At 43.1% G+C, this 144,179-nt stretch overlaps 3 protein-coding genes across 8 annotated transcripts in view; 1 reads left to right on the forward strand and 2 right to left on the reverse strand.

Annotated features, from left to right (window-relative positions):
• The first annotated feature begins 8,148 nt into the window (after window positions 1-8,148).
• On the forward strand, window positions 8,149-11,931 carry LOC115375495 (histamine H3 receptor-like). Its single transcript, XM_030074913.1, has 3 exons — window positions 8,149-8,395; window positions 8,815-8,981; window positions 11,179-11,931. Exons 1-3 carry the CDS (start codon window positions 8,149-8,151, stop codon window positions 11,929-11,931), a joined length of 1,167 nt encoding a protein of 388 aa, XP_029930773.1.
• A 9,430-nt stretch (window positions 11,932-21,361) lies between these two features.
• LOC115375593 (zinc finger protein 521-like) lies at window positions 21,362-117,705 on the reverse strand. Of its 3 annotated transcripts, none has more exons than XM_030075045.1 (8): window positions 117,602-117,705; window positions 109,436-109,492; window positions 101,819-102,019; window positions 70,610-74,124; window positions 70,335-70,419; window positions 40,273-40,404; window positions 34,138-34,253; window positions 21,362-22,863 (listed from the first exon to the last, which is right to left on the reverse strand). In XM_030075045.1, exons 4-8 carry the CDS (start codon window positions 73,766-73,768, stop codon window positions 22,834-22,836), a joined length of 3,522 nt encoding a protein of 1,173 aa, XP_029930905.1. In that variant the 5' UTR covers window positions 73,769-74,124; window positions 101,819-102,019; window positions 109,436-109,492; window positions 117,602-117,705; the 3' UTR covers window positions 21,362-22,833. The 3 variants fall into 3 exon arrangements, with proteins under 3 accessions (XP_029930905.1, XP_029930903.1, XP_029930902.1); XM_030075043.1 differs by lacking the exon at window positions 117,602-117,705 and adding an exon at window positions 116,920-117,426 and having other exon boundaries at window positions 70,335-70,416; XM_030075042.1 differs by lacking the exon at window positions 117,602-117,705 and adding an exon at window positions 116,920-117,426.
• Window positions 117,706-141,034: 23,329 nt separating this feature from the next.
• ss18 (SS18 subunit of BAF chromatin remodeling complex) overlaps window positions 141,035-144,179 on the reverse strand; it is a 9,837-nt gene continuing 6,692 nt past the window's right edge. For 3 of the 4 annotated variants that reach the window (XM_030073693.1, XM_030073695.1, XM_030073692.1), the window contains 2 exons: window positions 142,601-142,731; window positions 141,035-141,244 (listed from right to left, as the gene is read on the reverse strand). In XM_030073693.1, the coding sequence (XP_029929553.1) occupies window positions 141,218-141,244; window positions 142,601-142,731 (158 nt within the window). In that variant the 3' untranslated portion in view covers window positions 141,035-141,217. Of the gene's footprint in view, window positions 141,245-142,054; window positions 142,118-142,600; window positions 142,732-144,179 lie in introns of all 4 variants that reach the window. The other variant, XM_030073694.1, reaches the window with a different exon arrangement.

Raw genomic sequence — 144,179 nt, forward strand, 5'->3', positions numbered from 1 at the left:
CTGTAATGGAGGTGAGGTGGTAGGGGGCAAGGACTTCCAAGGTAAGTGACTGTGAGAAAAGAGACATCTTTTTGAGGAGTATATTCGCACAGCAACTTTAATAACAGGGGATGTTACTAAATGCACAATATTTTCTATACCTTTACATCATACTTGCTTTAAATGTAGGTTTATCGTGCCTTTGTTTTCTAATTGAATAACAAGGTGTCTGTAGTTCCTTGTCAACAGAAAACTCTGATGAGGGTTTTTGTACTGAAATGTGTTTGTATGACTTTTTACCAAATTCAGTGTCAATTAACTTTGCAACAAAAACTTTTTAACTTTAAAAGAGGACTTTCTCCTCTAAATGGCAAGGCTAATGAACCTCCCATCTATATATAGGAGGGTTTTTGTACTGAAATGTGTTTCAGTACTACTATGGGGAGGAAAACACTATTCAGGTGCTGACTATTCACTATTCAGAATTTCTTTCACTCTGTTTTGATGTTTGTATTGCCTTCATTTTCAAAAAAAATCTCCGTGCACCAATCCTGGACCTCAGAAAACTCTGATTTGATGTAGCTGTTTCCTTTGTCATTCAGCAACAATACCCATCTCAGTGCGTTTTATTTGTTACTATGTATCAGTCAGTCATCATTATCAGTGTCATAGTTAATTACAATGGTTCTGGAAGTTATAGAAACACTACTGCAGACATTAATCAAAGCATATTCATCAAATCAGGTCTGGTGAGGGAAAGAAGCGCACTGCGCTAGTTCCTGCTAATTAGCATGGCAATTATTGTAAGCTGTCACAGTTCTTAAGCGACAGGGTGGACTGTGTGTGCTCCAGAGCGTAATCCCCCACAAATTACAAGATAATGGAGGCAAAGAGAGGCCACTGCTTCAAAAGGAACCAGGAGATAAAATTCCCAACAGGGACATTTTAGGGACAGGCAGAGAGAAAGGCAGCCAGAGAGGGAAAGGTAGGGGAGGAAGTGCTGCTTGTATTCCCTTCACATAGGGCAGACTGAATAGGAGAGGCCTATTTCTTTAGACTTTTTGGCAAAGTGACTTTAATGGAAACAGGTTTGCACAAGTTGTTCTGCCTGTAGTACCACACCTTGCTGTTTAGCTGTATGAAAATATTTTGAGGTTAAACGCCAGTTTTTTGCCCAACAATAAATCTCGCTCTAACAGATTCTACTTAATGTATCTCATGCTGTGATAGAGCAGGACTGCATTCACGCATCACAGACACATCCTTAACTTGATGCACAGATACATATACATGTTTATGTATGGTGCAAAACACTGCAAAAAGCCTGTATATGATCTGAATAGGATCCACAAGCAGTAGTGCTTCTTTTATTGTGTCTGGTCCTTTTACTGTATGCACTTGGTATTTATCGTTACAAGGCTTGTTGACGTCAATAATTTACACTTCATATCTGATTCATCTGGTTTCACTGGGTGTTTTTGTTTTTTGAAAATGCTCTTTGCTGCCTCAACTTTCATTGAATGAACCCCAGTACCCGGGTCTTTCTGGAATTATGGGGTTTAGCTATTATATTCCCAAGTGTATTGTAAATAACATTGTTAAGTGCTGAGAGGGTAAAGCATTGAAATGTCTTGGAAGAATATTACCCTGAAACCATTGTTTTAATACTGCCTTCAAGAAGCAAATTAAATATTATGCTGTTTTGGTTAAAAAAAAAAAATCCTCAGGTTATTTTTCTATTGACCTTCAGGTGGGGAAATGTAAGTAAAAATCTCATGTTAACATATTCCATATGCATCTTAGGCTCACTGGAAGCAAGGTTAAAATCAATGGGGATTTTTCTACCTCCAAGAATCAGGACTGTGCCTTAACATTTCAATCATTAACTATGCAGTCCACCAGAACAAAACATAGCCAAAAGTAATTTATGCACGAGAAAAAGCAATCGGTGGCAGTCTTGCCAAAGGATCTCAATGGAAATGACTGTAAGTATCACAGTCTATGGCTCATGCAGCAAGCAGATACATGACAAGCTCATGGAATTTTCTGTGCAACAAAGTAAAGGGGATCATCTCTATCTTTGCAAACAACAATTAAAATAATTGTGAAAACGTGGATTATTGGGTCTGGATGGCTTTTTAAAAAGACAGAATCTAACTGTATGTAAGACTTGTTAAACACTTTTTTTTTTTTTGCCCCTCTGATCTAATATTTACAAATTGAGTGTACTGTGTTTCTTTAACATTCAGGATTTTTAATGATCCTTTCCTAATGATTGCAATAATTAATACTGCAAATTAAACTTAAATTAATATTTTATCTCTGAGTTATTAAATACATCTTGATGTGAGGGTGGGGTACAGTGATACATGGATTAAACAGCGGGCCATAATTCTGTGGAGCTTTTTCAATGAAAAATTTAACAAGTGAAAATGCTGTCACGATGAGGCACACCCGTAGCATTTAAATGAGCTTCCGTGGATCTGGAGCATAAGGTGAATGCCAATACCCTTCCTCTAGTACACAGCTCAGCCAAACAGGCTGTGGGGCTGTGATGCCATCCAACCATGAGCTCAGCTCTCTCATTAGAGATGATTATTTAGTGTGTGGTGTTATGTTGAAATGGCATTGTCGTCCATGCCCAGCATACTAATGCTGCCCTGTAAGTTTTAATATTATTCCCCCTCCATAAAAACATGCTACACAATTGCAAAAAATATGAAACATTACAAAGGAAGTGTGCTATCTGTAGAGGGAAGCAACACTTTGACAGCTGCATTGTTATTGGGCTATAAAGTACAAGTGGAATTTGAATATGAGCAGTGTTTGAGTCACAACATAATATGGAAAAGCAGGAGGAAGAAAATTGTTTTCTATTGCCTGTAATTCCCAAACAATAGATTTTTTTGCAGCTATAAGGAGAGTCACAGCAGAGCACAATATGAACACCACCTGCAGGTAACATCTTGCCACACTGTTTTGTAACTATAACCTCTTCTGCTCAACCCACATTTTTTAGACCCTGCAATACCCTCTGTATTCACATACTGCAATATTACGTTTTTGCACTGGGGAACTATCATTACGCCACAGTTTCATTAAAAGGGTCCTCTGATTGTTTGAAGCCACCATAAAAACTGTCAGTCAACATTAAACAGAACAAAGCAACAGGTGGCCGATTAAAAATAAATCAGTAAGAGTTAAGATCCTGTCCCTTCAACTAGAACTTCACAGGTACTCTTCACTGTGTCCAACAGGTGTGCTGCAATCAATTTTTACAGTTGAACTTTGTAAATAAGTCTTGGCATCCCAAAATATTAACACAGGCCATGTCATAGAAACAGATCACTTCTTTAGCTTGGCGAGATTTTCAGTATAAATCCATTCTACAAATTAGAGTACAGAGCTACAATGTAACCATGAGACTTAGATACACAACAATATTTTCTCACTGATTTATTAAGTGTAGTATATCAACCACTTTCAATAGCTGTCACTATCACTTCATAAATGTGCAACATATTATTAATAGGCTTATGGCGGGACTCCTGCTAAGCCTCTTCTGAGTTCAAGAGGTGAATTCCAAATCAAGATATCTACTGTACCTGTTAGTTTTTACAGTGCTGATTGATTGCTGAGTATTCAAACGTGGTCTACTTAAAATCACAAAAGCTAATGGCATCATTAGTGTTGCTGATGAGTGCTGCCATTCTTATTAAGACTGAGCTAAGTTTTTATAATCATTACCATATTTTTTTTCTGTTTTCACTGAGATTATAAGGCATTCTTAATCAAAAGGCTCAGGAAAAAATAACAATGCATTTCCCACTGTAATAAGCTATACGAAATTTTTGACTGTGCTCATGTAACAAATATAATGGCTCATGTTTACTTGTTAATCTGCCTTAAGATTATTTTGATCAAATCCAGACAGTGTCTACATTTCTGTTTAAGGTTCCTGTTCTCTATGTCTAATATCTATACTTATCCGGTTGTGCTTGCACTTCCTTATCAGATGAACCTTCGTTAGACCTTTTGAACTCTATATTAAGGAACTAAAACTTTCGCTAGCGTTCTTTCTAGCTCTTTCTAGTTCTTTCTTCCTAGCTGAACTCTTTGCTTTTAAGCATCCTGAACTTTTGCACCAAAAGTGCTTAAACTTAACTTGTCTGTATTACCTAATTTGGAAATGGCACATGTCGCTCATGACCAGACAGGATGTCAACGTTTTTTGACTCATTGTCTGATTTTTCTGCATAAATATCTCTGATTGTAAACAATCTTTGGAACTTCCCTGCAGACTGCCTTGCACTCTGTTTGGTTCTTCCCTTCAGCGCTGAATAATAAAATTCCCAAAAGACAACTTGTTGATTCCAGATCCTTTATTTGACTAACTAAAGAGAAAAATCCACGACACTCATTAGGTCCAATTTTAGCTCTGATGACGATGGTTAGGCAGACTGTCATGACAGAATCAGTGCTCCAGACCCAGCATTCAAACGTAAACACTTGAGGACCAGATTAATGGAGAGCCACAGCAGGGCACAGCATAATCGCCACCTCTAGAGCCTCGGTGTACGCTCTGTGCACACTGTTTTGTTTCTGAAGTGCCCTCCAAACTCAGATGAGCCATTGCATTTGTATTTTGAAATCCACTGACAATGCACCTGCTAAAGCGATCAGATACAGTGGCACTCTTACTTTGCATTATTTTTCATTTGTACAGTTTCATTTGTGTGCTTTTTACATACAAAGCATATTTCTCTCTGCCTCTGTTGAATATTTAAGTAACTGACATTCTCAATTAATGATATCCAACGTCCTTCACCTTTTAGAGTCAGCCAAAAATTACTTTGCTTGAATACTGAATTTACAATTAATCCTCAGATGAACAATTTTACAGCAATGAGTAATTCAGATTCAACATGGCTCAAGACCATTTACAGGTCAGAGAGATATTCATCATTCATAACTTTTTTTTTTTTTTGGGAAGGAGACCATCTAATTATGAGGGTTATGGTCAATTGGCTTTTAGTTCAGTCAACTCCCTTTTGGCAATCGAAACTGCAATCTCAAAACAGCACTTAAGCTACAGCATTCACTGCCAAATGATTATTCCGGCTGTTTGCCATTATGTTTATTTTAAATAAATATATTCCCAGAATTAGCTGACAAGAGAGCGAACTGATTTTCAACTTCACTAACTATAGAGCATTTTTTCTATAGCACGAACTCAAAGCCTGTATCCTTTATTGGCATATGTTTTATTAATAAAGGAGCTGTAGAAAATAGTTATGGCCATATTTCTAGAGAGCTACAGTATCCACACAGTAAATATTAATTTTGGGTTATTATGAATGAAATATGAAAGTTAACATTCAAACTTCTATTTATGGAAGTTCAATACATCTTCGCCCCTACAACTTTCTTTCAACTATCTAACGGAGAGGTGGTGGCGCTTCTGTCTGTGAAAATAGCAGTAATTCATACCGGGCTCCTTCACGCACTCTTACTGTGCTGTAGTGGGTTTCTCATTTCTCTTGAACCACAGCTGTGGGACTCACAGTATAGTATCAGAATGCAAATGAAGCAGGCTGCTTCTTACTACAATGTACCACTGGGAGCATATAAGAAACTCATGAGAACCCATAATGTAGGCACATGTAAAAAAGTAAAAAAAAAAAAAAAAAAAAAAAATTCAACACTGGACTTTGAGCTGCCATAGGCAAGAATGCTTAATGTTTACTGTAAGTGGTAAATCTCCACAAGCATATTGATGAGAGAATTCCAGAAACCCCCTCCACTGTGCCAACACTTCCCACTCACTCACCCCTACTTGGACTATCTTGCCGCCATTGAGTTTCAAGCCATTTCACATCAGTCATATTGGAGGTACTGGCTGTTCAATGAGTACAATGGGAAGAGGAAGCAGAGAGTGTCATAAAAACAATGGCTAACAGCTGTTTTACTGCCTTTTGAGATTTTATTTAATGCAAACATGGTTCAAACCTATTAGCTAAAAAAGACAATGTTGAGATCTTGCATATTGCTGCTGTTGGGTGAACATCTCTTCATAGGTTCAGTGTCCCTACAGAGAAGCATGTAGTTAAATTTAAGTTAAAAGAATGAAAAGCCCCACAATTGAAGTTACAAGGTTTTAAGTTGACAGTGAGAATATAAGTCATGCCACAAGAAACCACTAAAAGGACAATGAAGCTTAAACAAATGTGAACTATTATGCTCATTAGAAATTAAGTTATCACCTTGCCACTAAAGGCTGATGAAGGTTGTTTTCACCTCCATTTGTCTTGTCTGTCTGTCTGTCTGTTGGCAAGGCAACTCAAAAACTAATGGGGGCATGTGGGTGACACTTCATGGAGAAACTGGTAATAAATGAAACCCTGATTAAATTTTGGTCTATCTAGCACAAAGGTCAAGGTCGCTCATAGCTCAAAATTCACATTTTGGGCTACATCTGGCAGAAACATCATAGAAAAATGCAGTGAGGTGCATTATGCTGATGAGGGGATTAATGCTGCTCTTGTTTGTAGTGTGTATTTGTTTTTGTATGCATAAGAGTTTTCACACTTTGCCGTGTGTTCAGCTTGCCTTGATCATGTCCTGAATCATGTCTTATACACACTTACATCAGGCTTGCTTTGCAGGCAGCACCAAAGTCTGTTATGTGTGCATGGGTGCATGCGTGAGCACGTGTGTGGACCCGTGTGAGTGTGTATGTGCACACATGCCTGTGCTTTTCTGCGGGTAAATGAATATTTTGAGTCAGTATGTGACTGTGAATCAAATATGAGCGTTAGGGTGAATGGGTTTCCTCTAAGATAGCCTCCTCTGAAATGAGAAAAACATAAAACCTTTCTGCAGGGTGTCATCTCAGAGGGTGACATAACAGCATGTGACAGAAAAAATTTCCAATCATACCGGACTTGCCACTAGACCAGCAGCAAGTTTAAAGAATAGTCTAAAGATGTCACAATTTGAGACAGCATTAAAAACTTTTTGCGGTAGAATTTGGATGAGTTTTCTCTGTTGATGTACAGCATGAAAGGGCAAGCATGAGATATATCACATGAATGATGTGAATAATATGAAAGGATATTGTGCCACACACTAACTTAAACTTATACCTCTCAAATTGTGCCAGTCCATCTGAAGGATGTAAACTAGCTGTGCACTAGGGACAAAGTTATTATAGTTTTGTATTTTTCATTAGTTTTTATTTCGTTTTTAATTAGTTTTCAATTCAGTTTGGTTTCAGTTAGTTTCCAGGGTGGGGTTGCTTGTTTCAGTTTAGTTTTTATTCTTTAAAAATGTTGAGTTTTAGTTTATTTTTTTATTAGTTTTTTACCATTGTAATTTGGGAGGTGTTTATCAGGGGCAAAATTGAAGAAGTTTAGAACAGGTATTACAATACAAACCCAACTCTTCGTGAAGGCAGTCTCCCAGTAAACATCCCAGTCTCAGTAAACACCTCCTCATGCTTGTTGTGTTGACAGATTTGACCAGACTGACACAGACTAAAACTAAAGACATTTTCTGTAGCTATGTTTTGACTTTATTTTAGTTAGTTGTGTAAGTACACAATATCGTTTCAATTAGTTTTTTGCCCCTGAAGTCTAGTTTTTATTCTTATTTCAGCCAACCACAATGTTTTTGCACACCCAGTTTTAGTTTTTAGTTTAGTTTTAGTGAACTCTAATAACCTTGGAGACGGGATGAGCGCAACACGGTGATCATCTTCCATCTCATCGAGATCAGGTGACAACAAAACTCGTTCTGTGCTTGTTCAGTGTAATATTCACTCTGAAACTGAGTTGGCGTTTTGTCACCCGGCTGACCTCATAACTGGGAGAAGTAATCCTTTAACTGTAACGCGTTACCGGCCGCGTTATTTCCCAACATTGCCGGTAAATGCGTAATCCATCATCTGTGTTGGCCGCCCTCTCACATCAGCGTTGTGCGCTCTCTCTCCTGGACTTGCCTGACATACATGTTGTATTTCAATGCCTGCATAAAACTGTGAGCCTTTACAAGGATACTGCGCCGTCCTGGAGGCTGTGTCCTCTCACTGGGCACCTGTTGCATTAGTTGCCTATTATTTCAGCATCGGAGGATTTTAAGGCAGTGGCGTCTACCTCGTATAGGCGGACAATGTCGGAGGAGCAAACTGATGCCAACTCAAGTGGGCACTATTTTGACAGCGAGTCAACCAGACTCCAGGGCAACTTGGTGTTTTCAGGACCCATATTTGTCATCTTGGTGGTGATGATGGTGACTTTGGTCGTTGTGATAGTTTTGGGCAACGCGCTGGTCATTTTGGCATTCAAAGTGGACAAGAGTTTGAGAAGACAGTGCAACTACTACTTCCTGAATTTGGCGATATCAGATTTCCTTGTCGGTAAGTGTGATAAGAGTTTTCTTCTTGCGTTTGATGTTATTCTCACAGCTCACAGTGTTGCCTTATGATGCCTTTGATACGGTCCAACTTAGTGAGGCCCACTTCACCCCCCAACCCCCCCCATCCCCCCCCCCCCCCCCCCCCCCCCATTTCTCTGTGTGCAATTTTAAGTGTGCATCATTTTAGTGTTTGAAAAAAAAAATTACCAGCAAATGAGGTCAACAAATGCCAGAATTCTTTAAATCAATAAATCAATCACTCAGTCAATCTTCCTTCCTTCCTTCCTTCCTTCCTTCCTTCTTTCTTTCCTTCTTTCTTTCCTTCCTTCTTTCTTTCCTTCCTTCCTTCCTTCCTTCCTTCCATTGCACCAGAGTAAATGAACTTGCACTTGACCCCTTTTCCAATCACTGGTTCCACAGGGGCGTTCTGCATCCCGGTCTACATTCCTTACATCCTCACAGGTCGGTGGACCCTGGGCCGAGGGCTGTGCAAGCTGTGGCTGGTCATGGACTACCTGCTCTGCTCTGCGTCTGTCTTCAACATCGTCCTCATCAGCTATGACCGCTTCCTCTCTGTCACCAGAGCAGTGAGTTCCATCCTTTTTCTTGTCATCTGGAATGCACCTAACTATCAAAGTGAATATGGTCTGATAACCAAGTGAAACCCCATCCTCATCAAATGGAGGCAGACTAGAGTCATTTGAGTTCAGTCTTAACTTTCTCAAGATAATTTTCCCCCTTTCGTTTCCTCTCAGACTGAACACGTAGCTGCAGGCCTACCACTGGTTAATGCTTGTGGTCCGTTGCTTTGTTTTTGGAGGGGTGAGTCTCCCAGGTCATTGGTAGGGGCAGCGCCACCTCATTGTCCCAAATGTGCCCATCTGTAGAGGTTAATCATTCATGACCTGTTCAGGCCCAGTGCCACCCCTAATTATAGCCCTCTCCCATGATGTGGACAGAAAAGTCACATTTCAACTTAAGGACAGACTGAGCCTCGTGCTGGATTCCTGTTTACTTGTAAGACTTTATCATGCACTGTTATTTTACATTGCAAAATAAAGCCAATTACAATGCAGAATAATGAAAGGGTAATTAATAATCTAAAATACATGATGAATAAACAGCAAATTTGTAACCAGTTTGTAACCTTGTAACCAGTTCACCTGAGTGACATAATTCCAACAAAGGGCACACGACTTAATCATAAATATTCAAAACAGCTTTGAAAATGCAGTTGCACAACACCTGCAGTATTTCTGTTTTCTTCCTGTTTTAGTGTTTATCTAGTAGTTAGCGTAGATTTCCAACATCTGCAGCTGCCAGTCCCATTGAACCTTAGCTGGTGTTTGTGCACAAGCCAGGCCGCCGGTCCTGTGCACCGTGTGTGTTAACTCAAAGGTGGGATGAGGCTCGGCATAGTAGACAAAGAAAGTGTTTTGTTTCCTTTCACAAACAAACACTTAACATCAGAGCAATGAATACAAATAACACCAGAGAGAGAGAGAGAGCCTCTTCTTTAATTAGCTAGCTTTGATCATAGAGATCCTCCTCCATGCCATGGTCCCTCCAACCTGGAGAGATCAATCATTGCAGAAACAGGCCGCCAGCAGCCAAGTAGCATTTTCCTAAAAGCATTCTCCTCTGAACATTGAAAGAGAGAAAACACGGGGCAACAGCCGGAGAGTGAAGGTCATCTCTGACAAGCAAAAAAACTGAGTTAGATTCAGTACATAAGTATATTTGGCAGTAAGATTAGATGTCAGCACATTAACAAATGTTAACTACACAATGTTCAAGAGAAGGCCTCAGATAATTGTGTTTATTGGGATTGATTGATTTGACAGATTCATTTATTTATTTATATATTTATTTATTATTTGGATACAGCAAAACTCACAGTTATCAGAATCCATTTATGATGTTCTGCACTGCAGCAAATGTATAAATTCAGACTGGATTCATAAGGACAACTGTTGCCTTTCTATTAACTGGGGGATGGGCAAAACAATTAATTCATATGAGCATCAGCATAACGTTATATGGTGGGTGAGCAAGGCAGAAGGTGTTGATAAATAATTTCTGTACTGTGAGGACTGCAGTTAAAGCTGTTGTAAAGCTGTTGCAGAAGCTCTGGAGAGGTGGGGAATTAAGCTGCTTGCTGGACAATGGTGTGGACAGGAGCATAGAATGTCACACTAATGGAGAGAAGGGTTCATAAGTGGTGCTTCATTGACTTCACATTCAGTCGCACACTTGACTGCATTCAATAGCACACCATTAGGATTTGAGAAAAGTATGAGTTCATACACTGTCCTTAGGTGAAAATCTCTTTGGCTTATTGAAACAAGCTGTATGACTGCATTTAAAAACAAAAAATCAGACTATTAATAACAATTTGATACAATATTGGGGAACTGTCTTTTGCTTGCTTTTGTCCACAGAAAGGTCAGAGCATAGGGTCAGCCACAGCAGTGTCCTCAAACTTGAGGTTTTACAGTGTCTTGCTGCAGCAGAGTGGGTAGTTTGTATCAACAGCAACAGTAGCCTGTAGTTTGGCCTTTGGTTCACTGCACCACTCTGCTTCGATTAATGCACAATATGTACACCAAAGAGCGTTCCTCATCTTGTTATGGCTGTATCATAACTCAGTTTAGTTGACTAACTGTTTTTAGTTGTCCAGACATTTAGATAACACAACAGTGATGGAGCATAGCTTTTACATCTAAGTTTGGGAAACTCTCCCTGCCCTCCAGAAACCACTGTGTACATTTTCATTTGCTGTAGGTAAGTTACCGTGCCAGGCAGAGCATGACCCATCAAGCCATCATGAAGATGATTGCTGTCTGGGTGCTAGCCTTTGTCCTTTATGGCCCAGCCATCATATTCTGGGAACTGGTAGTGGGCAGCAGCCGCGTGCCAAAGGATGAGTGCTACGCTGAGTTCTATTACACTTGGTATTTCCTGCTGAGTGCCTCCATGCTGGAGTTCTTCTCTCCTTTCATCTCTGTGGCTTTCTTCAACCTCAGCATTTACCTCAGCATCCGCAGGAGGAGGCTCCACAGCAGGGAGACCCAACCCCACCTCCAACTCAGCGAACCAGCCTCTGCCCAGGGGGAGGGCACCCCCTTTTCGCACAACTGGGGCTTTGGGATGAAACTGGCTGTAAGAGGCTCCATCCACTCCCAGACCTCCTCTCCCTGTCTGAGCAAACTGGATCTCTCAGCCAGCAGGGCTGCCCAGCCTAGCCGTCTGTCCAGGGATAAGAAAATTGCTAAGTCCCTGGCCATCATAGTGTGTGTGTTTGCCATCTGCTGGGCGCCATACACCCTGCTGATGATCATCCGTGCTGCCTGTAGAGGGCGTTGCATCCAGCACCATTGGTACGAGGTCACCTTCTGGCTCCTGTGGCTCAACTCAGCTATTAACCCCTTCTTGTACCCGCTCTGTCACAGTAGCTTTCGCAGGGCCTTTAGCAAGATTCTGTGCCCCAAGCGGCATACCACTCAGTCTACAACTGACCTTCATATTGGCCAATGACAGGCTGGTGACCATGGATGGGGATAGACAATACAGAAAAACCATGAGTGGAACCCTTCATTATCAAATCCCTAAATAAGCAGATGACTGTGGACAACAATTTCACCAGAATTAATAGTTCTCAGTTGTGCATTTTAATGTTTGGCTGTATTAAGCTGGTACTGTGTAATTTAATTTTCAGTCAATTTGCCCAGTCTGAAGTGTGTACTAAGCATCCATCATGACTATGAATCCGCTCTAAAAATTAGAACCACAATACGTCAATATTGTAGACTTCACCAGACAACTTCAACAGAGGTGTCAGGTGGGGTATAAAAATGCCAGAGAAAATTATCTTTGGACCTATGGATAACCATGTACCTACTTAATACATTGTATACATTGTAAGGCAGGCAGGATACAGACACATGCTCTGGAGTCATTTAGTCATTTTGCTTGACTAAATGCCACACTTAGACCCACCTAGGACATAATTTAGCTTTATTGGTACATACAAAGTTAAAACAGAATTTATACTTGGCTTGAGTAAATGCCATGCAGAATAAGTTAGTCATGTTGTGCAGGGCTTTATGATGCACAGTTGGGATATATAGGAGATTTAAAATGTGGCTTTGTTAAGTGAAAATAAGGCATCAGTGGGCCGCAGGTACAGTAAAACAGATCATTATCACCCTCTGCTGCCAGACGTTTCTACTGTTTGATGCAGGAGAGCACAGTGGCAGCCACCAAACACACAGTGCTGTCATGCATTCATGTCAAATCCTGAAATATGTGTGTCAAAGCCCAAGACACATTTCTTTCTTTTTTTTTTTTTTTTTCCCTTTTTGGACATCTTGATGTTATATTTGGATAAATTACTGGAACACTGAATTTCTTCACAATGTGTTTTGTACAATTTCACTGTTCCATTGTAACCTGGTTTGTGCACTGTAATGTTGCTAAACAATGCAAACACAAAGAAGCCTTCAATTTTACTTTTACCACTCATGTTGAACTTTTGTTTCTCAGTGAGTTTGCAGCTAATGATGCCAAACAAATTTACTTAACTTTATGTGATATTGTTTTTGTTTTATTGCTGCTTTTTGAACTTGTCTTGTAGATAACGTCCTTGTATTTGTTTAAAGGAATGCTACCCTGCTCACAAATGCCAAATGCAATTTTTGATCATTTGTGGTCAATTAGGTGTATGTACATATACATGCCACTAGATGTCACCATTCACCTTTTATAGCTTTTTGTGTGTACTACATGGGCATCAAGCTATAATGCAGTATTGGGTGAAATCACTCCTCAGAATTGGCATTGGTTTGCATTAATTACTGCCCATGTTGGTTGTCTTAGGATTATCAATCATATTCAACCTATATATTGCACCAAGACACTGACTGATTTAAGACACTGAGTTATAATAGCAGAAATTTTGCTGCATAATCGTCAGTTGGTCTTAATATGGGATGGTGCTTTCTGTAAATTTTCTCAGAGCATCCTTAAACAGCTAAGTTTTGTCACTTTTAATTGGTATAGAAACCTAAACTAAAATGTACTATGTTATAATCAATGTTATTGTCCTTAAATGTGTTGTATTCTGTAACTGTCTGAAATTGAATGTTCGTCTAGTGGCCTACAAGGTGTTTTCTTGGTTCAGAAAAGAGGTACAATAAAAAAAAGATGACTGCTTTTTGTAAGTGAGTAGATTTATAAGACACATCTGTATACATAGCAAAGAAATAACACCAGAAAATTTAATTTAGGTCTCCACTGTAAATGGCAACAATGTGCCCTGTAGTTACTGTTTACCTGATGTCTAATTGGGTCACTGATTTGGAAAACACTTCTGGTTCAAGTGGCACTCATGTTTTGTTGTGTGATGTGCACAGGAAACACTCAGAGTGCGGTATCATTTTTGTATTGTTCCACAGTCTACATAGGGTGGGTGTGATAGATTAAATAAATTCTTTCCAGATGTAGACTTATTAGACCTGTAATTACGCCATCGTGTTAGATAGTGAGGTTACATTTGCAGGTGCCTGGGGTCCCACAGGGGACTCACATTGCTCAAATTGTTGCTGCTGCCCGTGTGCACATCTGGGCCCCTGGTCAGGTGCTGGGAATAAGGGCACAGCTGCAGGGAACAGGCCTCTGCTCCCTCCCCACTCCCTCTCCTCCCGTGGCATGGTGGGGGGACAGAAGCACACTTCTGACCAGAGGGATGCAGGCACATTTCCCTTGGGAGGGCAGAACTGCATCTATCAGCAGAACGGCAAGCCTTGTGTATCTAAATGCAACAGCAAAGGCTATTTCACTGCAAGGAACGCCTGCACTGTGTGCAGTAATATTTGGAGGAGCACTGCCGTTGATTTTGTTGATAGATTGAAATGTCATGGCATGTGTGCCAAGCCGACTGACTGGTGAATGTATTGGGAATTATGCCAGATTAAATTGGCGTAGGATGGGTAGCACTACAAAAATACAGATGGAATACAAGTGAGACCTTAATCATTTGTTGTACACACAAGCACGTTTCTCTTTCTCTTTCTCTGTGCATGTTTTAAACTATTCACTGTGTATATGTGAATGTGTTTATGGGGGGTTTGGATGTCTGTGACCCCAAGCTATGTGTCTGAAAGCTGTGACCCCAAATGGAGTGCACCTGTGCCCCTTAAGTTTATAGACCCCCATTAGCACAGACTCAACCAGTGATCAGAGGCGGGGAGGGCCTATATAATTTCTGCACGAGAGTCTTTCAGCACTTAAACACTTAGAGGTCTCCCTTCAGCTCTCGGTTACAATGACTTAATGCTAAAATCTTCTGTTTTCAGATTCCAATGGATAACACCTCCGGTCTACACAATAAAAGGCCTGGCAACGCTAGTGGAATGCAGCCAAGGTATTCTTTGGCATGAAGAGAAACACAACAGACCTAGACATGTTCACCTAGCAGGACCAATACACTACACCCCTGCAATCTGACAGAGATACTGGTCTGAAAAAGTGAGCTTGTTGGCAAGACCAAAGCACTTTGGTCTGCAGTTACAGGTCAAAAGTATGACCTCTTTTTAAGTTGTGGCATTACTTAGTGTGCATTTTCCCCTGCCTAGGCTGTTCTCTTTTTCAGCCAACTGAATGTAAACCACAGTTAATATTTCATGAGGGACATATTCAAGAAGAAAAAACAGCACTATTTCTGGTTGATTTTTTGCCTTTTCCGTTCTTCCGTTATCCCTGTGCTTTTTCCTGCAGTGCACTTCCTGACTGGAGATTAAATAATTCCATTGGAATCCTCTTAGGATGGGTTCCCAGCACTTGGCAATTAAACAATTACATTTAATCAGCATGGGGCGACGCTTCAAGTCACCCTCATTTCAGACGTTGATTAAAAGCAATTCTGCAGTGGTTATTGCTGTCGACTTTAGAAACTGTGGTTCACTTAGGTTTACTGCATCTGTGGGGTCAGGTTGGATAGCATTATGGCAGGTTCACTGGTGGTCGAGAGCTGGATCTGCCTCTTGTGGGTACAGCAGTAATGACAGAACTCATGGCAGAGCTCATATTGTCCCCACAGTCAGAGCTAGTTAGATTATTCAGAGACATTTCGACCCTGAAGAAAAGAAAACTCAGCGGACAATGGAAACGAGAGGGGCATTAAGTTATGCATGTGGGAGCCCACGTACTGTTTGTGTGTGTGTGTGTGTGTGTGTGCTGTGCATTTTGCATGTGTGTATGTAGTGTACACAACTGTGTCTTTTTGCATCTGCGCATAAGTGTATGTGGCTTGAATGAAATGCACCTTGACATATACAATTTCATCATGCCATGCAATAACATCCCCCTGCATAATGGAAAACAAGCTGAGAGAGGGGCAGAGAGGGGGGAGGTGGCTTTTGTGAACCGTGTTTGACATTATGCTTGAGTGAATGAGTGCTACGTGGCATAGCGCTGGAGCGGTCCACTGTCTTCCCTCTGCAACACAGATGAGTTGTGATGGAGACCCGGCCTCCTCTAGTGAAACCCAGGTGCCCCTGTTTCATAAGGCACCCCACTGGTTCTCTAGCCCTCTTAATTAGCAGCTTCCGTCAGCTGGCACCCAGGCCTTGAAGCACTAGTTTCTGGCCTCTGTTGTTGAAGGAATCCAGTTCACTCCACATCACCGGCTTCTCTAATAGATGGATACATTGGCGGGCTGGGGAAGAGGCATCTGTTTTTTTTTTTTTTTTTTTTTTTTTGGTAAATCTGCGAACGATGCATGTGCCAGTGTGAATTTCCTGGCGTCTAGATGTGATGCAGACTGGAAAGATGAGAAAATAGAATAATCTTGTCAGTATATGTTCCTTGGCTTTAATAAAGATGGGCAAGCACAGAGAATAGGCCATGAGTATCAGGCAGCAGACTCAGCTGTGGGCACACTGTAACAAGACATTGATGATTTTTATATGATAAAGTCAAATATAGATAAAAGGTTTCACCAGGCCGGGAATGTAGCCTTTTTCTTGGTGCCGTATCATAGCAGCGGCGTAACAATAGTCTCTTCTAATGACATTCCCCTAGTAACTTCTTGCCTCTACGAGTCTCAGGGGGGAAGCGCTACAAAAAGTGATAATTACATGAAATATACATAGAGAATAAAGGGAGCATGTTTACATAACCAGGCCCATAAATATCTGACTGAGAAGACATTGTTCTCCGACTCCTTTTAAGCTGATCTCCCAGGGATGCCATTTTAATGACATGATGGTTTAAAGAGATGCTGCTCCATCTCGTTCCATATTTAATTAACTTTTGCTTTTCTGACGCAGAGGAAAAAACAGAATAAAGAAAGCGTGATAGAGACAAACACACGATAGCGAAGAGACAATAACAAATAGCTGGGAGAACAGAGAGGGAGGCAGGGGGAACATGAGCAGAGACCTTGTCATGCTTTTGTGAGCTGTTTACAATACAAGAGATGCAAGGCAGAGGAGGGGGGGTGGGGCGGCTAGGAGAGAGAGGAAGACTGACATGGGTGACAGAAGATGAGAGGGAGGGGTGAGAAAGACAGAAGGAGTCAAGGGGAAGCCCAGATTATAACGGCAGAAGGATGAAATTAAGAAAAGGAGAGGAGAAAGAAGGATATGGAGTTGGTGAGAGAGAGACAGACAGACAGAGAGAGAGAGAGAGAGAGAGAGAGAATGGGAGGAAAGTGAGAGAATGAGGCCCTTTTCTCCCGTGGGACTCCATTATGAAGCATTTCCTAGTTCATCATCAATAAGCAAAAGAGAGGAAAATAAATGACAAACTGGCATTATGAGGCAAGGTGCTTAACTCGCAAGACTGAAAAATGAAAAAAAAAAACAAAAAAAAAAACAAAAGAAAACTGAAAACAAAAGAACAAAAACAAAAGAAGTTTTACACTGTAGTTTGAGTTCCTTCTCCCACATTTTTTTTTGTTTGTTTCAAACCAGACACGTGCTCAGTCTGCATTTCACATATGACAGATCTTTATTATCATTACACTCAGGTACAATGAAATATCACATGGCTTCTCCCTATGTCGTTAAAATAAGACAAATAAAGAAAAGCAGCACCAGGAAACAGCAGTAATCGCAGCTTAATGCTCAACAAAACAGCGTTATTATCAGCTTAATGTTTAAAAAGTGACGCTTGTGCAAGTGCAACTTTTAAAAAAATAAAAGGCACTAGTTAAATGTGCACATTAAAACATTAAAACACATGGCGGACAGCATCATGGCAGCAGTTAATTCACAACATTGTTGGTCTGCATAGATTTCTGCTGATGGTGAACAAGAAAAAGACCCCGCTAAAAAGCACATGCAGTAAATTACAGTTTGTGTTTGGGCATAGATGTTTTAGCACACAGCCCAAGTAGAGCAGGGAGCATTGAAATAAGTGATTTCAGCAGTCGCAACCAACACAAATCAATACCATACTTAAGAAATGATCTGACGCTTTGGCACTTAAATGCAAGGGACGTGGCCCAGAATTCAGCTCTCTCCACTCTCAGGCAGTGTATTTTCCTTTTTTGCAGTTAGCTGGATATACAGTGTGCTGCATTATTGATACTCTCACCCCCTTTCTCTCTTTCTCTCCCTCTCTCTCTCTCTCTCTGTCAAACTCTTCCCTTGTCCTCTACTTCATCACATTGGCCAGAGCCTGGAGAGTTGCAGCGGGTTTGACCTCACATGGTCTATATTTTATTGCTTGGTGTTTAATTCATTTTGAAAATACAAAAAAAAAAAAAAAAAAAAAAAAAAAAAAAAAAAAATCCAGTGCCTTATCTTTTTCAAGTGCCTCTCTTGGTGGGGCAGAGGGAGATGACTGGAGGGGGCTGCTCACCTTCAGCTCTCCCAGTTCAGGAGGCAGGGGGGATCATTAGCCATCAGGGCCACGGGAGGGGCTACAGAGAAGGGGAAGAGTATTTGCCCTCGCGTGGCCTCTGGGTGGGAGTGCTGGATAGCCAAGTGAGGAAATCAACAGCCTCCCTGTGACAGACACAATAACGGGGGTGATGAAAGGCTTTATGTTTGCCATTGGTGTCTTAAATCTACTTCTTCTATCTTCATCTATTTTGTTATTGACATGAATGGAGAGCTTAAGTCCGGTTTTATTAACAACACATTCTTCTGAACGTAATCGCAGGAAGACGGGTCTTTGACATGCATGAAACAACACAGAGTAGATTATTTTAGTATCACACCCTGTTACTGTTACATGTCGTAGATCACAGCTCTGGGTGTTCCTCTCTTATTATCACCTGAAAGCTTTCTTTGCCATACACACTTTCTCAGTCCAAAAAAAAAAAAAAAAAAAACGTAAAGACATGCTTTTAATTAATGAGGAGGACTATGCAAGGTATCTTTTTTCATAATCCCAAAGTGTTGTATTTATGAAATTCACTGGAAAAAAAAAATCTTACCAAGCCATTTAGTTTCAATTTCAGCCTTCAATGTTTTTTTTTTTCTTAAAGTGAGAAAAAAATCTGCCATCTGAATGAGGTAATCTCACTTGTTTCTAATCTATTTTAATTTATTTCAGGACTTTTTCTGGGAACAAGTATAATACACAAGACAGATCATCCCATTGGTATGAAAAAAAAAAATGGCACTTGAATCAAGAAAATTCAGGAAACAAGTTGATTAGCATTGGAAAGTGGAATTATCTTATTCACTGACTTTTTTTTTTCAGTTCTAAGAGAAACACAATTTTAAAGCTGTCTACAAGACTACAGTAAATGACTTGTTAGGGTAGAGATGTTTTGCAATGCTGCTTGAATTATTTAAATGCTGGTGTTCCACTAATATTTTACAGAAACAGAAACACAAAGGAGTATGTGCGATTACACAGGAAATGAACAAAAGAAAAGAATGAGGGACCTTTTGCTTAGTCCATGAGAAGTGTGGCAGGGCTGCACAGCGAGGTTGAGGCGTCCATTTTGCTGACATAGTTCTGAAGTGAAAAGATGGCTCTCTGGATGTCGAGCGCCGGTGTGAGAGATTGGGTTACCCCAGACACTCCCAGCGGATCTCCCGGCCAAATGGATCTGGATCTCATGCTTGGGCGCACATATTGAATGCCATAAGAGGTCTCTGAGGTCTCCTTCAGTGGGAGGAATGCTCAGCCTAACAATGTGGAGTTTTCACCAAACCAAATTTTCCACCAAAGAAGAACGAGCAGCAAGGACACTGGAACACATGGGACGGCGGCTGAATGCATACTTTTATTTGTGCCCGTGTTGTTCGCCGTGGATGAAATTGCAGCGTTTTCAGCGATCAAAATCCTATAATAGGGTCTTCACCTTAACACAGGTTGCCACTTTTCACCCTGAGTGATATGAGTGTCAAATAATCAGCATACTATTACACACACAACCGGTGTCCTGAACCAGAACAATGGCGTTTTAGCCTCTCCTGAGCATCTGGCCCAGCTGCCCAGTTTCACCGAGGACCGGCCAGGCTCTTACTAGCATTGAGTGCCACTTGCATAGAGGTAATGTTAGGGTGACGACACCATGGAGGATCAGCCGGGCTAAGTTATCTCTGAACAAGCCATCCATTCTGCTGCTTTCTGATGGAGAATACTTGGGGGCTGTGTAATTATATTGCTTTAAATGAACCCCTGAGAGCGCCCCTGCCAAAGCGCCCCACATAGTCTCACACTTGGGCGAGTGTCAGAAAAACAACACTTGTGTATGCACTCATATGTGTGTGCTTCTCTGTGTGTGTGCGTGTGTGTATTTTGTGCTGCTTAGGCTGGCGTCAAAAGGGAGGCCGCAGTGGTTCTGATACGCCTCACAAGTGAATTTAATTAAATCATAAATATGAGCTGGAGGCCGCCACCCAATTTAATGTAATGGATGATGTGGGCCAGTCCATCTCTGGCAAAGCAAAGTTCTGGACCCGTTCAAATGCCCTTGAAGCTTATTAAAAGTGCCTGGCACAGGGAGATGCTAGCAAAGTTGTTTAATGGATGCCCAGCTTGCATTCACTATGACAGTTAATGCTGGGTCGTACCATCTCTCTGATTTGGATGAGGGATTCCATCTTTATCATGGAAGACGAGGGCTGTTGTTAAAAGAGGGCCCGTCCATTTCTCATCGGATCCTCATTACATGAATGAAATCAAATCTAATCAAATGCAATACAAAACAGAGGACATGCATGTTTGATGTTACAATGAAAATTCAATAAGACACGTGTCACATATGCAAATGACAGGATCATCATAAAGTGAATGATGTGATATTGCTTGAATTCTAATGGCATAATCCTGTGGATAATACAGGAGGACTCCTCCTCTGATAGTGTACAGCAAGAATAACTGCCAGAAAATACTATTATAGTCTTATTATTCTCATGCATATATAATAATGGAAAGTGCATCTGAAAAATGCAGCGTTGCTTTACCTTGATTTTCCTATTCGTGGCATAACCTAGTTATTAACTAGGTTGTTTCACTTCAACGTGTTTGAGATGCGTTTGTTGTTTCAAAACAAGACTGGAAGCTAAAGTAAGTGTTACGCTATGAGTGTCACCACTGATAAATCATTTGCCAAGACAGACAGATGTTGTTGCATGGGTTTTGTCCCATTCGGCAAAGGCATAAGAATCTTTCCCTTGGTCCCCTGGAGTGCTGGAGGCTCCCTAAATAGACCTAGCGCAAGGGTGTGTAGAATGAGACCGCACAGGGTGATGGGTAATGGAGTCATTAATAACACAGACCTCCCTTAAGATGCTCAGATGTTCGTTAGTGAGAGCCACGAGGGAGCGAGGAAAAATAGGATGCAATTTGATACAGTGAGAAAAAAAAGTAAAGTAAGCGTTTGATGATGATCGTGTTTATGTTGTGACAGGTCTCGTCTGACGGGTTAATTGTATGTACTAATACGCACGCACGCACACGCGCGCGCGTGTTAGAGAATGAAGGGACATCGAAGCCATTTCTTCATACAGTTTTTAATATTTCCATCACATGTGCAACACAAAAAATGAGGTCTGCCAAATACAGAACTCCATATTTGTACAATACATTTTAATAACATCAGAGATAACTGTCCTTTTGCTGCAGGAGATGGTGGTTTCCTGTAAACTGAGTACGAACAATTCTCAATCAAAATGTCAAAACATTAAAGTTTCATACAAAAGTGCATCTCAGGTTCAATGAATGCAAAACATTTACATAACAGAATGATTTAAAGTTTTGTATGATGCCACAATGGCTTCCAGCTTGAGCAGAGCAATGGGACACCGCAGAGAAACAAGAGAGGAGTACTTGGGCACTCTCCAGGAGAGCCAGGGACTGAGTTTTATAACTATATCCCCGAGAGAGACTGAATTCATGTTCAGTCTTCACGACCCCAAATCCAAATGGATTTACTCCCCATTGCAAAAAAAATATCATATTTATTTATATATATATTTATATATATAAAGAGATAAAACAGAAAAAAAAAACAAATTCCAGTAATCTCCAGGCTTCAACGAGCAGTAAACATTAACAACAGAAATGTACAGGTTGAGTCAGTGGGCTGGAGATTTCCCCATGCTCTGAGAGCCACACGGGAGCTTCACGCCTCTGTTCACGAGCCAACCAGAGGAGCTAGCCTTTTCCAAATCTGTGTCACTGCGTTTGCATATATCAGAATCCTGTCCTGTTTTTCTGTTATCTGTGTTGTTTTTTCCCCCCCCTCAACTGAACTCCACGCACAGGCAGTGCAGATTAGCCGCACCACCGTTCTCAGCTGGTCCTCTGGCAGCATTGTTACGATGGACACACAGTCATGATCTCAGCCTATGCTGGTGAATCAAGGTTTTTCTACCCCATAATGATTGACCAGGTCAGGATACAGAGTGACATACTGCACAGTAGGAGTGGCGCTGATGAAAAGAGTCCTCCTGACAACACTGGCCGGTTCCTACAGCTTCCTACACTCTCAGTGGCCCCCTGTTTCTCCTTCACACAACCGGTGTAGTCCCATCTGGTCTGATTGACAATGGCATTGATCATTTTTTTTTTCCTTCCTTTTTTTTGGACAAACATTTTGAACTGTACATTGGCAAATACTGTATAAGATTGCAATATAGCTGTAGTTAAGCAACACATGAAGAATTCTATGTACAAGTTGGCTTTTTCTTTATCTTGAAATTATGGTTAGTAAAGAACTAAGAGAGGGTTCTTTTCTGTTCTCTTTTCCACCCTCTTTCTTTCTTTTTCTTTTCTTTTCTTTTTTTCTTTTCTTTTCTTTTCTTTTCTTTTTTTCTTGTTGTGGCATGGTTCCTTGTGGTGTAACTGAAGCAAAAGTTCAGTGCAAGAGAGTCAGTGGGAAACTGCACTGACGGTAATTGGCGGTCAGACATTATTCTCTGCGCCATGTGATCCTTGTTCTTGGCCACGGCGCTGATCTTTGCCATGTTAGCTGCTGTGCTGAGTCAACGTGTGGTTCTGCAAGGGCACAAAAAAGAAAGGGGAAACATTATGATCAGATACAATGGACATATCTTTCATTTACTTTCTCTTTATATCAGCTACACTGAACAGTAAATGTAGCATTATTCAAACTTTTCACACCAAGACGTCTGATGTTGTAACACGTTCACATTTTGGTGATTGACAAGAACTGTCTTTTGACATTCGAGAGTGATTGTCACTTTTTGTAAGGGGCTTGCATTGTCCAAATCCAATTAACCTGCACAGTAGTCAAATCTGTGTGTGGATCAATAGTGGTTCGCTTTGGGATTAAGCATAGTTAAGTCCTGGGCTGAGACACAGACATGAGACCACTGACAACAAACATCCCAATCCTCGGGAATACTGCCACCAGATCAATGGCTGTGACCATGGAAACAAATCCATTACAAGGTAATACACCAGATGGACTATTATCAGCCTTGTAGCCCTGTTTATCCAATGCTTACATGTATTGCATGTGCTGCAAATGTAGCTTGCATGCAGGAGGAAAGAAAAAAACAAAACAAAACATTCAATACATCTTTAAGTGCGGCGGGAGCAGTTTGCAATGTTCAGTGCATGAGCAGCAACTCCAAAATGATAATGCTTTTGTATATAACTCGAACACAATCACTGCATTACAAAGAGACAGTATCACTCTGTTTGACTGCGTCTCCCAAACGTATGGAGGCACACACACAGACCGGTGAGAGTGGTTGTAGTGGGGCAGCTGTGCCAGGTTCTTTAAAGGGAGTGTGGACCAGGGGGTGTGTAACTGGTGTCCCTGGTGGGCTGAATCCAGGTCATCTTTTGAAGTGACTGCTAATCCCTTTAATGCAAACTACATGCCCCACTTGCTGCGCTCTGTTTAAAACACGGCCTTGGACTCACTAAACTGGCATGGACTAGACACACCTGTCACAGATTCATCAGCATGCATGCACGCACACGCACACAATCACACACACATGGACGCACACACAACAAAGACGCACACGTTCTGGCCTGCACATGCATCCACATTCGAGTGTGGAAGTATGCAAACTGACCCTCCGCTTGCTGTTCAACTCATTTTTGAAATATGAGGCAAATGAGGCACAAACAATCCCTCTAAAAAAAAAAAAAAAAATGCAACAATCTCACTGAGATTGCCTGCACCAAGGTGAGTTTACCAAAGCAGTCACCTTCAGTCCTACTGGCACAGAATCCCTCAGGTATCACCGGGAGATGACTATTAGCCCCTCCTGCATCGCCTCCTTACCTCTTTACCCTTTCAGGTGCCTCCATATAAAGCATTTAAACACCTCGACAGCTTTCTTTTCAGCTAGGGCGATTACTTCCCGACAGGTGGGCTAATAAGCTGTTTGACGGGGAGCAGGAGTGCGACCCCTGTAAGGGTTAGCCTGGCTCGCCTGGGCCTTGCTCTCCCTTTTTTAAAGAGTCGGCCCCGGACCGCTCCTCTGCTTCCCTCTTTCCTCTCTTGCTGAAATAAAGCTCCTTTAAGTGAGTCTGGGAGGAGACTCCCCACGGGACGCTCTCCCCCCTCTTCCTCCCCCTCCTCACACTCCACCAACCGCCTACCCCCCGGTGAAGACATCCATGGCGTTGCTGAGGAGGGACAGGAGCACGGCAACCTTATTAATGAATGCGGCCCATTACCCGTCAGCCTGGCTCCTCGGCGACTCCCAGAAGCCCCTGCAGTACGTGACTTCAAATGGCAGGATATTGACACGGAGAGAGCAAAGCGGCTGGGACTGTGTGTGTGTGTGTGTATGTGTGTGAGTGTGTGTGCCTCTTGTGTGTGTGTGTGTGTGTGTGTACATGGAGAAGAGAGAAACAGAGAGAGAAAATGTGTGTTCAACTGTGTGTGCATGCCTTTGTGCGAGTGTGCCTGTGTGTCTAGGTGTGTGTGTGTGCGGACCCCAAAGGAACGTAGCTCCTTGGATATAATGTAGGGCTCGTAACAGCTATTAGAGGGGAAAATAACCCCTCTGGGGAATGGCTCCCCCCTCTGCATGTCCCAGCTCTGTCTGACACACACTGCATTCTACCTTTTCCTTAAACATGCCAGGAGTTTTCTCACTGAGGGCTTTCTCAAGGACGGTGTTAAACGACTTCAGTGGCAGTGGCAGCCATGCAGACTAAAGGGAAATAGAGGAAAAAGAGGTGGAAAAAAAGTAAAAAGAAAATGAAACTGATACCTTTATCTCTGTGGATATTGAACTCCGCAGAGTAGCTATAAACTGTTCTGTATACGAGCATGGAGAGCAGAACGGAGGGAGAGGCAAGGGAGGGCGGGGAAAAGAGCTGGATTCACTTTCCAATCTTCATCCTTATCAACTTCTTGAAGTGCCTCTGCAACACTGCTAGTGCTGATGCAGTTAAATCAAGCGCACATACCTAAACCTGAAGTGCAACCATCAAAGGCAAATCAGAGTGGAAGTCAAAATGATTTGAGCCGATGTCAAACATTTTAATTTCATTTGCAAGACAAACAAACAGAAACAACATATCCATTTTATAGGTGAAGAGTCAAAACCACTATATAGGCCAACAGCCAAAGGTGACATCCTTTGTCACTGTCTGCCAAGCGTGCAAGCACGGTGTCACACTTCTCCAGAACCCCAAGAATGTCAGATTAGACACCCTCCATTAAACGTTTTAACTCTCATCTGCGCCGCCCCCGTTCCCTGCATCTATCCACCATCCTGCTCCCCCTGAACCTCTGCCATTCCCCTTATCATCCATTTCCTTCCCTTCCATCCAACCCTTAATCTCCTTCTCTATCCTTCCAACCACCTGCTGGCCACACAGGCCTGCTGCAGGGCCCAGTTACCAGCAGTGTTCAGGTAAACCATAGCAGTCAATTCTCCACTAAATTAAATTTTGCTCTGATCAATAATGCGCACCAGCCTCTCCCTTATGAAGGCTGGCTGCATCGGCTCGGAGCGAGCCTCTTCCTCCTCTCCTATTCTCTCGCCGGCTCTGTGCCACCGTTAAACCACGACTTTCATCTGATTACATCACCCTACTGCAACGCCCTCAGGGGTAGTAGAAGAGGAGGGAGAACACCCAGCAGGGGTCTTGTGTACCCATGCAAACAGGTGCAACATGTCTTAGGAATTTAACGCTGCAGCAGAGAGGGAGAAGCACAGAAAAAGGTGGGGAAGGAAGGAGTGGAGAATAGGGAAGAGTGGGAACGTGCAAGCAGGCTGGGGAGTTGATTTATTAACTAATCATTCTGTATGTCGTTTCCCATTGCTCTGGTCTCCATCGATAGCACCCGGTCTCCAGTGAGGCAACAGAGGTGCACCTCTTGCATCAGCCCTGCAGCGGAAGGCCAGTGGACCAGCAGATACATTCTCCCTTTCATCTGATCTTGCTGTATTAAAGACAACCTTCACTATGTCCAACATCACAGGGAGAAGATGTTAAGCTTAATCGAAACAAAGACAATGTTTGATGAGCATTATGTTAATACATGCAGAGCACATGCAATTACCAGTACACTCCGCATATGCTTCTACCTGGTGTTAGCCAGAATACGACATTAAACCAAGGGCTTATAATTCCAGCATTGGCCTTTTAAAGGCCTCGCAAAAAAAAGAAAAACACTACTCACATAATACAAACACAGAGTTAACAAGTAAATTGACCAGCAGCCCTGAAGTGTGAAGTACTGTAGCTTCAAATTTAATTTATAGAAAGATTACCTTGTCAAAAGTTACATGAACTAATGTTGAACTAACACTTAACTAAAGCATATTAACATTTACATTTACAAAGCCATTATTTTGGAAGAAAAATAGATAATTAAGAGTTAACAAACAAAAATAAATACCTAATAAACTGCAGGAAGCCATAAGTATTGTACTTGCTTTTTATGAAGACAGATGAACACAACAAGTAAGTAAGAAGTAATAAGACAGCTAAGTAGTAGTGAAGTAGGTAGGAGTTTACAGATAATGCAAATGATTTAGCCAAGTGTTAATAAACATGAAATATTATTGATGAGTGTTTATCAGTTAAACGCTACGACATGAGTTAACGCCTTTTGCCTGCATTAGTAATACTTCTGAAGAAAAGGAAGCAAAGGCCAATTCGTATGAGAGGATCTGCGGCACACAGTAAAGCATTTGGTCATGCATTGTAAAATGCATGAGGAAATTCCTAACTTTAAGTGGCTGAATGAAATATCCTCTCTGATGGAAATGACATAAATAAATTTACAAGAGCTTTAATACATAGTTAATATGAGTACAATTTGCATTTTGCGCATTCATTGTTAATATGTTAGTAAATGGCTGAGTAACAGAAAGTTCCAGCAAAGGGACAACTGTGTCATCAACAGTGTAATTAAAGTACTTACTTTTGCATTAATTAATGACTTTGTAAAATGAATAAATGTATTCAAGCATTAGTTAAGTTTCTGACCAACTGTAATTTGTGTATTAGCCAACATTAGCTGAGGCAACACTCTTATAAAATGCTAATTTCACATTTCAACCCCTGTAGTTCTTGTTATTTATGTCATCTACAATCAAAAATTCAGTGGGTCAGTCAATAATCCAAAAATCTCCTTCAGAGTTTGCTCTGAGGAATGTCTCATCATTTTGTGCAGAGATTCCCTCTTACCGCTCATGCCTGACATAAGTCTGCATAGCTACATTTGGGGCACAGGGAGTGCGCACAAAACCACTGAGACCTGTGCGTACTCCTAGTCATCACTCAGGAATTTAATTAACGCAGAGGAGCACGTCACCAAATTATGCTCAAACAAAGAGCCCATGGTCTTCCTTCCAGAGTCTAGACTGTAGGTTAACTGTATGTAAACGTTAGGATCTTTTCTGCCAGTCTGTGGTTGTGTAATGGCTGAACCAGCCAAAATCTAAAACTAAGTCAGTAAATTCACCTCTTCACAAGCGACCAATCCCAGCGCAGTTATCGTTGTGTTTTTGTTTATTACTTTGTCACTGTGTGAGCCATGTTCTTACTGTTCAAGCTGGCTGTGGAGAAAGACAAGAGTGTTGCATTGTGCCCTGGTCTTTAATAGTGTGCTGAACACAGGCCCGTATTGACTCAGTCTTCCCTTTGTGCATTCCCTACTGTTGACCAGTCCACTAGGGGAGTAATCCCTTCCTGCTTTGGCCTCAGGCCAGGCTTACTGCTGGCCAGTTTAGCCAATGAAGAACACAATCAAATAAATAAATAATATAGCAGCTGGCATTCTCCACAGTCAACACTTATCAGGCCGTAGGGAGGGTTGACCCCAAACACTGTTGTGCCACAATCGGCCTCGTCTCCTTGGTAACAGACTGTCTTGTTTGAAGTGAGGTGCCCAGGGAGTCGTGGTCATACAGTAACAGCACTCGACTAGGGTGGAGTTGACAATAACAATGGATGTCAGTGTCCTCCATGTGCATCGTTTTGTGTCTGGTCATGCTCATAGTATGCTTGTGGAAATATATAATAAATCTATAACACTTGAAATGCTTTGATTAGATGTCTAACTACCCCAAACAGATACTTCTGAGGTGTAACTAGAAATGACGGACCGCCCTTTTTGTGGGCTGGTGCTTTGTAGCTCCAAATGATACTCATTACCCTGTCTAAGTAGACAAGTGAATGGTACTAGAAACACACTATGCAGTGATCCTGCTGTTTGACTGAGGTAGCAAAACAACTGCACAACTGCTGTGTTATTATGGGGCCTCATTAAGTGAGGAGAGAGTGGGAGACAGGGAGAGGGAGAGTGAGAGAGGGAAGGCAGAGGGAGAAAGAAAAAACACGAGAGAGCGATACAAACTGTATTTTGAGGTGATAGCAACACACAGATGCCTTTCCAGCTAAAATGAAGACTATGACTAAAGAACCCAATTAAGGGCTTTCTTAGGGGAGCCATCTTGGGAGGGGGATGGGTCTTCCTGGGACATGAGCCCTGGGCTACATCCTCTAATTAGACAGAGCGAGGGGGGAGGATCTCTGCCTGTCACTGGGAGGGAGATGGGGTCCATGGGGCTCCACATGTCAGTCCCAGAAACAAAACACAATTACTCTCACATTTAACCACTTCAGTCAGGGACAGACTTTGACTAGGGATGCTACAGAGCACCAACCCCCCTCCTCCCTTGCTGCTGGATAGCCCACTTCACAAATGCAGAGATTTTGAGGACTAAATTTTCTCCTGCATTTCCACACCTCTCCGAGTGAGAGGGAAGGCTGTGGTGCTAAATCGAGAACTGATCTGCACTCTCATGTTTTCCCACTGAATGGAAGAGTGAGTCAGATTATTAGTTTTTAATAGAGGCACAATTAGTGGTAACATCCTTTCCAAAACTGAAGAGTTAAATTACCCTGGTTAACACGTGTTCAAATATGTGAATGTGATATTTGAAAGGGAATGATTGTTCTAATGCTGTTTATTTTAGCCTCCACAGTGTTTTGTCAGCATCAAAGGTATAATTAGATACTTGAAAATCAAATCACTGTAGACGGCAAATTAAACCTGTAGTGATTTTCCTGAGAAGCACGTATGACGGTATTTATCAAAGTTGCAGAAAAAGTCAACTAAGAAAGTAAAGGAAACATGTTTGAGGGAGAGAACCGGTGATGGATTCGAGCACAGTACACCAAGCGCTCTCCTCTTTGTTTGGATTTAACTTTCCCCAGTGGTGCAACAGAGGAAGAAGAAAAAAAAGAACAGCTCAAAGGCTTCTGGGAGTTTTTGTCATGTCTCCCTCCAGACAATGTGTTTGCATGAACACATCAGACCCTGGGAGAGGCAGAGACAAAGACAAATACATACAGCACTCACACAGATGTATACACACAAACACACGTTCACACACACACACACGCAAGCATGCACGGATACAAACACACACATTGAGAGAAAGAATATCCTCCTAGGATCATTAGGTCTGTCATACTGTCTAATTCTGATCCACCTGCAAAACTAGAGCACCACAATTGTGATCCATCGCCAATCATCTAAGGATGTTTATGTCCCCATTTACAGTGCTGAACAGTGTTTGTACAGTGTTGTACATAATTATAAATAAGCTTAAATATTAATGATGGTGCCTCACAAACAGTTGTGTGTTTTTTTTTTTTTACTTGTTTTTTTTATTCATTGTTCTTTCATTTTGCAGCGCAACTTTTTGAAATGGTGACAGAATTGTGAGCACCTGGGGTGATGAAGAAAGTAACAGCTTGTCATTTAAAAGGGGGAAAAAAAATTATATATATACAGCTTTCAAACGCATGAGAAGCTGTCACACTTGACAGATCAAGATATTCAGAGAAAGTGGGGTGTTTGAGAGCCACTTAGGGCCAAACAAATGCAGCTTTGCTGTCGTGTGACACGTTTGGGACATAGGGCATTTAGGGCATTTTCGGGGGCATATTTTAAAATTCATAAAAAGGGGGGGAAAAAACTTTGGGAATTAGGTCTCTGTGCTTCATATCAGCGTGTACTCTCAGCTACGGCATGTCATGCTTACGATTCCAGAAAACGGATGGCAAAAAGGAAGGTCTAAGATATCTTTGTCAGGGATCATCCACAGAATCACCTTTAGTCTCTAACGGGTAATTCTAATCCATTATAATAACATCATTAGTAATGCAGTACACTCATTTCTTCGGATAAATTTAACCCATAACATCTCCCGCTGCCCGTCTCTCGCTCACTCTTTTTGTCTGAGATGGACGTTATGACATGCATAGCTGTTTACACTGACCTGGTGACCATGCAGCCTATAAATATGCTTAATTAAAACAGCGAAATTGGTCACAGCTTGGCAATAATGGCTATCACACAGGGAGAGGAGAATCTCATTTGTGTGGGGAAGTAGAACATGATGCAGGCGTGCTCCTGTCACTTTCAGCACTCATTAAGGCTGGGGAGCTTTGGATTGTCTTTGAAGGAATCCTTTTAAAAGACACTCCAATTAAGGTACGTGTCCTGCGGGCGTCTGAGGAGAGGGAGAAGTCATACAGTACCCCAGTCCTTCCACTGCTCTGTCGATCGCGGCACGACTTAACACATGACTTACAATCTCGTGTCGCTTCCAAGGAATGATAATGAAATTGGAAGATGGAGGGAATGAAAGACAGCCCAGCTTAAAAGGAACAAGGGAATCTCACGCAGAAAATGTCATCTTCACTGTTGTGTAACTTCAATCTTATTGTCTTGTCTTAGGAGGAATTGGGATCATTGGGAGAGAAGCCTCCAATTGCACCCCTCCAGTACACTATATCGCTAGTGGAGCAATGATGAGCTGAACTTATGTGCTTCTTCACAAATGAACTGCACTCAGAGAAATGTCAGATTTAAGCTGTGGCTAATGCTGTGCATCCATCAGTTAATGAATCTGGCTAATTAATCCAGCCTAGCAGCATTGTCAGTGGCTCAGTTCCTTATGCAATATGAAAAGCTACTGTCTCTGAAGCCAATGCACAGGGAAAACGGAGGCAAAGTTTATTATCAAGTTTCACACTGCAACAAGGCCTTTGCTGGAACCCAGGAGCATTTTTTTCACATCAGGGGACAGCGGGGAGACAGGGAGAGAGGCTGATTTTAAAATGAGAGGACGGCACATCTTATTTGGGTGAGAGGATATGGAGAAGCTCTGTCTCCCAGCTGCTCGAGGGGTGGGCAGTGGTTGGGGGTCAGAAAGAGCATCGCACAGCCAGCCCTGTTAGCACAAATACTGAACTGCTTGCCCTCCCCATCAGCACCTCATGAAATATCTAGACTCTGCTCCATCTTTTAATGGGGTGAGGGAGGGGGATACGTAGGGTGGAGGCTGTGTGTCTGTGTGTGTGTGTGTGAAGTTTTTTGGGGGAGGGTCCTCTGGAGGGTTTAGAGAGAATGGTGGTCTATGCATCTCAGTGCTTAGTTTGTCTGAGAGAGAAAGGAGAACGAGGAGAGAGAGAGAGAGAGAGAGAGAGAGAGAGAGAGAGATTATTCTCCTTTGGACTCTGGATTCTGGGGCACACAGGCCCAGGAGTCAGTCAATCTGGCTGGTCCGAGGGGGGCGGCTGGGCGGGGGGTCCTAGGAGGGCTGATTAGACGGATGCTCTCCCATCATCCATCTCGACAGGCTGGCGAAAATTGGCTAGCCCCTCGCAGGGTAGAGTTCACGGGGGGAGGCGGTGGGGGAGGATGTGGAGCGGTGCACTGGATACCTGTCACAGCCTTTGGTCTGTTTCAGGATCTCAGCAGCAAATTAATAAAATATCGTTCCTGCTTCCCTTTACCTGCCGTGGCAGCTCTCCCTCTCGCCGCTCCTTCTCCCAGCTTGCATTGGCCCTTTGACCCCTCCGACTACTGTGAGAGATGAGGAGCCCAGGTAGCCAGCGAGTGGGCCAGAGTGTCAGGGAGAAATGGGGAGAAACTCCAAACTCAAGACCTGGCAGAGAGAGAGAGCCTCCACTCTCCGCACTGCTGGAAGACAGCTCCACTTCAGACAGACTGACAAACGACTGCCCCATGTCAGTGAGACATTTTGAAGTGTGATACATTGGAAAAAGCAACCACAAACAAACAACAACTGAAAACAAGACTCCAACCTGCACTGTATGCCAAATACTTTAACTACAGACAATGGGAACATGGGGCTTCCAGAGAAAAGGGATATGTTTTGCAAACAAAAACATCCAATAATAATAGCACACAAATTACCTCTTAAGATAATGATGTATGTATGAAAAAGAAAACAAATTAAAAAAAAAAAAACAACTAAGGGGTCTTTTAAGATGGTCACAGTGTTAATCAGCGCATGCCTCTATGATAATGCGGATTTATGCAAATATACATTTGAATGTGTGCATGCATGTGATAACACTGTGTGTGTATGTGTTTCGGAGCTTGAGTGTGAGAGCATGCACTCACTTGGGACTGCCTTTAGAGCATGGCACAGGTTGAGCATAATGATCGTCTTATCCCCCAAGCTCAATCCTGCTCTCCTTTCATAACCCCCTGTTTCACAACAAAGTGCCATAGGTCTTTCATGTTCTGCTCGTCTCTTCACAGAGAGTGTAAAACAATATAATCATGCATGAAACAACACCTCGGGGAGGTGGAGATCACTTCATTCCCAAAAATGTCAGACAAAAAAGTAGGAAAACATCCCCAGGTTATTTGAGATTGTTTACAGGTACCTATAACAACCCCGGCTATACAGAAAACACTCGTACCAATAAGAAATGAAAATGTGATAAATAGGAGGCCTTGGCATGAATGAGAAGACTCAATGTTGGCAGTTTGGAGAGCACTAGGCTTGTTAATAGCATTCTCCATGGCAGAGCTGTATGTAGGTGGATCAAGACTTGTTTTATTCATGGCTGTGGAGCTCAAATGACCAGTAGATAATGATCACATTCACCTTCCTCTTGGCAGGCACACGCCTGTGTGTTTACAACCTGAATCTCAATATGAAAATCGCTGCCGATCAATTGGCAGCCAAAGCCCCGGATACTTCCTCTGGCTAGGAGCTAATATGCAGTGCTGCTAATCCAAGTTTCACATAGTTGTTTTTGAAGGATGTGGTCAGTGCTTACCGACTTCTCTGGTTGCTTAGAAGTGAGAATAATTTCTGTGATTGGATTGAACAAGGTGCTTAGACTGTTCACATTTTAATGTTTTAGTTACACAAGGTAATAGAAAAAGACCTGGATATGAGAAATGTACCTTGTGTAAGAAAGAGAATCCCCCAAACACAACAGTGCGGCTTGAAAACACCACCACACTGAAATAATATAATAAGGTCTGTTTCATTTTTTCAGGTTCTCCAAGGAGTGGAGAAAGAGATTGCTAGAAAATGGATTATCTCTCTAACATTGCGAGTTCATAAGTCCAACTACTAACTTTGTTGAAGGGCAGATATGGGCTCCCAGAGGACAAAGCTCATATTTAGCCATGAGGCCTCCTCTGTGATTAGGAGGGGAGATGCAGGCATATTGACTCAACTGCGTTTTTGCCTCTGCACTGTATGTAATTACTGCTTCAAAAACGAACATTCCACTAATCCTCTAATTCCAGATATTTTAGTGCTCTGCTGGTCTAATAAGCAAATCAAATCATATCTGCACATCACAAATGAGTTTTGGAAACGGACTGAAATAATTCCTTCTGAGTCTCCCATCCCAACCGGGATGGAGGGTATCGTCGACGTGCGGTGTGTTTGGTGTTTGTTAAGCTGTCATGTTTGATTAACGCTCACAGTGCCTGCTGGTGGCCCGCATGCTCCCCGGCCCGAGGCTCACCTGTAACTCTGTCTGGAAGAAGAACTTCTGAGGGCACTGTGAGCAGTCGTAGATCTTATCCTCCTGGCCATGGGCAGAGAAGATGTGCTGCTGGAGCTTGCTGGCCTGGACAAACACTGCTCACAGACGGGGACAGGCGAAGGAGACACAGGGACAGGAGGGAAACGGAGAGGAAATTAAGCATATTTTGCTGCATATTTTAAAAAGACTTTCCACTTGCTCTGTATTCTCTATTTCATTGCCATTGAACTCTGCCTATAATCATTGTTACGCTCCTTATTGCTGTTTTTGGTAAATTAGAATCAGGCTGTGTTGTCCCGCATTAAAGGAATAAAGGCAAGATCATAATTTGCTTCTGCCTGAATAACCATTGGAGACAGCCAATGTCAAATGCCAAGGAAAATTACTTAATTACAAACAAATGAATGTGCTATCAACAATAAAAAACATCATTATGATATATATAATTGAAAAAAAGAACAATTTAGATATTGACAGTGGAACTAGAGTGGTCATATCTATGGCACCACGGTTAGTGAATGCATAATGTTTTGGGAATAATGATGCTCTTTATTTAGCACTACTGTGGGGACAACAAGCCAGAAAATAAACAACCACAAAAAAATTGGCATGGCTTCAAGTGCAAAACATGGCCTCCATTAGTCTACATCGCTAATTATATTGACAATATAAATATTCATGGTGGTGCACTATTTATTTATGCAGACTCAGACTACATTCACGATCATATAAACACACAACTTGCTGGCACTTAAAACATATACCATACATTTGTGCTTTAATTAAGCCATAGTCCACACTGGAAAGCTGAGGGGGGATGCAAGTGTGTGTTTAAGTGTGTGTGTGCGTGTCTGTGTGTGTCTGTGTGTGTGTGTGTGCGTGTGCATTCTCCGAGGAGCACTTCAAACATGCCGTTTGTTATCCCAGACCCTTGTGCTTTAAGGACGGCTGTCTAATCTCAAAGGTCTGGATGCTCTGGAAAAGTTAGCATGTTGGGGCTTCATTTGAATTTCTTACAGCTCAAAATAACTTTTTCTTCTAATGCATGCACCGTGGGGCCACAGGGAGAGGAAGGAAAAAGCTCAGCCACAAAAGGTGAGGTGTCTATTGGAGAGATCACTTTGGGGTCGCCAAAGCCCCGTGGCCCTCGGGGGGGTTCAGCAACATTAAGGTGTCCCAGTTTGAGCACACCTGGGAGAGCTGATATTAATTATTGAGCTGTGTACACTTGGGACTCAATTTGCTTGAGAGAACGGATGCCTGACACTGTTGTGACCCGGGAAATAAAAGTGGAGGCCCAAAGCGGTCAAACTGGGATGACGCTATCAGACTGTTAATGCCCGGGTGACAGCTGTCTCTGGAATGTGGCAGCATGTTAACCAGAAATGAACAATGCTCCTCTAATGAACAAACGACAACTCCATGGTCCATTTCTGAGGCTAATGACCACAACAATATGAAGATAAACATAATTGTAGATAGATGGCTTCGCCGCTGTTCACTAAACATTACCGCTCAAGGTTAGGGCAGAGGCTATAACACACACTGCTCGCATCCATTTTATGTTCTGCAAAATGATGACAATTTTCATTGTGGGGATTATATGCTGTAAAAGACAAAATAGGCACAAAAAAAAAAAAACAACAGCACTTTTCTTGAGCGGTGTTTTGTCTGCATATACTGTACAGAAGCAGGTCACACCAACTGCAGGAAGCCTTCATTATGTCTTTGGCTAGAGAAGGAAAAAGTCAATACAGCAAAAATAAAAATGGATTTGAGACTTGGGGGGCCTTCAAATTCTGTACAATAGGCCTACACACCACCGAGGTGTCAAGTTAGCTGTTTCTCCCTGTTTACATGTCTATCTGATCCAGGCCTAATAAGAGACATGTTGCATTGGCTCAGCATCAGTTCAGAGCCCAGCATTCATCCATCCATATGCACATTATGTGGACAACGACAACGGAAAGCGGAGCGAGCAAAGTGCCTGACTCGAAATTGCACTTCCTCGATAATAGCATATCTACAAGTCTCCTGTATATAGCAGGGCTATTAATAAACCACAAAGAAGTCTCCAGCTTAACAAGTAATTTAGTCTCATCTTCAATCTTGAAAAAATCTACCGGTGCGGTGAGATAATCCCACTGGTTTTCAGTGCAGTTTCACTTGTTTCAGGATTTTTTTTTTTCTGGGAACAACTAAAAATGTATTGAAACAAGGCAGAATAAGACAGATCAGCCCAATAGAATCAAGAAAATGACACTCGATTTGACAAAATAAGAAACAAGTTAACATTGGAAACAAATTGTTTGTCTCATCCCTCTGACAGATTTTTTTCTACTTCTTTTAAGAAAAAAACAAGATTTAAAGGTTAGTAGGTTTATGTATATAGAAATTGCACCTGAACATTTTATCCCTTTAATAAAGGCCAGACTTGCCTTTTCATCTATAGACTGGAACATACTTCCTGTTACCTAGAATAGCTACAGCTCTCACAAATGCACAAAATAAACTATGTTAAGTGTTTACCTAGTGGTCAGAATTAAAAATTACAGACACTAGGCAACATTATTCATCGTCATTATTGTTCTTCAAATTAGCATTCAGCACCTAATAAAAGCATCCCGGTGGCGAATACAGGTTATGCAGGGACATTGTACCGGTATATGGCAGCATGAAGCAAACATGAAATATGCTGTTCCAATGCCCATTCACAGGAGTTACGGAGGCATATCTTCCTAGAGGGTTAAAATGAGGACATAGAGAAACGGGGAAGAAATAATCCAAAACCACATCCAAACAGGATCAGTGGCTGGCCATTGTGGCACTCCCTGCTGAGAATGAGAGAGAATAAGGGAGAGCGAGCGAGCGAACGAGAGAGAGTGAGGGAGAGGGAGAGAGAGAGAGAGAGAGAGAGAACTTTGTGGAGTTTGTTGGCTGTGGAGCGAGAGCAGAGCGGAGCTGAGCAAAGCGCAGAGCCGGGTTGGGCGTCAGGGGTGTCAGGGCTGAGGGGGCTGAGGGGCCAAGGTCTCCTCGCTGTGGGGGATATTAAGCCCTCTGATTAGATCTCAGGGGCCGCCCATGGCAGACGTCTCCTTTACTACAGGCCCCAGCTCATCTTTATTTTGGCAGGGTGGTGCTCTCTGCAGGCTGCACTGCACCAATACTAAGCTGTTTGTGCAGGGAGGAAAAAAAAAAGTTTATCCTTTTTTCCCCCTTTCTCCTTTTCATTTATTCATTCGTCTAGCCTACATGTATTTCATTTCTACTTAATCCAAGAGTTCACAATGCAGAGGCTGATCCAAGTGTTCGGAGGCAACACAAACAAGTCATTTGTGTACAGTACGTTGATTCCAAGCTGCACGTTGCTAACTATTAGAGCATTTTTCAGTTAGTGCTATGCTTATGTTGGCTGTTGGATGTAAGATGTCTTAATTCTAAGATCATGCTCCAAGAGAATGCGGGTACACAAACAACTAATTAAACTACTGAATTTGTCATACTCTTGCGGATTTGAAAGCAGAGCATCCTGTAGTTTTTCAACTTGCACTGCATACTGTGACATAAGTAAAAGAAAACACATGCACAGACACACACACACACACACACACGACTTTCATCATGCACACTTTCTTCTGTTTTGTTTGTCTTAAGCACATATTCCCAATCACAATTTCCACACCAGCCCTCGCTACTGCTCCTAAGGGTGCAGGCAGACACTTCTAGCTGCAGGCTCCCCCACTTCTGAAACCTGTCAAATCTGTCCTGGGAGAGTCAGCCTCTCTCTCATCATCCAGGGGCTTATGGACCTCTCTCCTCAACTCCCATTTACCCTCCCTCCCCTACACAGCTCTCTTTTCCTCCTCCTCTTCTCTCCTTTCATCTCACATCCAAACTTGCCAGTTGCAGCCTTCTTAGCTTCCTCCAAGTTTTGTCTCCTTTTCTCCTCTATTTCGTCTCCCCTCTTCTTCTGTCTATGACTCACTTTCCCCCCACACTTCCCCTCGGTCTATTTTCTGGTATGATTTGTCCTCTCTCCCTTCCCTTCAGTGGGATTGAGGATAATCAGGTGTGTCAAAGAATGACAATCACTCCCTGCCTCCCACAGAGTTTTGGGTCACAGAGGGTAGATCAAACTAAAACATGGACATCAACTGGGGATGATCTTTAAAACAAGGAATAACCTTGTTAATCAAGTGAACTCGACGACCCAACCGCCATCACCACCGCCACCTACTTTGATCAAAGTTTCACTTTTATGTTCAGACTCATTATGTCTGAAATGGGGAATCCCTTTGAATTTGTAATTCAAGCACCAAAACAGTGCATGTGATGATTAATCCACGGCTTCCCGTCCACACTGATGTTAGGATAAAGTGGTCATGACATAATTGGAAATATGTTAAATTATACATGCAGCGTGTCAGCAGGATGACTAGACTGCCCTGTTCGCTAAAACGAAAAGCAACAGCAAATGAAGTTATTCATGGTAATCTATATGTTGTGAGTTCATTTGCAAAAATAGATATGTCCAATCGCATTAATTTCTAGACCCTTTTTTCCAGATAATACCGATAAAAATTATATTCGTAGCCTGATACATAGATAATATTGACGTTTGTGACAACATTTTGCATTCATTAAGTATATGATGCGAACCGTTACACAGAACACCTAGTTCTTTTTTATCAGAAATAGCATTTACCTGTTTTTGCAAACAATATGCTTCCACTGTGTTCATGTTAGGATGTTAAATTAGGGTTGTACCTCCAGTTTATGCCAGGCTCAACTTGAAGAAATATATTCAAGGACAGCTGTCAGCCGATCTCTCAATTCCTCCTTCCCCTCTGAGTGCTCTGACTTTCACTCTGCCTGTCCCCTGCATCCCCAACAGAGGGAGGCCTTTCAGTCCATCCACACTCTACACAGCCTGCCTTCCCCGCAACCACAGCCCTTCGCCCATCTGTCTGTCTGCTCTGCGACCACTGTCCTGAGGGTGTACTCTCTCCCTCTCCCTCTCCCTCCCAGCATCTCTCTCTCTTATGCACCGTGATCGATATGGACGCGGAGGGAAAGGGGGGACCTGTCTGTCAAAGCTGGCGGTGGAAAATGAAGGCTCAGATGAAGGAGGCATGCTCTGTATATTAAATGCCCAGACCCCTGTGAGGGGTGTGGGTAGGGGTGGGGGCGTATGAGGGGGGGATATATCAATAGGCTTCTGCTAAAAGAGAGATAAGGCCAAAACAGCAATGAGAGAAGTGCAGCAGGGGAGGGGAGCGAGAAAGAGAGAGAGAGAGAGAGACAGACAGACAGAGGAGACAAATGAATAAGGAGCTAAGAGGTGATGCGGATGAGGAGGTAAAGAATCCGAAAGAAAAGATCGGGGAGTGAAATTTGCTGAGAGCTAATGACGTTAATTGATGTAACAAGTGGAGTAGAGACATATGAGTTTTGAGGAGGAGGGGGAGGAGGGCGACACAAGAGAGCGAAATGAGCTGAGGACCCCGAAAAGCGCGAGGAAGAGTAAAGAGCTGAGGAGGGAGAAAGAGTGAAGAGCTGAAGTTAACGACTTTGCAGATTTCATTATAGAGATAGTTAACCCTGTTGACACTGAAGGAGGGTGCTATCCTCTCAGGAGGAGTCCGGTCCTTCCACCTCCACGCACAGAGACAGATGAGATCATTACAGCTATCAGCACCACCGCCATCCACAATTAGCACATCTCCCTTTCTTTCCCCACTCCTCCATCCCTCTCTCCCTGAACCCCTCTCACACTGTCTTTCCCCCTGCTCTCTCTCCTGCTCTCTCTCTCTATTTCTCTCACTCTTGCCTCATGACACTTCTTTGGCCTTGATTTGGAGGCAATTTGACTAAACACAAAGCCACACGCAGCAAACTGCTCTCAGCTTTAGGTGACCCGCTTGCCTGACCTTTCCCAACTCATTTAGAAACCATTTGCCTTCCACACACACACACACACACACTCACACGCGGAAGAGGATTGTATTGTCAGAATGTGAGTGGCCATGCAACACAAACGCTTTGTTCCTACATGCTCATCTGCCCACAAATCCAAATCCATAACACATGCACGGACACACAAAACATACACACCTGTGAAGCAGACCGGACACTTGAAGGTTCCACCCATGCCCTCAAAGCTGTGCTCAATCAGGTGGCATTGAAGCTTTGCCGGTGAGTCGAATGACTGACTGCAGAGCTTGCATTCATGGTTCAGTCCTTCCTCTGTGGAGAAGAAACAACAAAAACACACCAGAACTCCGTAAGAGGGAAAATAATCAGGACACGGATGACAGAGGCGCAACCAACGTCTCCACCTTATTCCTTTAACAAATTTGTGGCGAAGACTCCTGCCTGAGACTTTCATGAAATGACACAGGAAATAATGTAACGTGTAATCTGTTCCCATCAGGCATAAATTGGATGGCCAGTAGGGGTCTTAATTGCTCAGACGAGGTCTTGCACTTTGAACATGGTGAGCGGAGTCCTTTTGATTAACTTGCATGCAAAAATAATTTATTCTTGAAGTAGGCAAATGAAGGAAGAAAGGTATAAATGAAGCAAAAAACGTGACCTTAAGCCATGGTCTTTATTTCTATACTGTTTGCAAAATGTGTATAGAAATAAAGAATTACAAAAAAGGCTCATTTCAAATAGCGCGGATGATTATTTTACTTCTATAAATATATAACATGATAATAATAATGGTACTGAGCTCTGCTCAGCCTTCACTGTGCATCTGCATAGCAACTAACCAGTTCTTTCAAAATAAGCGCATCACTATCAATGTTGTCAAAAGCAATAAAAAAAAATCTCCACCTAACAAGTAATTTTGTCTCATATTCAATCCTTTAAAAATAATGCTTTTCCTAAACAATTTGGATAAATCTGACAGTGCATGATAATCTCAGTTTTTCCCTTTCTGATCATCTTGTCTCCAAAATTTTCTCGAATCAAGTGTCACTAGTAGGCTGATCCGTCACATTTGGCATTTTTTCCCAACATGTTTGTACATTTTATAAAATTCAAGTAAAACTGTATTGGAACCCAGTGGGATTATTTCATCCCACTGGCAGATATTCTCACTTGTTTTAAGAAAACAAGATTTTAAGACTGAATATGAAACTAAATGACTTGTTAAAATGTTGTTGTTGTTTTTTTTTTTTTTGACCCAACATGTATGGCAAGAGCAAAACAGGATCCATGTCTATCTGCTTGGTGTTAGAATCCCCCACACATCTATTTCAGCGTTCCTCAGCCGAGGCTACTGATAGCTTAAATAAATACCGTTCAGACAGGGAACCTGCCCGCTCATTTGCTGCACAACGATCTGCTGACTCAGGCTTCCACCGAACTGCCCATCTCCAGCGCGTCAATAAAAGGCCTATGCACTCTGCCATGGGGTTGGACTAGTGCTCTATCAAACTCCTGCCAAGCCAGACATTAGGGCAGCTCAGGGAGAGGGGTGGGGACGCAGGGTGGAGGGACCCATCTGGGGCCTCTCCCTAGGTCTCTCCAGCCCAGTGCCCACAATGTAGGCCCTGGGTACCAGACGCACAAACACACAATTCACCTAACCAGCTGTGCTCATCTCTAGCAACGCACAATCCTAGCAGAGGGTTAATCAAAAGCGCCTCCGGCAAATCTGGCAACCCAACTCCGCTAAACAGCAATCGCGTACAATGGACTGGAACAGACGCGGCGTGTTGATATAGGTGCCACTTTTATGGTTAAAAGGTTATCTCAAATCTCTCAAAACTCACACTAAATAACAAAGGCAGGTTCACCAGACTGAAAGCACGTGCCATGACAATCAGGAGATTTCTAAAATCCAATTATGGCAAGAATGTAAAATCTTCGGCCCATATATCACTCCGGTCTAATTTTCTGAAACTACCTGTCATGTGAACAAAGGACCTTGTCACTTCATGAGAGGTTTCAAAGACCCAACAATGAAAGATATGCAGTATCTCAGTTTCTGCACCTATGGAGTGAGCCTGAGTGAGAGTGACAACTGCAACCCAGTGACCCCTGATATTCCAGGAAGAAAAGGGAAGGGAAACATCTCCTGCGGTGCCAAAAGAAACAGTGGGAGTGTATACATATTGAACATGTTAGTGTGATATATTTCCATATGCTCCTTTACTATCTTTTCCTAATAACATAAACATATGGCACTGTATATCACACATGACTGAGACTTCGGCATAAAAACAAACTGTAGGTTATGAATCAGCACAAGCTCACACACTGCAATCCGGCATGAGTGGCAAACAGTGCTGGGATTAACACATTACAGTGAAATCTATTAGAGTGCTCAGATTACCTTTTTGTGGTACTGTTAGTTTTTCAATTCAAGCAATGATTTCCTTGGTTACTTTTTAAATATGCAAGGGATTACTTTACATTATTATTTATCCTGATTCTTTTGTTGTTGCGAAAACAAATACAAATAAAATCCCTGACTGTTATTCCTGTACGTCAGCTGTGTGGTTTTACTGTGGATTGTAAATGTGTTTAGCTCAGCCAGCAAATGCTAATGGCAGAGACAAAGGCAGCCTCAATACTGACTTTAATGTTAAGACATAGATGCTGAGAATAGTAACAAAACTGTAAAAAATGTTTGTCTTAACAAGAGATTTATTCTCATTTGCTTAACACCTTTTTTTCCCCCTTCAAACAAGTGAAGAAATCTGCAAGTGGGATGATATAATCCCATTTGTTTCGAATGCTCTGATGCTCCTGGAAACAAGTCTTCCAGCTTATTCAATTTTCTTGAATCGAGGGTCATTTTCTTGATCCCGGTGTGCTAATCTGCCTTATTTTGCTTTGTTTCAGCATTTTTATACCTGCTCCCAGAAAAATTCCTCAAACAAGTGAAACTGCTCTGTAAACAAGTGGGATTATCTCATCACAATGACAGATTTTTTTTCTCTTGTTTGAAGAAAAATGAGATTTCGGGACTGGATATGAAACAAAATGATAATGGCGATTTTTTCTTCTTCTTTTTTTGCACTGCATGCACAAAGCATTACAAACAGTCTCTGTTTTTAGTAACCCTACAGTAACGCACTACTTCTCTTAACAGATCAGCAACCAGTTACTTTGTTTGATTGTAACAAGTTACTTAACATTCCCTGAGGTGTGGCCTGCTCAAAAGAGCCTCTTCATTTTGGAGAAGAGAGAGAGTTGTTGGTGTGCTCTGCAATCACGCATTCCCTTTTGAAAGATGAGACATTCTGTAGCCTACATGTGCGTCTCTGTGCAGCAGGAGGCATTGAGGAGGGGAAGGTGGGGGGTGGGAGGAGGGTGGCACGAGTGCAACCACGCAGGCGCGCCAAGCGATAGTTTGATCACTGTCCTCTTTGATCACCATTCAGCTTGCTTATCTGTGTGCGGGTGTACACTAAGGTCAAGCGTGCTGCAGAGTTCACAGATCTGTTCCTCTGCCATATGTGCAGCCCTCGTTTGACCCTGGTGCATAGAGCTGTCCCTTTGGAGACCTGGCCCGCTTCATTATGCAGATAACTCTGCACCTGCCTGTCTGACCTTGTGTGTATGTGTGTGTGTATGTGTGTGCGCGGGTGCACCAAGGGAAAATAAAATAATAATAAAAAAAAAAAAAATGTTTGCAAATTTGAGTGGGTGGTTGTTGGTTTGGAATATATAGAATATGACTATATATGTATTTGACGTATGTACGATACTATCTATGTGTTTGTGTAAGAATAGCTTATGTGCGTATGACTGTGTGATTGCATAGGTGTGAGTGGGAGAGAGAAAGCAAAGAAGAGCTATATAAATAGACAATGGCAGAGACAGAGACAGAGGAGGCTGAGAAAGAGAGAAAGAGGGAGACATTTGACTGCGAGTCTATCATGAGTCTGTTCTGCACGGATTGCCCCTGTAATGTGGCTTGTATAGGGGCTGGGTTTGTATACGGCAGGGTAACAGGGGTTGGATCACGCTGGCAGCCTGTTCCTTAGTGAGAGCCAAGGGAGGAAGTCAGCTCGCTCGCCCCTATAGCTCCCTCATTGGGCTGAGGTCACTTCCTGTCGCTCCCCCAGCCTTTCTCCAGGGCTGCCCAATCAGCACGGCCCTGTGAGAGCCCCCACCCCTCTCTCTTTGCACTGAGCAGACTCTGGATATAGTTACAGGGCCACAAGGGACTGTCAGCTCTCTCTCTCTCTATCCTCATCTCTCTCTCTCTCTCTCTCTCCCTCCTCCCACTCTCTTGTTCCGAGTCTCCTGAGTGTTCTCCACTGCCACCACCCTGTCCCTCCGCACTCCTAAGAAAATCCTTTAGATGAGAACTGCTCCTGTGCCTGCTCCCTCTAAGCATCCCTGACACCAGCAAAGTAAGCCCATCTGCATATCCACAGGGCCTAGCGTTCCTGTGGCTCATGGTTTATGTATTTCACAGCTCCTTAAAACACAAACGCCTAATATCTCTCCCATGTGGAGGGGAAGGAGACAGAGAGAGAGGAAAAACTACTCTAAAAAAAAAAAAAAAAAAAAAAAAGAATGGTCTTTATTTCTCCTCACTGTTTATTTTTTCATCCAGGCTGAAGTTCATCTGCTGTTGAAGGTTGTTTGGTATGCTGGGGTTTGCTGGTCTGGCTTGCATAGTTTAGTGAACTCCATTTATATAACAATAATACAGTTGCAGCATACTGAAACTGTTGAGTTGAAGTGAGCGGTGGATGTGTCTGTGCATTTGATAAAGACCGCGCGGTGTGTATGTGCACAGCGCCGAAGTGTACAGTGAGCAGAACACTGAAACTAAAGTAGCTGAAGACAGTCTAACATTCTACTAATAGTGTGTACTTAAGTATGGCGCAGGGCATTGCTTAATTAAAAACTCTCCCTCAGCTAACTCCATTCCAACCCCCCTCCCCATCACACACACACACACTCACACATGCACACACACACACACACACGCACACACACACTGTGCCCCCTACCCTATTTAAACAATTCTGCTGAGGAGCAGCTTGAATTGGAGGGGAATTCAGGATCACTTTTAGCATTTGGCTTTGGAACAGAAAAATCTGATACTTAGATTTACACTCCTCTCTGGGGCATAGTGAATGGTTCTCTAAAGCTCACTCTTAAAGGGACCCATGCTGCTTGTGTCGCCAAAGCAGCACACTCTAACAAATGATATTAAGGACATCAATCAAGGCACTTCTTTACTGAGAGTAATGAGTAAACAAGTGGGAGAACAAATTGAGAATATTTAGTAGGCAGCGATGGGCTGTTTTGGAGAAGTCGCAGACAGTGCCGTCAAATTCAGCAGGCAAAATGTGTCCAGTAAAACTAACAGGTCAACGTAACACCAAGTTTCTGGACGGCTGAGCGTGTGCAGATGAATGGAGAAATACCTGTATGGACAGATCCTGTTTATGAGGAACCTCGCCTTAGGCAAAAACTGGTTTCCAATTCTACCATCTGTCTAATAATATTCAGCCTGATGTTACAGTTGTACGTTAATAAACCTAGAAGATTTGGTTTTTAGCAGACCCACTGCTGTATATAAACCCACTATGGGATTGTGGATGGTAGCAGAGTAGACAGCTTCAGGCCTGTAAACAGTAGGTGGGTTTACTTCTCTCTTCTCTCTGCGGGAACTATCCATTAACAGATAATGGGGGGAAAATCAGAGTGATTAAGGCCCAGGGAATTATGGGTGAATACAAATTGACTCCACCTCCGTGTGTGTGTGCTCTCTTGAGGTAGAAGCACTCCTCATAAGGAACCAGCTCATTTCAGAAGTACTACAAGGCCCATTAATGCCTGGAGAATGCAACGGATGGGGGTAGGGAGGTGGTAGGTGGGAGCGCAAAGGGATGGACTCCCCTTGGACCAAAGCTGATTGGAGAACTGGTGCCTGGGGGGAACATTACTAATATGTATTTCCTGCCTCCTCGGTTTGAGAAGGACAGAGTGAATGAAGTGCAAAATGCAGAAATTAAAGTACAAGATTTAATCATGCCTCCTTTGGAAATTCACCCCCATTCTATCAAAGAGTTAATGTGTTACATGAACAGTGATAAAAATATGGCCTGGTGCTAGCTAATAAAATCAAAGAGATGGCAAAACTTTGGAGAATATTGACTACAGGTTGCCTGTGGGGAAGTGTTTAAGATGTATTCTGTGTCTGGAGGAGAAAAGTCAAGGCGAGATAGGCTAACCAAAGAACCAAAGACCTCATGTCAGGGTCCCATGTTCATGGCATGCCTGATGCTCATCTCAAACCTCCAGAGGGAGGAGGAGGGGTGAGGTGAGATTGTTGGCTGTGACATGTCAGTGGTGGCGACGCCCTCGCACAGCGAGCGGAAAGGATTCTGGGGGAACATGTCTCTGGGAGAATGTCAGCTCTGATGCATGGCAGCTCGTTGGAGGTGCTAATCAGAGAAAGGATAGGCTCCTGCTAGGATCAGCCACTCCACGCCTACATTAACCGCCTCACAGCTCCCCTGGCTACTGGGCCAGAGGTGGAAAACACCAAACTGACAGGTTTTTGTGTTGCGATAAACATGCGTAACGCTTGAATGGGTGTTACAAAAGGTTTAGCAGACTAGAACACCTTTTGGAGTTCACCAAACATAGGGGACAAAAGCATAAGGAGACCTCGCTCCAACCCAAACCCACTGAAAAGACATTTCCACTTGAGTTATTTGCAAAAAGCACCTGTATGAGTGCCTGGCAATATTTAATAGTAATGGATTTTTCACTAAAGAAAATCCAGGAACCGCATGAAGCCAGCAGTCTTTATTAATATTAGGGGCATAATAACGCAAAACAGATACAGCATTACTCTGCATGATTATTTTAACATGAAGTGAAGGATTCCTAACTTTAGACCAGCACTCTGTCAGAAGAGAAATGACTGATATGTGGTTCATGTTTGCAATGGATTTGAGGTTACAGTATGCTTTGAAAGATAGTCTGCCATTTTGTTTTTTTCTGCCTGGATCACATTAGCTGCTATTCTTACAGCTGAAACACACAATGGCTAAAACTCGGTCAAATGAACAGTGTGTAGGTCACAGAGGCAGAGGAAAAGAAAAAAAAAGAGGGGAGAAATCCACAACAACAAAGGCGAGAGCCGAATACTTGTTAACGAATGATGTGTAGGCGCTGCAGCTGGAGGCAGGTATGGAGGTCCATTGGGGACAAACAGTGCAGGCTGCTGAGATGGATTGCATGGGAGTGCCGGACCCCCTGCAGCCACACAAACACCATTCTGCACTGAACTGCTCTAATTTACTCCATACATGCCTATTCTAAACTGCTGGGCTTTTTCTTGTTAGAGGGAAATAAAGGTCAAGTGACTACGCCCTGACTTTTCAGAGCACAAGACTCTGGTGCTCAATGAAAGTTGCTGTGCGAAGTGAGAGAGGCAAAAAAAGACAGCGAGGAAAAAAAAAAAAAACCAACAGCAAAGTGAACAAAGAAAATCCATCTCTGGCAAAAAAAACTGGAGAAAAGAAATGAGGTGTGAATCTAACCAGAATCTCTATTTCAGGTCTCAAAAGAGTGAGTGGCCTGAATGTAAAAAGTTAATTATGGGCACATGCCCAGCTTTCTTCGCCAGCCTCACTGCGGCATTGTCAGGCTGAGGTATGTGGGCTCTATGGGGTCCACAGTCCACACAAAGGAGCAGGGAAAGAGAGCGATGTGGAGAGGCCCCTTGGCTGGGCTCGCGGCATGGAACACTGTACAATTAGCCAGCCCCTGCGTTCTGCCGGCTTATAATTATCAGTGCTTGCCTTAATTGACTCCCTTAGCCTGCTGCAGAGGGACCCCCCCCTCGCACCCCACCTTCCCCCATGCTCGACGCAGGCCGCCGAGCGCCACGCCGGGCTCTCCAAAGTCATTTAGAAAAGCGCTCATATTTTCGACACAAAAAAGGGGGAACATTTGGTGAGAGAGAATTCATCATCAGGTGTCTAGAGGTTTTCCTTAATAGAAAAGGCGAGTCCCACTGAGTGCGCTCCGTGTAGCGGCCAGCCACGCATGCTCGGGACCAGCAAGCCGCCATTCGCAGCGGGCCACAAGACATTAGCATAATTTTATATAACACAGGCACCCGCACTGGAAATTTAATACATCTCAGCAAATACGAGACAGGCGTTTTGCATAATTTTTTTCCTATTCTCCACCTAGCTTCTTCTCTCCCTTCTATCTCTCTGTCCTCCCTGCGTGTCTCTCTCCTGTCTCGCCTTCGTCCTGCCTCCCTCTCCCCTCTTCTGCCACTCTCCTTTACTCCTACCCCCCACCCCCCTTCTTCTCTCGCCCCATGGTGCTGCTCTCACTAGGAGAGGGGAAGTTCATTACCTCAGCTAAATCAGAATTAGTCCCTTCATTTTGACGGGGCGAACTTCATTAGAAAGGCCCTTCCTTAATCCAGCAGGGAGAACTGATGAATCTACATGGGGGCAATAATTTGCTTCACACAGCACATTCAGCCACTTCCTCCACACTGTTTTCCCCTTCCTTTTCTCCGTCTATCTGGCTTTATGTACTTATGGTTACATTTTTATTAGATCTACAGCAAAAACCCTGAGAAAGGAAAACACCTGCATATAATTAACTAATGGCAGCAGAGAGGGTGTAAAGAATGAGTTATGCTGTTTGGAATGTCTTCAGGGCCTCTGGAGCAGCCATAGCTAACTTGGCCGGCACTCAAACACAGGCTGAGAGAGCACAGCCTACAGCAGGGTCTGTGGTTACTCCTATTCACCGTGATTTTACAATGCCATGATTATACTCCAGTATTTTAGGATGCATGAATCTTTCTTGAGCATGTGAGTATGGTAGGAATAATAATAATAATGATACTAATAATAGTAATAGTAATAGTAATAATAATAAAAATAACGTTAAACAGGCAAAACGGATTATAAAAAGAGAATGTCCTCTTAAATTGAAAGAAGAAATCCTTCATCCTGTTTTGATTTTTTTTTTTTTTTTGTAAATGTACAGCGCACAGTTTCACAAAGCTGCATGAAGAGACGAAGCTTAAGCACTAGTTCAGATCCAAAGAGCAAACTAGAGAGAGAGGAGATGTGGATCAGGACAGACAGCCCCTGACTGGCATACCACAGCGCCTGGTGTCAAACAGATGTGCAGCTTGGCAGCTACGCTCCCCAGAAAACAGAGAGCCCACGGATTCCAGGGTGGCGTTGAGTCGTGTTACCCCCCCTCTCTCCACCTCCCCTCACCCACCCCCCCTTTCCCAATCTCCCCCCACAGTCCCCAACTCCCCCACGCTGTGCCCCCGCAGTCTCCCTCCCTCATCACCTCCACACAGGGGTCCCCTGACTGGTAATCTCGTCCCTCGAATGTGAAATCTCCGACAGCGATGCCCCGCGCTTTTACCCCCCACCTCCGTGGCTGATGGGTAAATTGGAATGGCGCACCCTGCTGGCGCCGAGGGCTCCGAACAGACAGCGGCACACACACGCTGAGGCACCCCTCGCATGCTCTGTCTAATATAGTGGACATGCACACTCTCTTCAAGCTGCAATATCCATGCACAGACACACACCCACGCACATTTGTGCACATGCAAGCAAATGAACACACGCACTCACACACAGTCGCACGCATTTAAAACTGCACCTAAATCATGTACATAGCCTCGTAAATACACACACACGTACATAGGCAAGGTAAGTGTTTTGCACATGATCTGTTCACCCTCATCTGCATAAAGACTGAATATGATAAATAAACAGATAACAGGGACTGAGTCAATATATGTTAAAATTCAAATGTGCATCATCTGGGATGGCTCAGCTTGTGTGCTTTTACAGACACCGCACCTGACTTCTGTTGCCATAGTTTCCATTATGTGTACTGCTGAAAATCAAATGAAAGAATAGAAAAAGGGGCACGTATAAGACGGGGACGGTGTCAACCACTGAGCAAATGAGCACCTAGATGGAGTTCCACTGCGTGTCATATAAGCACCACCAACCTGGTGTTGTCCAATAAGCATACTGCACAACATTAATAAATACTATTATAGCAGAAGCTGTCTGTTTTTATATACAGCCGGGCATCAGAGCAGGATTTCCCAGAGGGCTGGTTTAGCTGTCCGAGGCTTCCACTCCATCTATCTGTCTATTTTTCTCCTCAGTCGATGCTCTGAAGCATGCGTGAACGGTTGAGTCCACCCTCAAATCGCAGGGACGTCCTGAAATAGTCGATGGGACCTGGAGGGGCTAAAGATCACTGCAGAAGAAGCCACTGAGGCCTTCCTGTCAAAGGCAGTGCTTTCAGGGGGCTAGGGGTGAGGGGAAGCCAGGGGGAGAGAGCCAGAGACATGACATACATTTCATTACACTTAAACCAACTGTGGGTTCAACTCAGAGCCCTGGATTTCCAATGGCGTCTCAAAGGATGGAGTAAGTGGAGGTATAAGAGAATGATTTTTACAAAGAACACAATGGGTAGGTGGACAAAGGCAGGCAGCTGGACTAATTGCTTGGGGGCCTATAGGAATATTTTCCTTAAGCACTTCTGTTTAAAGCGAAGTTCAGTGTCGTAAGTCACTCTGGTGTCTGTTAAATACCTAAAATGTATATCTCCACACTCCAGCTGCCATGGGAAGCGATGAAATTATTCAGCAGAATGCTCTATAACAACTTTTAATATATATTTATAATATAAATATTTGATGTATACTTTCTGTGATCTATTACGGATAAAAATAATGCAACGTAAATATCATAATGCAATGAGGCTTCAAAGCAACCAGCCAGTTTTCTTTAACCTCTGTAACTTTGCTACCTGCATGAGTGGATTATTATAGATTTTTTTTTTTTTTTGGCATTTCTGCTTTATTTGACAGTCACAGTAGAGAGAGACAGGAAGGACAGGGGAGAGAGAGGGGTTGACATGCAGCAAATGGCCTGAGGTTGGATTCGAACACAGGATGCTGCGATCAGGACTCAGCCTTAACACATGGCATGCGCTCTTATCAACTGAGCTACCGGGGCACCCCCCTCCCACCCCCCCCACCCCCATGACTGGATTATTGTAAACTCTAGTCAGTTTCCAAATATGACCTGCTGAATTACAGGGGAATGTGTATAAAATCATGTACAGGACATCTAGATATTCTCAATGGCGTCTTGGGTTTGAATATTTCACTCAGTGTAAGAGTGAATTAGCTTCAGTGACACATTCCACCCAGCAAACACAGAATATGTCTGTGGCACTGTCGTACAATATAGGAAAATATGTTTTTTCTTTATAACTTTGAAGCCGCTTAAGGGGAAATTTAAAGGGGTTCAATCATTTTTGATGGATTGGCCAATTTCACCAATTCTAAAATAGAGTTTTCATTATTCATACTGAGGTGCAGGCGGCAAATAGAGGGTCTCCACAACCTCCTTTTCCTCTCCTCTCTCCTCTCCTCCTCTCCTCCTTCCTGTGCTCACTGCTGTCTGACGGCCCCGTTTAATTTCTCCCCGTAAACACAACCTTAGATGGGCCTGAGATGAGAAAAGAGAAAACAGTACTTATCCCAGACATGCCCAGAGTGGTCTTTTCAGCGAGAGCTCTCCTGGCCTTGGAGAGAGACTACTTGTCCATTAAGACTGTCAGAGGATGCTCTCAGAAATGAGAGGCCAGATCTCTGGAGAAGTCCACAGGGAGCATGCTCAGACTGGGGTTGGGGTTAAAGGAGCGAGAGCTGGATGGATGTAGTGTAGTAGCCAACTGTACACAGGGTTAAAGGGAATGTGCGGCCTGACTCTGCCTCGTAGCTCTCTGGCTACTGGAACGCACAGTTTCTGTCAAAGACTTAATGTAAAGAGACACTACCAGTCATCGCTGCTATATTATGGAAAATATAATCTGCTATCTAACCTACTTTGCTTTACAAAGAAATGCTGTCTATTTAACATTCCTTGGAGTATTATTAAAAAGGCTATAGAATTACAAAACACCATTATTATTGCTCGCTTGGGGGGAGCCCTCGCTCATTAAGCTTCTAAGACGTCGTGGGTTTTGATTATTCTATCAGCTCCATTCTCTTATTATAGTGACAAATTCTTGCTATTTTGTTGCCAATCTCCTTCTAGCTGTCATATCTTTTGTAAGATCACAAAAACCTTCAAACACACTTGTGATATGTCTTCAAATCCACTAGACATTGCTTGATTCCCCCATTGAATTTGCAGGATTAACTTGAGGAAGAAACGTCTCATATTTCTTAACCGGTTGCTACATCTGACATCAGAGTGTATGAGATTCTCGAATCCTGGTATTGTCCAGGGGAGGGAACCCTCACTCTAACCGTCAGCACTTCTCCAAGTGGGACAGAGATGATTAAAACACACCATGGCTGTGACTGACAGACTCCCCACCGCTTCTAGGAGATGACATGTCTCCAAGTCACGCAGAAAAGCAACTCCTCTAATTTTAACTCTGACTACAACACCGACCCCCTCTGTCAAAACCCACAAGAAACAGGCATGCTGAGATTCTTAACCACAATAAAAGTGATAACAACTAAACAGAGAAATAAGTTTAAAAACAACAATGGGGAGGGAGGAGACAAAAGGGCTGAGAAGGCGCCATTTCCCTCTGGTGCACACAAACAGCAGGAGCCTGTGAGCTTGTGACAACACCTTCAAACATTTCTGTTACTTTCACAGAAATATCTGATGCTGGTGCTCCAATGTGATGCTTCCGCAGCAGTCTTGTCCCAGCGCACATTCGACTTGGCAAGCGCTTGGTTACCAAAAAGAAAAAACACACTCCTAACTGACTGTGTTTGACATTTGTCATGACAGGAATGCAGTGAGAGGAGAAAGAAAAGAGGAGTGAGAGGTGGGAGGGGAAGAGGAGAATGGAGGAGTGGCAGAGGCTGATCGATGTGTGAAATAGAACGTGTGAAAATAATTCGGCGTTCTCTGAGTTTGTTGCGTTTTTCATTTTTCTGTATGAGAGGGACAAATGCGGGAGGAGGGGGGGTTCCTGTTATTGTCACGTTGTGTAGAGAACGCAGGGTCGCGTACTAAATGATTCACAGAAAACGGAATCTTTTACATTGGCGTCAGCAATTCAGCCAGGCGCCCTTGTGGGGGAATTCTTTTTGTGTGTTTTTATTGAAGTCTGCACTGAGCGCGCCCAAAAGCTCTGACAGGGGGCCCCCGCGGGCGCTTGTCTTCACCTCCAAATCATAAGATGGAGAGACGAAGCTCCCTCTGTGCTCTCAATTATACCCCTCAACACCCCCCTCGCACACACACCCACACACACACAGACACACACACACACACACCACCGTGCCCTCCCCACCCAAAAAAAATAAAACAGAGGCAGAGAAGAAAAGCCTTCAGTGATACAGTCCCGGTGGAGGGCTCCGCGATCGCTCTGCGCTGGTGGAACAGCTGACAGGCTCGATCCGGCGGGCCCGTTCCCTGCGGCCTGTCAGAGTTGGTGCTACAGCATGACGGTTAGTACTGCATCTCTGGGGACGCGCCTCCTATGCCTGCCCCCCTGTGCCCCGCACATGACAGGCCCCTCCTCTGACCCATGGAAGTGCTGCGGCTTTGCCCCGATTACAGCTGCCAGTAGGGGGAGCCGCGGGGTACGTGCCCCCTCCCGTCTCTTCACCTCTCCAAGTGTCCCATGTGAATCATAGACCGAACAGCAAGGCTCCTGGCTGGTTGAGAGGAGGTAGGGCGGGAGACTGGCGTAGGGGGCAGTCAGGAGGCGTGGGTGTTGGGAGAGGGTTGGTGTAATTTAATCGGAGGGCACAGCTGCACAAACAGGGGTATCAAGGAATTTCTGTCTGCTGATGGAATTGACTTTGCATGAATGGCCCCACTTCACCCCCCCCAAAATGGGCCGTTTTCCACATGTCTCAATGAGCTAGAATGTGACAACCCTGGTTTTCTCTTTTCTCTCCAGCAATCTGGGTGTAATACTGGAGCTGGAACTCAAGCTCGGGGAAGCTTAAGGCTTTTTCTCGAGCTGTGAAATTCACCCTCTCTGGCTGTCTCTGCTAAAGACCTCATCCAAGTCCTGCTGCCTGACCTGTCAAAAGAAGCCCCATCCTCTCTAAAATGCCCAAACAAAATAAACCAACAACCGCTGGCAGGGTCAGAGGGCAGCTGCTCTGGGTGCCTGGACTCTGGCGGGTCCTCTGATTGGTGGAAAGGGCAGTGAGGAAAAAAGGAATCTTTTCAAAGTGAAATCTCCAGCTGATGGCTTAGAGCTCCACACGCCACAGTTTGTTTCTCTTGCTGCTGTCAGGAGTTTTGCCCGAGCCATTTGGAAGGATTAGAAAAAGAGGGGGGAAGGAGAAAAAAAAAAAAAAAAAAAAAAAAAAAAAAAACTCAGTCCGGCAGATCATGTGTACTGTAGGACCTGAGTGATGGCTGCAGGACCCCTCGGAGAGTGATAAACCTTTGACCTTGACAGCCCCCTGCAGTGACCCCTGACCTCTGGCTTTGTGCCACAGCCTCAGTGAGACAGGTGCAGGCAGGAGAGTGACCACACCCCCACTGTCCAGGCCAAAATCTCCCTCATCTGACCTACCTGTCCTGATGGTCTGGACTCTAAACTACATTAAAAAAAAAAAAAAAAAAAAAAAAATCTATCACCAACTAGAGACAGGGCAGCTGATGCCTCTAAATAAAGACTGCATGCAAATATTCCAACATGACAAAAATGCTGTACAGTTGAGTGCAGTCATATTGTATTTACTAAATCAATACTGTAAATTCTGTGGCAACAGATTATCAGATGAAATGGAGGGGAGGATGATACAGATAAAAGGGAAATGAGAGAGGCAGAAAGAAACCCAGATAGCAGCTTGAAATTGACCAGTGGCTTGCACTAAATTGAGGTTGAGAAAGACACAGTCAGTTTTACAAATGGAGTTAAGTTCCATTTTAAAAAGCACTCTGAAAAACAATATGAAATGTGATGTAAAAAATACAACTGTGGATATTAATAAAGCGGAGGTGTGTGGAGCGGAGGCACAATGACACATCACGCGGCCTCGTTTTCTGCTCCGCAGCGGGCACCAACTCCAAGGTCGCACCAGTCCGCGCCAGTCTTTCTGCAGATCCATTTCCTCTCCCTAGGCACTTCCCTCATGTTGTTGGCCCAGTGATTCAGTGCCTTGCATTAAGAGCAATTCACCTGCCTCCGGCGTCCCAGCGGCACAGGTCCCCTGGGGAAACCAGGTGGAGCATAAAAAAGTTCCACATATGGTAAAGTCAAGCTGCTCGGAGGCTGCCGCGTGTCTGCTGTGGGGATAGAGGCTCCTAAAAGGCCCAGCTGGTACTTGGAAAAGGGCTTCTGCATTACTACACCTCAGTGTCTGTTTGGGCTCCCCTTTGGAAAGTGTTGGCCGGCGCACATGACCAGCCATTTTAGATTTCTCCCTCTACCCCCGCCTCATCCCTCACTCCCTCCCTCCTTCCAACTGGTTCTGTATCCAATTGAACATTTGGTCCTCCACTGCTGGTTAATCAAATTCCTCCATCTGGCCCCCCTATCCCTGCGGAACACAAAAGGTGCAGCCTGAGCCTGGGTCCAAGTGCATATTGGGAGGGAGGAGGGGGATGGAGACAGGGACTGCCTACCTAACTTACACAGCCCAGTCAACTAGATCAGGTAGAGAGCACGAGGCCAGGCCTGATCGTTTTGGGCAAACAGGAACAGCTTGGGACTAAGTATCAGAGCCCTGCTGTTCATATAGAGCTCAGGGACAGCAGTGGGTTCATATGACAGTAGGAGGGTTTTATGAGCTAATACCTCCACATACACTGTAGAATACAGAATAGAGAGTGGAGCCCAAGTATTATTGGCTACAAAAGGAGGAGTAGTACTGCCCAGACATTGCAGTGCAATTTAGTCTCCATGGCAGTAGGGGGCACTGATCTCGAAAAACACTGTCTTGTAAAGAAAAAAAAAACAGGTAAGAAAAAGGGAATAAAGACAGGCAGTCCTGTTAAAACTTCAGATTTGCTTGTTGGCTTTACGTACAATTTCCTTGAAGTTTAAGTAGCAGCGTACTAGTAACTAAGCAGCATCTAAGCCTGTTCTCTGATCAAAAAGAGTTACCTTTAGATATCATACAAAGCCGGCAGTGATCTTTTAATCCCCTAAGGAGCTTGTGCAGCCTTCACAGAATAGCACCTTAACTACATATTTATCAGTCTCCACCTTTCAAAAAGCAGTCCTGTCACATACAGTCAAGCAGGGTGAAAAGTACAATCGCTTCCCCAAGATGCTGAACGTGACACGTTCATCTGATCGCTGCTGCTCTTTCGTCTGTGACACAGTTTAGGAAACTGAGGCAAGGTAAAGACAGGGACATAAATTGTGACACAGATACAGAAACACATGGCATCTCAAGTGCTAGTTCTACCCGTCCATAATATCTATTGTATGATTTCTATTCATGTCCAACCATCCCTTCCCCTGCCAGGTGGCAAAACATGTGTCAATAATTAAACTGCTTTTACATAACAGGATACAGGAACACAATGCAATTTGCTCCCCATATTTCATTGGGCCTTTATGAAAGCACATGAGAGAGTGTAATTAATCAAACCACTGGAATATGTGAACGGCAATTTCCACTTAATGGCACTTACAGGGATTGGGTCCCTTAAGCACCACGTTCTGTCTACCAAACGAGCGGGATTCATTTTCATCTTCATAGTTCAGACAATAAAACCTGGTGTGGATGTTAAACAACACCCATTTGATACTAGGAAGTCTGAAAACAGCATCACTCTGGGTGTACACGGCCTGGTTTCATGCTTTTGGACGCACCACACATGATCACATTATGCTGACCTGTGTTACTGTATGCACGGCTTCAGAAAATATAACACCGCGGTTCACGCTGTGGACAAAAACAAAGGTATAATCTGCAGTTCTGTAAGTATACTAATACAATTTGGTTGAAACTGTACACATAGCAGGACATACTCCTCACCTTATTTTCATGAAATTATGCGTATGAATGCCACGCTTGGGCTATAGGAACTGATGCTCTTTTTAATGATCTTGTTTTGACCTCAAACCTGAGAGTATGTTCTGTATTCACTTAACCACAGGAGGCTAACCGCCTCCCAGGCAGGGACAGGAAGAGGATCATTCACTGCTTTTAGTGGCTTTTTGTGAGAAGATGGTCCTAGTCTAAATGGCACCCATGTCCCTAAAAGTGTTTCCCTCTCCCCCCACCTCTCTCTCTCTCTGCCTCTCCAAAGACTCCTCTAAGTGCAGCATCTTGTTTCAGTAATTCAGCCAGGGCAGAGACAGTGGAGAGAGGAAAGTAATCGATTTCTCTCTCATACGGTTCCTCCTAGACTTGCTGTAAGGCCTCTAAGGGGAGTTCTGGACTATTGGACAGGACAATGTTATGGGAAAGAGTGTCATTGCGTTTAAGGTCATCGTTACACCAAGGTTTCATTTTGAGTGTATTTTTATTGGTCTGAGGAACAAAGTAGACAAACAAACAATGTTGCCGCCATTTCCAGGATGGCAGACACCAAAATGTGCCCTCCCAGTTGATAAAGGCATCACTGTACGGGACGACAGAGAGAAATATCATGCACTACGGCAATACGATCCACGACAGAGATCCATCCTGAAATCTGCCGTAGGAACCAAGCTTTTAGTAAGGTACATAGGTGAACCTCATGTCTATAAAAAGACAGGATTGCTAAATAATTCAAATGAAATGCCTTTACTGTAAGAATGCTATTTCTGTTTCATGCTTCAAATCATCGTTCCAAAAGGAGGAATAAAGAGAAGAGGGGGCTGGGAAGAGACATAGATGAGTGATAAAGCGAGGGAGGCATAATATTATACTTGTATGCAAGCAATTAAATGAATAATGTGAGTGATCCACGCTACAAGTATTGTGAGTCAGTGCGTTGTCTCTTAATTTGGGGCATGCGATGCTCAGAGAGAAAAGACACGATTGGAAAATAGAAAGAAAAATACAACCCAGCTGTCCCTTTAAGACGAATCATTATCGGACAGTGCCAATGAAAGCTTCCCCCTCAGCCTCTCCCCGCCCCCAACCTGGCCTCACCAACAGGTCCGAGTGCGGCTAAGGGTCCTTTTTTCCGAGCACCTCAGTTTGCATTTGCCCCTTTATATGGTGTCTGATCAATCACTCTGTGTTTCCACTCCATCCAAGCCAGCCCTCTAAATTCTTAATGATGGTCAGTAACTCTCAAGCTGAGCTTCCTCTCATTTGCATCTGATCGAGATATTGTTGAGCAAACCGGTTCAAAACACAATACCACTATGTGTACGGCCTGGTATGCATCACATTGAAAACAGAGACCCATCTTTTATGCCATTAAGACAGCAGCAGCCGAAATACAAACAAGACAAATCTATCTATTGTTTATTACCTCCTCAGGCTTTTTACCCACAGGGCAGAATAAGAGAGGGAGGGGCAGAGGTCAGCATCATTACCATTCACTCCTCCCTTGGAGTCAGATGGTGCTAAGACATGCACTGGCAAATTCCATGGCGGCAGCGTATATAACATTACCATAAAGACCCAAAGAGCTCACCTTTGTTCAATTACATTTTATTCTAAGAGAGGAAAACAATCTCACTGACAGCCTCATCTAGTCTCTGTGTTTCATGAGTTCAGTTGTTTGTCTTTCAGTCTTGTGACTGCTCTTGCTAAAGATGTGCTATTCCAAAAATAAAGCGTCAGGGGACGTGAGGGATCATTGAATCATCCTGGGTAGAATATCACATCATCTGGAGAGCTTCAAGGTTCAATATCAAACTATGCCTTGGAAAGAAATGCTGTTTGTCTTGAAAATAATATACTCTATTTAGCTCCAAGGCACTTTATATAGACGGTCTAATTCAATAATTATACATCTCTATGGCTGTACACATAGTCTCATAGCAATTAAAATAATTCCTGTTTTTTTGCTGTGACACTATTACTTAACAGTATGCCTCTGATAATGTAAAACAGAATAACCATTCACCTGAATGCACTCCTCATGTTGGCTTCTGTTGACAAATAACAAAGTGCTAGCATTTGCAGCATCAGTACACTCTAATATGTCTGGTGACTGATAATGAGAGCACCAATGCTGACAGAATGTGAAATACTGTTACTGAGGAGACGAGGTCTGACGAAGACTTCCCCAGTCACATTCAAACCCAGTGGCTTCACCTTTGCATGGCAATCTTTGCTATGGCTTAAAAGGATAAATGACGCTACAGAGGATGAAAGACATGTAAAGCATGAAAAAAAGGTAGAAATTGAGAGCAGACAGTGAGAGAGATATATAGAAGGGAGAAAGGCAGGCAACATAAACCTGAGAAATAGAAACACGAGTAAGTAAGTAAAGAAAGAAAGAAAGAAAGAAAGAAAGAGAAAGAAAGAAAGAAAGAAAAAGAGATCTGTGAATTTCCCCCTCTTCCCCTGAGACCTCCCTTGATGCCAAGCATTCATCATCCAGCCTCTAATATCAGTTATTCTGTGGCTCCTCTGCTTACAGCAGAATTAATTTCTGCTTTAATTACTCTCATCGGCGGAATGCTGATGAAGGAGAGGGACGAGGCATTCTGGGACTCGGGCCTCATTCCGCCGCTTTAATTTGAATGAATTCCACCCGGAGACGCTGGCAAACAACTGGCAGCCGAGCCCCGGGAGCCACTCTGGGACTGCGCAGAAGAGCTGCAGCCATGGCCCCCACCAACCTAGCTACCTTGTGTGTGCATGCTTGTGTGCGTCTCCTTGCATGTGTGTATTACGTAGAGCATGTGAATTGTGTGTGAGTCTGCACGCTTATTTCAGTGAAAGTGCGTGCTCGTATGTCAGGGAAAGGTTGAAAGGAAAAACAGACACGGGGAGAAAGAGAGACAGAGAAAGAGGACTGATGGACTGAGTAGCAAGGCTGTATACTTATGTGTATACAGTATATGTGCATGTGGGTGTGCATGTATTTAGACAGTGTACACACACATCCATTGACATGCTAATGGGAAATGTATGCAGGGATACATGGTGAAAAACTGGAACATCTATAGAGACAAACTGTAAATGATTTCATACAGAGAGACAGTGGGAACAGATCCATATGGACATGAAACATATGAAATATGAACAACATCATTGACTGCAACCCACTGAGTAGCACAAGTGTTAGTTTGAGAGCAAAAATCATTAATAGTTAATTTGATTATTGCAGATATGGCACATCATACTCCCCAACAAACCCCAGTGCATGTATCATACACGAACCAGCATTATAAATAGGAAAAATTGGAAATAACCGTATGAATAGGAAAAAGCTGTATGAACTAGATGCACACAGTCCATGTGCGCATGATGAAAACAACTGCAGAAACAGGATAATATCAGAGCAACCCAGCAGAGGAGCAGAGAGAGGGGCCGTAATTGACTTTTCTCCAAGCCAGCTTGGTAGTTACAGAATGTAGCATATTGGATAAGGATTGTGATTGATTGTGTGGGTCTGCCATACCGATTCGTTTGATTAAATGTAACCATGGGTTTCTCTTCCAAGTCCTAATGAAGCAGCAATTTGAAACTGGGAGAGGAGGAGACTGAGCCAGACTGCCTTCAGCCCTGCACTGTCTATCTGTGTGTGTGTGTGTGTGTGTATATGAAGATGAGCTCAGATCTACCGTTCGGTGCTCAAGCTGATATAGCCACAGCTTTCAAACATGACTCATCAAGCAACATCCACTTCCTGCACCTCCATTCCAGAACAACAAATTTATAGATTTTGTGGGAGTTGTTAAAATGGAGCCCTTTTGTATGGTAATGTCACAATGCATTGCTTTTTTTTTTTTTTTTTTAATAATTAAAACAATTGAGGAAATTAAACAAATTATTTGCACAACCCTGATTCAATCTAATTTTCAAAAAAGCTAGTATTAATGTTCCAGTGCTGAAGCCTGAAATAATGGTAACATGGAAATTTACTGAATAATTATGTGGAATGAATCTCTACAGGGAAAACATACATTTCCCCTCACATCGGAGCAACATAACTATAATTAATATGTATGCTGATATCGTATAAGAGGCTGATGTTAAAAATCTGGGTTGAGTTTTAAAATTCACTTGAATTTCATTACACTTTGTTTCATTCAGTAGCACTTTCTGACTTCATTCCACAACACATAGCACAATTCATCTCTTCCAATTTTATGTACCAAGCCATGCCTCCTCCAGTTCAGCAGAGGGCAGGAAGGTAGGTAGGTGTGACCTCCACTGACCCTGAAACCTCTGGACAGGTGGGCGGTGGCCTACGTGCACTGTCCGTTTTGGCAGCCGCTCTCTTCCCTCCCCGGCAGGGAGCTCAGGCCATGATGAGCAGCTGGGTCGCAAACACTAAGCACATTAATATCTTCTTAATGATAATAATCATTATGGCATAAGCACCTTCCCCAAAGTGGGAAGGCGCACGGAATGTGCCAGGGTAGCATCGTCGTTAAGGTAAAAAACAGAGATGAAATGACTCTTTTAATGGGCAGCAACTTACAGCCACCAGGATAATGCAGGCACTAATGCAATAATGTGATAATGAGAAACACCAAAGACATTAGGGAGACCAAAAACTCAATGAAACCAGTGCGAATGAATAAATAAAATCCATACCTGATACTGCACTTGACGCAATTACTTGATGTGCATTAACTAGGACAAAATGCAGGCGCTGCTGCAATAGAGATGAATGTGTTTTAATTAGCACAAACTATAATCTTTATTCTGAATTTCGTAATGCTTTAGGGCCTTTCGGTGCTGGAGTTTGTGAGAGCACTTCCCCACCTTGTCTCCCTGTGCCTTTGAATCTATGAAGTGCTACTTGCGCACTGTATTTCCCATATACTCGCCTCATTTAATATAACTGTCAGTGTTCACCTATCATAAGCCATTATCTGTCTCATCCCCGTTCATTATTGAAGCTAATGATCTGTTGTCCTCTCTGCTCCCCATTGAAGGAGGACTACATTAAAAGTCTCTTACTAACTTAATTAGTAATTATAAATGTTAAAGATTAATCAGAGAGTGAGTGGCTTAAGGTTTACGTCTCTAGGCATTGGTGGGACAAATGGAGAGACAAAGAGGCCATGTCGCCTCAATGTTCACGCTGAATTGTGATGCTGGCAATGGACAAGACATGAAAAGAGTGCAAGTGTGACCATTTTAGTCCCACTGACTGTCACTTATGTTTTTATCCATGTATTTGCATATGAAACGATTCAAACTAAAAATGAAGCGAAACTATATTCAAAATAGCTCCTCATTACACATATACAGTAAGAGCACGAACACCAAAACACTACATTTGGCTCTTGAATCTGCCTTTATTCTACTATTCACCCAGACAAATATAACATGTTGTACTCCTGCTTCCCCTAGTCTACACATATTTGCTGTGGTGGATATAATGCCGTTACAGAAAGCAGTGCTTAATATGGTAACCTATGATGCATGCAGTACTCACATTATCTCATTCTAACAAGATGGAAATAGATCCCCTTAATTAAACCCTGGGTGTACACTAATTCCTTACTAAATCTGCACCTCTCTGACAATTCCACATCAGCAGCAACATTTACTCCACTAAACATATAAGCACTGATATCAACATTAAAGCTTAATAACTAATAAAGCTTTCATCCAGGGAGTTCCTGTGTGATTTCCATTAATGTGGGGGAATCGCCCTGGACCATCTCCCTGTTTTCCGGAGCATGTTGACGCTCCAGCCGGGGGGTCGGTACTGTCGGCACAGGAGGAAAACAAGGAGAAACTTTTGCTGTGCTGAGCTCCGGATTGGCGCAGATACAAACTTGCTGTCTGTTTAATTTCATCTATACGGCTCGGAAATCACGCTGGAATATTATAGGCTATGTGAGAGAGATGCTAATAAGCAATCAAAATGTAAAAAAAAATTCAGATAAGTGACAAGTGTCTCAACTGAGAGTTGACAATGTGCATCATGCACCCTATCACACAACATCTAACAACCTCAACAGACATTCAAACAAACACTACATCACAGACCACTGTCGGCTCTGTAAATAAAAATCAAACATTTTGCATTTGCTAACAACCTTCCTCGACACTCTAAATGTTGATGGGTATCCATTTCGCAGCTCTGCCCACTTTCTTTTAGAGGAGAAATGGCGGTGCTTTGACTGTGGAGCAGGCAGTCCTATCACACAAGACACACAGAATGGGGTGATGGCGGGGGGCTGGCCGGTGGCCCGCAGCACCTGAAACCTATTAGAGAGCTTAGGAACATTCCACAGGGTTCTTCCACTGTGGCCAGAGGGCATCGTAAAGGTCCTCGCAGAGTGGGCTGGTGCAACTCAGACGCCCTCTCCGCTGAGCTGACATACAGCCAGCAAGGTGAAACACTGAAGCCTCGGACTGATATCGAAGGCTGGAGAGATGAGACAACAACGCAAGTGGCGGTGTTGGTTGTGCTGTCATTGTGAGAGTCTTGGGGAGCCGGTCTTTAGATTGCCTGTGCTACGCGTAGAAACAGACGCTGCTGTCCAAATGCAAAGATAACATTTTCAGCACTTACATTCACAAGAAATTTGTCTTCATAAAGGAACAGTATGATTAAAACATTTACCGTTGGCAAGCCGAGCAAGACTTTTATCAAGTTTTTATCAAATGGTTTGCCATCTGGACTTAAAACAGCGGGGGCCCAATAGTGCGCTGACACTAAAAAACAAACATGCATAAACACACACACACGCTGCCAAATTTCTTGGAGATAGCCTTATCTTCTCCACTGTGTGTATGTGTGTGTGTGTGTGTGTTTTAGTGGTACCAAGGTCCATCTCTTTGGCTGGATCTGTGTCCATGCCTCAGTGTTATGCTCACTGGGTTTAGCTCTATGGGTGTCTGTGGCCTCTCCTCTGGCCGCCCGTGTCCATTTGCTCTGCGGGTATGGCAGGCCTGAGCTGACAGATGGCCGCCCCTCTCCATTCCGCTCCAGAGTAACACAGTAACTGGTTTTTCCTCCGCCGTTGACCTTGCCACAGCCAGCCAGCAATCCAGGCTGGCACTCGGCCTGTCGAACAGGAGGGTAATGAAGTCCAGCGCTGCTCACATGATTATTAAGGCTTTGACGCTGGGGGGCCTTTCAGAGCTCAATCCCCCTCCCTTCTCTTCCCCTGTCTGCCATTCACACAACCGAAGTTCGATGAGGATAGTCATTCGTTACATGGCACTTTGGAAAACCACCACTGTGCTCCATAAAGAGAGGGAAAAACTTTTTGCAGTGTTCTTTTTGTTGTCTGTTTGGATTCTAAAACAACCAGCTGCCTCTCTACGCCTATTAAGTCTACTTAACAACGATTTTGAGAACAACATCAACCTTTGTATTCAGTAGCACATGACAACCACTGGTGCCATAGTGTATCGTGCCAAAACAGACACCAACTGAGAGGTACAACACAAAGTTAGATCAGATGAAGCTATTTGTCACACTACTATTGGTGGTGACAACCTCCAAAAGCCACGCAGTTCTGCAGTAGTAGTCCACTTTGCCGTCTCTGTAATTCTCCCTTGCCACAAGCATCTCCAGGCACGCCTGGAACCCCGGTCCCACCAGGGCCAGGCTGGGATTTGAGAGGTGTGGGTTGCAGCTCTGACCTTTACTAAGGCAGGACTGTCTGTTTGCACAGCTCCCATAAGTCCCCTCCCAGTCAGACTGCTAAGCAACCCCATCAGACCAGCGATGATCAGGAGTGCGCATGCTCCTCTGGCCTCTGTGACATCTCAGAGCCCATGGGGAGGCCGAGTAATGCAGAGGTTAATTCTGATCATCCAGTATTTATGGGGCACTTCAGAACAAGGGTTGGCATTAACACTCTAAAGGAGACATCCCTCTTGTATATCAATAAAACATAGCCAGGAGCACAGGAAAAGCCTACCTCTATTCAGGTCGCCCAAGTCCCCAAATCATCTAACAAGAGAAAAAAGTACGCTGATGAATCCTTCATTAGATTAGGCTGTGTTTAGATTCGAAGACAAAGGTTTCACGGTGTTGTAGATTTTTGACTAATTTGGATTTCGTTTGTAATCGATGCTTTGCAGCTGTTCACGGCAACAGAAGGAACACAGTTTAACCATCCATTGAAAGGAATTTGCCCCAAATCACCATGGTGACATCAGCCTACCAATTGCAATGCAGTAAGGGCCGGCAAGTGTTCGCTCAGAGCTTGTACAAACAGGCCGTATGAACTGAGAGCATCAGATATTTTCTCACATGTTGGCCTAGTCTGTGAGGTGTGGGGAAATGTCAAGAAAATCAATAGATAAGGACCACATCAGACTGAGCTTGTCTGGCCTAGCAACAGAGCATCCCCATGGTGATGTCAATTACCTCTGCTTTACAACAAAAACACCAGGAAGAGCAAAACAGTCTCTGCAATGCTGTAAAACTTTTAATGCAGTCTCCCAGTTACATTGAGGAATTTGTAAGAAACTTTTGTTCTACGCAGTCAGGTAACTAACACTTTGCAAGTGAATGTGAGAATCCTATCCTATCGCCCTTTTTGCAGCTCACACTGCTTCCTATTCCCCTCATGGACGCCACATTAGTCAGGGAGAGGTATAATGTAACGAGCAGGAAGGTGCGCGTAATTGCATATTAGCAGCAGCACACTTGGCTGCACGGGAGGTGACTGCGCTAACGAACAGAGAGGCGTTATTAATCACCAATTAATAAAAGCAGGCAGAAATCACACTCAGTATATGGCACGCATGGTTTCCTTTGTTTCCACTGGCTGGTCCAAGCCTGTTCTCTTATTTATTTCATAAAATTGATCCTGTTCCTCTGCCGTGTTGACTATTGAGTTCTGACTCTGATCCAGCCCCCTAGGAGTCAAATGGGGAGTGTTGGCCATGTTTGTTAGCAGATTACATGTGTATGTGCTCTATGAATGAGCCCCAGAAACTGAGGGAACACCATCAGACATACCTAATCAAAGAGGATTACAGGAAGAGAAACAAAGAATAAAAACGGCATATTCTGTTTACACACATGAGAAGAAAAGCACTTAATGGAGTAGTAAATGTGTTGCCACCAGGGTAGAGACAGTGACGGAAACCATGTAATCAACATACACTGGCCAACTTGCTCTAGGGGCCCTAAACAAGAGGATATGTGTCAAGGATAATTTGCGGCCCTTAGCAAGCAACAAAACAAGGCTTTTAGCTTCAAAAACGGTTACAGTGTGCCTCCTGGTCTGTTTCATCACTAACAGCCAGCACGGTGCATGCTGCCAGGTTGGAGCTAGGTTAATATGAAAATGGGAGGGCTAGATTGTGAGCGAGAGGAAAAGAGAGAGATGGTGGACAGAGAGAGAGAGAGGAAAGGAGAAAGGGAGAGCAGGGAGGAGGAGAAACTGGAGGAGAGCTAAAGGCCTCTCGCTCGCCCTCCTCTCCAGCTCTGTAACGGCCCACAGTGCCTGCTTCACACAGAGCGGCCAGCTGTACAGCAAATGTGCCTTTCCCTCTCCGCCCCCGAACTCTTCCACCCCTCCAGTGCCCCCCTCTGCCTGGGCCGACCAGGCCACCGGCTCCTCTCTGTGAGAGAAGGCTCCTCCCTGACTTGGCTTCAGGCTCAGTGCTGTCACCAACCCAAAAATCCGTAGAGGTGACCCCAAAACCACTTTCTGGGATGTGCTTGGTTTGTTTGTTTATGATTGTCCTTCTGAGCGCTGCCACCTTGGCCGTAGCTGCTTGGAATGGACTGAGAATCGGATTGAAAGCAGATATAACAGAAAAGCAAAAACCCCTTTTCACCTTTAAAACCCTCTAAGACAGAGCCTGTGCTTCAAACCATGTCAGGGCTCTGAAAATCCACACAGGGATATTTGAAACAGTGCGATAAATGGGCCAAACGTACCCCCCATGAGGCTCCAAATGTCATAGTTCACAGTGGGGTCAAAGTGAAGCGCTGGGGTGGCATGACGCCATGCTGATAAAACCAAACAGGCTTTTGTGACAATGAAAGACCTTCAAAGGTTCTCTTTAAAAACAGAAAACTTTGTCAGAGCACTTTGCTTTTAAATATTTTGTCGTTTGCAATTACAACAGATGACGATGGCAAATAGTTTACATTGACGGAAGGATTTGTTTTTTAATCTCAAACAAAGAAAAATAGAAATAAGGGATTTGATAGCGACTACAACAGCTGAAAGCTGTATAAATCTGTGTGTCTCTGGAGAAAAATCGGACACCCTCAATTCTGTAAGTGTGCCATGCCAAAAAAACTCTAAACTAAAGAGTGGCCAGCTGTCTTCTGGCCTGCTATTAAATTGCTCCTTGGATGGTGGCGATATCATTTTTTTCTCCATAGGAGTATCACACCAGGTCCCCAAACAGAGCGACCAGCTGTACAGCAAATGTGTACTGATCCATCTGGGCCCTAGCAGGCTGCGGCCTCCATCTTAAGACACGTGGGGCCGTTCACAGGCTTGGCTAGGGCTGGTCTGCTACACACCCTTCTGCACCCATAGCCACCTCCCTCCCTTTCATTTACCTCCATTATCATACTAAATGTCGAGTAGCTAGGCACCAGAGCTGTGCTTTCTGTCTGAACCAGGACCGTCATCATCGGAGTGTAATATCCATGCATCAAAATGTGCTGGCAGTCATACAGAAGAGGCAGCCACAAGCTCTTTGGCCCAATGAGAGGAGGAGAGGGAGGAGGCTGAGTGCACTTGGCTTAGGGAGACTATTGTATTACAAAGGCAGCTAAGATGGACTTGTCTGGGTGAGACAGGCTCAGGTTTTGTTGTTCCATACACTTAGCACTATGGTTATGTCACGCCACATCACTATATATAGAGTTATCAGTGTGAACTGACACCATGGAGTGGGGCATGGATGAAAACAACACCCCTATGAATCCAGCGTCTGCTCCATTACCTACGCTAATAACGCTGACAGCTGAGCGGAGATGACCCCAGCCCCCTGTTTCCCCTCTCCTGTGCAGATGGCCATTAAAAGGAGAAAGTGTCCCTTTTTTCAGGAGAGAAGGTATTTAGAGCTTTTCCAAACGAGTATTTTTTCTGTGTTTTTGGCCCAAATTGGCTTTGCAGTGATTATAGGCTGGTACAAATTTAACCCCATTGTCAACGAAGGAATAATTGCGATTCCTCAGCATAAAACCATTCCAAGACAAACCAGATCGACATTGGTGTCATGACCAACATGATGCATTTGGTTTTTCCCTTTTTATTTACATGTATCTTTATACCTACTTTAGATATGATGTCTCTGTTTTGGGATTCTCTTTCTCACAAAATACGATAACGTCTTGAACCTTTCACCTGTCTTTCTGAAGAGTTTTCTTTTCAGTGAATTTTCTTTTCTACTTATTTTACATGCCACATGTATAACAAATGCTGCCGACAGAAATCCTTTTGAGGAAATCGATGAAACCCATGATCATGTTGAAAATAAAACGATGGAATATCAGAGAAGTAAGACATCAGACCATAACCCAATCACCTATCCTCCTGTTATCTTAAGCTGTCTGAATTCCACTATTATGGGGGAACTGTGTGCCTGTGTGCCTGAAAGACATAAAATAACCAGTAGGGGGGTTTGTTTTCTACCCTCCCAGTGTGCTCCGTGCCTGCCTTTGCGAGAGAAAGGACTAATGCTGGCATGGTACTGTATTAGGCACCCCCAGTAGAATAGTGGGAGAGCAGATCGCAAAGATGAATACAAAATACACACCTACACACTCTCAGCCCGTCTCTCTCCTTTGCACATACACCGCAGCATCAAAATCACAAATCACATGCCTCTGATTGTTTATGCACAAACAGTGTGTCCCTGATAGAATTGCCTACCGGTCCTGATAGAATTGCCCACCGTGTTTAAATTCACCTGCGCCTAGAAGCGTGTCCCAAACAGAGAGGCGGTTTGGTTCCAGATCAATGAGTCTCTCTCCCACTGAAGACAACAGATAATGCAGTGTAATGAAAGAGCCGCCAAACGAGCTGAATAAATGAATGAATAAAGGAAGGTGAGACCGGAATTCAGACGCCTACTTACTGCAGGCAAGAAAACCTGTTTTCCAATTGTCTATTCTCAACAAATTATTCTGGCTGCATACAAATGACAGCCAAAAGTGAAGACATTTTGAAAATGTGGAGGTTAGTGTTAGTCTGGCACACACTAGAAATCTTGTGAAAGAAATGAGCAATTTTAAATAATTCTGTGATGAATATAATAAATTCAATAACCCTTTTTTAACTGACAAGACAAAACTTTAAGTACAGAAATCAAGAAATACATGCAGCAAAATCTTACATATCTACATCTGAATTGATCAATTAACCAAAGGCAAAATAAACAAGAAAAAAAAGTCAATGTTAAAAAAAACTGTGGCCCAATTTTTATTATGTTTATAATTATAAGCATTTTATACACAAATAAGACTCCCCAAGTTTTGCAATGAAGGCACTTTACCAGTATTTAAATATATTTTGAAAATCTGTTTGCTGCCAGTACTTCAAACTACACCTGCTCCGATTTGTAGTGGAGAGATTCAGCTGCACAAACATGCACAACTACTATACCTTTGTGCCATTCATGTGCATGCAAAAATGGAAATGATCAGTTTATAAGATGCATAACATTGAGGATGCAGTTGGCAGTCAAAACACTGAAAAATGATTTAAATTAAAATTCCACCTGTTTAGTGATGTTATCCAGGTACTTGTGTGCCTGAATTAGATGGGGTCAAATATTATAAACATTCCATCCATAGCATGTGGCTTGATGTCCAAAATTATGCACAAATGATGTTTGAAAAATTTATATATATATATATATATATATATATATATATATTTTTTTTTTTTTTTTTTTTTTGTAAAATTGGCCAAATTTTCCTAAATAATTTGTATATTGGTGACACAAAAATCATTGACTGCAGCCTTTACATGACAGACCTAAAAAGCCAAATTGAATTGAATATTACTCTGTATTATCAAACTATTTTGGTAAGTGTCTAGAACTCTCTCATATGAAGAGTATGACTGCAAGACTGCAACAGGGGCCACAATGAAATAAAACAAATAGAGTAATGTCCTACCCAGCATGTGGTTGGCCACGTGAACTTGGATGTCCCATTCACTGTAGAACACCATCTGACATTTGATGCACTGGTAAGTCTTCTTCTGTACATAAGGGGAATAAATTCCATTTTGTTTTTTTAAATAACTGTTAAGAATGAACAATTGATTATTTCTGAAAATAAAATCCTACTACAGTTTTAACATAATACAAAACAATAAATCAAACCTCAGTCTTTTGCATGCATTAATGAATCTAAGCCAATACTAAGAAAATAAAAAAAAATATACATACCTCTTCGGTTTGTGAGGGACTGGCTCTAGGCATGGGGGACACCTGGGGCGTCCTGAGCTGCCCACTGTTGCTGTCCCCAGTCTGTTCCCGATGCACTGTCTGGACATGGTTTTGCAATTCTGCTTCAGACTCAAACTTCACATTGCAGCTTGTGCATCGTGTCTTGGCAGCGGATGATGAAGATGTGGAGGATGATGAAGATGATGAAGAGGCAGCTTTGCCTTTTCCCTCCCCAGGGCTGAGACTCTCCCCTTGTGCCCATGCAGCTGTAGTTGTTGCTGGAGTGGTAGGTCTGCCTTGGTGCTGCTGCTGTTGCCTTCCACCATTCACAGTTGGGCTGGAGCTCTTAGAACCAGCTGCTGTCACACAGGTTGCACAGAGGCCATATGGCAGTCCGTTGATGTCCAGCTTCACCAGGTCCTGTTTGGAGCGGAAATCCTTCAGGCAGGAGGCGCACTTGAAGAGTTTTTGCATCTGTTGTTGCTGCTGGTTCTGAGAGATGACATTACTGCGGCCTATAGGGTGGTTGGTAGACATAGTGCCTGTCTTCTGCATGTGGAAGGTACCATGGATCTTGAGCTCCAATGTGGAGGTCACTGTCTGCATACAGACGACACAGCGGAAACCTGTCAGGGAGTTCCTCAGGTCAGGGTGCATCTGGCAATGCTCCAAGAAGTCCTCCTCGCTATGTAGAGGCATCTTACAAATGCGGCAGCTGCCAGTGTCCAGACTCTTGCTATGAGTGACCTTGTGCTCAGTCAGGGTGAGTAGGGATGGGAAACGCTCCCCACAGATGGGACACATGTAGTGTTTGACAGGCCCAAGGTGGGTCTGCATATGCTCCCTCAGCCCAGCCTCAGAGAAGAAGGTGCGGGAGCAGACATTACACTTGTGGTTGCCCTTGATCATTTCTGCTTTCCTCTTTATCATGGCACTCTCACCAGGGCGGATATTGTGGTCCCTCAACTGGTGGTTGGTGAGGAGTGACTCCATGGTGTAAGATGCCCCACAGATGTCACACCCGTACATGGGCTCTGCAGTGTCCACCTCCTCCTCACTTCCATCATGGCTGTTCTGGGACTCCACCACAGATCCTACTGCTGTCCCTGTACCATGGCTGTTGGTCAAAATGCCCTGCAGCTCAACATCTTCCTTAGGCTGGCCTTCCCCTCCTCCTGCAGTGGAGCCATTGGCCCCACAGTTCTGGGCCTTGCCCTCAAACACACAGTGCTTCTCCCTCAAATGCTTCTCCAATAGGACAATGGCATGGAAGGCCTTGCTGCAGAAGCGGCAGTTATACTTCTTGCTGTGGGTGGTGATGTGGCACTGCAACTCCACCTCTGTTCCAAAGGACTCCCCACAGAAAATGCAGCGGTGGGCACGACCCTGGTTTTCCAGATGGCTGTGTTTGACATGCAGCTGCAGGTCTGTCTCATGCCTAAAGTCCCAGTTGCATGAGGTGCACCGGTACACCTTCTTCTCATTGCTGTGCTTCACAGCCAGGTGGAGCTGGGTGGACACCTTGGAGTCAAACACTTCTTGGCACAGTGTGCAACGGAAAAACACAAAGGTATGCATGTCAAGTAGGTGCTTCTGTAGGTCATCCACTGAGGTGAACTGCTTGTCACAGCTCTCGCAGATGTAGTAAGTGGAGGTAATAGTGAAGTGAACTGTCACATGTTTCAGTAGGGACTCTTGGTTGGGGAACTCTTTGTTGCACTGGGGACAGGTGAGTTGAGGCTGCAGGCCATCCAGATGAGTTTTTAGATGTGTCTGGAAAAGGTCCAGGCTGGTATACTTTGCCCCACACTGATTACAGATGAACTCACTGGTTGTGCGAGGGGCTGAGCTACCTTGCTTCAACAAGGTAGCTTGTTCCACAGATATTGGAGAAGAGGGGCTGAGAGTGCGCAAAGATTTCTTTCCATTATTGATGTAGTTCAATGCCAGCGGAATGTTCTTGTGATTCTCCTTGATGTGCTTGTTGAGCTTCAGAACACTGTTGAATATGGGAGAATTGGTGCAGTAGGAACAGGAGTATACCTCTACAATAGGCTCCTTGGGAGTTACAGCCAAGGGGGAGTCAAAGCGCAGACTTCCCCCATCACAGTGAGTCTGACGTACATGCTCCTCCAAGGTGGCCTCTGTCAAGAACCCCATGAAGCACTGGGGACAGAAGAAGGCATTGCTCTCCTTGGCTACAGGACTGGGGAAGCCATGGGAGCAGCGGATGTGTTCCTGAAGGGCATTGAGGTCACTCAATACCTCAGGGCAGAAGTTACATTGAAGCAGGGCATCAGGCAAGCTGGCTAGCAGAGCAGCATGGTCTTCTGCATTGTGTACCTGCTTCAGGTGTTCATTTAGATTGAATAAAGAAGGCAGAACCTCCAAACAAAACTGGCAAGTATGAGCCTGCTCTGGTTTATCTAGGTGCATGGTTCGCAGATGAATCTGAAGCACAGCCAAGCTGGAGAACACCTGCTTGTTGCAGTAGATGCAACTATAGGAAATCTTAGGCTGTTTGGAGGAACGTCCTCCCATGTCAGATGTGTGCTGTGCAGCCCTCTTCCTCCTCCCTCTTGTCTTGGGCACAGGAGGGGCTGTCTCCACCATGGTGGAACTGTCAACAGAGAGATTGGAATCAGGAGTGGTACTAGAGACGGAGGTATAGCCCACTGTCAGCAGGGAGGGGCTGTTACTATGGTTACTAGATTCTGGGAGCTGGTGGATGTCCATGTGAGCATAGAGGTCTTCAACAGACATGAAGTGCTCAGAACAGATAGCGCAGGTATGGCCCTTCCTGTCACGGCTGTGAGCCTGGTCGATGTGTGTCAGTAGGGTGCCTTCATCGCTGAAGGGTTCATGGCAGTAGATGCACTGCAGGGTGGCACCCAGGCCACCATCCTCCGACGGAGAGCACTCAGGGTGACACTCAGAAATGTGCCTCTGGAGCTCCTCTGGGACATCAAAGCCCTCTTCACAACGGCTGCATTTGCGTGTTTCTTTCAACTTCCATTCATCAGCTCTGGAAAGGCCTGAGCTGCCACCGTCTTTGCCCCTTTCATGAACTTGCATGTGGCCGTGGAGAGAGCTGGAGGAGAGGAAGCCTCGGCGGCACACAGGGCACTTGTGGGGTTTGTTGGAGGCGTGGGTTTTCATGTGGATCTTGAGGTGGTCACTGCGGGAGAAGGCAGAGTCACACTCTCCACAGTGGTACTTCTTGTCACCGGTGTGTAGCTTCACGTGCCGATCTCGGCTGCGCTTGTGCTTGAACAGGCGGCTGCAGAAAGTACAGCTAAAAGGGAGTTTATCACCGTGGCTTTGCTCGTGGCGCTTGAGGAAGCTTAGGCGACTGAAGGACTTGTCACAGAACTGGCATGGGTATGGCAGTCCAGGACCCCCTTCCTCCTCGCCAAAATCATAGTCCTCGCAGTGTCCTGGAGAAGTCTGATCCTTACTGGACGGAGATGATGCAGGCCAAGAACATGAAGGGTCATCCTCAATATCAGCACCATCTGCACAAAAAAGGCAGAAAGAAGGAGAAAGAAAGACACAGAGAAGGTGAGAGCATGAAAGTGGATGAGAAAAGCATGAATCAAGAGCAAGTCAGAGGGAGAAAATAGACAGATGAAGGGAGAAAAAGAAAAGAGAGAGGAAGAAAAAGAAAAAAAGATTTTGTCAGACTGTATTCGCAATTCATTTGTCTTCACTCTGATGAATAGAAAAGGTGGACCCCTTTGGTATTAATCGTCATTTTAATTATAAGGTAATGGTGTATGAATTTTAAATTCTTTGCAACTTAGATCTTTTTTCTTCACCAGAAACGATACCTCTCCTTAGGTGTTATCTAAAAAGTTACATTTAAATATGCAATTTCAAGTATAATTAGGGAAAGGGAAAAGTGGAAATACTTTTACTACAATTAACCTTGTATGTGGCCATGTAATGGTTTAGCCTACTGTGACTCAAAATGCAATCTCTTTGACATTTAAAGCCAACACAAGACAATGGGTGTGCTTTAAGATGTAAGCTCAGCATGAGGTAAATTAGAACATTTCTATTATTCTTGAACAATTACCAGAATATTTTTTGAAAACCAATATGCCTTAAAATGACCTTAAAACAAAGGAAAGGAGGCATGGAAAAGCAGTTCACAAGGCTAAAACCGAAGATTAAATGTGCAATTTAAGCCACGGATATGCATAGCCTTTAGGATCCCTCCCCTGCAAAATAGATGATTTCCATGAAACATGGGCCCTTCAGCACATCAGTCAATAGATATCAGATTATAGAATATGCATTATTACCATATTTGTCAGCATGGTCTGAGCTAAGCCGTGAGGCAACCGATACCGGATAGATGAATGTGTCATGTGCTGATGCAGGGGGGCAAGGAAGACACAGGGAAACGGATAGGGGAAGAGCAGAACAGTTAACTACCTCACTCAAGGACAAGCAGGTGCAGAGAATAACCAGGGAACATCAGACAACTGACAATACGCCCCGATTCCACTACAGTTACTTTAATGTGTCCCTATTCAAATCGCTTCTTTGCCGACATTCCATTCCACTAATGCTCTGTACAGTGATATGAATGGAAAACACAGAACACCACTTTCCACAAGTTCAAAAGGTTATAGACCACTTCTTCCCGCTGCCGAATTCTAAGTGCTGTGAACTTCCTTACCTAAATAAAACAACGTAATCCCAACCCCTTCAGAAAAAAAAAAAAAATGTGTCAAAAGGCCAAAACTTGGAATGGGAAAAACAAGAGGAAACTGCAAAGATTTATGGGAGGGATGAAGGAAAAGCATGAAGCTCTTTCCAGGATCCAACCTCAGTGCTCTACTTCAGCTGACAAATCCAAGTCTCTCTCTCTCTCTCCCTCTTTCTGTTGTTTTTGCTGGGAGATCTGCCCTTTGTCAGGATAACATGCCCTCTCTGAGCACTTACCCCCATCAGGGCCTATCTTCAGGAAACAGATGGGGTCGGAGGCCATTCCCTTGCCCCTCCAAACTGCTGAAAGCGGCACATTGAGAGCCCACCTCCACACCGTGGCCCTCCCGGAAACCTCCCACCCCTGGCAAGGCGCCCACTCTACACACACATCTCACTCAAGGAGCAAACCTTGCCTGATTTACTTACTTTATCTATCTCATACATGTCTCAGTGCTCTCTCTCTCTCTCTCTCTCTCTCTCTCTCTCTCTCTCTCTCTCTCTCCCTCTCTCTTTCTCTCTCTCTCTCTTTCTCTCTCTCTCTCTTTCTCTCTGTCTTTCTCTCTCTCCCTGGTTGGAGGGAGGATGGGTGACTCAGTGCTATGCCCTCCTCCACAGAGGGGGCGGATCTGCCCTCTCTCACACAGCCTCCCATGGTATGGGAGAAGAAGACAGCACAAGAAAAATGACCTCAGCCAATGCCTTACAGTCAAACATATTGGCTTGGAGACAATAGTATAAAACAAACAAACAAATGGGCCTGTATACAAGGCTAAATGAAATTCTACTGCTTTAAATGAGGATGTCTTTGCCTTGAGACATTACGAAGCTGTCAAGACAACCTCATTGCATGTTTTTTTTTTGTTTATTTGATGTATATTATTCATTTAGTGCCTTTACTGCAATAAGCCACATATATAAAATCACATCTGTGGGGGACATGTGGAGGTCACATGCACAACAGTATTCATGGACCACAGCTTGGGTTCAGCTGGTGTAAATTAGCATAAACAACACATGAATTGACATAAATGCAACTATATTAATGGATTAAATAGAAAATTGCTCTGTTTGTGAAACGTTCCAAAAGACATTATTAGTACTTAGTAGAGCTCCACATTCTCTTTTAAATTACACCTGCTATACCTCTTGTTGCATTACTATTCTCAGTATGTGTTAGCTGTGTTGTTTTGGATCCAGAGCCAGGAGGTATTAATGGTTTGGGCTTAACACCTTTAGAACAGGTGGTTACTAACACCTCCCAGCATTACTATGATGACCATAAATACTGGAAAAAAATCGAAGTGTATCTCATTTGTTTCAGAGCTTTCAGAGTCAGACCTGAGGTCTGCTACTGTCCCATATACTGGAAGTTACTACAGTTTGTCTCGCACACACATGCCCAGTGACAACAAACATACATGAACACAAGAGTGCATGTGCGTACGCATTGCACATACACTCACAGTAACAAACATATATGTGCACACACAGACACACATGTACACATAGGGTACATTGATATAAACACATAGCCGAGACAAGTGTGTGAACAACTGCAGATGAAAGCGTCAGCTTCCTCAAGAGACCTCAAGAGGAAAGAGAGAGACTTGTTTTTTTCCTCCTTCACCCAGACAAGAAATGCCCAGGCCTCAGCAGCCTGAGTAAATAAAAGAACGGGCCTTACTTCCCTGTCTCTCGGGCCGGGGGCCTGTGCACGCCAGCACTCTCTGTGCTGCTGCCAAAGGGGATGCTGGGGCCTGAAAAACTACACCCTGCAGCTGAAGGGCTGTCTTTGTTGGTCTGCCAAGGCCTTCCTGAGCATCCTCCAGCCAACAGCCTGTCACGTCCTGGGAGGAAGACCTCCATCTTAAGGCCTGTCCCTCTCTGGGACTTCTCTCCCTACCCCCTCCCTCTCTCTCTTTTAAATGTCTCCTATGTGGAACAAAACAACTTATTTGCAGTGCACATATAGCGGACAGTCTGAAATGCATTATAGTCAGATTTACTACTAAGAGATTGCTTTAGCCCTCAGCTAGAGTACATTAAAGACTTTTTTAATTAAAGAAATAAGCCTTGGATTTTCAGTTTAGGGATTTGAAATATGTAAGGCTAATGGAGACAGTTACAACAACCCTATGCGACACCAGTCGTATTTTCTTTTTATGATGAAAGTAACCTCTAAAATTCCCCCTTTCACATGCAAGTCCTTGATTCCTTCAAGCCAATCTGAAGTACTCTTTGTGTGCCACTTCCTCTTCGTTCATTTATAGCGGTCTCTGCCAGCGTAAATATTCCTGTTCAAATAAGATCCTTAATGTCGGGACCAGGTACAGTTTTTCTTTCTGTAAACAAAGGTATTGCTCCCAAGGACCTTGAAGTATGTTTTTATTTAGGAAATTAATGTCTTTGCAAAATGTGTACTATATATGGAGTAATAAGTAAGAAAAATAATCTAAATAATGATGTAAAATTGTTTTAATAATTTTTTAAAAAATCAAAATGATTTCCCCAAAGACTTGTCATTTGTGCTATAATATGATGACTAACATTGTCACATTTCTTTTGTAATGCTCAGAATTATTTAATTCTGAAAATATTATTTTGATGTCATTTTCTCCTTATGGGGCAGTGCAGTGGACAGCAAGGGAGGAAATGGGAAAAGAAAGGGAGTTAACATGACGTGTCCAAGGTCCCTGCTTAGAAACAAGGACGTCACATTCACATGGTAAACATCTTATCCAACTGAGCTGATGTGCCGTTTTAAATGGCTCATGTTTCTGGGATAATAATTAGAACTAAATGTTTTGTGGACATAAACTAGCCAATCATGGCCTTCACATTCATGTGAATCTTGAAACAAAGATGATTTTTTGATTTTTGGAAACACCATATACTTTTACACACATTAGTAGCTAATTATATACCTATTATGTGTGAGTGCAAACAGTTAAAAATTCAGAGAAAATTGTTTTATTAATTATTAGATTGCATTTGATGATAGAAAATATATATTTTATTTAGACTGAAGTTTGGTGGAGTACATAAAAAATCATTAAAATGGAAATGGAAATGGTCCAAGTACCCATGAGCGCATACCTTACAACTTTATTTACCTACAGTGCTTCAGCATAAGTACTCTCTCAAGTGTTTCACTCTAATCACACACTTCAGGCTCACCATACACTGCATTGTTTGAATGCTGTGAAAAGCCGACAGCAATCAAAAGATACAGCTCTCTTCACAAAAGGAGGAAACTAATAAATTTCATAGTAAAAGCGCTAAGGTAATTAATGCAGATTTTTCTAAAGAAGAGTTTTCAAAACCACAGATGCTAGAGCTGTTACATGTATATTTTCAGCATAGATGGATGAAAACAATGCTGACTGTTTCTGGCCTGACCTTAAGAGGTGACTCACTTATTTTCCATCTGTCAGTAGCATTTGCCCTGAGCTCACTGTTAAACATGATAGTTAATTCTAGTAGACGGGCTTATGTGAATGTTTTGTTTTCATCCGGTCATACATCCTGTTAAAACCTAACAGAGACCATGGTTTGGGAATAACTCACTATTGGCACCCGGGCCTTTGTGTCTGAGGTCCTGGAGACAGTTCAAGGTGGCTTATCTCTGCCTGACAGCAATAGAGAACACCTCTCCTATTTAGGAAGCCAAACTCTTATCCAGGTCCAGGACCTTATCTTATCAGGAGAGTGTTTTTGCTATCACTCATCTGCCACTTCTCCAGCGAGCTACACTTTGTTCAAAAGCCATTCCAGTAAAGCAAAGGATGGCTGTGCTTTCAGCCGCCAAACCCTATCTTCCTGTGTGTTGTACCAGAGATCTGTACATAGAGGTTGTCATAAGAGATGTGTTTGTGCGAGTGTATTTGTGGCACATTGGGGATTGGGGATTCATTGAATAAACAAAAAGCTGACAACTTGTCTGATGTAACACTATGACCCCACTTCATATTCAGAGAGGGGATCTTTTTTACAGTTACTGGGAAAAGTAGTGAGCCCTTCCCCTGGGACAATGCATGTGTCATCTCAACGCTTTTCCTGTTCTGATGCCCAAATAGCAATGTGTGTCTGAACAACACAATATCATGTACGGTGCTGTACGTGACACAACCACTTAAGATCTAATAAAAGGTGGCTAGAGAGACTTTACATTATCTAAGACTCCAATCTTCCGGACTGAGAAGATGGGGCTTCAGTTTTGTGGGGCTAATTCCAGCTTTTCTCAGATGACTGAATTGTTCAGTTGACTCCAGTTGCACTCACACAGCGCAAACTGGAAGAGTCCCAGTGCCGGGCTTCATACTCGCCCAGTCCAACTACATCCCAGTTTTTAAGACGGCGAGTCCAGTCAAAACGGACAACTGAATTTTCTCAATGGCTCTCAGTGAGAGTGACAGATGGCCAGATGTGACTTTTCGCACCAGTCTTCAGTGTTGAAGCAAGCATGTAATCTGTCACTCTAATCCCATTATTTCTTCCTGTAACTGAGTAAAGTGAGGCATTAGTTTATCACTTTATCAACGCGACAGACAAGTCTCTACTAATCCTCCCAATCTTCGCTTTTTTATTTTTTTGTTTTTCAGTCTACTCACAACTTACTTCTGGTCTGGTTTCAAAATTTATTTCAGTGCAATTTCCAAATCCATGATTACAATACGAGGTCAGCCAATAATCTCCACCCAGCAGTCTTCAGGACAACCTCTTCCAAATTTACTATTACACCCCGAGGACCCCTCTGCTGGAACCGCTTACCAGACATTAGAAATTTCACCAATCTAAACTCAATTAAGACGCTTGGACACATGTAACACCTTAGTACACATTGTTTTTCTTTATATTTTTCATATATTTTTTTGTATTAGCTGACTTTATTTTGTAAGTTTCTATGTTGTGTGTCTCATTTTAGGCAAGCCACCCGACAAGCCCTTATGGGTTTTTAGGTTACTGTTTCCTCTTCCCAATCTAGGTTCTGCATACTATGTCTAATTTTTGTCTTATGCGCTTTTTTAAAATTACGTGCGACAATAATGAGCTTAACTAAACTAAACTAACGGACAAGTCGTTACTGCATTACACATTTTTCATTTTTTTTTTTTTTAAACTCTTTATCGGCACAGCATCTCCTGAAAGATTTCCCTGCTCTTATCCTGCCTTCAGTCATGTAAGAAATATGGAAATGATCAGTTGAGCACACATGAATGCGCCAGCAAAGTGGTAAATATGACTCAGAAAGTTCGAATTCAAAATGTGCCTTCAAGTGCTTGTATTAGTCAGGGAAAGCTAATTCGCATATAGTGCATTATTCTGAGAGCGTGCAGTTGGCTGGCTGTCTGATAAGCCTTCTTCTGGGCCGCGGTAGACTGTCGCGTGCTTTCAGACCCATTACGGACCTTGCTGTAGGCTGTATCTTGATAAAAAACCTTAAATGAAAGATTTTGTCATTATTTATTACTACTCATTCCAATGGTAATGTGAGCTTGGGTCGACAATATTTATTGGCCCAATGAATCCAAAAAAAGTCGCTGGTAATGAAACTTAATTCATTTATTTCTATGGGAGTATCTATTTTTCTATGTATCTATTTATCTACCTTTATGTGTATGTCTATGCGTGTGTGTGTCTGTGTCTGTATACTCAGGCTGTGTCTTTCTCTTTGCAAACACAGTATGCTTTTTTACACATCACTGAGAAATGTCAGGCCCCACACATCGCCTGCTACAGATCAATCAAGTCCATTATGCTACAGGATGAGGAGGACGGGATGTGTGAGGCGACTGGACGGAACGGTGAAGGATGTGATCCGTTACTGGATAAGCGAGGAAAAGAGTGGATGAAATAAAAAAAAAAAATACACTTCCCCAGGCTTCCATCGGCGCTACAGCACTCACACAGCACACGGCGACACACCTGATCACAACACAGCACAACATGCATCCATGCAGACACTTGCAGACCAAGAAAAAAAAAAAAAAAAAAAAAAAAAAACAGCGGCTCACATTAAGACGCTCACACACCAAAAATGCGGTCAATGGGGATCTTTTCACACAGGGCCTGACACGCAGAGCTGGAACATCAAGTGACATCCTGCGTCTGTGGTCTGGGTGTCCATTATTCTGGCCCTCATGGCTCTGTCTCTCAACCGTGGGGAAGCGGCAAACTGTCAACTACTTTGTCCACATTACCCACGTCCCCCAGCTCAGACAGGAGCACTTGGTCACTGTCCCAGAAATCACAGTGCCCCAGTGGCGTCCCAGGAAAGTTAGACAAATGGAGGGCCAGTAGAGGAAAAGTAGGGCGGCCAGTCATCCTTTACTGGGCTTTTTCTTTCCATGATAGTGAGACAGAATGAAGAGAGGAATTCCATTACTTATCACAGGGCTGTGCCCCCGCTACAGTGACGTCTTTCCACAGACACGGACAAATTGAAATGAATGATGACTTCTCTTTTTCGTGTTTTACAGGCCTGTAAAAACAAGGAGGATGTCGGCGCCGTGCGCAGGACTTGCCTGATTGTGTTCCTTAAGAAAATCTGCATCGAGTAACAGCCCATAACTACAGCGCTGGAAGCCTGAAAGCATGCCAGAGATGACATGCTGATGAGTAATGTGTTGTTGTTTCCCCGTCATAAGCAACCGGCTACTAGTATTACAAGGCATTAAGGTCAACTGCACACACCCATAAAGTACAGTAAACACTTTACAGTATTACAGTGAGTGGTGAGCTTAATGTGGGTGCCAAAAATGGTGGAAAAAGGGAAACAGATGCCATGATTTAGAGATTTTCCTGTCTGATGGCGCTAAAATAATGTTTATGTTATGCTGTTTTAAATGTCATAAAAATATCCGTTTATACATCACACCTAAAATATCAATGACTTCTCACCCCGTGTAAAAAAAAAAAAAAAAAAAATGGTTTCACCCATTTCAGCCCACCGTCTCTTGCATCTTTTCCACGAGAACAACAACTCTATCACATTAGGAGGAGAAACGCATAAAGCAGCAAGAGACAGTTAAAAAGATATGAAATCATCTGAAGTGTGATGTCATGCCGTCTCTAAAATTTAAGTCTGGTTTCAGAGGGGAAAAGAGAAAAAAGTAGAGAGATAATTACACAGTTGTTCAGCGAGACAGGTGCATTTACTTTCCATGTTAAGGTTACATTTCAGAGTCTAGACGTTGATGGCTCATGCTGACCTTCTGTAAAAAGGGCTTCATTCTAACTCAGCCAAACTGTCCGGGCGGATTCACTCCTCCGCCAGCTTAGTGTGATGTGAGTTTATTTATTTATTTTTTTAAGCCTAGAAACACGGGGAAACAAAAGACAAGAAATTAAGTAAATAAATAAATAAATAAATAAATTTTCCTCAAACAAGTCTCTCAGCAGTGGCATGATGTGTCGCCTTAGCAGCTGTTCATTTACTGCTGGATAAGTGCCTGTCGCTCTGCATTATCTCAGCATCTGAAACTATATATATATAAGCTAATTCTGCACTTGCATTAACATAATAAATGTAGACAAATCTCATACACGTTGTTTTGCATCGTCTCTTTACAGAATCTGTTTGAATTATTTTGATAAATATGGATACAATACTTACAGATACAAGATACAACACTTAAAACATTAATTAGGATATTGTAAAAAACTAACATTTGTCTGCTTTCTTTCTAAAGTGCACAGTGCTCTTGATTGCTGTTGCAGGTGTTGTCATCTGGCACCTTTTGTAGTGCGTGTGTGTCTGTGTGTGTCCATAATATTGATAAAATAAATCATATGCAAATATTAGCTCATCTTTTACAGATTACTATTTGTTTTTATTTAATTTAATCACATATTAACTCAACATAGGACTTCACCAGCTAATTCTACCCTTTTGAACATAAAGTAGAGTCAAGAGGAAGCCACATTATTACTGAGGTATATACAGCCTTTTCAATTAACCTTGTTTTGTTAAGGTTGTTCTTCAAATGATTTGGAGGTGAAACATTTTCATATGGCTGATGTGAAGAAAGCACAAACCAACACAGAGTATGTTATTTATTTTTAGCCCAGGCCTCTATAGCACCTATTTCCTGTTATTAGCTTCTCATAGAAATAATAAAGTATTTTAGGGTTATTGCATACAAGAATGCAAAGAAAAAATGTATTTAAAAAATTGTTCTTGAGGAATGTTACAGTGGAGGAAGGGAATGCTGGAACAGAAACGATGAAATACTGGTTCTGCTTGGAAAAAAAAAAAAAAAATGCTTTTAAGCCCTAGGTTTTCCTACTCCTAATCCACAAACAGGCAGCATTTATTAGGCTTTGGCAGTAGTGAGACCTCAACGTGCTGGAGAGCAAGATGGTCACAAGATGGTAGAGTTGTTTGTTGGGTGTAGGTGGTGCAGTGTGCGTGGGTGTGGACAGCGTGGGTCTGACGGGCGGGGGGTCCGAGGTGACACGTTGTCACGAGGCCCAGAATTCTGAGCGGCTCCCGTGGAAGTGAGAGGCTGTTGGTGTGGAAAGGAAGGACAGTTGACCATTTCAGGTAGACTAGGGCACAAACAGGAAGGAGGCTCTTCCCTAGGTCTTGGCTCGCCCGGCAGCCACAGTGGGCCTCCCAGGGGGAGAGAGGAGGACGACAATCTGTCCCCCAGCATGCCCCTTCACCGCCTGCCTCACTGCACTGGCTCTGAGGGAGTGCTGGGCCAGGCGGGACAGGGCTGGGCTGGGCTGGGCTTCAGTAGGCAAGGGAGACTGTGTGTGTGTGTGTGTGTATGTGTGTGTATGCTGCTCCCTCAACACTGCGGCAGACCAGGTGCAGGACCCAGCAGACATTCAGCCAGCCAGTCAGCCAGTCAGCCACTGTGAGAGATGCTGCAGCACTGTGCTGTGCTCTGCTGTTGCTCTACCGATATGTTTTATTAGTCGAGAGTTTACTTGGATGCTGTTTTTATTTTCCCCACTCTTAGTTACTCACGGAAATGTGATTTATGTGATCAACTTGAAAAAGAAAAAAATTGTGTGTGCCATGGAAATATGCTGAGTTACTGTATGGTTGCTTCATTAAAATAGGGTTTGCTCTGCAAGTTTCAAGAGGCACTATCCATTACTTAACACCAAGCACAGCACTCACTGAATGGGAAAAAGAAGTTGGTCTAATTCTTTTTAATCAAACTACCTTATTGTGACCCATAAAACTTGGGCAAGACTTCAACAGAAAATGATTCCACTTTTTCAGGATAACTTCATACGCTTGGATTAGCATACTGAGGAAATAAAAAGGGCAGTGTATCTGCCAAATGTCCATCAAAGAAAACAAGTCTTATCTAAACGCCCCTGTTTTTTTTTTTTTTTTTTTTTTTTTTTCTCGCTGCGGAGGACTACAGAGAATCACATGCCTTATGAACAAAAAGGCCTATCAACAGACTTGAGTGTTAGCTTTAGCATTAGCATTCGCCAGAAAAGGCTGACCCTGCCTCTTGACCCATGACCTCTGGTTCCCCTGATTAATACAGTTTGGCTCTATTTGATATCTCCTCAATGCCATCCCGGCTTGTCAGTGGTAAAACAACTGGAGACAGCCCAGGAGGGAGAAGAAAACATGCATCTTGGAGAGGGGAGAGGGAGGGGAAGAAAAACAAGCATCAACTCAAGCAAGACGATGTATTTTCATGCATCCCTGTCTTAAATGTCAAGATTTCCTAACCCTCAGTGACTGGAGCGTTGACACCTCTCCAAGGTTCAACAGAAACCGCATTCATTAATAATTAGCTTAGCCGTGAGGACAGGGAGTGAGACGGAGAACGGGAGAGTGAGGGAGACGGGTAAAATTTAAACTTCTGTCCTTTGCCAGCAGATTCAAATTTCACTACAAGTTTTTTCATCCTTTTTCATTTTTTGTTTTCCTGGTGTGCTGGCCAGAATCCGACAGGCGGCCTGTGAGCGAGTGCTGCAGACGTCGCATCAGCCATACTACTCCCTCCTCTCCTTAATCATGGCTCTAATACCCTCCAGATGAATAAACATCTTCATCCCCTCTCCGTTAAAGCCAGAAGGCTCCTCCACTCCCAAATCCAAGAGAGAGACGGAGAGAAAGAAATGGAGAGCAGAAGAAGGAGCAGAGGAAAAGGAGGACAGATGGAAGGGTGGATCAATGTCGAAATGAACCAACAGCAAAGTAACAAAGCCACGGCAAGATTTTCTGGTTCTTCCCATAATTCGTCTGATCTATTTCCCCCCTGACACAATTATCACAGTCCCTCTAATTATTTTTTTTCTTCTTAACGGATCGCTAATGGCAGGCTGCGTTTTTATGTTCGTGTTCGTAATGTGGAGGTCTGTGGGCTGTTGTGCAACCTTGTCGCCTCAGACTGTGTCCACACACTGCACAGGAAGGGGGAAGGGGCAGAGAGGGAGGGAGGACAGAGGGGGGGGGGCTGTCTCTGGAGGATGGGCCAGGCCCCAGACCAGCACTTCCCTGGCCCAGTAACTGTGCCAGAATACTCATGACATGTGTGTACAGTATGTGAGCACAAATGGCAGACAGATTTAGGGGTTTGCTTTGTTTCCCCTTCTATTGTTTTCTGCCGGTATCCAGGCAGCTCATCATCATATCTTAATGCTAGTAAGTACTTTGAGAATGTCTACACACACACACGCACACACACACACACACACACACACACACACACGAGCGTGCACTGCCCTCATCCTCATTTGCAGAACAGGGCTGGAATATGAGGCCTGAATACAACCAGACAAATGACTACAGGGCATTTTACTTATTCATCCATCACTTCACATTGATTTATTCCTGTTTATCTATTTATCAGCTGAAAAAAAAAAAAAAAACTTTCCCCTAGCTTGTTTTGCTAAAAAGTTTGTATGCTGACACACTCGTACTTGGTGGAAAACTTTCAGGGTCACTGTATCAAATCAAAATCTCTTATAGAAGGTACTGGGATTCATCTTACCCTTGCAACCCCTCCACCCCACACCCCCCACACCCCATCTGATGCCCACCCCTATCCGAGGATACCTCCCTCCTATCTTTATTTACATAGACCCAGCAATCATTGGCTTGGTAACCATTTACTTAGTTACACACCACCACCTGGGAAGCTATTTCTGTCTGTCTCAGGAGAGGAACTCAGTATGACTGCCAACCAACGCCCCCAAATGAACGATCATCCGTTATTGAATGCTGATGAACTTGAGGAAAGATCTCAGATCCTTTAGTGTCGGTTCGCGTTTGAAATCTGCTTTGATTTCGGAGGTGAGAAATGAGCCTCATGCAACATTTTATCCTCAACACCGCAAAAGCACATTCGTAGACAATTCTATTTGTGGATATTGTTTAATGCCACAGGTAACCTCGAATATGGACATATGCAATTCTGTGGCAGTAAGAGGGAGTTTTCCTTCTTCCATGGGCTAATCTCACGTCTATCACAACGCGCAGCTTACTGTGATGAACCCATTTCAAGGCTCGTCATTCAGGGGAGTGAATGTAATAGTCCCCCAATATCAGTTATCACTGACAGCAACATCCATATCAGCTAATTACTCTTTTCATGGGGCTATTATAGATGAGAGGACACCGGCCTTTATCTGTCTATGAAAGGAGAGACATTACTATTATGGTATTAATGTGAAGCAGAAGCAGTGCTACTGTACCACTAATATAGAAACATCATACAATGTGGTGGCATGGTAATAAAACCCATGGCACTCCTGCAATGGCTATCTTACTTAGCTACTTTAAGTACCAGGAGAATTACAAATAAGGTGACCTTTAATTAAATTTGGCATGCAAATAAGTTGACGAGTCAGGAACAGAAGAGGAGAGAGAGAGAGAGAGAGAGAGAGAGAGAGGGATGTATGAGAGAGATGTTCTAAGATTACCACTGGAGTCCTGATGACAACACATAGAGCCCTATCCGCTCGGTAACAGGATCCATGCTGGGGTTTTTTACCAGCGTACATCCAGCACAAACAGAGGAAGCCAATAGGTCAGAGCGGTCCTTTCTCCCTTCCTTAATTTGTATTTTCCTTAGTGTTCCCGGGTTAGTGAGGTGACTGTCATCTCTGCAGCTCTTCATTGTCTGAGGGAGGAGTTGGACAGGGGAATAGACTCCCACGCACTCTGCATACAGCAGGGAGGAAATATGGGCACAGAGGTGGTGTATGGCCCCATGGGTAATTTGTAAAACATGAGCCATGGCACCTGGGCGCCCTGCTGAGGCTCAGGTCAGGTGACTCAGTCACAGGTGCACCATAGGAGGATCTCTGGTGAGTAGGCACACCTCACAGCGTAAAGCGTGGTGGGCAACACTATGCTCTATGTTTTCTAAACATGCACTTGCTTCAGCCATTTTTTCAGTCGATGCTGAACAGCGGCGGGAGGCGGGAGCTGGATTGTTTAGCCGTGTCATGTTTTTGAGCGCTGGTTACTTGGATTATCGGTTTGCATCTGAGCCGAAGGAAGGTCAGTAATATTAGCGCCTTCCTTCTATTGTCTGAAGTGTTAGCACTGCTGTGCAGCAACAGCCCTCTGAAACACACACACACATACGTCGCAACATAACAGTGCGCACATATTACACATGCCTGAGCTTACACATGGTGCTTTAATAAGAGGTCTTGATTAGGATTCGTCGGACACAGCATCCTGCACGCACAGTCTCTGCTTTGCTAGGCCTCAGATAACCTTTATCCTATAGGGTTTAATTAATGTCAGCCAGTCTACTCTTTGCCTTTCAGAAGGAAAAGACTTATTCCTCTGCCCTCATGAAGCCCAAATCCCTTTGTTTCACTGGTGCGGCCGGCCGCCTTGTTTATCCCAACTACAGGTACTGCTCTCCTATAAGGCCAATGCTTGTTACAGGGAAAAGGTTGAATTATTTACCAACAGTAGAGAAGGAGGGAGGAGGAGAGGGGAAGGGAGAGACAGGCACTTTGTACATGGAACAGGATTTTTATGTTGCATCTGAAGTTATAAAAAAGATAAGATTAATTTTCCATGGACATCAGATGAAGGGTTTGGGTTACAAAGAAAAAGGCGTACTGGTGTACAATAATTATAAAATAGGAGCATTTGTTAAAATACGTAGTAAACTGCCTTGACCAATATCATGCAGAAAATCTGTTTATCGAAATGGATGGATAGTAGCACTCTCCTCCAACAGTAGGTGGGATTTTGTATATTTGGTCATGTGCAAATAGATGTATGTGTTTTGTTAAATAGATACCATGGCTGATTGTGCACACTCTTCACCCAGGGCAAACTGTCTGTATTCTATCTGCATCTCAGCCTCTCTGCACAATACAACAAAACATACAGAAAACAAAAGGGAGCACAGAGGGGGAGAACGAGGAGACAGACCAAACAATAAACTCAACCACAAGAGACAGAGTTTGACTTTGTGTGTGTGTGTGTGTGTGTGTGTGTGTGTGTGTGTGTGAAAGAGAGAGAGAGAGGGAGACAGACAGAAAGAGAGAGACAAGAGGACGAGGGATATGAAGACAAATGCAGAAAGGGAGAGAGACAGAGGGCGGGAGAGAAAACGAAAGACAGAGGGAGAAATCAAATTTGCAAGAACATAACAAAAAGCTGTATCTCCGACAAAAGAGAACACACAAGGGTATTTGTCTAGCTGTCTGCACCAGCAGGATCCTCTGAAAGTTTATTAAACTAGAACCCTTCAAGAGAAGGCAAAGAGTAGTAAACTATACTACTGGGGAGGAAAAGAGAGAGGGAGAGGGAATGGGAGTGAGGGGGGGTGAAAAAGAAAAAAGCTAGCTTTTCAGCCTCTGTCTCTCAGAAATTCTTTTATTTCAGCCATGCATTAAGCAACCTCCCCACTGAGTTCTGCTCCCCTTCCTGGTGTGGATAAAGCCGTCCCTCGGGGGAGCCGCTGGTAATTTCCAGCTTCGCCAGAAACTCAGGTATTAGAAAAGACCGCTTGGGGACCTGCCACAATATACCTTCACAATTTCATACGCTCTGAAAAAGAGGGAGCCCCTCCCTACCAACCTACCCCCACCCTCCCAGCAAACCCCCTCGAGGGTCCCCAGTTCAAATTTCTGAAGTGCAGACAACGGGTGTATGTGTGGGGGGAGGGGAGGGTGGTGGGGGGCCCGTGGGACTGAGCACCAGCAATAGAAAATCCACTGCATAGAGGAGAAAAAAAGCATTTCCTCTCTGGTCTGGCAGGAGTGCCTTTTTTCCCCTGGCTCCCACCAGAGGCTTTTTACAAAACATGTGTTGCTGACATGTTGACAGATTGCTCAGTGAAGTGTTAGGCGCATGCACACGGCTGGCCATTTAGGGGGACATGGCTTCCTACCCAACATCCTCTACCTGAGGCGCCATGTTTTATACATCATCCCCCAAAGAAAAAAAGGAAACAATAAAAAGGTAAGGGAGTCGCTTCCTTTGTGAGGAAAGCAGAATATCAGAGAGCAGAGAGAGACTGCGTATAATGCTGCCTTAGCTGAACTGCGGCGATGGGGAGGAGCAACGGAAGTGAGAATAAGGGAGGGAAATGGTTTCAGGCAGTAGAGAGAGATAAAACAGAGAGGTGGGAAAAAGAGCTCGAGGATGGATGCACGGTATGCTTATATATACAGTAGGAGCTTGTCAAACTAATAAAAAGCCCACCAGATCCACTCTTTGTCTCCTTGCACTGCAGCCACCAATGGCAGGCGAAGAGGATGGAATCTGATCAAAGGCCAGCTTCCAGATCCAACTTCTGCTCCTATCAGGATATCGACAGCACACGTCTTAATCGCCCTGTGGCTCCAAAAGTGCTGCCGTGGCAACAGGATGGAAATGGGGATCATAATGTATTCATGGTGCCGGCGACCTGGGGGCTGCGGAGCGCGCTCTCTGGGGACCACACTTTACCCAGAGCCAGACGTGTCTGGGCAAAATCACTCCACACAAGACAGCAGCAGAATACTGAGGAGCCATGACAGGATGGAGGGAGGGAGAGAGAAAGAGAGGGAAAGAAAAGAAGGGAGGCAGCAGAGAGTAAGGGGGAGCTATGGATATAGAAAACAGAAAAGGATGAATAACACTAAACAAAGAAAGAGGAAGGATAGGACACGAGAGGTAAACAACTGCTGTCGAGTGGTGTCAGAGATTACCAAAAAAAAAAAGAGAGGAGAAAAGGTAGTATAACCCACTCCTGGACTGAAACCTCAGACAAAAGAACTGAGGCTTTTGGTGGAAAAAAAAGCAGGATGTGATTGGTGGGAAGGGGCTTGCTGGGATGAGTGGCTCTACCTTGAGAAGCCTGATGCTGCTTGACCAGGTGGGTGGTTGGCTGGGAAATAAATTGCAGAGGAAATTGGTCCAGATTATCAGGGCCACAAAGAGACATGGCCCTTTGGCCACAGGCGAGGATGGATAAATGGCTGGATGAGTAAATGAACAGAGGGATAGAGCGAGGGAGAAGATTGATGGCTGAGCAGATGGATGGTTCAGTTGGATTGAAAGTCCACCTGCCCCCCCCCACCCCCGCCCGACTCCCACCACCCCCCATCCTCATACCCGCCCACCCTATCCATTCCAGAAAAATAAATGCTTACATTGGAGATACATCTTGCTTTTTTTTCGTGGGTGAATGTAGTATGCTCTCTGACCCCTTACCATCCTAATGAGCTCCTCCTCCACACACACGTACTGTACAAACACATCCACGCATGCACACATATACACAGGCATGCACATATACACAAACGCTCAGGAACAAACCCATGCACAGGCATACACACACACACACACACACACATGCACAAACAAACACATACAAAGCTGTAGCCTGACCTGCTTTTCCTCTACAGGAGGGCAGCTACAACAGGCACCATGCCAGGTAAACATCCTCAAGCCTTGTGCACTCACTGCAGAGGGTAAAGCTCAATGCTTGAAATACACTCTAAAATACAGGGAATAGTCAATTATGTTTAGGACTGGGAAGACATTCTTAGAATGTATATTCCTTTTGCAAAGCCCTCCTGCTGTATTTAGAAATAGAAAAGTAACACAACTTTTGCTGCATTTTATATCAGGGCTAGTTCTACAATAGAAAGTCATCACAGTCCCCCCTAGAGGTGATGATTCAAATGCGCTAACCCTCCCAAAATGAGAGGATTCACCTGCAGACTGTGGTGCGTCCTCTGCACTAACTATCCTCTTCACGTAGCACACCCTCAGGCATTCAAACTAGGGCCACAGACAACTCCCCTGTCTGTTTCTCCTCCTTCCCTTTAGCTGACAGGTTCTTCGACTGCTAAGCTCCAACACGGACCTCTGTGTTTGTGATGACTGTGCAGAGCAATCAAGGGAGAGAAAGAAAGCAAGAGGAGGAATGATGAAGAGAGGAGAGAGAAGGAGCGGGGAAGGATAGAGGTGGAGACGGAGAGAGAAAGAACCAAGGACATCAACAACGTGTTCTCACAGAGAGATGACCCCTGGCCATCCCGAGGCATCTGGTTTATCTGGCTGTCTGGGTAAGCCACGCACACACCTAATGACTCCAGCCTGGTCCATGTCCCATAGGTTTTTTTATCCCGGATTACGGATGGGGAATGACAATAGGCTGTAAACTACTGTGCCTCACGTCTGAGAGCTAATATCAGACAAGGAGTTTTCCATGATAAAAACAGCAGGGCAATTTGAGAATGAGGTTCAAAGTTACTGAGAAGTTGTGACATTGGGGTCTGCATTATATGTATGATTTAATATTATCACGTATCCTTGCAAAACGCCTACAGTATGGGTTAAGACAGAATAAGGCTGCAAGATATTGCTGATTTGTATGCATCATAAATAGTATGCAACTTCTCAATTCTAAGGTCAAAGTATACACTATTCTGAGTTGGGCATAATTTTAGGGCTGCTGTGGAGATGTAGTTGGGCCTTCGACCTCCCTCCTATTCCCCCTCATGTTGCATGGTGTTCCTGAACAGACCTCAATCAGCTTCTGCAGTGGAGATTAGTAATCATCTAGGGTCTTCATATTGATGGCCAGGCTCAGCCTGTTTGCATATTTACTGGCCTCAGAGCCCAGTCGCCTGAGGTGAGAAGCAAATTACATTTCTGCTTACCCCCACGCGCACAACTCTCTCACACTCTTTCGATTTCTCTCCCTCGTTTTTGCCTTCTTTTTTTCAACCTTGTTTCTCTTAACATGCTGATCAGTCATCTTCTGGTAAGCATCCTTGCCCGCCCTGGTTGCATCCGAATAGCAGTCTCATTTGGCTAACATCATCACAGAGTAATCTTGTTGGAGAGAGCAATCAGTTTACTTTGGAATTAGGTATTCCGTTGGCGGGCCCAGAGAGAGGGAAGGCTCACAGGGTTTAAAGGATGCAAACGAATGCATGCTCTCTGGAATACAGTCTTGCGCCTGATTGGGTGATAACAGCCCACACAAGCTCCATGTGAGAGTAATGAATGGCCAATGGGAGGCCAGAATAATAATGCAATTGGATTAAAATCCAATCACACAATGGTTTTGTCTGTTGACTTTATTTGTGGGGTATGTTCTACAAACCAAGCCCACAATGTGCAAGATGCATCATGCTTTGACTTGGGGCACACAATGTCCTAATCATAAAGATTACCGCTCTGTTTACTACAGTCCAATCTCTTTTGGCTGTCAGAAGTCCTCCAGGGTTTTGCTGATCTGATTTGTTTTTAGTGTACATCCAGTGCATATAGAATGAATGTGATCTAACTGAGCACGATGTTGGTGACAGTAGATATTCTTGACTGCGTCTAAAAACACTGCCTCCACAGTTGGTGAGTAACCGCTTAATCAGGTATTTTAACCTCTTCAACTCCACTGCTTCCACAGGAGGCTTTGTCACTGCTGTGTGGTCAAGGTTTGCTCAAACCCACAGAACTTTACTTTAAATTCTCGTAGAGATCTCAAAGTTTCCAAATATACCAGATATGTGCAGTTGAATTACAGGGAAACGTGCATAAAATGATGTACAAGACATCTGGATATTTTCTATTTGATGTAAAGCTATGGCCATAAAACAATGACATCTTTGGTTTGAATATTTTACTCAGTATAAACATGATGTAGCTTCAATGAAGCGCCGCAACCAGCAGATGCAGAAAATGTATGTGACACTGTTGTACGATATGAAAAAAAACCCAACTTTTAAGCTACTTAAGGGGAAATTTAGGGGAAAATCAGAGTTCAAGGGGTTAATGTCTTGGATTATCACAGAGACACGCACAAAACTGGCACTCTGCAGCCTTCCTCAGAATCCCAGCCACTTGCTGGGAGGCCATCTCTTAGGAGAGGCTCTCTGATCAAATCGATTGACTCCTCTTGGATGATCGATCAGCCAGTCAGGTTGGAGGTGGAATAGATTAGATGACCTTTACATTCTCAGCGGTGCAGGACCCCCCACTGTCCACTGCTCTTAACATTAAGAGGACATCTCTGTATTACCTGACAGCACGATTTTAGCGCCACATTACATTCTGTACAGACATACACCGCTCCCCCTGCCAAAGCTCAGTCCAGCTGGTGGCCTTGGAGACCTGAAACAACACCCATCCTGCCCATAAAACCAAATTTATGAACCCACCTTCCAGTTCGAAAATGGCAATTAGCACTAAGGAACAAATGTGTTACTTCATGTGATATTTGAGAATCCCTGTCCTTGTGGGCCGGTGAACTCCCCATATCCTGAAGTCTAGGAGTGGCTGCTATACTGAGCCCCACAGCTCCCACCCAAACACCACCCCCTGGCCAACAAAAACAACCCCTGGGAGGGGTAGTGGAGAGGGGGGAAATGTTGAGCCGGTGATAGTGTAGCCCCAAAGTTCCTAAACCACTGTGGCTAGCAGGATGCCGTCACAGCTGGCTCCGCTCCTTCCTGTGGGCCTGCTCCACGGAGCGCAGCCTGCTGGGAGACATAAACCTGTCCGACTGGTCACTCTTTCCACCACCCTCCATCTCCCTCCTTCCTTTCCTCCCACCGCACTACTGGCCAGTTTGGCAAAAGCCATCTAAGGAAAAAGCCCTATGGGGATCAATGTGCAGTACATTTCCATGCAGACATAAGCAAAAATCTGACCTTTTCATTAGGGAGTATTACGGTTCAAAAGCTTATACATGTTTCTTTTAGAACAGGGTGTCTGGGAACTAGGCACAGGTTGTTTGGTGAACTCTTCTTTGTCTAAAAGCCCTGTTATGTCCTGTCGACTTCTGATGTACATTATCTGAGGAAAACACAGGCCTCTGAAAAGCTCTTTGGCATTTGATATGCTAATACAGAGTGTTAATTACGCACCAAGTGTTTGTTCGTGTTTCACACTTCACACGATTGTTTATTAATTCAAACCGGAGTGAGTGAACACTCATTTGCCACAAACACACCAGACACCTGTTAGGGTGCCATCTGATCAAAGGAAATAGGATTACTACAAACAAATGTCTATGAAAAAAAAAAAAAAAACACTCTCATGGTAAAATGGCATTTTTGAGCACAATCTAAATATTCACCTCTGCCATAAATGAAAACTGTATCTTAAACAAAACCAAAAAGGTGCTAATGAAAGGCAAAACCACACACACCTACATGTACACTTAAAATAAAACTACAGACAGATTCAGGAAGGTGTGAAGAATAAATCAACATTTCACAGAGCATAAATTAGGAATCCTAGGTCAGACTGTCCATAAAGTTTTTAGGATACATTTTTGCCTCCTCTTTGAGCCTAGTTGTGTTTCTCTGTATCTGCTTCATCATTATTCTGGTGAGCAGTACCACGTTTGAGAGAGAAAAAAGAAAATCATTTGAATTCTGGGGACCCAGAGGAGAGTGAGCAAAGCCCAGAGGTAAGATCCAAGCTCGCTCTCCGTGCCCTTCCGTTGGCTGCCTACCTGGTAAACATCTCCACAAGCTCCTCGCTTTCAAAACACATCAACCGCTTCCTATGTATGACTGGCCGGCCGAGCAGGAATTGAGACTTTGTTTTTTACTTTTCTCTGTCTCTCTTCCGAGTCGCCGCACGTAACCTGTCTGGCATTAATGATGTTGTTAATAAAATGGGGCTGGTCTGTGGGTGGATTTGCCTGGCAGGCCTGGTGCCTGTCCTTCTCAGAGATAAGCCCACTGCTGGCCTTATCTGCCTCCCACAGCCCCACCCAGCAGCGCCGTGCACTGGACACACAACCAGTCAACTCATCACTGGCTAATTACCACCTCTGACTGCCTCACAAAGCAGGCCTGGACTCACACCGCTGCTGCTGCTGCTAAGGTTGGCTCTCCCCTACCTTGACTGTGTCTCTCTGCACTTCTTTGTCTTTCTCTGCCCATCCCTGTCTCTCTCTAACCTTCCCCTGTCTCGCTGCCCTTCCCATCTTTCACTACCTTTCTTTTGTCTCTCTAGTTTTCTCCTGGCTCCCTCCAACCCTTACCCTGTGACTCTGCAGCTCTTTCATTATATTTTATTTGTCTGAGCCAACATAATATTTTGAAGACTATCTGCACTGTATTTTCGGGCTGCATTTTACTACTGTCAACGGGCAGGGAATATGTAACAGCTTCCGCCTGGGTGGTCAGGTATATCTAGGGGTTGTGAAAGAGACTAATGTCATTTACGTTACAGTTTCTCTGTAAGGGCTTAAGTCATTTGTGAGCCAGAGTCAGTTCAGTCTCAATGGCTTCAGCAGAGCAGGCAAAGTCACTAGTGTTACAGAGGGAGGGAGCGGTTTCTTTTATTCAATTGTTTTCCACTTCCACGAGCGTGTGCCAAGGGGGAGGAAAGCGCCGGCTTAACACGCTCTGCAATTCAACACGGCCAGACGCAGTCCTATTAAGATTTAATGTGCCATTCTTCTGCCTATGCTGCTGAAAAAGACTTGCAGGCTGAGGAAGAGGGTGAACAAAGAGCAGGCAGAGCCAGGGCCAGGGAGAGACGGAGAGAGCAAGAGAAACAGAAACAGCCGCTCCACGGCCAGGCCCTTGTCATACCACTGAAGTCACATTTTTCAAAAGGAAGAGACATAGCGGGGCGAAATAACAACAGTGTCGGTGATATCAGGTTTTCACCCAGCGCATGTAGCCTTGGATGCGTCCCTGAGATTATCTGTGTTGTGTCCACATGTCATCCCTGCTATGGTGGCTACCTACTTAAGAAAGAGGTCAACTGGATGAAGTCGCAGCATGTGTTTAGCCCTTTGGGCGATGAATTATGTGTCGTCTAAAAGGCAAAACGCAAGCATGCAGGTGCTGTGCCAGTGAGTGTGTGTACCGCGTGTGTGCGTGCTTGCTTAGCTAGGTGGATGACTGATTGAGCAAGCAAATGAGTGAGAGAACGAGTGTGTGAGATACCGTGGGATGTGAATACGGAAGAGGCGAAGAGTTACAGAGCCGATCGTCCATTGTTGCTGCCTTTTCTGCCTCAGACGCACACACAAGTGCAAGCACAAACAAACACAAGCTATTCTATTCTTATTTTGATTGTTTTTCCGCAGAAAATGCACTCCTCGTCTGACAAAGACCAATAAATACTTTATACAGTGCATAATGTGTGCGGTGTGAAGCACAGGGGAGAGAGAAAGAGGGCGTCCTCACGAGGGCATATGCTTTGAATTCCTAATGACACTCCTGTTAACGTTACTGGCACTGTCGCGCAGAGAGCAAACGCATGGGGATGCTACGCCAAGGAGTCAAACACATCTACTTTAATACTCTCTCTTGCTCTCTTTCTCTATCTCTCTCTCTCTCCCCCTATTTCTCTTTCTAAGGGATTCACATACACACTCAAGAACACGCGCCCACACAAACACATACAGGAAAGACTCGAGCCCAATTCTGAGAGCTCACTCTAGCATGAGGTCTCTTTTCAGTGGCTGCGTTGTGCCAGAAGTAGCTATTCTCCCCTGACCGCCTCTCCCCCTTTCAAAGCCTTGTAATCAGTGTGCTGCTCTTTGTACCAGGATGTCGCAAGACGCCCCGGCAAAAACGCAGCAGAATTTCTGATGAACGGCAGTGGCTCAGAGTTCGGCTAATCAGGTCTTGCTCATGTCGCCTTCCTCTTATGTGAGCCCTTTTGAAGCAAATAAAGTCTTTGCAGTTTGGCACATTCTTCTTGGCAGCCAAAAAGCAGCTGTTGGATCAATACACAAAGTTAGTTGAAAAAAAAAAAAAAAAAAAAAAAAAAAAAAAAAGCTCAGCACAACCAATTGGAGCCTGTTGGAAACAGTTAGTAGAAAACACGAGCTGCCAGGAGCCTGTTCATAGTTGAGGGTATTACTGAATGTTTCCATGCTGCTGACCCAAAGACTTGATCTAAATGAAACAAACACTTCAAATAAACATGTCGTGGTAAGGAGTAAAAGGAGGAAAACATATATCAATGGATTAAAAAAAAATCCTCTGACTTCAAGTCAGAAAACCGATTTGAGCATTCATATTAGAAGTCTGTCTACAATATTTCAATCACATTACCGACCTCTGCATTGTGGTGAGATCTTATTGTTTTTCATAGAGTATTAGTATCTCATTTGTATTTTTCTCATAAATCTGAAACATATTTTATTGAAGCTGAGCATATTTTGCAATATCTACAGGGAAAGGAAGGGGGAAAAATCTACATAATATAAATCCATATATGGGCCAGTTCTCTCTCTCTCTCTTTCTTTCTCTGTAGCACTCTCTGATTGATTCCTTTATCTGAGGGAAGCAGAAGACATGCTCTGTTTGCTCGCACAGTGGCCGGCAGGAAAACAGAGAAAGACACTTATTAAAAAGGTCATCTCACAGAGGGTTAAAATAGCAGGGCACAGATCTCTCTAGGGGGAAGCAGCATTGCCCCTCCTCTAGTGAAGGACACAAGAAAAGGTGTTGCTCAAGGGAGCTGGACCCGTAATGAAAGAATGGCCACCAGGCTGACAGTCCATGTGTGCACTGGGCTATTCAAATGCCTTCAGAGACATGGACTAGAAGAACTGACTCTGAAAGGCTTTGTGAAAATGCAATCTTTTGAATTAAACTCTGAGCTAGAGGTGTTATTTTTATTTACAATGTGGGCTAGTAAACAGAAGTGGAAATGAGCTGAGGTGCAAGATATTTCTTTGGGCGAACATATCTAGAGCACATGTTTTCTTGCCTACCGCTGCAATCTCATATCTGGCATATGAACATGTGTTGTGCCAACTGAGAACAAAAGTCAAGCTACAAGACACTCCACTGTTTCTCCGTCTCTAAGAAGAATGAGTAACAATGCGAGCCTGTGCAGACAATACTGTGAGACAGTGAGACAAAGCATTTGTGAAGTGTTTTTGGAGAGGCCTATGGAATAGCAGTGCCTCCAGCCTCCTGTCTCCTCCCCAGGGCAGCCTAAAGCCCTGTCGGCAGGATGCTGATCCCCACACGGAAACCTGATCCGCAGCCATCCTGGAGCCGGAGGGGGGACGGGGGACTGCACTCCCCCCGCGGAGCCCCTCCACTTCTGCCCCAGAGTTAGAGGGGTGCTCTGGGGGAACATTCCTCTAGCCCTGCCCAAGCCAGCCTCCACTCTCAGCTCTCTAGAGGAGCATTCTTCCAGCCCTGCCCCAGCCTTCACTGGGGTCTCCTGGGGAGCATTCCTGAAGCCCTGCCCCAGCCCAAGACGGGCTCCCTGGGGACGCATTCCTGCAGCACTCTCTCTCCCCCCTCTCCCTCCTTCTCCTTCGCTCCCTTTCTCAGGCTCTCGCCTTCCTCCGCAGTCCAGCATTAGCACGATCGATAGCACCGATCGCATTGGGGACACGAGGCAATCCATACCCATGCGCTCCCTTAGCGCACTGCAGTGGTCACGGCTTAAGTGCATGGAAAGGTGTTATACCTCTGCCAGACGGGGGGGAGACAATGGCTACCATTGATCGGGGTGACATGTAACATCTTTCTCTTTCTCTCTGTCCATTGGGCGTGGTCGGAGTCTGTTTAGACTTAGTTTAGTCTGTTTTTCTCACTATTGTTGCGATAATTTGTTGCACTGTGCAATATAGAGTAAAAGAGGCCTGGCATAAGACTGCATGCCGTGTGGTGAGTGCATATGTGACTGTGTACATGCATGCCCATTTATGAGTTGTGGAAACATACACTTATGGGACATCAGCTGGGGCGAAAAAAAAAAAAAAAGAGCTGAGTTTAGTCAGGGAATGGCAAGCAAATCTCCACACGTGGATTGGTTCCAGTCAAGCTCTGAAATTTGTTTACCAAAAATAAAATGTCTGAAAATGTAGAAATGGAGAATTTAGCAGGTGCTGGTGGTTGATTAGAAAATGGTTTTAATAAAGGATCCATCTGTGAGTAGAGACTTGATGTAAGGCAGATTAATTGGTCATGGATGTCTACATAATGCCACATAGGAAATCTCCTCCCATATTCCGGAGAATACACAAATACACACACACACACACACACACACACACACACACACACACACTCCAAGTACTTAGTATGCCATCTAGAAGTTTCTTTTCTCCCACTGTGTTTGAATACTAATAGAGTGTTTCTGCACAATCACAATACCCTAATGGCAATTAGATTCTTTTGTTTGGTTTCCACGGGGGCTCTTATCCAAACGGTGTTTTTTTTTTTTTTTTTTTTTTTTTTTTTTCACCATTGAGCAATTAAGAGTTATTTGTCCGTAAGATTGACATTTATAAAGGGCTGGCTTAATTATAGGAAAAATATGGCAGAGTTTGTCATGACCACATTATGATGGTGTTCAACATAAAAGGCCTGCCCCCTGAATCATACACAACTCTCAGGGCATTAGAGGGTGTTTATTGTCTGTTTAGTGCCTATTAGACTACAAAAAAGTGTACGAAAATTTTGATTCAAGCAACGCTAGCACCTGACCCCCTCCGTCTTAAATAATAGCTTTTGTGTTATTATTTCATTGGTATGCCAAACAGAATGACCTTGAATCAATATTGGTTTGATGGATTGGTGGGTGTATTGAAAAAAGGTGGCAGGGTGCTCTGCACTTACTTCCACTCAAACCAAGGAATGCTTTTGTTGGATGAGAGAAATGTGAAAGGGAACATTAAATTGATTTTCACACCTTCGGAAGACTGAGCGTCACTTGAATTAGCACATACATGAGCACACATGGAGCACACATACATGTACACATTCACCCATGCACATGGAAAAACACTCACATAACGGACATGCATGCATTTATATATAAATGAACACCAACTGGGGCATCACAAAATGTTACCAATCACACGACTGACTGTAAATATGCATGCTTACAAAACGCCCACACACACACACCCACACACACACACACACACACACACACACACACACACACACACACACACACACACACACACACACACACACACAGACATATGTGTATGTGGATGCACATACAACCACAAACACACACATATACTGTATACCCTGGACTTGCTGGGTGAGACTGGCGCTCAGTTAATGGAAAATCTTTGCAAAACTCAAGGGATATCTTTTGGTTGTTTGGAAATCTGAGACCACTCAGAACAATTCCTACCATATAATTTGTGGTTTGTTGATTATGGGTTGCAAAATATGAAATCAAACTATGCTTGAATGTAAACTGAGAAGAGACAATGCTGACTTTTTGTTGGACAGTGCTCTGAATTTGTGTTTAAATTCTAAAAAGCTAGCTTCTCTGACATATTAGAAACAGGCTCATTAAATTTTAGCCGATAATTTGCTGTTTTTCCAAAAGATGAGGAGAGACAGACAAGGTCTGTGCCCAAACATTGGGAAATGTGTGTCAGATGGCGCTTCTCAATGTGGGCCCATCAGGACATGTAAAGGAGGACAGCAAGTCCAGGAGAAGCACATGGAAACCTTCAGCTCACATCATTAGTCCTGTCTGCCACCTTGTCAGGGTATTTATAGCCCTATTCATCCATCAGCAGGTCAATGACACAGTCTGCCAATGGCACCCTTCTCTTCAGTCCCACTAGGTATTACTAGCTTGCTAGCATCTGTACTAGTGGAGGGACTTCCCTGGAGCAAGGATCTGTTTCCAGTTGGTGGTCTGGCTGCTGTGGCATCTCATTGTTGGTTTGCATTGTAACACTTTGAGATTGTGTGAGAATTTGTATTATACTGTATAATAAGGTACACTGACACAGACAAGGACACGAAACACATACTATAAATACACATACTGTAGACTGCATATACAGTAATCTATTATCGGGACGCATGCAGGTCTGTCATGTCTGCAGATATATATGAACATATATAAATAATGTGCTATGTGTGTGTGTGCCTGCGTGTGTTGGATATCTACCAAGGTAGATGGTTGTCTGGTGTTGTGCTCCCCTTGGTGCAGTGCACCCAACACACACAGTGTAGCATATTCTCAGGTGGAGGCACAGAGTGGGAGTGGGAGTGGGAGTAGAGCTGAGTGGCAGAGTGGAAGGGAGGCTCGGTGGGCTGAGCGTTGTTTACCTGTCAGCTGGCATTGATTAATCTTGTGTTCGGTGAGATCGCTCAGCGACTCGAACACCTGCCGGCAGCTGTCGCAGCTGTGCAGCGCAGGCTCCTCGTCCTCCTCCTCTCCCTCCTCCCCTTCCTCTGGAGAGAGCAGCCTCTTCCTCAGACGCCCGGCCTCACCATCCTCCGCCGCCCTCTCGAGGGCGCACTCTGGATCTGCCGAGCCACAGGAAATGACAGTGCCACATAGTCAGAGGGGTGACCCACACAGTGAGGTGCTATAGCTTCCTCTGGGTGACAATAAAATGGATTTCTAGACTCTGGATTTAATAAAAACAATAATAAAAGCTGTAATAAAAATGCAGGTTCAATTTGGGCCTCTGTAACTCAACCACTCACGCCATAACAGAACTATTGGGCAGGTGAGTGTAAGAGATATACAAGCCCACACACACATTCAGATGGCACAATGCTCAGGCACACAAATCTAACACACGATGAACACACATACACATACCAGCACACACACCTCTGTTATTAGAAATGGTTTTACGTTGTGTTTGCCCTGCTTCACCCAAGCAAAACTCCAGTATATGAAACTAGACTGATGGGAATATTTGTAGTTAATAAATCCAGGATTGCAGTTTTGGCTGGACAAAAGAAATACGAATTCCACCAGAGAGTGCTGAATTGCATCAGTCAGCGTCTGTCAAAGGAGAAAGACTTAGCCATATAATCTAGACATCTAGGCCAGAACTGTGGGTGTATAAAGCATCGCACTGTAACACACACAAAACTGAGATTGGTGTGTGTTAGACTGTCGTCACGACACACTTCCCTAAATTATTCAGCCTTGCTTGCAGGCAGCCGCGGGTCGCGCACATCAATATTCTTCAATCCATCTGCAGTTTTGTCTCTTGTTGGCTTTGTGCTGCAGCAGTGCCAGGGGTGGGCAATTGACTACCCTGAACCAGAACTAGGCATTTTCTTTCAAACTACCAGTCCAATCCGAACAAAGGTCTACATGAGAAGCTAAAACATTATGACAACACAACAAATCTCACATTACTCACTCGCAGCATACCTTAAACGTCTTCATTCAGAAGAATAGAAAATCGTGCATGGCTTGCAACACATCTTGTAATTAGGAGGCATGGCCTGCAGCCCCCTTTCTCCCTGCTGCGACCATCACACTTCACTACAATAAGACTGATTACAAAGCCATACTCACAATCAAACAATGATGTCACACTGTCACACGCTCTAAGAGCATTGTGGGGGAAAGGAGCCCTGCACTTCACCGGCAGCCATTTTGAGCCCCACTGCTGCTCCTCAGCATGTCCTAAAACTGGAGGGGAACGTTAGGCAGAAGTCTGCTTTTTTGCCTATCACACAGTTAACAGTGCCTGAGGACAAGTGTGCTGCACTATCGTGTGGCAGAATCTGGCAAGGAGCCGAGTGTATGTATACATGGGCGGCCATTTTAAGTCCTCCCTTCTGTAGGGTGCTCTCAAACAGTGTGAAATTCCTCGAGGAAAGGCGATCCAGAACTCATCAAGGCCACCCAGGATTTTTCCTTTCCCCCACTCCCGCCAAGTATTGATGTAACATCACACCCTCCATTGTCCTTCCCTCTTGGCGACGGAGGCTCTCGGAACATGCCCTCTAAAAATATCAGCACTCTGGTCCCCGGTGGGACCATGCAGAACAGAACAGAAGGTGTTTCAAGAAAATGAAAATCCCAACCCAATCCTCACAGATGCAGGCCTCTCTTGCTCTGGGGGGGACGCTTTTGACTGAGGCCAAAAGCCACACAATATAGACTTATGATTCATCCACACACACAGACGCAGAATCCACAATATGCCTTGAAATGTGAAAACTTCATGTCCTTTTACGGGGTGTCTGTGGAGTAGTTGGTGGTTAAGACTTCCAATATTTTTTTTCCAGTGGCCTTCATGAATCATTAATTTACCTAATATTTCAGGTACTCCTGTCATAGGAAACAAATGACGGCTACATTTAAACATTTTATGCTCTATGTTTAATAAAATACATTTCTCAGTGCAGGAAAATACCCAGATGGTTTTTCGTTCTGTTTTCCATATTGAGTTGATGATCCCACATGGTTTGCGGGACGATACGTCTACTGTAATGGCTGCTTAAAAAAACAACAAACCCCTAAGTCCTAGCAGAGCTTCATTTGTAAGTTAGATTTTTACACCTTCCCTCTTTTTCTCTTGTTCACGGCAACAAGTTCAGGGCTCAACTTCCAGCGAATCAAAGCCGTGACAGAGTTTTAGGTCGAGCCGGGTGACCTCTCGCGCACTGCTGTGATGCACCGCTGGAAGTGTAAACTGCTGCATGTTGGGGAGAGGGGGGGTGGGGGGTCTCGACACGGCAAGGTCACGTCCAACCCTGGGATTAAAGAGCCACGTCAATACTGAGGTTCCTGTGCCTCTGGGCCTCATACAGTAATCCATCAGATCAGGACATCCTCCTCTACCAGTCTCTACAGGCTGGACAGCAGATCAATACCACCATGCTTAAGATGGCTGACAATCACATGTGGAATATAGAGCGGGAGATGTCTGGCATGTTGAGAATTTTTCATCTTCATCTCACACCCATGTTAATTCTGTTAATCAGGCTGACAATGTTGATATAGTAAGTAAGGTCACTGGGGGAGCTCTATTGACCACTGATCCATATTGTGATAAGAAAATTATTAAGTAAGCTTAACGTAAGGCTATAGCAGTTCAATCAGCAAAATTTAATTATTCATGAGGGAATTAAATTGAACTGAATGAATTTAAAATTTGAGGGTGGAATTCATTTTATTATTATTTTTTTAAAAAAAAAATTCATTTCCAGTCTTTACAGTAAAGTGCGCTGGTATTGAACTCATAAAAAGGTGAAAATGTGAACGGTGATTGACATTTGTTGAGCTGTGTAATATCTGTCTGTGCCTGAGTCCATCCATCATGCAGACTCCTGTCTCTTATGGTGCCTGGTGACATTTATCATACCACAACTTTCATCTTGTGAGTTGGAGAGGAGTCCCTAGGACCCCCCACCCTTATATTATTGAATATTTCTGCTCTTAAATATTTATAACGTTTTAATTGATATTCTCATCTCTGCTCTATCAGCCCCACCAGGGACCCGCGGTCCCTAGCAGAGAAACCTACCCACGTCCCCCCACTGTCTGGCCCACACACTGAGACAGGTGGAGACACTGACCATGGGGAGAGGAGGAAGGGCATGAAAGAACAGGAATACGGAGAGGATAAATAGGAGGAAGCAAAATGAACAGGCTGGCCGATACCCATCTAATTTTCACCTTAAAAAAGAATAATAAACACAATAACCCTGTCTTTAACCTCACTGGAGACCTTACATCTAACCCTTAAAGAAAGTGTTGAGAGCCAAGAACAAGGAAAAGAGAATGAGAAGGAGAGTGTAAAAGTTCATATGCGGAAAGTTGTTGTTGGATACCCAGCTATTTTTTCAAATGCAACATGGGATGAATGTCAGCGGTTTCAAACTGAAATTCATTCAAATCCGGTCCAAAACACTGAGCATGAAAACTGAGTTTGAAATCACTGAGGGCTATGCTCTCACTTGCCTGTAGATATGTCTAGCTCCATCAGGGTTTCGCCCGAGTCTTTCTTTGTGCAATGAAAGACCTTGGTGTCGAAAACATCATTACCAGTTCACCCATCTCTTCATTTCCCCATCATTTCCCAGAGATCCTGATCTTATGATGCCCCCTCCCCGGCAGCCCCCCCTCCACCACCCACCCCCAAGTTCAAATTAAGAATTTATTTTAACCAGCGAGCAGCTTCTGTCGACACATGTCGGCGGGCCTGATCAAAGGTGAGTACGCTCCTTTATCAGAGTGAGGAAGGCTGTCAGAAATAGGAGGACATTAAGATTGAATAACCTTCACACGGTTGCCGGCACCTCATTATTTAAAAATCTAAAACTTTTGCCGAGCACCCGCCATATATAGGTCACACTACATTCTAATGCCACATGTGCCTCCGAGTGTATCCTCCTCTATGTGGATGGGATTTGGGGCACTCCACTTAGCCCGTCACATCCACTGATCCCCCATCATTAAAGAATGTCATGATCCGGCGACAAGGCTGTGAGCTTGACACTTGCCAGATTGTTAACGATCGTCAAGCATTTGCATGGGGAGAGTCTGTGTTCGTATGGTCTGCGCATGCAATTTGATTTATCTGCTTCAAGCCCCCCTGAATCAAATTAGGCACTAATTACTCTCTAATATTTTGATGCATTTGAAATTGGAGAGGTGTTTGTCAAAAGTGATTTCTCTTAAAATGCTAAACGCATTACATGCTTCAAGTGGTACCCCCGCACGTTGATAGAAATGTTGTTTCCAAGCTTGTTATATGTTACAAATCAACATGCCGTACATTTATGAAAATTTTATGATGCATGCTGAGATAAAGATAGAGTAGTACGGTGAGAGAAAAGGTGCCAAACAATTACAGGAGGAGGAAGAACAAACAACGACAACAACACAGAGAGCACTACATGAAGGAGGCAGCACATATTATCACAGGTATACAGATGGCATGATTCACCATTAAAATATCTGCAGCAAAAAGGATATAAGGATATAAAGAAAAATGGAAATCAAAACAGTTGAATGAGAAACATAATTTGAATGTACCAAATGCTACCTCGCGCGCTCTTTCTCTCTCTCTCTCTCTGTCATACTGTCTCACTCGCTCTCTCACAGGGAGTGATAATATTGAACGAAGCGCCTTGCTATGCCATTAGTGCAGTAAAACAACAAAGGAAATGAATAATACAGAATATGATTTTGTGAAGTGCTGGAGAGAAAGAGTCCTTTCCTCTTCCTGCTGTAGTGAGCCCTGCAGTACATTGATCTGTGGGTTGCCTTAACCTCAGCGAGAGCCAGCATCTCTTACACCGCACCACTGTACGCGCTACACTACTCTACAATACGGCACCTTGCCACCCAGACACCCCTTCAGATCTCCACAACACTTCCATTTGCCTCAGTCCACTCCACTTTAACAGAGCTAACACCCTCATCTGAAAAACAGCCCCAACCTGACACAGCCAGGAGCAAAAAAAAAAAAAAAAAAAAAAGAAAGAAAGAAAGAAAGAAAAAAAAAAACAGAAAGAAAGGGAACGTATATATAAAAGAGAGAAGAAAGAGCAAGGAGCATGTGGTTATAATTACACACAGGCAGCACAGTGGTAAAGCCAAGCTGCAGATCTTAAGCCTGCTCGACACTCTCCGGGTAAAAAAAGCGCACTGCCTCATTAAATCTCAGATATCACACTGTTCCTGCCCCTCTACACTAAGTATAATACTGTCTATCTTTCATAGGGCCTCTTTTGTTAGCATTTCTCCTTTGCCTCTGCTACATATCAAACATGAATGAGAAATAGGATCCAGGACCTGTAGAACGGTTGCAGGCTCACAGAAGAGCACAACTGGGGGTCTACTTATGAGGCAGCTCTCGACACCATGTCTGATTAAGCCCCAAGCTTGTCAGGAGGCTAATGGCTATTGTAGCTGTGTCCATCAAAGTGCTAAATGCATGAAAAGCAGGTAAGCTTTTCCGCCGCTTTCCGTTTGACGTTAAAAAAAAAAAAAAAAGACCTTACTGGGCCAGTGGTTTAACCGCAAAGGACAAATTGCCGTCGTTAGTGTGATGTACAAGCTGTGGCGAAACATTCTCAAAGTTGAAGGTGACAAATTCCCCAAATAGTGAGACAAATCTGCCAACATTCAGCACCTTAAAGTTTGAAGCCGCAAACGACTCTCTTATCGTCGCCCATTCGTCAAGCTGCATCCTGAGAGGGGGTTAAAAAATAAATCAGTCAGACGGAGTCAAATGAGGAAAGTGAGAAATTAATTTGTGCGCCCTCTTGATTTCTCCACAGGCAGACATCGATCATGTGGCGGCTGTCTCCCCTCACTCTGGAGATGGAGGTGGCGGAGGGATGGGGAGAGGGAGAGGCATGTGTCTGAGGGGGTCGTTGTAATCAGGCACACTCATTAGCTCTGCTTTGGCTCTGGATGACAGGAGGTCTCCGAGGCAAGTCTGCCTCTTATGCCCAGCCCTTCAACCCCTGAGCTGGGGTTAGTGGGGCTAAGAGGGCAGCGTCTCCCCCAGCACCACCCACCAATATCTATCAATACACACTAACACAACCACAGACGGACATTACTCTTCCTTACGGAAAATGTAAGGAATGTTTTAGGTATGTTTTATGGCATTTTTGCCCGATTAGATAGCACGCAGTGAAGGGCAACAGGAAATACGAGAACAAGACAATGGGTTGGCAACAAAGCTCAGGAACTGGACTCCAGCTCACAACATTAGGAGCACAAGGTATACGGTCAAACCCATTTAAGAAGCAAGATGTGTTTCCGTTTACTGTTATCTGTAATGGAGCTCAAGAATCTTGAATATGAATTGTGGCTGGGTTACATTACAATATTAACAACATTATACCAATATCATGTCGCCATTAGTGCTGTCTTTTCGTAATTTTAAAGGCTGCATTACACAAAACAGAGGCCATTATCTGAACGTGTCAGCCTGTTCTCGCTGTTTAATTATTTGTCTCTACCTGCTTGGTCGTCATACCAGTATTAATCATGACTGTTTATCACAAATATGTTATGAAAGCGCCAATAGTTACCCCTACAATATCGTAACAATATCAATATCAAGGTATTATGTAAAAGCTATTGTGATATTTAATTTTGTCCATGTTTCCAAGCCCTATTGTAGACACCTGCTAAGTGCTGCAATTTCAGGAAAAAACTGTAATAATAATACATAAGCAACTGAGAAAAGCCAGGATCTATTGTCACAGTGATTTGCACAGGAATGTCTCTCTTTGAGGGGGCTCGGAGAACTGTGGGTAAACGCCGGACTAATGTGGCAGCCTAGGAGTACCCAGGGTCCCCAGCCTGCTGGGCAAAGCCATCCATATCGGGTTTAAAATAACCACGCCTGAGACTTAACCTTTACCAGAGACAAATGAAATGAAAATATACAGTGTGGTGCATCAGGAGCAGGTTTCATTCATAGGGGGCTTTCTGCTAGCCTGACCTGAATTACCGTTCTGTTCCTGGAGGGCCACCGTGAATGGCACACGAGGAGACAGGACACATTCATCTGGGTAGCTCTATTCTACATCATACAGAGGGGTTGGGAGACAAAGACACACACAAAAAAGGAATAAACACACAGAAGCGAATGCAGACGCACAAGGGCAGGCATATTCACACCTGCATGTATGCACACACACAAACACACATGCACACACACACACACACACACACGAACAAATAAAGACCTGCATAGGCCTGCTAAAATACAAAGTGCATGCATTTCACAGCATCTACGCAGCTTTCGAACACATGCATGCAGCAAAAACACAAATAAAGGTAAAACATGAACTGAACACACTCCATTTCATTTTGGACCCAGCAAACATTTCACAGACAGATAGACACACTCACGTGCACATTTACACGCATGCACACTCACACTCACACACTCCACTTTCCAGCCCAGAATGATGAAATATGAAATGGAGCATTACCGCTCGGAATGGCAGTCTGCCCGGGACTGTGCTGGTCCTCTGTCACATTGTCTTCTACTGCCAGAAAAAGAGAGGGGGAAAAAGAGGGGAAGAAACAGTTAACAGTGAAAAACAAGTCAGACACATTGAGATTTCCTTCTTTTTTATTATTTACTATTGAGATTTTCTGTATTGAAACTCCAAGAGATTTCAACAGCTTTCGACAGCTCAACCTGTGGTTTGGGAATCCACGAAAGCCTTTCATATGTATGAGGTTTGGCAACAAGGCAAACAGCCACCCACGTAAATAACATATTGGACTGGGTAATGACGTGATGAATTATGAACGTCTCCCATGAAACATCTCCCCAACATCAACAGTGACCAAGTGAAAAACACCTTGATGCCTGCATTAGTAAGGTTTGTACAGTTCCTCGGTGAACGGCGCTACAGTGTGGCTATCAAACAAGAACACTTCCAGGATAAATCCAAAGCTTCCTTGAAAACCGAGCCTAATCCTAACTGCAAGTGCAATGGGAAACTTAGCAGCACAGTTGCAAAAATAACAAAATTAGAAATATATCAACTTTTCCATTACAATGTATTCGCACAATGTGCCCTAACTTATGTGTGCCTTTGAAGTGCTCTGGCTGGTTTTAACTTTGCGATTGTCAAAACAGTGATGGCTTGATCCGCACTCACAGTCCCTCATTAGGTACATGGCAACCAAACCACTTTTGACTTTTTGACAGCAGCACTGGCCTTGACAAACATGACTTCTGTTTGGTAAAAATGCAGGAACCTTTTATACTGGAGCCTTTTTGGAACTGGTGAGAGTTCCTTGTGGCATGTCAAGTACAAGGAACGAAATGGATTTTAACAGCGGGAAGAGAACAAAAGAGTCTCCCACCTGTTCCATGTAAAATGAGGGTCTCACTGAGGACTTCTTACGCCTCTGCGTTCCACCCCTGCAGTTGAAATGCATTCTCCATTATGTCTTTTCTTTCTAGCCTTTCATTTTCCTGGGCAAAGAGGAAGGGGGAGTCTGACAGGACCTCCCAGTAGGGGAGTGTGGCAGTGACTGCCAAAGCAGAAACTGGCGCACTTTTAAAATCGCACAAAATATCCTGTACTTTGCATAATTAAGGCAGGATCCTATGGTGGCAGAAGCCTTTCCCTCAGGGGAGCAGGAGTCAATGTCAAGCAGGGTGTCAAACATCAGTGAAAAATGAAGAGGAAAAGTGTCAAGCTATTTCTTATGAAGACGGCAAAAGACGGAGCGACTGTGTTTTGCTGCCAGGCCTTGACCGGCCAAAACTGAACACTGGCCATATGTGATGGAATTCCCATACAAAGCTTTTTATTCAAAATAACCTACAGGAACAGTAATATTTCTTTACATAAACAAAGAATGTCTTTGATTGGAAATATATGCCTTAGAGATTGTTATAACTGCTGTAAACAGAAAATATTCTGTTAAATAAATGGTCATAGGTCTGCCAATTAATTAGCTAAATCAATTAAAAGTGATGGAAGAGAGGAGGTTGGGCACAGCAGGGGTTTTTCCTTTAGAGCAACCAAACAGGGCTTTATCCAGCCAACACAGAAACCTTGTCCTGTTGAAGGAGGCCTTAGTGACTGACGCCCTGAGAGTTAAATGAGTTTCTCCAGCGCTGTTGAGCGCCTTGCATCCAGGATCATTTAAATGGGCAGGGATGAGAGGGGGTGGGGGGTCCTAATAAATCCCCCATGGTTCTATCAGAGATTGGTGGTGTGAGCTAGACTTTTTGTTTTGATTACCATCCCTGTTGGTGAGATGAGGGAATTCAGGCAGAAAATTCTGTTTTATAATGCCATCAGAACTTAAACATTGCGGCGGTTTGTGATGATTTGTCACCACAGTGAACTTATTAAAAGTTTTGTCATTTAAAGTAAACAACTTTCATTCTAGTGTAAAGGATTTCTCATTTGCACCTTTCCGCTAGATAATTAATAGATAGCTGCCTAGGTGGGGTCATAGCAGGTATGCTGTCAGCTCAGGGTTGATGTTTCATACTAGCTGGACATTTGATTTGCAGTCACAACTGAGTCAACACAAATTAAAAAAAGCTTGACAGTTTTAATTAATATACTCTAAAGCTCATGATCACCTCATAATGACTGTAACCTTAGATGAATAACATCTCAGTTCAACACATCACCATTATTGTTTCTGCAGAACAGCTATCAGTTAATTAATGCTTGACAAGGTACACTGTATCTGCCTGTGACACACTGTAATCACGCTCCAAAGTTTTGTTGATACAATATCAAACACACATGGGACCCTATCAGGACTGCTCCTTTGATTTTCAAAAAAAAAAAAATAATAATAATAAAAAATGGAGCAGCAATAACAAAATCCCCCAACAAGTGTCACAGCATTAAAGGCCATTAATTAACAAACTAGTTAACGCACGAAAACAAATACACAGTGACTGCCATTATATTGTGACTGACAATCCCCAAGACAGGACATTTCCTTCTATGGATGAATTAATTTTCTACAGATACAGTGGCATAAAATAATAATAATAATAAAAAAAAACTTAAAACAAAACAAAACAAAACAAAACAAAAAAAAAAAACAGATCGCTCACCACATGCACTATCCATATGACATAACAACCTCATAAATCTAATGAATTGAATAGACATGAATAAGCAAAACACTACAAACTCTCAGCAGCTTGTACCCTTCCTAATCCATCAAATGAATTCCTGTTGTGTAAGAGATCTGAGATTCAAGTGTGTGTGTGTGTGTGTGTGTGTGTGTGTGTGTGTTTATGGCTGTGCATGTGTGTGTATGCACTATGCTTATGTGTATGGGTATCTCACAGCACCTCTCAGACACAAAAAAGCCCTGAGTGTGTTCCTGGATATGCGTGACTCATCTGCTTGGTTACAGCCAGCTTGGACGATACAGTGCCGAACACAATGGCTGTGTAATCCGCCCTGACTGACCGGGAAGGAGACGCTCGCCACAGGGACTACAACTCAATTTAGCTCAGGTCAGGAGGTCAACCCTCCTCAATTAGGGCTGGGAAGGGAGGGAGGAGGACACACACTGCACATGAATAACTTTCTTAATGAGCATTATTTGAACTGGTGATTAGTGTCATAAATAATTTGCAATGGAGGAGCATGTTAATCACGTTGCATAATATTTGTAATCCTTCATATATCGCCATGTACTGTCTGTAAGCAAGTCGCAGGAATAGTTATTCTGAAAAAAATGCAGCACTGACATAACGTTATGAATCAATAATCCTATTACACAATTAGATTGTGCTGCAAATGTGGCTTTCCTAAAAAAAAAAATAAATAAAAAAAAATACCATGCAGTATTAATAGCACAGACAAACCAGAATATAGATGCAAATAAAGGCAGTAACATATCATTTCATTTGTAGCGGTGGTGGAAATCAATCACTGCCTGTGAATCAGGAGTCTTTCTGCATGTGGCAGACAATCCATGACAACAGGAGAGACACATGCCATGAAATAAGAGGAGATATCGGCCAGCTCCCGCGACACCCAGTCCAACACACTGAGCCGCATGTCAAGAACACTGACAGCCGTGCTAATGGGTTTTTCCACGGCTCCATCATAATTTCCTTAATGATAATACTAACCATATTTTTGTGTCACATTAGAAAAGTGTTAATGGGTGTTATGCCACAGGTCATTAATTGTGAACGGGCTAGAATAATGCAGCTTCCTAAAACTAGCAGTAACACTTGGACGATTAGACATTTTAACAAGACAGAGGGGGAAAAAAAGTGCAGAATTTATCTCCACACTTTTAATTATTCAAAATCCGAGCATGAGGCCTTTATTACATTTGATATTAAATATTATGTGATTTCAGAATTTAAAGCTAAATTTTGTTTTGAAATTGTTTTTTAAGACAAAAATCCCTAAACTTGCATACCAACAGTCATGGCTTATTGTCAGTGAGGCAGAGGCCTATATACTGTACATAAGCACTGAAAGGGGGAGTGGCTATGCATCCCTGGGCTTAATGGACACGGTCAGATATGAGTGAATGACTAAGCATCTAAATGCATATAAATATGATCAGATATGCTGGTCTTTTACAAAAAACAAAGCTAGAAAATTCAACCGCAATGTATTTTAAACTATTACTATTTCAAGTCTTCCTTCACAAGTCACCCTTCATCCATTTTTATTAACAGTGCCCTGATACAAAAGCAAATATAAATATACTTCAACTTAAACCTGGCTCTATCTGAGAACAAGCAGAACCATTTAAACTTCAACATTACAGATCATCATTATTTTTTTTTAATGGGTCTTTCACAATTTTATTTTGAATCAACCTGTTTTTTTTTACAATCTATATTTAGAGAGCAAATTAACACATCCTTTCATGTAATGCCAAGTAAAATTTCAGAGTTCACTTATGTGGCATCAAAACCCGGCTCCTGAAAAATATCAAATATTTAAGGTGCACAAGGCGCAGTGCTGATTTCATGACAACCGCTATACTTAAAGTAAATGGTGCAGAAAATGTATTTACATATGCAGATGACAGTCCTGGAAACCTCCTCCTCAGCCAATGAACACATAAGAGACTGAGACTTTGAGAGTGTCATTTGTGCTCCAAATAAAAAAAAATATATAAAGCCAGTCTCACATTAGGCAGGAAGTGCTGTAGGATAGGCAACGTGGCAGTCATCACACACAAGATTTGGAGCGAGATTCTCCTTCCTCCTTGCTGCACGCCACTGACTGAAGCAATGTGCTGACCCAAAGCTTCTGCACATCAAAACAAAATTACAATGTGCCCACAGTTGAGAAATGTAGAAGGCTCAGGATTGAGTAAATGTCAGTGGCTAGGGTGAAGTGTTTGCATATAAGCGAATGATGTATGGTCTCGTCCTGTGCCATTTATTCCCCCAAGCAATAACGTAGCCGGATCTGTCTCTCAGACTTAATTGAAACGGGACTTGTAACGTTGCCCTTTTCCTCGATGGGACCAAAAACATAACCTCTGACTCCCACAAGCAGCCAATACTGAGGAAGAGTAGGGATGGGGGGTGCATCCAAGGGAGGGTAGTGGGGGGGTCCAACTGTCAGAGCTTTTATTTTGTCATCTCCTCTTACACACTCTCTGTCCATTTACCATCAACGGTCCCTCAAACTCCAGACATGATGTCCATTCTACCTTCCCTCCAAATTCAATCAGCACCTCTGCTGATTCTCCCCTCTGCAGAACAAAGTGTTCTTTCTGCACAAAAAAAAGCTCCGTCCACACTGACCACTGCCTCAAGTCAGCAAAAGACAACCTATAAAAGTGAAATCTGAACTCTGCAGCCACGTTCTGCACAGAAAACAAACTGTATATGCGCACACACTCACACAAACGCTCACAAGTGCACATGAACACACGCGTACAAATGCGCCGAGACACACACACACACACACGAAGAGGCTCCAATTTGGCGTTGAAAATGTATGAAAGAAATCTGCACTTAAAATTATAATTCTGTCTTTCCCCAACAATATGGAAGAATTCTGTCTACAGAAACTATTTTAAAAAATGACAAGGAAAGTTATTGTGGACATCTGTATAAGTGTAGCTCCATCCCCAAGGAAAGAGATAGACAAAGAACAATAAATAACATCTGCCTGGCCTTCCTTGGGTCTGATCCAAAAACAGGGAAATATCTATGACGTATCTGCATTTCTGCTCTGCTTGAGCAGCCGGAATGAAGACATAAAAGTAGGGATATTTTGTGCACCACATTTTTCCAATTTAAATTTCAGTGACAATAACAAAACAAACAATGTCATCACTCTGACTTCATTTGCATACTGATTCTCTCGCTCTCTCTCTCCCTCTCTCTCACTCACTCTCTATCTCACTCTCTCGCACAAACAGACGTACACAAATCTAAACAGATGTTCCTTTGAACGCTTGCACATCCCCGCACACACAAACACATGCATACGCACGCACACACACACACACTCCCACACACATACACACTTGTAGCATGTAGCATGCTGGCAGGAGAAGATTATATATAAGTGATGTGTCTTTTGAGAATAGCAAATGTCACACCAACTAACAAAAAACAGTCAATGCCAATCTGGTCTGGGAAAATAGGAAATCTATCTATAGAGCTGTTTACTGCGAATAGAGCAGTGCAAGTCTAGAAACAGAACATGACAATTGCAAGATGTGCATGCAGTCACATTTCCACCCTCTCCTGGGTATTGATTTAAAATGGTGGCTGCATGAATGTACTGCCGCAGACCATGTAATCTTCCTTTGAGATGAAGACTTCCGAGAACGAAAGGGGAGAGAGAAAGGGGTCCACAGACCACAAGCTGGGAATGTGAAATTGTGGACAATTATTTGCTGAGCAAAATACAATGCCTGCCAGATGAACTGGAGCTCAACCTCGAAACCCAGCGGCTCCCCCAGCAAAATGCTACAGAGAAAAGTAGTGTGTGAATGTGTGTGTGTGTGTGTGTGTGTGTGTGTGTGTGTGTGTGTGTGTGTGTGTGTGTCTTTTCTGTCTCATGCACATGCAATCACACACACACACACACACACACACACACACACACACACACACACTCACTCAGACAAACACAAATACACGATCAAATTACATTCAGTCTTACTATGAAAAAACAAAGAAAATAAAAGTAAAACAAAATTTAAAACAAAAACACACCTACAAAAAAACTCTGAATATATTTTTCCAGGCATGCTGTGCAAGGAGTTTGTATTAAATTAAAACATCATGCTGTTAATTTATATTCAGGGTTTATATTCAGGCCTGACAGATTGCTATCCAGATGTTTTAGCCTTAACTTCTTAAGAAAGAGGTCAAATTCAGAGTTTACCTTTATAAATTTCCCTCTTTCAGTTTTGCATGGGCACTCACAACGCATGCACACATGCACACATGTATGCACATGCTTGCACCAGAGTACTTTTAACAATGCACACACGCACACACACATACACATACACTCACACACACACACGCACGCGCACGCGCACATACACACACCTCAGCCCTCCCTTTCCCCCCCTCAACATATAAAATGTTTCCTCCTTAGTTTCTCAGACGGGGTCACGTGACTCTGCACCCCATTCCATCAGACGGCTCAAGTTCCGACCAGGAGCGTCTTTAACACATCCAGATGTTTCTCAGCGTCGCACTACACTGTTGCTCTCTAAATTATCCATGCCCTGCCCTTGCACTTAACTATCATTACAATCCTGTGTGAGCCGAACATTTCTCCGGTGCAAGTACGTAGCCTATATGCAGTCGATACCATGCGCAAAATACAGGAAGAGCACTTACAAATGCGAAAAGGGTAGACAGTTACATCTCAATAAGCCATAAGTTCAGTTCATGTTGGGCTAGACTTGGAATAAGATCTTTTTTAGAGGCATCCAACATAAGCTTATCACTTACCTTTCAGTGATCTTGGTTTAGCTTGCTTGCGGCGCGACATCCTATAGAAAACGCTGAAGTTGCTCAGTTTCTGACTGATAATTTGTGCACGGCGGAATAAAATTCTCTTTAAATTTCACTGACCAAAACCGCGAGTGCCTTTTTACCATTACAGAGAGATGTAGCCCTTGCCGTGCGATCTAACAACACGAGTTTGCTATTATTTTGTGATGAGTAGGTGGATGTTATGATAAAATCCAATTAACCCAATCGGTAGGCGACTCTATTTAGTTGAGCTGGGTATCGGGAAAAGTGTGAGAATATAGTAATTCCGTCATACGCTTCCATTCTCCGGTAAAGCACACACGCGTGTAGGCATGATGTTCGTTTAGGAATAAAAGCGGAATATTTGTTTTTCGCCTCTGATCTCAAATGTATTCGCGTGAGAAAGACATCAGCAAAACGCCTCCTGTGAGAGTGCAAAAAAATGCAACAAAACCAAAAAAAGGGAAAAAAAGATAAATACACTTTTCACTGCATATCCACCTAACAGCATCAAAACTATTATAGACTCTTCCTTTTCTCACTCCAGTTAGCTAATCATGGATTAGGTTCGGAATCTGATCTAAGTCTACGTCTAAATTGCTCTAAAAAGAGGATGAAGAAGCAGAGAGAAGATGGAAGCTCCCTCCTCATCACAAACCTGCAAGGTCTTGGACTGCGCTGTCGCTCCGGTAGTCCACATAATAATGGAAAATGGAAGCAAGGCCCCCAAAGCCATCAGGATGGCTCCAGAGGGGGCCCCTACCCCGCAGGGACTCGCTCTGTACGTAATCACTGAGGAAATCATTGTCAGCCTGCCTGCACTCACACACAGACAGAGAGGCATGATTAAAATCCTAGGGATCATGGCAAGATGCGGATTGCTGGATCTGCTGGTCCCCGGATCCGGAGTCGAACTCTAAACCCAAAGTCGGCTTGCTCACCCTGGCGTCTCCTCTGTCTCGGCTCGCCGTCGGCCACTCTCCGTCTACGGCAGACGGACTGGTCCCCCTTCTGGTAGAAATGGTTAAGCAGAAAGACATTTTTTGTGCGGCTGTTGACATACATCTGTCATGTAACGGCACGCATAGAAATTTGGGCAGTTGATTTGTACTCGGAGATTTTTTTTCATTTTTTTTTCTGTAGTCGCCACAAAATTGGACATGTTCTTTTAAACCCCCAATTACTTGAACACCGCATGGAGAGAAAAATGTAGTTTTTCCGACTTAATTCTACTAAGACATAGGGAACATTTTCTCCTTCACCTACGGAATATACCATAACTTATTAAAGGATCCGCTCCTTAAAGATTATCCTAGTGATATTTATTTTCGCTCTTTTTCTTTTCTATTTTCATTTCTTTTCTTTTTCCCTTTTTGTCATTTTGTCTTTTGCACGTGGAGCAACAGTTTCAGTGGCAAAATGCACATTAAACACAGGTATTTTCACCTGCAAAATTTGAACTTATTTATTTGATTGTTAGATAGAAGAAAAGCTTCAGTTGGAGCCTTTCTTTCTTTCTTTCTTTCTTTCTTTCTTTCTTTCTTTCTTTCTTTCTTTCTTTCTTTCTTTCTCCCCCTTCATCAAAACAACGGTGCATTATAATACACCCTCACCTGCATGTGAATGTCCAGGCCCCATACCCCTGCTATGTGAAAATGAGATCCAGAGAGGAATCCTGCAGTGGGCTTCTCACTCTGCACTCTTCCCTCTGCAGCCTGGAGGTAGCCTCTGCCAGGGGCCTCATCTAAAAATCACAGTCACACAACTGCTTTCTTTGAATGCATTTCTATTCTGATTGATTCACAGAGGCACGGAAAAGCAAGGTTTTTGCTGCAGAGAGGCAGCAGATAGGCCAACTCTCAAACATGCACTGGTATAGCAGAGGAAAATTAATAGCAAAAACCTTTGATAACCTTTGCTGTGGTTCACACCAAGTCTGACTTTGCTAAATGAAATTCATGAACTGTGCAAAGTTAAAATGGGCAATTAACCAAATCAATCATTAATCCATGTCAAATTATGGATTGCATAATAATGCTGCTTTTATTGTATAGAGTAACATTTACTTTGGAGTTCATACAGAGGTCAGGTACTGGAACAGATATCTGGTGTAAACAACAACTTGGCACAATATAAATGTGACAAAATATTCTTAACTAGAAAAAAAAGATCTGATGACTGACAATCATTATCAGCCCCCAATTTTGAAGAAGCCTTATTTTTCACAGCTCTTGTTCCTGTCAATTGTGATTACCTAGATGTAAGACTTGAACATAATAAGTGGGGACTTATGACCCACATATTGTCGAGACTTTTGTTGCTTTAGCTCATTTTCTATCTTGTAATCTAACCTCTTGCTTTTCAAATCATTTCCCCACCCACATGCTGCCATAAAGTGTGTGCAAAAGATCAATAAAAGAAAGAATGACACAGATTGATATGATGTGCTTTGGTGAATTCAAAGCACTCGCAAACTACAGTAAAGTTGGTAAACACACACATATGAAACATCTATTTGTAGGTGCTTGGAATCTGTCAGGAGGTCTCAGTTGCCTTAAACTTCAATCTTAACAATGCTCCAAAGTTCCCCCTCTCTGTCTCAGCGCTCTGTCAGGCGGTTCTCCCAGAGTTTTACCACCTTGCCTCCCCCTGTATCTCTCGAATGCTTTCTCAAACACAAACAAACAGTGCTCCTCAGTCCTCCAGGGCTCTTTGCTACTTTCATTAGTGACAAAGTAACTGGGAAAAGGCTTGACTTGGCTCAGTGCTTGCACAGTTCGGTCTCCAAGTTACAGTAGACTCCTGCTCAGAAGTTGTTGTTTTTTTTCCTTCATGTGGAAGAAACCTCATGTGAGGAATGTTGCTCATGATGCTCCAAAAACTGTCTGACATGGCTTGCCCCTTAGGGATAGCCTTATAAATATGGAAAGGAGAATCAAATATAAATTTTCTGGAACAAATAGGCACAATGAAAATCAACAAAAGTGCTTTTGTTTTAAGTCTAGCCTCTGAGCAGAGGAGAAAAGCGAGTCAAACAAAGATAAATAAAAAGAGTGAGAAGGCTGCAATAAAAAAAAAAAAAGTCAGTTGGGATATTACCATTCAGCATGTATGTACATAACATGACACAATTAGGTCCTTGATTGATTTGGTAGGCTAACATGATACCCTTCATAGTCATATCTATTCATTTAAGAAAAAAAAAATACTTTTTGATTGTATTGTCCTTCAGAAATGCTGCTTTTAGACTCTGAAACACTCTTGAACACAGAAAGGCAACCTGTTTTCAGATCACCTCAGCTTCTTATCACAGTATCTGTAGTAAAACTGAGCAGTTATTTACTGATTTTTCCAGCACCATAGCTTTTAGTTAGACACAGAGACGCCACAGCAAGTGTGCGTGCCAGAGCATCTGAGATTTCACTCTGCCTCTCAGCAGGGCGAAATGTTCCCCAGTGGAATCTGTGGCCCTCAGGGGTGGGATCCTGTAGCCTTTCTTCCTGACCTTCTACCCCCTCACCCTCTATGCGTTTGGCTCCAAAGGCACATTGTCCAAAAAACAACTTACTTTAAAACTCAGCAAAAAGTTTTAATCCCAAAGAAGTGTCTCCTGTAGAAATAATAATCACTGAAGGCTATTTAGTAGAATGCTCTTGCAAATGGTGAAAAACGGCAGCTTAAAAGCATAGTCGGTCAATTACACTCGTTAGACGGGGGCAGATACACAGACATGCATGCACACCAAACACACGTCTGTACACACACATGCTCATACACACGCACACACACACACACACACACACACACACTTGACTTGCCTCATTAAAACCAATCCAGCTACTAGAACTCAGAGATGTGAATGTCTCCCTTGAGGCGAGGGGCACGTTCATTTTGCGAAAGGCAGAAGATTCAACTTTTTTCTTTCTTGCTTATAATTACAGAGATTGCTGGAATGCATGACCCTGAGAATAAGGCTCGGTCCTGGGAGAGTCCACCAGAAGACTCACCAGCTTCATTCTGGCCCTCCACTGTGTGTCTCCCAAGCTGAATGCCACCCACACCAGGCATGAGTGAGGTCGAGGCAGTGCCCCCATCACCAGAGGAACCCTCCCCGGGGACTTTACACTATGCTCCAACAAGCCAAACTCCTGAGGCTGAGAGGAGAGAGAGGAAAAAAAAAAAATCAAGATGGGGAGTGACTGAAAACATTGCCCTCTCTGAGCAGTGAGGCATACTTTCACAGTAAACTGATTAAAAAAAGAACAAAAACAACATGGAGAGCTAACAATCAGAAGCCTGATTTCGGAGTTGGCAAGCAAGGCGAGAGTCTGCTGCTTTCCAACTTCACTGTTATCCAAAACTGTTGAGCAATTAAACATTGGAGCGAAAAATAATCATATTGGGTCTTGCTCAAAAAAAAAAAAAAGAAAAAAAAAAAAAGAGTGGAAAGGAACTACCAAGTATTAATAAATATAACTTTTATTATCAATGGCAAAAAGGATGAGAACGACGTAAGATACCTACCAGCAACAACACTTTGCCAATAACTTCCCACGCTTGTTTAAGGAAAGGTTATTGACAGGCTCCTTGTCTCAACATCCTTGTAAACTGAAAGATGTCACAAAGTACAGGGAACAAGGAGCGGGTGGTCTTCGTCAACAGTGACCTTCCAGCTGGATATCCACAACTTCCATCTTCCCAAGCCAAGAAGCCCCATGGAGCAACTCCCAAACCGGGTCATTAGCGCAGTGGTGTCACCAGACAGCAGATCACGGGCCAGAGAGGGAGCGAGAGGGGGACTCCTGGCACTGCAGTGGCTGCTGTGCGGTTTGACATTCAGGGCTGGCTGATCTATGGGGCTGGGGAGACAGTGCCCTTGCTCTGGGTCTTCATGAGGAGAAGGTCCTGGCAGCTTTCCCCCTTACTTACTCCATCATATAACCCAGACTACAAGATGATGCACTAACGTAGCCTCTGGCATGCAGCATCATGACCCAAGGTGTAGGATGTTATTTGTGGGTTTGGTGACAATATTATCACCTGAGCCACAGGATTCCAACATGCAAAGGCATTTCACCTCAGAGAACTGTAGTTAGATTAAAACTTTGACACTTCCTGCATTATTATAATCAGCACAACATATATCTATCGATTTATAACCTTCGACTAATAGTTATGATAAAAATCTTCATAAAGATGTGTTACTGGCATCAAGTGAAACCATTTAACCACAATGGGGATGGTTTCATAGTGCGATCAAGAATCATTCTGGGGGTTTTATGTCCTTCACAATGGCTTTGACCTCCACGGCCCATCTCCAGTAAATGGTGACCACTATGAACATGCCAAGAAAGAGGATCCCCCGGAGGCATTACCATGAGCCAAGACAGACATAAAAATCTCCAAGTGAAGGATGGACATTTTCCACTTGGCACTGCCACACAAGATGAAAGAGAAAGAAAGCAAACCTTTCAACACTTTTTTTTCCACAGAAATGAGAGTGATTTTTTCCCCCCTTGCTCATTACCACTCTCTCATTAGGAGACCTTCTCTTCAAGCTGAGATATATGGCCTACTCACCTCTCTATACGTTGGTACAGTTAACAAAGTTACTGAATGTACTCATGCCTCTTATCATTCTGCGCATTTTACACAATCGGCCTCAGTGTCAGTGCTTGACAAAACGGGTTCAGTGGAGCTCGATCACCCTTTTTAATTCTTTTGCATGCTGTTCAGAATTAAATGAACATCACACATCACTCCATATCCCCAAGAACACGGATGCACAAGGTCGTTTTCTGCCAAAGATAAAACTCAACAGAAATGCATAGCCAATGTGAACAGGAGGGGGGAAAAAACTTGTATGGAGCCACTGTGAGTTTTTTAGAATGCGTGCAAATGTGTAGTCAATGACTAGAGTGCAGACGAAAGCTTTTTGACTCTCATGCAGAGTAATGAGCTGTGGTGCAAATTAAGAACAACCATCTTCTCATCAGCATGTCCAATTTACTTCTGGATCGTCCCTGGAAAATAGGCAGCTGTGTAAAATGACTGGTGCGCTGTGGTTCTGTGAAGGCATGTGGATAAAGACGGCTCTGAAGGATTAGGAAAACCCTCACTCCCAGGCCATGCAGGCATTATTCATCCCACCTCCTCCTCCTCCTCACCCCTCTCACCTCCATCACTCCCTCCTCCACCCCACCCCCACCTTCCTGTTCCCCCATGTCTCCCCTACTTTTCCTGACAGTTGCATAAGCCCCGAGAACCTCTCTCCGGACCACGGTGGCGGGAGTTGGGAGTTGGGACGGTGTTAATTAAAGGAAAAGGTTAACACACACGGGGCTAGCAGGAGGCGCGTTGAGGAGGTTCCCTTGGTAGAGCATCTGCTCAGCATCCTCTCCCTCTGAGGCCTCCAGGAGGGGAGCGGGGGAATGGGGATGCAAGCCAGGTGATAGGGGACACCAGGATGAAGGAGTGACTGGGGCGAAGAGGATGGGGCCGATCTGACCCTCGCACTAAAGAGCAGCCAGGGGGTGTAGCGAGTGTTTCCATTCACCTGTCCAGTGCCTCGCCGCCTGGGCCTCGGTTTGGAGCTGATTAGTGTGTCCCAGAGAAGGCCTCACCTCCCCAAACACCACCCACACACCACACACACACCTTTGTCAAACAGTGGGACGCATGCCAGACCCATTTAGGGGAGTATGTCAGAGAAGTAAGGAGAAAAAGACAAAGAGAGAGATGAAAGGAGACAACCAGAGGAAGTGAAATGGTCACTTTGAGGGGAAAAAAAGCATGTTGGACACCAGAGATGGGGTCAAGGGGTAAGGGGTTAGGTGGGATTGAACGCTGAGGGAAGTTGTGTCTTTGAGAATTAGCCCATCAAGATTCTGCACAGCTGTTGTCGCTGACTACACCATGTGTGATGTACTGTCTGTGGGAGATCATTAAATAATGATAAATTATCACTCCATATTGCTCAAATATGTAACATTATTTTCAAAAAGAACATTCATTTGGGAAAAAAGATGGCCTAGTTTAGTAGAGCATACATTGAAATAGGTGTTTTGCATCAGTTGGGAATAAATGATAAATGGATCAGGCTTAGCAGGGATATTTTAAAGATTAATTCATTAAAGTAAATTAAGAACTCTAAATTTGATTAATTTTACTGTAATTGGTCTGGATTTTTTTTGCCAGCTCATTTAAGAGAATGTGTAAAAAGCTTGATTTAATCTTTGTATTGTGGCTTCTTGCTTTCACTGTGCAGCGAATTCAGCGAGCACAACAATGCACTCAATTAGCCTCTCAGTAAATTCCTTTGCAAACAGCCTTTCAAAATGTCTATGTACAGTCGCCATCACAGGTCAATACATCGTGACAATCAAACTTTGCACAGTGATTGCCACTTAAATTAATTCCAATAAACACTCATGAGCTTTTAAGACAAACAAGAGGGAGTGAAACAGTTTTTTTTCTTCCTTTTCCCCCAAACAAGCAGAGATAATTACACATCCATCCTCAGAGAAGAAGTGTTCCCACTGGAAGGCTGTTTGGTTTAAGGATTTGCTCTGTGGTTTGACTCGCCAGGGACTTGCTCTCCATTTGAGTCTCAAGGTTTTATATCTCTAACAAGGCTTTAATTGCCAAGGTAACAGACCACCTGATTAAGCCTGACAATAAGTCTACTCTATCTATGGGGGTGGGGAGTGAGCTTTAATACATCATATGGAGCACAACTCAAAGCCTGAGTAGAAGCATTTAAATGCATCTATTCTCAAGGATCTCAGAGGATCGTGGATTAATGCCCAAGAAGATTTTTGATTTTTGATTTTTTTTTTTTTTTTAAATATAGCTAGCGACTGTGACTGTATGAAGTTGAATAAACTTATCTCAACAATTCTATTTACTGCACATCAGCTCTGGAAATGCACAGCACTTGTAAGAAAGAGCCCAACTCTGCTGAGAGCGTGGAGGAGGCGGCACTCAAAGTCACAGGTCCCATGCCATGTGCCCTCCTTATTGTAACGAGTGCATTTCTCTCCTCAAACTTTGACTGGTGAGTGTGTTGAGGAGGAGGGGTATTCTTCAGAGGAGATGGGGAGCGTCTGGTGGTAGAAAAAAAAAAAAACAACCTCTGTGTTAAAGTCCCATCTCTCCTGTCAGAGGGCTGACACAGGGCATCCAGGGACTTGGGGCCTTTGGTGCTCTGAGTCTGGACACTGGCCTAGTTTCCCCCCACACCCTCACCCTTCCTCCTACAACATCCCACCTACGAAAATCTCCTCAGCAGCCTCATCTCATCTGTTCTTTACTGTCATCCCGACCCCGGTGAACTACCCCTCCTCCTCCTACACCGTGTCTCAATCCCTCAGTTCTTTTTCTTTTTCTCTTTCTTTCTTTCTTTCTTTCTTTCTTTCTTTCTTTCTTTCTTTCTTTCTTTCTAATTTTGGAAAACTAGACAATTCTCCTATAAATAAAATTAACATAAGTAAAACCAGATCAGTCGTTACAAATCAAGAATGATCAGTGCAAATCTCATGCAGTCAGTATTAGCAGTAGCAGTATACAAAGACATTCATAGCATTATCAGTTCAAAATATTGCAAACCCTTCACATTGAAGAAGAAGAAGAAGAAGAAGAGAAAACGTTGTTTATGTGGTGCTTGTCTCAAAGCAAGCAAACTTTACAAAGAGCTTTACAGCACTGTTTTCACTGTTTTTACTATGCCTACCTCAATAATTGTCTCTTTATGATAAATAAAGGTTGTTGAATTTAACTGAATTGCACTGAATGTGTGCGTATATTTATGTAGATATATGTACTATATCTAGCTATACCGAGTTCTATTTTTATGATGTAAAAATCCAATACATTTCTATTTGTATCACGTAAATTCTACATTTATTTGGCTGATAACTGTGAGCATGAATGTCAATGTCAAACACTCAAACTCAAACTCGGCTGAACTGAACTGAACTGAATAAAAACAAGAAACAGGAGACTGTTAAAAGAAGAAAATCGCTCTTAGTGTTGTTGGCATCCACAGAATTATCATTCACTGTCAACTTCATGTGGAAAAAGCTTGATGACATCTCACAGTGCAGTACTGACTTATTTTTTTTTTCCATAAGTTTTGGGAGAGAATTGCCCGTGCACACACACGCATCCCGACTAAACTGTCCCAGATCACAGGCTTCTACCTTTAGAGGTTTGCCTGTGTGACATTGTGAAACCGTTACTGTATACAAATGACTTATCTTACTAACCCCAAAACAACACTCAAAGCTCCTCTGTGATGTGGATGTGTAGTACATGTCACTTCACGAGATGCAGACTGACAAGATGCTTCAGCTCGTACACTTCACATCATGCAAGGTGTGTGTGGCTATGGAAATTTCCTGTGTCAGGATGGCGCTCTCTCTGGCAGGTGTAAATGGTGCAAGTTTTTGCTGTCTTGTTCAACACCCGTTCTATTTTGATGTGTTGGCAATCCCTTTGCCAGACCAATAACTTCCTCACACCAGCACTCGTCTTTCATGCTGCCTGCTTTATTCTCATTCTTGGTGGAATCCTCCCGAGGTACATAGTGTGCCTCTTAATTTCCCCGGGGATGCATGCAGGAAACATACACTAGTGATTTTCCAGGGATGAAACACAGGGAAAACATTAGGACAGGATATATCATGACATCTGCTGCTACTGGGTCAGATAAACAGTTAAGCGGGTTCCAGAACTTGTCACTTCGGTAAAGTCCACATCCTTTTTATTCTTTGCCTTCCTCCCATTTTGGTTTTGTTCTTTTGTTTGGAGTGCAAGGGTGGAATTATTCTGAACACCTTTGCATTGAGCAGCATGCAACTAGTCAGTGCAGCGTAGTACGGGGGAATCCCAGGAGACAACGTGGCCCGGTGGGTTTGGTTTGTACACCCGTCACACACTTCTGAGGGGTGACGTGCTTCACTGCTCCACTGAGGGAGAGCCTCTGCCATGTTTACTGTCATGTTCCAAGGTATGCTACGTGGCTTCAAACACATCAAACACATCTACAGGAATACTGATATTGGGAATGCCACGGGGAGCCACACAAAAGATACACAGAGACACACTCCTCAAAACACACATGCCCCACGACTGTGCCACAAACATTCGCAAACCACACCAGAACAGCTTTATTCTCCATATGCTGCCTTTAGGTTTGACTTTAGATTATAACACAAATATTTAAGTGGGTATATGATATGCAAAGTTAGGGCAAATTACTGTACCTCAACAACAGGGAACAGGGTATGAGATATTGTATGTCATTCATGCTGAATACATCTAAGTTTGCCTTTTTCTCTGTACAGTTGTTTCCATAGTAACAATGCCAACAGTGACACCTATGATGTAAAAGCAGACGGTATGGCCAGGGGACGTCTTTGTTCAGGCTGTGAGAGCTGATTGGAAACAAGAACAATTAAAGGGTAGGCAAGGTCTTACAGCCCTTTGGTAGATGTGCTACTTGCAAAAAAATACCAGTCTACGCCACAAAAAATGGCCAAAATTGTTCTTTTTTTTTTTTTTTTTTTGTATCTCTTCTCGAATTGGCTTCAAAACTAACTTAAAGTTGGAAGCAACAGATTACAACAAAGCATCATAATAAAACCTCATATTTTGCATACAAAATAAATCACTGAGCCTTTTCCAGTGCACTGCCACATGATTGTGCTGGATTTATGAAGAGTGGTCAAATCTGATTTGACTAGCAAAGCGTTCCCCTCCCGGCCTGCTGTGTGTAGCGTTGAAGAGGGCTGAGTTGTTTGCTGTGCCTCTAGGCGTGAGGATGAGGGGGAGCAGCCTGGAGTTCCTGCCTGGCTCAGGGGGAGGTTGGACTGGATTAGACGGCTGACAGCTGGGCCACATCTCTGGAGGCACGGGGCGGCGAGGCCCCCTGTCTGCCTGCCTCTGCACCAAGTGTCAATTTGAGCATGAAGGAAGGATGGAGTGAGCCAAAAAGTAAGTAAGTGAGCGAAGTGGGGCCACTGGTAGTCCTTGGTGGATAGACATCAGCGGTGCATGGGCCGTACACACCGTTAGGCATCAGGAAACACAGTGTTTATTTAGGGGGTTTTGACTTGGGGGCACAAATGTGTGCACACATGGACAGACACACAGACACAAGACAAAGCACACTTACAAGGTTGCAGCTTATGACCCCCCCCTTGTTTGGATAGTATTGCATACAGCCAACACAACATGGTATCATGGTAGCATATTAAGCGGACATAGCTAATAGACTTCAAACTTTTAAGTGTTCCTATATTCATTAATCATGTTTGTTTCATAATCAAAGTGCAATCTTTTCTTAAGGAAATCAAAGCTTTTCAATAATGCAGAAAAGGCAGTGAAACCAGCTCGCCTCAGGTGGTATCCTGTACAATTATATGCAATCAAGATTACAAACAACTTCAAAATCAAACACGCTTCTATTTTACTTCTATTTTCACTGATGGGATATCTAATTAAATCTGACTTCTCTAAGTGGTTACATTATTTGATAAGTTGACTTTCAGTGTTCACTGGAACTTTCAGAGGAGATGCCTTGATAGACTATCTGATTGTAACATACAAAACAACTGGCATAATTTACTTGAGCAGCACGGCGTTAATATGAGGAATGTTCCATAACCATATGAGAATTTTCTATAATAGGTTTTCCCTAATCCTGGGAGACTGCTTTGTGTATTTCCTGCACTGAGACTTGGCCATCACTGGGACGTGGGATGTGGGCCGGAGTCGACTTTATTAGCTGGTGATGTTCTAATGTGATTTATTTTTATAAATGAGAGTGGGGTGGGAATGCAAGTGGGGGTGGAGGCCAGTATGCAAATGCGTCCCCTCATTAAGCACCACCACCACACAACATTATCTGCTGTTCCTAGGATTGTTTGTGTGCATTAACGAGGTGCAACCATGTCTGCCAACTAATGACATTGTAATGATCAGAAGACTCATGATAAAGTCATCAGATGCCATGACATTTACACATTCTGTATTAGGAGGAATTCCACCACCCAAACACCCAGGTGGGCTCGAGGTGAACCTCATGATCATGAAATTATTAGTGTGATAGAAGAACATTAATAGTGGTTAAAGCTTTAAATTCAAGGTGATAACAAAGAGAGCTCAGCAACAAAAACCCATTATCATAAGTTTACATATTTATCATACTTACTTAAGGTCAGTATAAGATATTTACTGCAAATATGTATATTTCAAATGAGATTTTGTGCTTGTTTACCTCAAAATGGTTAAGAATAATACCAATAAAGAAATAAAGATAATAAAGAAAGCATTGCATTTGTGTTCTCTACAACTTTGGAGTGTTAAGTTTTAATTATTTGTGATTACATATTAATAACATAAGAGTTTAGGTATTGTTTAGACAAATGATACATTATTTGAAACACTGTTTGTGTCTATTAATGGATAATTTATCCAGACTCTAAGGTTCAAACAAGGCATCTTTCACTAAAAATGCATAAATGGTTATTTCAAAATGATCACAGCAAAGATGACCGTGCGACGCTGCGCATCGGTCTTATTTTTGGTCCTTCAAACTTTTCTTGTGAAGTTGCGATGCAGTTCTCTGGGGACTTTCATGAGCCCATTTGTGTGTAAAGATGTTTATCTTTATGGCTTGCAAGAATGAGGAGATTAACCCCATAACTAGCAGACATCTTACAGTTGATCTGAGCATCATTAGGCCACATTAATAACCCATGCAAGTGCAAATGGACTTTTTTTTTATCATCTTAATTACATGACATCTGAGCTCTCTATCTGAAGATGACTCTCTTTGGAGACGAGAGGGGCATGTGACTTCGAGGTAGCTGTTTTTGTGTGCAAATCGGAGTGGATGTATAGAGCTGAGAACCATGTGCACACACACACCCCCACCACACACACACACACACACACACAAACCAGCCATCTAAACTAAAAAGGATGCCATTGCCCATTAGAGAGATGGATTGACAGGAGTGCAGAATAAATCTTTGTGGCAGTGAGTCAGAAATATAAATAGAGCACCTAAGATAGATTTGTCTCTGGTGTTGATGAAGTTACCTCTGGGGGTAGAGCTCTACCTTTTTAGTAATGAGGACAGCCACAAACACTTTGGTCTCCTAATGAGAAATGATAGGTTTGGAGGTGCCATACAAAAGTGCCATAGAACAGCACCTCACTTAAGCATTTACCATAGTGATACTTGCCAAAAATACCAAGACTGTGATTCATTTGTGAAAGAATGAGCCCCACCTGGTGGCTTTGATGTACAGCATGCTCCTGTACATGGGAAGTCAGTACTGAACCACATCTATATCAGTGAATATTCACACTGCTATACTGTTAAAATATCTTCCATGAACCTTTTATTTATTTATGGCTATTTTCTTGTCTTTAAATTGCTTTATACATTCTGGATTGGCTCTTCAAAATGGCTTCAAAAGACATTTATTTTCAGCAGTGGGTTTACACATTTACCCTCAGAAACAGAAACAAGAAATTTAGCTCAGATTAAACGTCATCTGGATTTATCTGTACTGTTAATATCAGAATCGATGGCTTTCTGTGTCTCCGTATCTTCACGAGTGTTTTTAATCAAAGGTTCCTCTCCATAAGAAAAAAAAAGCTCCATTAACAGCTGAATTATTTTAATTAGATCAATAAACGATGGTAAAATCAGGTAGGCAGGGGAGGCAAGGAATGCTCTATTACCCATTTTATCATCAAAGCGAGTGCTGTGCTAATTATGCTAGCAGCACCCAGTCAGAGCAGCCCACCAGAGACTGATAACAGAGGACTGCCCAGGGTTACAGTGATTGCACACAGCACACATCCCCCTCTACACCGTGTCATTGGACAGGTTATATTGCTGATATTCATGCAAAAATAGGATGCATAATGGTATAGTGGAGCACTAAGAGGGGTGTGGCGTGCACGCAATGGGCTTTTGAACCTGAGTTTGAGAGCTGGCATCCCATTAGAGCCGTATTGCTAATCAATGTGAGGCATTATAGGTTGTATAAATCACACTCTGACACCTGCTGTATGGGTCGTTAACAGACAATTCACCAGGGAGGGATAGATAGAATAAACATGCATACTCAGACACACAGCACAGTACTGTCTGGAGCTGAGGCTGGGCCGTATTGATACCAAAATGCCATTGTAGTGATAGAAGAGTCTTGGCAGAGACAATCTGATCAATTGAACACATCGAGTACTACTTACTGAGGTCATACACTGAATGACGATAGGGATTTCTCATTTAGTACCACAAATATTAGTTTGTCTTTGCTGCGAAGACGTACTCACAGTCTCACTGCTTTCTAATAATGCTATGTGATCTAGGCTGGAATGATTATTTGCAATTTGCAGTTAACAAACATCCACAGACCACCGGAGGTGTTTCTAAAATATTATGAGGCAAGAAGAGAGAGGTTCCTGTGAAAATTTTTAATTGAGGATGTAGTTATTCTGCCTGAAAAGGCATGCAGGAAAGTGCACACGTAGGCATTTGTAACCTGAGTGTGGTACAGAGGGGGACCATCTGAAGACTCGCAGGCCCTTTGATGTCTTCTGAATACGGGCATAATGCATGTGTAATTAATAAGTCATTTGCATATGATGAACTAGGGCACTTAGTCAATGTTCTCAGGATACAAATACCTGAGGAAAACAATAACAACGGAGAACATTAAAAAAGGGAGTCTACGCAAAAAAAAGACAAATCTATGGCCCGCTTCGGATTAGAAATACATTAGCAGCTAATTATGTCCTAATTGCCAATATTTTAGCAGGTGTTTGTACTTAACCAGTGGTAATGCCCTCCTGGAACAAGCTCATCAGGGTTATTCTCAGGTGAATATCTGCAGTCCTGGGTGATTATGATAGGATAAGATGGTCAAAATATAAGGATGATGATGAACCTTTGGTAAATAAAAATAATGATAATAATACCAATGATAACAACAACAGCAATACTACTGCTGCTACTACTACTGATAATATTAATCACAATAATGATAACTCAGTGAGTGTTACCTATGACATACAGGTCACATCTGTCAGTAACAGTGATACTTAATTATCAGCCGTCACAAGGGCTGAACAGTTGCTGCTACTTTACGCGATAGATAAATAAATAAATAACAAAAGGAAAAGAAGACAAATGAAAAAAAAAAAAGAAAAAGTCATTCCCCTGTTAAGATTCTCACAGTTCAAAGACAGGTATTAATTTTTTTGTCCAAATATTTTTAAAGCAATCAAAGTCACTAGGAGGTGGAATTCTCTTACCTAATCAAACAGCAAATGTAACCGAGAGCCTGATTAAATATTGAGCTTGGGACTTTAGGATATCTTTTTTCATTGGCCTGCTGACATTTGGCAGCGAGGGAGCATCGAATTCCCATAAGTCCCTGGAGTTGGCCCTCTTTGGAAAAGTGCTGAGCAAGCAGAACAGTTCTGTGGACATTTCATGGAGTTAAAAAAAAAAAAAAATGGACCACGAGCATACATCATTGAGGAATCCTCTTCACTTTATTCATTTATGCCTCTTGGTGAGGTCCAGATGAGTAACACTGTGGAGGGAAGTTAACTTGGGTTTTCTTTGCTGAATCACAGAATTATAGAGGGATATTTTACGATACACTGTAATGGAATATGTTCTTGTATTCATACGATATTTCCGTACAGGACCACACTGTACATGTTTATCCGCTTGTTTTCTTGAAAATGCAGATTTCCACAAGGTCTTCAGAGAGTAGTAATTCAACATATCCTTCTATGTTATTGAAACCACCCCAAACAATCACACAGGTCCTTTGATATTTGCCTCTTGGTTTCATGAGTCTGAAATACCAATTTCCCAGTTTCCAACCTGATCCCCAGTGTTACATCAAATATCTGTTCAACTTTTTCCTCCATCTTTTTTCACTCTACTCCCCACACTTACCATTGTATTGTTCGACCTTGAATGAGATGCTGTCAGGCGCTTTTTAGAACATAAGCGTTGCAGTTTCCCATAATCCTCTGGGAGTGTTGAGGTGAGAGCTGTGGCCCAGTAGCACTCTGAGTGGCTGGCAGCGGATCAAAAGCAAACGAGGTTCCTGAGCTCATTCCAATTATAACAGCACACACTATCAACTACAAATACAAACAGCACGTAAGTGATAGCGCTGGTGGCCTGGAGGACTGCTGCCAGAGAGCAGGCAGCATGCTAATCAGGATACCTCTTGCCACGGGCTATTTAGGGAATAGCCTCTCATCCCACCAATTCCCCATGGCTTAGCCAGGGAAAAGAAAGAGAAAAAGGGGAGTGAATTCCCCGAGTGCACAATCCAAGGACAAAATATTAGAAAATAGATCTTTATCTTTGCTCTTGGCCATTATCCATATTAATTGCAAAGAAACAATGCATATGTACTGAATAAAATATAAAGAGATTTGTCGACATGTAAAGCTACAACTGTGTGGACTTCTGTAATTGCCTGTTCTCATGCTGTTAATTTGATGACTAAATAAAAGTGAAATGTTTTAGATAAAAGAGCACATGGACATGATGCCCTTCATAGCGGATACAAGTTACTTCCTATTTTGTGCAATTTGACATAACCTTTTTTTTTTCCCATTACCCTCTCCATGTTGGCAATGCAAACTCTACCCTATGGTTTAACCTTTGCAAAAACAGGTTGTGAAAAACAAGATCCTCCGTCATTTTCACATCACTTCACACTGTTTATTGTAATTAGTCTGATTATTCATAACAACATCTTCCAAGGCATCCCATTGTAGTTGGCCAATCCAGTGAAGTGATTTATATCCAGTCGACTGACATGGGGGAAGTAAGGGAGATGTGCAGAGCGGGTTTTTGGTAACGTGCACGCTCCCCCACTCGCACGGACAACCCCTCAGAGCTTGGCAACTCTCCAGAGCCACGCAGGGGCGGCGGAGTACAGCGGGAGCCTGAGTGAGAAGCACACATTGTGCACCACGGGACCCCACCAGCCCCGGCCCGAAGGCACAACTCTCAAGGACATGGAGAACTGGGGCAGAGAACTTCCAAGCTTCCCACTGTTAGGGCAGGCTGAGCAAAAGAGGGAAAGTTTCCAAACTGTCTCTGTCTGTCTGAATGTGGATATTTAAAAGTGTTGTTAAGAGAAATACACGGGTTGTCATGACCAAAAAACATTGATCATGCTAATGTTGCCTGGACAGCGCAGGCCGCTGCTCTCAGGTGTCCAGTTAGTGCATGAATTTGACTGTACTTGTTTGGTAAAGCTGGACAATTCACTTTTAAATCATATTTTGTATGAGAAAGGGTTACAATCAAAAAATAAGTTTAAGAAAAGGATAGTTTGTTAATGGAATTTCTGTAGTAATAATGTGTTTTTGCACGTAGATGCACATAACAGTGTTTGTGTTTCTGTCTGTCTTTGTGTATCCACAGTCTGATCTCCTAGTCAAATATAATTACCGATTTCCATGATAACACGCTCACCCCGGCAACTGATACACTTTGGATCAATGGCTCATATAGCCTCATGGTGTCCACGGAGGGTTATGTAATTCTAGTTTTTTGCAGACAAATAAAAATGTAATCTGAAAAATGGAAATAGCAGCTTACTGTTGTACTAAATCCAAGAATTGCATTATCTAATATTTCCAATGAGATGATAAATCAGTGAATACATATTTGTTTGCCCTGTGCTTTAGAGTGAGGATCTACATAAAAATCAGAAAGTTGGATTCTTCATCGAGGTATTTCTAGAGCCATGGGAAATATGACTGTGGAGTACATTGCAGTTTGTGTGGTAAAATTGCACAAAAGAGGCTCCTTTCCAGAAAAGTCTTTGATACTGCAGGGACAAGCTATGGAGGCAACAGCATTCTCCCTCATTGTCCTTCCAGTCAGGAGCTCAGGTTTACTGTGGGTCAGCCCCCTCTCTCCCTACATCAGGGGGAAGGAACCACACTGCTCTGAGATGGAGTACCCCCAACCAAACCTTACCACATCGACCCATGCCACCATCCTGGGCCTCTAATGGAAGTCCTGGGCATCCAGACACCTCCCCCGCTCCGACAGGGGCGTCAAGTAGGGCTCTACTCATCATCGGAAGCAGCAGGCCTTGCAGCCCCCCTCCTCTCTCCCTGGGACTGGCTTTTTGGGAACATTGCAGGCAGATGTGTCCAGATGAGCACGTTCTAATTTGTGGGCCCAGGTTAATGCTCGGCCAGAGGCCCTGGAGGATCAATAGCTTTATTTCCCTAAAACGCCAACATAGTGAGAAGCAGCTCACGGGGTGCTTTTAATACCGCCACTGTTCTAGTGACGACTGGGCTGTATTGATTGTGCCCATGTGGAACTACGTGCGCCTTCTGGGGAAGGATCTATTTGTGTCACCCTGGGCTGGGATGGGGGCTCCACTGGAGGAGTAGAGAGCCCAGCCAATGGAGGATGCCAAAAACATCAAAACAGCCATGTTTACAGATTACCCAAAGGGAAAGCAAATTACAGCAATTATGCAGGCTGTGGGAATACTGATATCAGCGTACCTGCTATTTCACCCAGAGACTACTTTTATGAGGCTACAACACATACAAAACAGCACACTCAATTTGATTTGATGGCTAAACCCTTAACAAACGATGGGATTTAAACAAAGCACTGCACATCAGATGCATGCAAAACAGTCTTTCTAGGGGATCACCCTGTTTGTGTATGTCAGGTCCAAAAAATCTTTTCAATTGTTTTGAAACTACATATAATAGCTTACATAAGTGTCTGTGTAGCAAGTATGTTTTTGGCAGGCACAATGATGAACATGTAGTACTATATGTTGTCGCAACATTAGTTTTTTTTTTTTCCAAAACAATGGCAATTAATCATTTGTTGTAAACACCGAAAATTGCTTCACAGAAAACTAATTCACCCTTGCAGCTTTTATCTCATATATCAGAGCAGAGACGACATAGAGAGAAGTCTTATCCAAATCATGGGCCTTTGTTTGCAGCCGTTGTGACATATTCATGACTGAGGCCATAATAGTAAGATTCCTGTTATATCCCCCAGGGAGAGCAGAGAGAATGGTGTCACATCCAATTACTGCTGCACACTGTAGAGGTAAATCAAAACTCGTGCCATGAACTCTGGAATCCAAGGTGCGCACATGCATACACATACATACACACACACACACACACACACACTGCATGAGCAAGGCAAGGTTGTTCAGAAGACAACAGCTATATCAACATTGATGGAATATTGGAAAACACATTCTTCTGGTTACTTGGAGGTCATGTATGGATTACACAAGGAAATAGGATTTGCCGAGGGCTACTGGTTGCAGATTTCTAAAACATAAATTGACATACATAAGATGTAGCAGCGATGTGCAGCAGGCGGTGCTTGTTGAGGATTTTTACAATTATGGATTTGTTAGTGGGCCCGCAGAAATTGAAATTGCAGATGAGGAAGGCAACATCCTCCTGGTTAGAGGAAGAATAATCAGGTCACTAAGTTCACCAGTACCTTCTTCTCTGCACCAACAAGACGCTTTTCTGCGGAGTGAAATGAATGCCTTTGTCTTTTCCTCCACAGTAGTCTTTGGGAGGCCTGGTGGTTTGGTGGTTGGAGGGTATCTCAGCAGAGCATAGCCCCGTTTCACCCTGGAGCGGTGCAAAGCTCCTGCCCAATAAAACAGGCTGCATCCCCAGGGCCCCTCCCTCAAGCCTCCAGTCAGCGCTTGTTTTTGCACCATTTATTTAGTGTGACACATCTCCAATTAAACTGTGGAGGCTGCTGCATTCCCCCCATAACTACCTCTTATACCTCCCCATAGACTTTCTGTCACACTGAGAGTGTGCGTATGAGAGAGTGAAAGAGAGTTAGTGAGTGAGAGAGAGAGAGAGAGAGAGAGAGAGAGAGAGAGAGAGAGAGAGAGAGAGAGAGAGAGAGAGAGAGATCACATCTTGCCTGCCAGCTATGATCACAATGTCATTTTCCCCTCAGTGGTTAGAACCCTCCTCTGAAAGGTGCCCTGAATTATAATTATCAAAATATTGAACAAGATAATCATCCTCTGAAATGATACTGTCACCTTACTGTTTGCCTTCCCATCATAGATCACACTGCATGGAGTAATGCTGTCTCCTGCCATCTTTCTCAATAATTCATTAACAACTACAGAGTAAATGTATGTTCATGGGCTACAAAGAAACTCCCTTGTTTTTTTCTGTCGCAGATGTTTTAACCATGTGGACTATCGAGCGACTAATCAGTACCACCACACAAATATCCATATTCAAGTCAGAATTCCATCACTGTTCAGTGTTTAATTTCTACATAAATGCCCATCAATTTAAATTTATGAGTGCTGAAAACAGATCTTTCATGAGAGATAGAGTCTCCTTGCCACCCCTTCATCCCCCCACCCAACGGCCCCAGACACAGTCACAGGAGGAGTGACTTTGTCCGACCCCAATACCGTCTGCGAGAGCGCAGCTGAGGGCAGCAGCTGCCAGGGAGGACTGGTGGGGGAGCGCCCAAAACGCCAGCTCTGCCAAGCGGAGGGGCCAAGGGGAGCCCCAGTGGCAGCTGGGAAGGGTGGGGCGGCCAGCTGTGGAGCAGCATGATGGTGGGGTGACTGGGAGATGCCACTAAACCTGAGCAGGGAGCATCCATACATACACAAATGCACACATAAGCACGTGGAAATGTTAATTCGCAAAGTCTGAAAGATCCACACACCTCTCCTGACTTTTCTTACAGCATAATCAAGCACCACATCCTTAGCACTCACTGACATCCGCACACACACTCACACTCATCATCAGCACCAAGGCAACCCAAGCAGTAGCCCTCTAACACCATCACCACTCTCCCATCACGTGCTTCGGCCACACATCTGGTGTACCATCTGTATCGCTCCCCCCAATGTGACAGGTAGTCCCTCTCCTTCTCTGGAGGGAGCAGAGAGGGAGAGAGGGACACGGAAGGTAATTTTGGGTGTAAATGTGCTCTGGACCTCTCTGGATGCATCTGGACAGAGCAGACATGCTGCTGAGCGGGGTAGGGTCATTATCAGTAGGAAACTGACTACCAGATAGCAGATGAAGACAAACAATTATATCATACTGTCAGATTGTGACAGCGCCGAGAGTGCACATAGTGATATTCTGATAGTTTTTAAGCATGAATGATTTTGCATGTTAAATCTGCTCAGAAATAAAAATCCTCAAACGCAGCAAATAAAACAAGCCAAAGTATATTAAAGATTTTTCCAATTTATTATAATGTACAGTTATACATTGCAATGACACAACTGTGACCACCATTTTGATGGGGCGTAGAATGAAAAATATTAAAACAGCCGTATAAACAATATCAGAGGCCAGTGTCAATTCCTCTTGTCTCTGTCACTGTACATATGGGATCAATAAAGTATGCACCATAAAACAGATATCAAGCCAGTGATATAAAACCGCACAACCAGTCTTTACTGTGAAATTAAGGAATCCATTTCAGAACATTATTTTCACATCTTATGTTACATATTTGATAGTAACAATCTTTATTATACACACACGACACTATTTGAATGACATCAACTTAGAAGTTTATTCAAGGGAAATATGTATTCCAGCATTTTCAAGACTAACAAAAAGTGAGAAATCTTTACTATAGCAAGTTTTATCTTTCCCATTCACCAGTTTGCAGTCAATGGACAAGATTTCCTCAATCCTGGAAAATGAGGCTGTAGAGAAAAATCAGATTGGCCTATAAATTTTGAGCAGTGTCTGCTCCATATTACCTCTCTGGCCATGTTTGTCCAGAAAGAGTAATGGCCATTTTTCTGATAGCAAATGTAATATGAGTTTCTGCTTATGATAGACACTGAAAAAATTATTTTATGATTTTCCGTTAAACATTTGAACACCAAATACAGCCTTCTTTAGATGCTTATTTGTTCTGTATTTTTTTCTTTTCAAGATTTTAAACATTTTCCAGAACAAATATTCTAGTTCCAGGTATTCTGTTTATATCTGTCCTTAAGGGAGTTTCTGTGCATCTCAATGAAGTCTTCATTTTTACTCAAAGCAGTCATACGGTGTACAAGTCACTGACGTAGCAGATCCAATATAACAGTTACACAATTCAACAAAGGAACAAACAAAAAAGGGGATTAAAAAAAAAAACACATTGTGCTGGATGGGATAGTCAAAAAAGATTTAAAAAAATACATTGACACATACACTTCAGGAAATAAACAACACAGCATTTAGTACTACTTTTCAAAGTCTTATACAAAGTTAGCTCCATCTAAAAAGCATAAAATACATTTTTACATCATCACATACTTTGACTGTCATGACATGTACCATGGCCTAGCAGGAACTTTGTTTGGTGCAATATCTCATCTCTAAGCCCCCACACATTTCCCTACTGCTGGCATTATTGCTTCTTATAGACGGGAAGCTGAAGGATAGAGAAGTAATGCACCACACCGGATTGAAATTCTGTACATTTAACTCATCTGTGATACCCAAAATTTTGTTTGCCCCTTTCACAATCTGCAATGCTAAAGGATAAGGCAGCTCTGTTTTCATTTTTTCTTTTTCTTTTAAGGCATTGCTGCTTTGAGACATACTGGACCAGAAGGTGAGTCATGTAATTTGACATTACACTGATTTTTGAGAATTTGGATAAATCACGTCCCACTGAGAAAAATGCAATTTCTGATGGAAATTTACAATATTTTAATAAATAAAAAAGAATCAATGGCATAATCAGGGGGTCCTTTGCACATTTGTAAGGTTCTTTTATAGGTTTATTTTTAATTTGTATTAATTTAATGGTTATATGTTGGCCCATGGCCTACAAAACCAGTTGTCCTCGGATAGGAGATAATCATTTCAACTTGATTAAAACAACAAAAAGTAATAATTTCATTGAATAATATCTTTACCACATGAAAGAGTACATCATAATATGTATTAAAAACTACAAACAATGTGTTTTGAACAATATTTACTATTATTTTGTGGTTGCTCAAAATGTGTCCCAGATAGTCGTCACCACCGTCAGATATATATTTAAAAAATAATAATAAAAAAAACTACAAGGTCAATTACATTTCTGAGGACCCCTTTTCAAACCTTTAGCTCTACTGCATGCTTCAAGACCACTCAGGCTCCTGTGAGTTTTCTATTTTCTCTTAAATCTCTTCATATTTTTGGACACTGCTACTGTCACAACCATAAATTGTCAACACCGTCACTTCTGTATAAAAAATATTAAATTAGATTATGGAATAAATGTATACTTTTTAAGAAGAGGTCTGATGCAGGTAGCAACAGGGCGAAAACAAGCTGGCTAATGTGAACAACTCATGCTTATCATGTGAAAGAGCAGGTTTTTGTCACCACCGTCAGACGTCACCACCGTCAGATTTTCTGTCTGACGGTGATGACTGAAGTCTGAAAAATGCTTATAACAGTGCTCAGGATTGTTATTTTTTGTACCAAATAGTTAAACAAAGTTGTTAAGCAAGAAGCCATTGACTTGAGTGGTATAAATTTTGGAAATGTATGTTTGAATGAGGCGACTGTCACCACCGTCAGATAAGTGTCACCACCGTCAGAGGCAGTTAAATTGGTTTTAAATGAATATGCTTACAATATGTTTCTTTGGTGCTGTTGAGTTATTAAAGTAATAGTCTCTTTAATACAAAAATGTTTTTCAAAAAAAAAAAAAAAAAAAACATTATGGTGACGGTGTTGACAAAAACAAAGTAGCCTAATAAATGGAAAAACCTATTTTATGAAAAAAATGCAAAATGAGGAGGTTGCACTGGTACATTGCTGAACAGCCAAGACCTTGGCCTATAATGATATACCTTCAGATTTTGTAATTTAACGCACTTTTTTTCCCAAAATTAAAACCTGTTTTATCCCAATTCCCAAGAATCAGTGATTATTGAGTCAATGTTCACAATAAAAAGAATACACTTTACAGGAAAGGACAAGAGCCCAAAGAGAGGGGAAACAGGGTAACGTGTCTTTTTATTATGCATGTGCGTGTGTGTACGTGTGTGTGTGTGTGTGTGTAAGTGTCTGAGAGTGTCTCAGTGAGCTGCAGCCATCATGTAAGTCTACTTAGCAGTTGACCAGAGGTCAAAGCTCAGACAGAGGTCAGAGCAAGGGCTGTGTGGGTTGCTGTGACCATCTCTCATTGCTGGTAATTTCCATACTGGCCCTGTAGAGAGAAGCGTGATGGACTTATCTTATTGACCTTTCATATCAACAAATACACAAAGGCAGAGTAAAATGCACAATTCTTAATAAAATGCAAACAAGAAACATCTGTGGTTTCAACCATATCATACTGCAAAACATGATTTACAACTTGGCTGCATTTGCTGGATTTGACCAGAAGGTGGCAGCATGGCCTCACAACTTGTGAGTTGTGAAATAGAACTTGACACCTCAGGTTTCTGCAGCAGCATGGCTGATGAAGATACTCCTTATTGACTACAAGATACGAAGTTTATGTGGTCTAAATTCAGTGTAAGAACAGCAATAGTCAATGTATTTCTAAACAGGGGTCGAAGTATGCGTTTGGTATTGCTCGAAAACACATTGGAAACAAATTTAGAAACTTGCATTTGAAAGAAACAATCAGTTAAACTGTTTAATGTAGAAAATGCTTTGATTTTGTATGAAATTTATCTCAAGCACATTGGCACACTCAGAAACCAGTGTTGTTTAAAACCACATAGAATAAGGACACACAACTAAAACATGTGATCTTTTTGCTGTTTCATTGCAGACTATGCATGCTGTGTTTTTGGACCTCATGGCTTACAATTCGACCCCTGGTTACAAAAAAAGAAAAAAAAAGAAAAAGAAAAACAAACAAAAAAAACAGAAAAAAGAAAAGAAAAAAGAAGAAAGATGGAAAAAGATCAAGACATAAAAGACAGAAGAAGAAGCATAACAAATGCAAAAAAAGGCTAGGTGGTCAAACGTCTAGATTGGACGTTGAGGTCTTCACAGCAACCATTACCTTTGCTTCTTACAGAGCTAGTCAGGGGTTCAAATCCCTGGGTCTTTATTTCCTCATGTGTCCCTGAATATTCAAAGATAAAGATATCAAAGTGTAGCTGTGGCCCCCACATAAGACCACAGGAAATACAGGGCAACATGTAGATCTCCCTTTGAACACTAGAGCAGTCTTTATCAAGTTTAAGGAGAGAATCTGCTTAAAGCCCTCATATTTCACTGGACTGGCATGCCATATTAGCCAGGACAGACTGATAATGTTCTCCCAAGACAGATGACTCAAAACTGGAGCTAAAATGTGAAAGACTACAGCTGAATTAAAAACATCAAACTGTTTTGGGAAGTACAGTTTAAACCCCCGAACATGATGACAGCATGCACAAGATACCCTGTACCATAACTACTTTCTAACTTTGCTGACACTGAACTCTGGCCTTATTAAGATCTACACAATTTAAGACTAAGTCCTGCAATAAACACCAAAAGGGACACACTAAGACCCACGTATGGACAAGTGCTGACGTCCGTCTAGTGCTGTGGACATACTGACCTGGTCATAGCCGTAAGGGCGCTGCTGCTGGCCTTGTGGAGGTCCAGGTTGAGGGGGGCGATAGGCCCCGTACTGCTGTCCCTGCCCCTGAGGATAGTTGGGATACTGTCCTGGGGCACTTTGGGAGGGGCCTAAGACAAAGATTGAGATTAGTTTAAAATTAGGTATGTGACTTCAGTAAATCTCAATGCATTTCGATTAATCAATATCACACAAGAGGGAGTTGTGTTATACTGAAAATCCGCACGGCTGTGATTTGGTCGTAGGCACAGGCACAGCTGAGGCCACAGGCCGAGCAGCAAAGATGATCGCAGCTGGTCTTAGAGATGTCTCAAGACAAATCTTAACCAAACTGAAGAGTCATTTCTGGAAAAATCAGTTTTGTTACTCAAATATACATTGAATGTAAATGTAAAGATAAGCAGTCTTTATTTGGTCACATGCTAAGGTCAGTTTTATGTAGGAATGTGGTTGTTTACTGATTCCAACAGACTCCTTTTGCTTACATAGCAGCTACTGCTGGAATAAATCTAACCAGGACTTTTTTTGTTGTTTTTAAACAGAACTTTGGACAGGTAAGTTCACAGATTTTTGTGAATTTCTCTCTACAGATGCTCAAGTGAAGAATCTGGTTTCTGTATGCATGTAAATGTAAAGGAAAGGAAGCATAAAGTGGGTTAAGTGCAGCACGTCAGTTTAAAGAAAGCATTAAATTCAGCGGTAGGCTTAAAGTTTGGCAACAGAAGAGCTTGATAAATTTTGACAAGAGAACAAATGATTGATGAATGAAATTTGAAAAAAATGTCTGTATAAATTAAGACCTACTAGATTCAAATTTAAGACTATTTAATGACTTTGAAGGCCCAACGTTGATAACACTGAATTTAAGAGATCTTAACACTTTAAAGACTTGCCTTGTCCAATCAGATTGCAACACCGGAACCGACTGTTGTATGAAATGCTACAGAGCACAGACAATACAAACTCTAGATTTGCACTTGGGATGGCTGCCTGAACCTGAAGAGGCCCATCTGTTCCTGTTGGGCCAGGTCAGGTTTGGACAGGACAGATATTGCAAGAGCATGGGCCAGACTGGGTCATATTTTTGTCCTTGGGTTTCAAATTTAAGTTTTTCCTTCTTATTTTAATTTTTAACCGTGATTGGATATGCATGTGTTAGCATGGATTGATGAAAGGATTTATTAAAGTGGCATTTAAATTTAATTTTAGACTGAGTTTTTTGATGAATTTCACTATAGCCTGATGTTAAATTTAGTTTTTCCATCTATCTATTTAAACTGGAAGGTTGCTGGCACTACATAGACTACACTTAATTAGTAGTCTAAAAGATACATTTTACAATATGAATGTCAGGTTTTATTGAGGCTCTATTGAGCTGGGGGTAGTTTGGTTCAGTCAAAATTTTCTCGGGCTTCAGTCACTGTTTTGAGTCAGTATTTGTTCTGGTTGGTGGGCTGGGTTGGAAAAAAAAAATTCTCAACCACATTTGGGTTGGATTCAAACTATCAGGCCTGATTCACGCGCTACCCTACATTCCATAACACCTCCATCAAAAGCA

The sequence above is a fragment of the Myripristis murdjan genome, chromosome 17 (assembly GCF_902150065.1).
Source record: "Myripristis murdjan chromosome 17, fMyrMur1.1, whole genome shotgun sequence".
Lineage (NCBI taxonomy): Eukaryota > Metazoa > Chordata > Actinopteri > Holocentriformes > Holocentridae > Myripristis > Myripristis murdjan.

What these genes read in the sequence shown, in the direction of transcription:
- LOC115375495 (XM_030074913.1), top strand. Translation starts at nt 8,149, where the DNA reads ATGTCGGAGGAGCAAACTGATGCCAACTCAAGTGGGCACTATTTTGAC. An exon ending in GATATCAGATTTCCTTGTCG is followed by an intron (nt 8,396 to 8,814) that starts GTAAGTGTGATA and finishes CTGGTTCCACAG; the next exon opens with GGGCGTTCTGCATCCCGGTC. An exon ending in TCCTCTCTGTCACCAGAGCA is followed by an intron (nt 8,982 to 11,178) that starts GTGAGTTCCATC and finishes CATTTGCTGTAG; the next exon opens with GTAAGTTACCGTGCCAGGCA.
- LOC115375593 (XM_030075042.1), bottom strand. Translation starts at nt 116,959, where the DNA reads ATGTCGCGCCGCAAGCAAGCTAAACCAAGATCACTGAAAG. An exon ending in TAAACCAAGATCACTGAAAG is followed by an intron (nt 109,493 to 116,919) that starts GTAAGTGATAAG and finishes TTTTTCTGGCAG; the next exon opens with TAGAAGACAATGTGACAGAG. An exon ending in GCAGACTGCCATTCCGAGCG is followed by an intron (nt 102,020 to 109,435) that starts GTAATGCTCCAT and finishes GTGGCTCGGCAG; the next exon opens with ATCCAGAGTGCGCCCTCGAG.